This window comes from Corvus hawaiiensis, chromosome 4 (genome assembly GCF_020740725.1).
Source record: "Corvus hawaiiensis isolate bCorHaw1 chromosome 4, bCorHaw1.pri.cur, whole genome shotgun sequence".
Lineage (NCBI taxonomy): Eukaryota > Metazoa > Chordata > Aves > Passeriformes > Corvidae > Corvus > Corvus hawaiiensis.
The window spans coordinates 49,457,391-49,579,286 of record NC_063216.1 but is presented as its reverse complement, the minus strand read 5'-3'; the positions used below and the strand labels follow the sequence as shown (position 1 = coordinate 49,579,286).

The 121,896-nt window shown below is 40.5% G+C and overlaps 1 protein-coding gene across 4 annotated transcripts; it reads left to right on the top strand.

Moving 5' to 3' along the window:
• Positions 1–18,540: 18,540 nt before the first annotated feature.
• Positions 18,541–93,840, top strand: ANO6 (anoctamin 6). 4 transcript variants are annotated; one of them, XM_048301009.1, is made up of 21 exons: positions 18,541–18,693; positions 44,717–44,793; positions 55,679–55,807; positions 63,761–63,826; positions 65,471–65,749; positions 66,071–66,184; positions 68,052–68,167; positions 68,633–68,767; positions 70,077–70,182; positions 71,402–71,462; positions 74,776–74,921; positions 76,364–76,441; positions 77,902–78,127; positions 79,012–79,181; positions 79,741–79,838; positions 80,477–80,607; positions 81,412–81,617; positions 87,922–88,121; positions 88,570–88,675; positions 89,622–89,748; positions 90,125–93,840. In XM_048301009.1, the coding sequence occupies exons 1-21, from the start codon at positions 18,606–18,608 to the stop codon at positions 90,136–90,138; spliced, it is 2,673 nt and encodes an 890-aa protein (XP_048156966.1). In that variant the 5' UTR covers positions 18,541–18,605; the 3' UTR covers positions 90,139–93,840. The 4 variants fall into 4 exon arrangements, with proteins under 4 accessions (XP_048156966.1, XP_048156965.1, XP_048156967.1 ...); XM_048301008.1 differs by having other exon boundaries at positions 89,622–93,840; XM_048301010.1 differs by lacking the exon at positions 63,761–63,826 and having other exon boundaries at positions 89,622–93,840.
• Positions 93,841–121,896: the final 28,056 nt, after the last annotated feature.

Genomic DNA, 121,896 nt, shown 5'->3' with positions numbered 1-121,896 from the left:
TTTTCCCATTCAGTGAATTACGTCTATACTTGAAGCAGAATCACTTCAACATCTTCTCTGGATTGTGTTGAGTTAGAAGGAAGTCTTGCCAGGACTCTGAGAGATAGCACCACTAACTTTCCTCCATTTTTTTATAGCCCATGAGACATAATTTCCCTTGTAGGCAAAATCAAATATCTGAATCAGTCCTGCAAAATGGTTGCATACAGCCTGAATTCCTTTTATTTACAAAAGGATCTGCAGTCTAGTGAGGCAGATTAAATACCAGTCTGTCACACTGAAAACAGAGATAAAGCACTTTGAGTGCCTGAGAGTAGAGAAAAAAAACCTGTAAAATACAAACACTCGGAATAAATTTCATTTACTTCAGCACACAGAACATGAGGAGATTATTTCCACAGCAAATTGGGGTCCTACAGAGACCTATAGCACCTATTGGACCATTTCTTCTGTCAATTAAAGTAGCTGCTTCTACTCAAGTGTGTGGCAAAAATTACCTCCATTTGGATTATTATCTTCCAAGGGAAAATATTACCCCTTGCAGACAGAGACAGAGGAAGATATGTTAAACTGAAAATGTAGTGAACACACAACCTCTAAGTGCCAGTCAACACAAAAGCATGCTCTCCAGCACATGGAACTCCTGGTAAGAACCAGGTTTTTCATTTGAAAGGAAAACAGTGAGCAGACCCCTTAGAAGTTATTGTGTAGTCCTGCTTCCTTATCTGCTGCTAAAGGACAGCTCCACAGGAGTTCCTCTGCCATTGTTTTAACTTGCTCGAGGTTCTTCCCTCTCTGTAAAATCAGCCTGCATTGAGATACAACTGGTGAAAGCCACTTCTTGTGTGTCTGCACCTGGGGTTTCCTTGGTGAAAAACAGGAGATGGGAAGGAGCTTTCCAGGCACTGAGAGAAGCTGGACCTGGCCAACTGGAACTTCACAACTTTGGGGTTCTGCCTCTGAGAGCTCCAGACAGATCTCACTTCAGCAGGACAATATGGGACATTTCTCTTTGGTGGGGTGGATTCAGTGGGTAAGGTTTGGAAAGGGAAGAAGGTAAATCTAAAAAAAAGAAAAGGTTGCAGTTGACTGAAATGTTTAGGATTTCACTCTCTATTTTCTCATGGTTAAGTTCAGCCTCTTTTAATTCTTGGTATGAGGATCTGCAGGAGAAATGAATGGTAGCTCCATTAGTGCACCGCACTAGGGAAGCTTCTCCTTGTTGCAATTTTGCTTCCAGTATGCAGATGTCAAGAAAGGACCAACACCACCCATTTTTGGGATGAATTTTCCACAAGTTTGTTTCTCAGATTCTTGTGTGGTGCACAGGACTGCTGCTCCATGTTGCACCCCATGTGCTGGGTTAGCAAACCTAAATTTTCAGTGCTACAAGGTCATTTCTGCAAGTGAAGACTTCTTTCTTTTGAGAAATCAGCTACTAGGGACTAAAAGAAGTAACTGGAAGGTAAAATCTGACCAGCACTTGTGTATTTTCTTGTGTATTCATCCTTTGCATGGTTTAAAATAAAAAATCATTCTTATTTAGTGTAAGTTATGGGTTAAATCCTATTTACTAAAGGAATTTACACACAGGGGAAATAAATTACTATATTCAAATATGGAGTACATAAAACATACAAAATGGTTTCATCTTTACATTGTGTGTGGTAAAATTTACATCAAAATGTCAACAAATGTCTAGTATTTTTAAATTGTTTATAGGTCTCCAGAGGTTTAAAGGAATAATTAAATGCATTTTTATTTTCCTAGAGATATGTAAACTAATATTCTCCAGTTAATTACATTCACAAACCACAACCTGTCATACTAACAAGCCTATATGGTTTTTTATCTTTTCATCTTCTCTTTTTTCTTTTCATTTTTTAAAATCTTATTAGCATTTTTCCTTTTTTTCCTCTTTGTTTCCTTTCTCTTTTCTCTTTTCTTTCCCTTCTTTTGCCCTATTTTCCTTCTTTTCCCTTTTCCTTTTTCTTCTTTTATTTTCTCTTTTTTACTGTTTTTCGTTCTTATTTTCCTTTTTTCTCTCTCTCTTTTTTTTCTTTTTTTTTTTTCTTTTTTTCTCGTCTCTCTTTCCTTTCCTTCCCGTCCCCCTCCCCGCCCCGATAGCCGCTGCCCCTTCTCGCCGGGCTGCAGCGCAGGGTGGGCGGGCTCGGTCCGTGAGAACGTGCTGCCACCAGGAGGCTGCCTGGGCTCCTCCGGGCTCCTCCCCAGCGCTGCGCCTTCTGCTTCAAAGGCAGCTGTAAACAATCCCCAGCTCTTTCACAAAGCTCGTGGGTATATAAATAGCAGTGAGAGAGAACTAATGAGCTACCCCAGGGCTGCATGTAAATTATGGCTAAAAGTGACTTTAGTTAAGTGGCTGTTAGTGCCTGCGCTGGGTATGCATGAGTAAATGTGTGTTTAATCGCACTAACGTGACTGCCACACACTGTGAAATACAGCACTGGAAATCACTCCACGCTAGCGGTGACTCTTTCAAAACAATTAGGAAACTAAGTGTCCAGGTGAAATAAATATATAGTCTTTCATATAGGATCATAACAATTTGATATCATTAATCTTGCCAGCAAATCAGTATATTTGGTTTAGGATTTTTTTTCAATAACTTCCAATAGCAATGTAAGTATATTCCTAGATTACAGACACACACATATGTATGGGGTAGGTGTAAGTTACCTAATGCAATTGGAGTCATTGGAGCTACCTCAGTGTGCATCATTTGAAGAGCTTTCTCTAAGAATGCCTCTGTAGAAAATGCTGGTACTACAGCTGCCCTCTCAGTTTCTGATGATTTATTTAATGTTATTTGTGGAAAAATTCAAATACAGAGATAATATTTTATCCAAAGTTAATCAGAAGTTTTCTTTTTTTTTTCCCTAGAGAAACTAACTGCCCAGTCCTGGATTATTCTGGTAACCTTCTCCATAAAAATCCATTTCTACAGGCAGACACAAGCGGTCTGTAAAGTAAACATACTCACCTTTACCAGACCGTGAGCCTGGATTCTTTCCATTGCTATTCATTGGTCTATGAATGATTTGTCCTGTGATCTTGAGAGTTTCTTAGCTGAGCTGTGCCTTGAGATCCTTAGATCAAGATCAACTAAATAATTGTCATGAATTATTAACCTCTGCAGGACTGGAAAGGAGTTCTGAAGCATAATGGCCTTTCCCTCCAGCCATAATGCCTAATGGCATCTCTTCTGCTGGATAATGCAAAAACATCTGCTGAGGCTTCCTAGTAACAGCTTCCTTCTGACAGTGGTGAGTGAATAGGATGAAGCAGCTTACAAATGCCACCTTCACACCTACCACACCAGTACCATCACAACACACACCATTTTGTAGCTCCTAATATACACTAATGATAGATTACCTGTTTCTATGAAAAGCCAGCCCAGATATGACTGCAGAAAGGGCTTATCTTTAGTTCTGACTAGCAGTATGTTCCATCTTAAAACACCCAGATATCCATAGTACCAGGTAGACACTTGGCTGCTTCACTGAATGCTGAGACCATCTGACAGTGGCCAGTGTGGCAGTGGAAAATGGGGGAGACTGCATAAAGTTCCAATGTGCTGCCAGGCACAGCTGATGGGTCCCAAGCACCCAAGGGAAGCCAGAACACACAGTTTGCCTCTGCCCATAGCCCTGCCTTCCGGCATCCTTCCCAAAAGTCAGACAGATCCCAGCATTTTGGCTTACTTGATGTGCGCCTTTCCTGAATCAGGAAGAGGCAACTTCTTGATGTTCAGATATTCGAAGCCCATAACATTTGTGTGACCATACATATATCAAAAAATAAATAAGAAATTTCAAGGAACACTCTATTTTCTTTAAAACAATTTTCAAGTTTTATTAACTCCTTATAGGCAGTCTTTTTTTCTTTTTAACTGGTGGTATATATTCTGACATTATTTCCTTTACTAAGCTGTTCTATTCACAAGATGTAACAGCTCTCTTTTGAATTTGTGAGAGCATTGTACCACTGGCCATAACTAAAGCAGCCAGAACCAGCTGGTAATTAATTCTTAATGAAAGCATTTGCTTGAAAATTATCATTTTCCTTTATTTTCTGTCTGTACCCTATGGGTGTCAGCAGCCTCTCTCCATGTTCTGCACTTCAGAAATGATGAACACATTTTAAATACTAAGCCCAGCCTGGATTTTTAGGGCTGTGTGCAACTACAGAAAGTTTCAAAGAGCTCTAGGAAATGGAAATGCACTAAAGAACTAACTAGTCCCTCAAGGCTCAGGCCAACAAATGCACAAACTTCACAGGACCTACTAGTCTGTGCTTCCAGGCTTGAGCTTTCTACCTACTTTCAGTATAATACACAGTTTCCCTTGGTGACTCATTTTGTCTGCACAAACCTCTGAAGGCTTTCTTCTACAACCACCCTTTCCTTTCTTACACATTGTGGTGTAAGGAGTCTCTTTAAACTTAGACCATTTCAGTCAAAGGGAGGCTCCATGAGTCCTGGCCCTTCGACCTCACAGGAAAGGAAGATTTTTCTCTCCTGACCAAGCTATGAGGAAGCTTTGCAGATTAGGAAGGAAGAAGCTGTCCTCGAGGAAGCCCAAGCTACTGTACAGGCAAGAGACCCACCAAGGAAGGAGAACCTAATGCTCAAAGCCAAACCTAGTGGCTAGCCTTCCATGGTACTTCCATGACCTCCTACAGGTCCTTATAGGACCAGAAAGAGACTATATTCCTGGTTTTCAAAGATTCAAGTGCTATTTGAAGCCTGGAAACAGCCTTAATCTTCCCAATAAGGGTCAGAGGGAGGTTCCTGCAGGCTGACAGAGGTAGGAGCTCCTGGGCAAGATGCCCTACTCCTACTGGCTGGGCAAAGCTCGTGCCCATGGAGAGGTGCTACCGCTGCCCACTTAGTCTCTCCTAGCTCCATGTGAAAGCAGGAAGGAAAGGCGGCGCCGTTTTAGTTGAGGTATGAAACAAGCACAAGTTACAATGATATATATCTGTAGCTCTTGTTACTGTTATTCCTGACATAATACATTGAATTTCACAGTGGCAAGATTTCACTATGGCAAGATTCTGGAGAGAGATGCTTTCCTTTTTGAATGTGAACTGCTATTCAGTGTTTGGAGTCTCAATGGAAGTTTCCTTCAGAAAGAAAAAACAATGTTAAAGTCAGATATTTACCTGGCTTTTGTTCCTTTTATGTACAAAGGCTAAAACCAAAGTTATCAAAAAAGGGCCAACACCTTATTCTCAATTTTAAAATCCTTGCAGTGGAATTGTCATGGAAAGATGTCTCTGGCTATTGATTTTTTTATGAGGCTACGTGCCTAATACTTGCTGTGCCTATTTCCTTGCTTTTCTGATGTTTCTTTCTCTGCCTGTGACAGTTTTGCGGCTTCTTTTCACATCTACCTCCATCAAACAGTGTCCACACCTCTTTTTTTTCAGCCCAAAAAACCCTTTTTTTTATCTGGCGTGTTTACAATGGTGTATATTGCTATGATCTTGGCATGGCTCTTTTTTTCAGCTGTCTAATTCCATGAAGGAGCTTTGCTGTTTCCTATATTTTATTCTGAATGAAAAACAGCTGTTGCAAACAACACCTGCAAGGAGATTTTGTCCAAGCCTTAGCATAATGCACCCTCACCCTCATGGAAAGCATCTTTCAGAATGAAATTCTGGCTTTCAGATTTGACCTTTACAAGGTTCTGAGGAGCTCAGAAATAAACTTTTTGCATTAGTTGGGTATATCAAAGGTAAAAGGTCAGACTATGGAGTCAGAAACGTTGTTCTACAAAAAGAACTATAAAACCAGGTCAAAACACTGTACCATGTGACTGCAGGGCAGGCATTGCAGCTGGTCTGCGAATTGCACACATGGAGCTGGGGGTAGTTCAGCAACTCAGTTCGTTCCCCTCATGACCGTGGGAGACTCTTGTCTTAAACTGGGCTTCTTTGTCCATGAACCAACCCATCAGCACATCAATCCCAGCTCACAGCCAGATGTGCCTGGCTGTAATTTTAAAGAGCAGTGCTTTCTGATGTTCTTTGCATCTCATTTGCACATTTGGGTGTCTCTTGCACATCACAGAGCATCACTGTACCTTATCACTGGAAGGCCACACCAGGAGGAATATCCCCAGAAATATCTGGGGAAAAGTATGTTTGGGACTCTCTGTGGGACCAGGAGAGTTGTGTCTCTAAGGGCAGAAACATCACAAACATGTGAAGGATGATTTTCAAGGTCCTAAATAAAGACTCATGCCTGTAAGGGATGAAAAGGGGCCAGATTTCCCTCCCACCAACATAGAGGTGAGCTCCACCAAGGACTATGCCCCTCCTCTGCCCCCGCTAACAGAGAGATGGATGGATTTACACACTCCTGAGAAATGGGATGGGAAGGTTTAAAGTTCCCATCTCCACCCTGAAATATTGGAGCTATCTTCTCCGCCCTCCAGACTAGAGTAATGGGGTCTCTTTTTTCTGACTTGAACAACTTCCCGAGTCATAAGCCAAGCCCAAAAAGTGAGATGGACTGGAGATTGGAGGGCGGGGGTGTGGTGGGGGGTGGTGATGTCAGCAGGAGCTCCTTGCTGCAAATGCAAAGGGTAGGTCACTACCAAGGCAGCCCACTGCTGGTCTGTGTGCTGAGCTAAAACGCCATGTTCTCCTTGTCCTCCTCCTCTTATGTATGACCTTGTCTTACAAAGGTCTTGCCAACAATCAAAATATAAACATGCACTGGAAAACCTGAAAGAAGTTAATAGTGTTGCATCCCCAGGTAGCTGCAACATGTGTGTGTTGTTCTTAAGAGCTGCCAGTCACATTTGGAAGGAGAAAAATCACCGTGCAGGGGCAACCAAATCCAGCATGGAGCAAGACATTCATATTCAGTGTCTGAGAGTAAAACCAGATACAATATATTTAGTGGTAGAGATGCATCACTGACAGAAATTATCAGGGAAATTATTTTATAGAAGTTTCATTCTCTATTGTAAATGATGTAAGTACTGCATAAATAAGATAGATTCTTTTGTATCGCACATGCACAAAAGCTGCTGTTGAAAAAACTTCTACATTTGGACACTAACTGCAGTTACATTAAAAAGCACTATTTTCACCATAGGACCCTTGCTTGGAACCCATTCAGAGAAGAAAGTGTTCAGTGTTTTGCTTTAGCTACACTATCCTGCCTCTACTGTGGTCCATGTGCAGGGCTGTGTTCAACTTACCTTCCTGGGGCTCTGCTCTGGCACTTCTCCTCTGAAGTGAATCTGTCACAAGCACTTTTTCTTAAGGCATCCATGGTAGGGCTCTAATATTATTTTATTTTAGCTAGCTAAGGCTCCATTCCTGAGAACACTATACATTATAGTATATACAATATACAATATTGTACATATTTATTTCCAATTGTCCATACATACACAGTTGTAGACCTTTTTCTCCACATAATAATTATGTGTAATTACGTTACTGTTGTTGCTGCTGTTGTTATTTTTCCATAAGACTTGTGGGAAAAAAGGAACATGACGCTGTCTTATGGAGTGTAAACTAAAGTACATACACTGTGTAAACCCACTAAGAATGTGCAGACAGCCAACATTTGGCATTTCCTAAATTTTTCTCAATTAAAATCACAGCCATTTCATGTTGTTTAATTATTTTTAATGTCATTTTAGAAAGAGTGACAAATAGAGTAGTTTGACATGCCACATTCCTACAGCCAAGCCAAGCTGCTTCTGCTTAAATATTTGCACCAGAAAACAATGGATTATTGAAAACAATTTTAACAGAATTAACATAATTAATTTAGTCATGCCCAGTTAAGGGAGGGAGTTTAAGAGAAACTGATGTTTGCGGTTTAGGCATGGATAATTTAGAAGGAAAGCAATCTCCTAGCAAAAAGTAAATAAAGGTTGGTGAGCCAGGCCTAATATTAGACTTCGCTTAAATAGCTCATGTACAGTGCAGTTGGAGTGAATGGCCAACAACAAAAGAAAACACTTAAGTGAATGCAGCCTCCGTGTGGGTCCTGAGGTGTAGTGAAGGGGCCAATTCACACTGCACCCTTCCCATAAAGAGATTAAATCTATGTGGCAGTATTTACTGTATCTGCTTAGAAACTGAACATCATAATTGATGCAGTACAAAAATATGATGGTGAAATTGCAAATAAATAGGTATTGAAGGTGCAGATACATGTTCCTGAGGTGAAATTTTGAGTTAATTTAAGCAGAGTTGATTTTCTTCTCTCTTGTTAGCAGTAAAAGGCTGTAACTCTATCCATGGCTCTGCAGGGCACCCACAAAATCGATCAGTGCAGAGGTGAACTCTTCGCTGGAGCTGTGGTTACTGAAAACCATCAGCTGCTTTCAGGCGCATCAAAGTTGCTGATGGCAATACAAATACAGTAAAAGCATCCCAGGTGTTCTGACAGGATATCACATAGCAGGGAACCAACTTGTCATTCAACAGGAGCTCCCACAAATGTGTTTCTGTGTTAATGTGATTAAATGGGCTAGCCAGGTTAGCCAGCGTGCCTCAAACAGCCTGAATTTACTGAACTCATTCCCTTTAAATTCATTTTGAAAGGGCCACAGCAATCATATAATTTACTTTCTGTATACTTCAGTATAATGTGGAAAATAATATGCAGGGCCATTTTGGGTTGCAAGGGCTTACTGGCTTAGAGAGAGAGCAACTAATCAAGAATGCTACCATTTTATGTAGTTCCTGGACTGGCTGGCTGGCAGCTAGTCAGCTCATATCTTCAGCAAAATAAGATCAAAGCTGTTCACACCCTTCTGTGCATTGGCAGTGATCTGTCACATCTCCGCACTGTAACATCAGATCTAACAGAAAATATTATTATGGTATTTGATTTTGAATTCTCCTAATTTCCTGTTTATCTAATATTATTCCTTCAAAATGGAAGGTCAGAAAAGTAAGAATCAAGAAACAGGAGCTGTAGTCACCTGGTGTCTCAGACACAAGTTTGAGAATGGTCACATCTGTAAATGGGACAGAAGATTTCTTGCTTTGAAACTTTAATTTCCAACAGCAACAAGCAGAGTTGCTGCTCACAGAGCAATCACCATGACTTCAAACTGCAGATCTGGAAAACTGTTGCAAAGTGTTAAATAGATTTTCTGGTACTTTGCAGGATCACAGTATGGACTTTGTCACTTCATGATTACCATCATTCTGGACCCTGTGGTTAGGCATGTTGTTTCTCTAAGGAACTAGATGGGTATAGCACCTTACAGAAGGAAACTAAATTTTGGATGGAAGGGGAATTGTGACAACCTTTACCTGGAAAAGTTTAAGCCACAGACAAGCATTAAAATTCGCTCTGACTTGAATACGATGCCTGATGTGAAGATGTTTCTGCTGCAGCCTATGGTGGTCACAATGAAGAGAAGCCTTAACACAGCAGCCTGATGAACATTTCTGCTTTTCCTTAGAGGAAGTCAACAAGTTCCCCCTCAGCATTTTTAGCCTTTGATCCTACAGTGCTTGAATCCAACTAGCTGCTTTCAGGAACCTCAGTCAGGAAAAATCCTCATGCTATTTCTTGTACATTTTTACCCACAACCAGCCATGGTCCCTTTCTGAGTACAAGGTAGTGGCACAGTCACACCTTTAGGCTGACCAGCTACTGCTGGTTTTCACCTCAACCTTCAAGCTTTGAAAGCTGAGTGCTTTCAAAGACTTTTATTTCTTTTTCATGTAATTTTATGTGCCTGCACTTGGAGGTGTGCTAGACAGGAGAACAAGGTTCTGTTTCATTCCTCTTTATCTCACTCCTGAGTTTCTCTGGGTCATAAGTCAGAGGGACCTTGTTAGTAAGATGTCATTTCACATCTCAGTTGTGAACATGTTCATGTAAAGCCACATTCTGTGCTTGTTTATCCTCTGCAGTTCTGGTGGTGTCACTGGGGATTTGATGGAGGAAATAAGGTCGGGATGCAGCTCTTTGACATCAATTCTGTTGAATTTATTCTGGCAAAAAAAGCTTGTGGGCTTCCTCCTCCTAATACCCCATGCAATGGAAGGAAACATATGCTCCTCCAAGTGACCATGGAAACTGGTGCCTTGGTTTCCAAGGTAATTTTCTGGCAAGTGGCCGAAGGAGGAAGCGTTAACAAAACAGCATCCTGGGCAGCAGAAAGCATCCACATTCCTGGCGATGCAGCAGCCTGCACTGAGGAGGACAAAGCCACAGAGACAAACAGAAAGCTCCTAATTTTAAAATCACTGTAGGTGTCAAACACCTGGCAAATGATGGGTAACTTAGTCTGTGGTCCCAGCTTCCTCACACAACTCTCTATTTCCTTTTCTGCTTCTATTTGGTGAATGAGATCGGTCTTACCCAACTAACATCTTAAGGCTCATATAATCTCATTTTCAATAGAAAAAAAAAAGCAAAATAACACAAAGAGACAAAAAAGACGCTGCTTAAAACTGACTCATACCTTGAGGTAAGGAAATTTTCACACTCTGTGTATATGTATATATGTATATATGTGTGCGTATATATATATGTATATATGTGTGTGTGTATATATATAGACACATATTTAATGCTTCATAGTAAATAAGAGTGGTTTTCTTCCTTGCCATTTGCAAGACATGGAAGACAGGTGAAGAAAGATCCATTTCTCTTTCAAGTACAATAAAGATACTTTGCAGAGCATGTGAGTATTCCTCCTGGGGCTCCAAACCAGCATACAGCAAGACCCCTCCTTCACATTCTTCAGGAGGACCAAAACTGTCCTTGTCTGCTTGTCAGTGTAATTCCTTCTTGGAGTAAATTTGACATACAGTGAGGTGCAACATGACACAACAAAGTGGAGGAGGAGGAAGGACTGGTGACGAGATCATTTCCTTTTGAAGCAGAGGGGAAGATGAGTTGATACAGGCAGATACATGTGCTCCTCCAACTCCTGTGCAAGCATTAAAGCCTGTCACAGAATGCTCTCATCATCTTTTGTGGAGTCTACTGATTTATACACTTACATGACCACAAGCCAGTACAGACATAGCATCTAACAGTGGAACAACCCAGCAACAGAGATGTTACTGAATTTCAGATGAAAATTAAGACCATCCCCAGCAGAAGAGCGACCCATCCTGATAGAAGAAGTCTGATTGGGAAATAAAAGAAAACCATTTAAGTGTTAAGTATTTTCATGTGCAATTATGTTCATGCTTTCAGCTATAAGTAAAGCCTTATGAAGTTTGATTGGCAGGTTTTCATTACTGCTAGAAGGTCCGGTTCTATCCCTGCAGGATACAGTTATTGACAAGTTATTTTAAGAATGTTTCATGGCCACAGGATAAAACCAAATTATCCTTAAAAGTGCTGAGAAGTATTTTGACATTAAGTCACTTACCTAATGGTGGGATTTATTTCAGAATTCCTTTTTCTTCCTCTCTTCAACTTTTAATGGAAAACCTGTGCTTGCAAGTGGCGGGGGAGATGTACAACAGCAGTAACTGAAAGCACTTTGCTTACCACAAACACAGAGCTTTACTGAAAGCACGCAGAAGAAGCACTTGCTTATCCCACTGGAATTAAGAGTTAAAATGAACACTGGCTGAAGTGTTGGATGCATCAGCCACCACAGTAAGAGGAGATGATGACAATGAGAGGAGAGGATGTAACCTGCATGAGTTACTGCCAAGAAAACCCCTTCAGACTTTATCATTGAAAAACATATTTTTCACCAGATAAATTCAGGTTTTTCCTGAAAAAATATCTATGCCGCTGATAATGGAGCAGTAAGTTTGCTACACACATTGCTAAGTGGCTTCTACAGAGTGAAGCTCCCTCAGTTACTCAGGGAAGATTGTCTAAGTAAGCCAACATGGAAATGGAAAGGCTAACAAAGTATTTATATTAAAAATAAAATATCATGGCTTCTATTAACAAATTTCTGGAAACATACTCTTGTTTTAATGTATGTTTTTGTGGCAGCTGAAGAAAAAACTGTACTATTACCACAATACTCTGGTCACTCTTTAACTTTTCCAGTAACTTTTACCTCCTTATGTTCCAAAATTCACAAACAATTTTATCTTTCCAGGACATACAGCTCTTATTTGAAATTAGGACAACTGTTAAAGACTTCATTGAAAGATTATTTTTTTCTTGTAGTCTGAACACTCAGCTGTGGTTGTGTCATTTCCACGCTGGCTTACATCAGACGTTTTTCCCTGAGTAACTGAGAAAATGCCACTGTAAAAAACACTTAGCAACAAGTGTAGTGAACTTACTTATCCTTTACTTTCCCAACCAGAGTGTACCTGCACTTGGACGCAGTAACGATGCACATTATTCAAATTAGTTTAACCGTTTCAGTGGGGTTCAGGTCAGTATGAAATGCAGCTTTTAGCATTTTTTCAGAGCACTAAGACAAAACCTGTTGGCTGCCCTACAGGTGTGGGCCGTAACTTCCCTATCAGTCAAACACAACGCCCAGATACCACAGCTGGTTCAGAGCAGCTTAGTGTACCCCAGCAACCCCCGCAGGTCCTAGGCCCGGCTTTGAAAGGCCTGGTCACGTTAGTCGCGTAGCTCACCTGGACTAAGTAACACACATGGGTGACTGTGCCTTCCCCATGACTTACCTATGTCAATGCTGTAGTCTGTGTGCACTTGCAGGGCAAGGCAGGATGACTGAGAATATATCCTCTCTTGAAGAATGAGTAAGATTTGCTACAGTCATTTCCTGTGACTTAGAGATATCCAGAGACATGGGACTATTTTTTTTTTTGCAGTAGAATTAAAATATCATAAAACTGGTACAGCTCACCACCAATAAAATGATTGTCATTGTTCATAATTCACTTTTTGAGATAACCTCATTATCTCCCTGAAGTTAAATATTCTGAACTATCCAAGTTCAGATATTTGTGTTAGAAAAATAGAAGTATTTGAACTCTGAGTCTATTATTCTAAGATACACATTGGCCATGTATATACCTTTCCTAAGATTTAAAAGCTTGGTATTAAACAGGTTAGAAATATCAGACAAAAAGTTTGCCAGATGATTGCCATGTCTACTTCCCATACTAAGGACAGCTAGTGAAAGAAGGCAAAAGGAACACGTGGGTAGGAGTCAGCAGAAGACTTGGCAGCCCTTACGAGGCTTCTGCGTCAAGTAATTGCACACACCACTGGTCTGAGATCTGTTATTTATATCCTCTTTTATACATTGTAGCTCACATTTCCTTGGTAATTGTTATTACCCATTCACTTCAATAGAGGGCAAAAGAGACTGAAGTTGTCATCTCGGACTAGAAATTGCATGCAAGAGTGAGAATTAAGAAATCTGTGAGGATTACACGCAATTGGAAACATAACCAAGATAAAAGGAAAATACTAGAGCTGTACGGAATTTGGGTAATTTAATTTCCCTTAATGCTTCACTGCTCTCCCTATCTGTGAATCATACTGAAATAAACACAAGAGCTTGAAGAAACAAAATGATCTCAAAACTCTTCACAGTCATTTTTCTCTAGACTTGAACAGATTTCAAACACTAACTTAACAGTACCAGGACAAATACATGGTGTGCTGAACTGGAAGTAGTTTCTTCTACATTTTCTTTTACTGATTTTTAATGCAGCAAATTTCTGAATAATTTGGTGCACTTAAGGGAATTTCTTGTGGGGAATGACCATTTTATTAAATAGATATGTATGTATTATTTATTATTTAGTTAGTTTTTATCTTCTCTCTGATTTTATTTCTCCATTACAGCAGGGGCTTTGCATTTCAAATGATCTCTTTTCTGTTACTGAGTTTCAAAGTTTCAGTAATGGTGTAAAAGTCACCTGCTTTCAGACACAAAGGCACAATATCCCAGCAGTTATTAAAAAGTCTAATGTTTTATGAAATGTGAAATAGTAGACTTTGGTCCCTGGGGTAATTACTTCTTTCATTCTGACTGAGAATGCAGAATAGAAAGACAGCTGTGTTCTCTGCTCTGCAATGAATCTCACAGTGATGAACAACTCCAACCCTTGTATCCTTAAAGAAATCCTCACACAGCGATACTTGTCTCCTGCTGTTTTTCCCAAATTTGATGTGCACTGCTGTGACTTGCTGTAGTGGCCTTAATATCTTTCAATAATTGATAGCTTTCCCACAAAACTCCATCCAAGGCTTTTTTGAGCACATTTGACCTACCAGTCCTCCAAATCTTCTGAGTCTTTGCTTTCTAGATGCTCGTGGACTTTATTTTGCTAGGCCTGTGGTTTAGGCCATATGAATTTTGTCCCCTAGCAGTTTGCAGAAACCAAGAAAAACACTCGTATTCAAAATTATCTTGAAAAATGAGAAAGAACTGATTGAATGAGGAAATACAATAAAAACAAGGGTAAAAATGTGCACTTAGGAACAAAAAAATCAACTACAGAAATACAAAAAGGGAAACTGCCTGACAAAGAGCTCAACTGCAGAAATTAATCTAAGAATTTATTGCAGAGTGCAATAGAAATATGAGTTGACAACTGTGGAAAGACAAAAATAAAAATTGTTGTGGACATGTTAGAAGGAAAATCATGTCCAAAATGGTACAGCAATAGTATTCACTGTGGGTGTGTTCTTATTTGGAATACAGTATTTGTTGTTGAGCACTGTATATTCAAATAAAGGGTTAGGCAATGAAAGAAAGTGTACAGAGGTATTGACTTATAGTAGAAACATTAAGAGGGCAGAAATGAAGGATGAGTGGGTATAAATGCATAAGCACGATAACAATGGACTATATGCAATAAAAAAATGGGCTACATTCAAAAACAAGGACATAGTCCCCAACAGAAAGATCTAGGACTGTTTCCTGCATTTAGCATTCCAGTCAAACCAGACCACAGATTGCCTGTCAGCAAAAGACTACCTCTATCAAAAGAAGAAGGTAACATTACATCACATACACCATTCCTTTTCTTTCTAGTCCTTCTGTAGCACAGACTATGGCCTTAAGGAACTCAGACCAGACTTGCCTAAAATTTATGGAGGTGGAAATAAGCAGAAGTCTGATGTAAAAGAATCATGTCATTGTGATTTTTGGTTCTTGGGTACAAAACACCTGTCCAAAAATGAGTTTGTCATTGCTCAAGGGATATGATGAGGATCTAATACCTGGCATGCCTTCGCAGAATCACAGAATCATAGCATTACAAAATGGTTGAGGTTGGAAGGGACGTCTGCAGGTCGTCTTTTCCGTGCCCCCTGCTAATCAAGGACCACCTGTACTGTGTCCAGGTTACTTTTGAGTATCTCCAAGGATGGAGCTCCATGGTCTCCTGGTGCTCTGTGTTGTACAGAAGTGACCCTGCCCAGACCATCTGGACACTCACATGTTGGTTCTCGTAATTATGTGGATGTGAGAGTGTAAGTGAATGCAATCATTGAGAAAAGGACTGTGAGTGGGTAAAGCCAGTGTACTTAAGAGATTTTGTAAAATGATTATCACCTTCTCCTACCATAGATCCTCACACTGCGTTTTTTACACTAACTTGTAACAGAGAGAAAAGCACAGGCAGTGATACATGCTGGAAGGCTGCAAGAACTGGATTTGTGTAATCTGGATGGGAAAAGCTTCCGAGGTATTAAGGTGATAGTTTTCCACATCTAATACATCATTATCAAGGGAACAACAACCAGCTGTTCTCACGGATGCTGGGAGAAGGACAAGAAGAAAACAGCTTCAAATGCTGCAAAATTATTTTGGCTGTGTATCAACAGGAGTGAAACTGGGGGCCTCGTGGACTCCCCACCAGACAATTTCAAGTTCATGATGGAAAATATTTGTCACCAGTGTCTGGATATGTTCAAACCTGCCTTACTGCTGGGGGCTGCACCAGACCAGTGACTGACAGCATGTTTCTGATGCTCAGTGCCAGATTCTTTGTCAAAGGCCCTGTGACTCAGAGCCCCTGGTGTCAGCCCAGATCCATGCCATTTAAGGACTTGGTGCCTGTGCCAGAATTTTGTCACCACTGAGCTAAACAATCTCTTTTACCCTCTTCCTGACCTATATGGTTACAGTTGCTATGAAACCCTTACCCATGCAAGCAATTTTTCCACTGGCTCCATGGACTGTCTCTGTTTCGCAGTACCAGGAACATTAAAAGAGTTTTATTTCTTCAATAAAATTGAATACAGTCATGCTTGAGCTGGGGTGAGGATTAGTTAGCCTAACTTTTTCATTTCAGATGACTTTTGAAAAACTTGGCTAGAGTTTACCCAACTGCAGTTCTTTAAGCGGATCTTTTGCTATTATCCATCTGACAAAGAGATGGCAGCAGGGTGGTGCTGTTGCATTTTACTCTTCATTTACTTTTTTTCCCTTAATCTGTTTTTCAGGAGTAACAAAACTGAGCTTCTAAAGCTTTGGTGCTTTACCAAAAGTACACATGGAAATATTTGCATCTGGTACAAAGTTAAAAAAAAAATAGCCATGCATTTTCCAACATACATGGATTTCCTGTGAATTTTACACACAATATTCCCCTCGGTTTTTAAGGTATCTGCAAATCTCAGCTCCGTAATCTGTGAAATCGAACATTCAGGTATTGAAGGCTGAATGAAGCCTACAAAATCTTCATGTTCCATAAATACTGGGAGAAATCTTTATGCTGGGAGCAGGAGGTAGATCCTCTACCTGTATTTTTACTAGCATCAAGTTAAAGAAACCCAACATTTTGTTAAAGCCTGGTTTTGAAGTGCTCTTCTTTTTTTAACTTTGATGTTTTTGGATTATATTTTCATTCATTAAATGTGAAAATGGGAAGTATGTAACCAAGGTAACAATGATGTCCCTGGAGAGTATCTGAGTGCACAAATCTCATGTCACCATTCTAAGCCAATCTGTACCTTGTCTGTAACAATCCCTGCCCTCTTCCCATTATTTATGAAAAAAGATCTCACCAGCCAGGACCACATTTTGGGGAGGACCTGCAAGGAAAGGGGGCAGAAGAATATTACACAGTACAGGTATGTAAAGATGTTAGTGCAGCTGTGTGCCAGTCACATCAAAACCATGACGTGTCTGCAAATGAGTCATCTTGGAGTGAACACTCCTGGCTAGGAGCGACTAACTCACTCTCTCCCTGTAACCTCATGGAGTGTGAAACCTGACAAGGGGTCACAGCAGTAAGTAAGGCACATTCTTAGATGGTCAGAGGCAGATTGGATGTGTCACAGGGCAGCACACCAGCTTTCTAACTTAGGACAAAAAAGAACACATCTTGCTATGCATCATTGCCCTCCATTGGGTATCCTCCCATCATATTGCCTTTTTTCTCTGGTTCTGCTCTGTGAGTCTTTCTTAATCTGAGTGAGAAAAATGCACAGTGTCAGATGGTGCAGATAATGATAATACTAGTGAGGTGTTATCCACAAAGCAGAGCAGGAGCTTCTGTTCTGACAGTTTCACTCATGCCTTTGCAGACCACTTCTGTCTTTAAGCAACCTATGAGAGAAGGCCTTTGCCAAGCAGAGCTCTTTCAAAACTCCGCAATTAAATTTCTCAACTCATTTTTTGCTGCAAGTGCTTGCACTTAGATTTGCTGTAATGCCCAGCCCTGCTGTGACTCTAACCCACAGCTGACTGACAACAGATAACCATGTTAGGAAGCAACAAGCTTATCTGACAAATGGCTTTTCTTCCAGTTTCTTGTTTGTACACTTTAAACATCCTGGGTCCTGTGAGTCATTTTGGTATCAACAATAGGCTAGAGAGTGAGATTGCTTATAGGATTTTTACTGCTTTCTACAGGAAAAAAACCTCAAATGTTATCTTGTTCTTCTTATCTTTCTCTTTCCCCCATTTTGCTCCCCCATATTGCTCCCCCATTTCTTCAATCCATTTTTACAGTATTACTTCCATTTCTTCCCACTGTACAACCTCAGTCCAGTTCCTGTCTGGGCACTCATCCAGATGTCTTGCAGTTTTAGGAACCATTTACTTGCCCCTGGAACCAACACACGTGAGCAGATGAATATATTGCTGAGCACTCAAATCCCTTTTTATGAGCACTTCTGCCCCCGCAGCATTCCTGCATAGTGACAATTCTGCATTCTCTGTGCTGCAAAATTCTCCTAGGTTGTGTCTGGAGGCGAAGATGGAGATGAGGACAACCTCTTTCCTGTGAAATAGCCAACAACGAGTTGAATACATTACTAGAGCTCTAGCGATTGGCTTTTTATTCAGTCCTTGAGCATTCCTCCTTCAATTTCCATTACCTTTTCCAAATAATTCTACCATTACTTGTTGCTTTGGAGCTTTTTTGTGGATGTGGGCTTCACATTTTCAGCAGTGCTAAGCGATGGTGAGTCCTTCAATGCTTGGGCGCATATTTTGACACATTTTTCAAAGACCCAGCGCTTTAAGGAGCAAGGCGCTCCCGTTGCCCGCGGTGCCGCGGCTGGGGCGGGCGCGGGGCAGGGCCGTGCCCGGCGGGGCGGGGGCGGCCCCTCCTGCCGGGAAGGTGTCGGTGGCCGCCCGCCGCCCGCCCCCCGCCGCCGCTCCGCCCCCGGGGCTGGCAGGGGAGCGGGCGCGGGGCAGCGCAACTTCGGCAAGATGAATGTGGAGAACCAAGATGTGCTGCTGGATCTGGAGGGGGAGGAGGAGGAGGAGGAAGATGATGATAATGATGACGGAGAGATCGGTGAGTAGGTGGCTGGCTCGGAGAGGGTCCCGCCTGGACAGTGGGCTCACCCCCGGGGCGGCTGTGGCTCGGCGGGGGCTGCAGCCAGGGGAAGCCCCTGGTGGGGCCGGTGCCACGCCCGGGCTGTGGCCGGCCGGGACCGGGAGCGACAGGCAGACAGGGAGCCCGCACCGCCGCTCGCCTCCTTCCGCTAAAACTACCGATGGTTTTCCCGTGGAAAATACGGGATGTCTCTGTCCGTGCTGGCGGGTGTGTGCCAGGTGTGGCTGCCTCATGGAGCGCCGTGGCGATGGTCCTGCTGCCGTAGCATCGGCTAGGCGCAGTGGGAGAGAAGCAGCGAAAACTTTGCCTGTTCCTTTCCCTCTGACGGGAAGGAAACGCGTGAGAGGGGGCAGAAGCAGCACTTTGCAGTAAGTGCGACGCTGGAGACCTTCGGTGTCGCAGTGATCTCCCAGCACAGGCACAACCCGTGCCCGCTGCCTTGGTCCTTAGGAAAATGCAAACATGCGATCGCCTCCGCACGCCCCGGCGCTCCCAGCATCCCTTCTCTCCTCATGCTGCCTGACTGGCGTGCCTTAGCTTGACAGCGGAGCTGAACCGGAGAGTAATCACAGAACGGCTTGGGATGGAGGGACCTTGAAGATCATCCAGTTCCAGCACACCTGGCGCGGGCAGGAACACCTTCGAGCAGACCAGGTTGCTCATAGCTCCATCCAACCTGGCCTTAAACACAACCAGGGATGAAGCACCCACAACTTCTCTGGGCAGCCTCTTCCATCCTCACAGTAAAGAATTTTTTCCTAATATTTAATCTAAACCTACCCTCTTTCAGTGACACGACTCCCTCCCCGCCAGAATGAGCAAACCAACAAAACAAAGTAAAATGTAAGGGGAAAATTGGCAAAGCAAAGAAAGATAGTAATCTTGCTGGGGTGGGGGGAAAAAGGCCTGTTGTGTCTGCCAGAAAAGCAGACAGTAACATGGACAAAGAATTTTAAATTCAAAGTGTTAGTCTTGTTCCAATGCCAGTAGCCCAGGACAATGACGTTGTATTTACTGTGGGAATGAATTCTATTAAAGTATTTCCAGAAAACAGCCTGAAAAGGGTTGTTTCTCAGCTGGTTCAGACTGAAGGGATCTGTTCATTTCATTGAGGAGACACAGATTTACTTCTGTTCAGAAGCTGTTTTTCAGCTGTAGTAGCCAAGATATTCTAAAGTCTTTTATTTCTAGTTAACTTGTTAAAATAAATCTAACGAATAAGTAATGCAGGCAAAAATCAGTTAGACAAGCAAATAGAAGCTGGATCTGTATATATAAATTTTATAAATAAAAAAGGTTTCTGCTCATTATTGTTCAAAAGGTTGTGAATGTGTTAACTGAAAAGCACATAATTTTGATTGTTTTTTAGTGTTGAGTCTGAATTTCTGCATTTGTAAAAAATTCTAGTGGCATTAACTTTCTCTAATACTCTAATTGCCTCCAAATACTAATCTTTAATAATGGTAAATACAGCCTGCCACATTTATTCAGTTAGCTCACTCCAAAAGTGTATAAAGTTTGAGCCTCGCCCCATGTCTGTGGAAAGCAGGGAATGTCTTTCCTCCAACATTATTAGCCTTTGTTTCAGATGGGAGTATCCCTTGACTTACAGTAATAGTCCAAAGATAAATTCAATTTTCCATATGAAGTGAGGCAAAGGTATTGTTTGACTCCACTCCCTGAATTTAAAGGGTGGATCAGCACTGCGGTGTTAATCAACAGCTGTCTTTTCCATTCTTCACCCCAGAGAAAAACTGAATTGTTTCCTACTCATAACTCTTTATCCAGCTTGGGGATAGTTCAGCTTTCAGAGCCAGCAAGTCATGAGTTTCATATACTGGATACAGCAGTTTGGAACAACTCATCCTATGTGGCAAAATTGCCTAAAAATTGTGCACTGATGATTTCATGAGTTGTTATGCAAAGCCTGTTACGCAGCGCCTGGCTTTGTCATATTTGCTACTCTTGCAAAATGCATGTGTAACTGTCTTAAGGTTTTTATGTTAGCTATAATTACAGGTATAATTTACAAGTCTGACAAACTTGTAAATCATCCATTTACCTCCAGTTTTTTTGTACCACTTGCATCTGCATTTTTCGCAAGGACATCATCCCTGGTTCAGGAAGTAAGCAGGATTTCTGAACTCTTTCCAGTTCTATTCAGGATCAATCCAAAGTGTTTGTAGCTCATCAGAAAAGCATTATTATGGAATATTGAAGTTGTAGTCATGGCACATAAAGGGAGGGATCTGTCTCATTCTGGCACACAGTTGGTTTTAGTTATCCACGCTGATGACTAGCAAACCACTCATGTCAGAAGCATTATTAGGCAGGCGTCCAGAGAAAGAGCTGTACTCAAAAGTCCTAGTCCTCAGGGAGGTACCAGAGCTGCTTTGCCTGTTCTACAGAACTTTGAAATGAATTGTTCGGTTCAGAATTGTGTTTGGGGAAGAAAGCCTTGTCCTAAGGTTAGACTTCTTGATAAGTTGAAATGTTTTCTTTCTGATACTTAGACAAGATGGGAAACTTTTTCATTTGGAGTCAGGCTGTTTTCAAGAGGATTGTTACATCAGTGGCATCCTTTTTTTTTCCATAAATCATGAAGTTTTTCTTTTCCTGGTGCAAACATAACACCATATTGAAATTGGTTTGCTTGTGTTTGAGGATTTACAGAATATTTACTTTCCAGAAAAATTAACTTATGCAGACAATATCCGGAGGCATCCATCCTGACTAAATATCCCACAAGAAATACTTTTGTCTTCATAGGAGTATGTTAGCAACTTGCTTACTCTTTGTGATCTTGGTTTTACTCAAATGTCCTAGTATATCCTAGTTGTTCTTTGAGCCTTGAGTGTACACCTTCCCACCTTTTGACCCTGCTGCAATAATGACCAGACCATGCTTTATAGATGACCAAGAAAAGGATGTTCACATGTCAGACTTTCTCTTCTCATGCAATGTAGATATGCTGAGGAGGATTCAGGGAGAATTCCGGCTCTTCTTTCTGAAAAGACTTTCATGCTGTTGTTCAGGACACATTTTTAGCATCTACAATAAAATGTACAACAGTACTGGTTTATTCAAGCAACATTAATTGTGGAGTCACAGCCTAAAATAACCAGTGTTCAGCCCACTGTACGACTGGAACTCTGCCCTAAGGGGTAATGTTGTAATCCAAATTGTGTAGACTAGCCATAGCTATTCTTCACCTCATTACTTTTGCTCACTGTTCTGTTCTCTGCTTGTTTCCTCATGGAATGTACTGCATTTAGTCATGCTGCCTGCCTAGAGTTTTTATTTTTTCCTATTCAATAGCTTCAATAACTTGATGCTTCTTGTATCACCCTACAAATATTACTGATATCATATACTGTACTCCAATATGAAAATATACCATACTAACAGTGTCCTCCAAATTATTCCAGTTTGCCTTCATGATGCATGAAATGGGGAATCCTCTACAAAAGTCTTCTAATGGCAATGGAAAGCCTGAACAGTTGAATTCTTTTTTTGAGAAGTGTGGCTTTGTCCTGCAATTTATGAAATACAATCCCCACCTCTGGAAAGGGGCAGTAAGTGCAGGGGCCAGATCTCATAATTTTTTAACATGCAAGTCTTTATAAGAAGATTTTTTCAAAAAAAGTAATTCTGTTTCTGAAAGGACACTTTCTTCCTTTTCAGTCTACCTACAGTAGTGAGTAAAACTGCTCCAGTCTTCTCTTTTTGCACCTGGATTTCTTCTCTTTAGCTTCTCAGACTTGCAATCAGCCGAAAAATGATTGGGGCACGTTGCGATTTCCCACTCTCCTGAAAATGGCAATGAGCTGTCTGATGAGCTGAGAATCAAGAATTTCTGCTGCCTGTGTTCTGTTTGTGACACCGTTCTCGTTCAGGTACATCTCGTGTGTGTATGTTCCTGCAGGAACAAGCAGGAATGCAGATGCAGGGTCTCATTTATTCTGAGTTACTATTGGGGCAGTGAGAGACTCTTCCTGGTGAGCTGGGACTTGCACAGGTCCAGAAAACACTGGTCTGTTACACTGGTCAATATCTAAACTACTTCTCATGCCTTCATGTCCTTTCTCTTATATCTGTTACACTGATGGTTTACCTACATTTCTTCGTCTCTTCATACTTCAGTAATTTTACCTCCTGAATTTCTGCCACTTCACTTTCGCAGAATCCTGGCCACAGATGAGTGCACAGTCCAAGCCACACAGTGACATCAATGAAGTATGGTTCCATTTGAAAGTACACTGCTGGTACCACTCACTTTTTAATGCTAATTTAATGATTTTTCTGCAAAACTCCTAAAACCAAAGGGTAAGGATATAAATATTTAATTACTATATAATTACCAGTTTGCAGCTATTTATAATTCATAAATTCTGGAGGAGAGCAGAGAATCAGGCAAGAATTTGGGAAACTTACAATCCTCACAAATGTACCTGATTTTAATCTATTTTTAAAGGTTTTTGCCATACCTGAATTCCCAGTTCTCCATGAAAAACTTCCTGTTTTGAAACTTCCTATCAAAGTGAAAGTATACTTTGTTCCTGTATTTTTAATTTAGCGGTACTGAACATATGAGTGAATTTTACAGGTAAGTCTGCAAAGTGTAGGAGGACTTATCTGCCACTGTATCAGCTTGTGCCATTTGCACAACTTTAATAGTAATAGTTTTGTTTCTTTTCCTGGTTATTAAGTAATAAATTTTATGGTGGATATTTATCACAAGTCACTCCCTGAAATTTTTACTCTATTTAAACAAGCCAGAAGTTCCTTTAAGAGGAAAAATACTCTACACTTTTATACTCAACAACTTAAGATTTTTTAAAATGACTTTTCAAGCATTATCATTTGTAAAAAAGAAAACTCGTTAAAATCAATATGTAGGAAAAAGCCAGAGTTTTGTTACTTGGTATAGAACTCCAATGGGTCTGTAGTGTTACAGTTACTGAAAGTAATGCAATCAAAAGCTCACAAAAAGCTGTCTTAATATCAGTTCATTTCTGCTTTATGCAGTATATCAAAGTGCAGATAGAGAGCTTGAATTTTTGAAGAGACCAGAGATGTGGAAGATGTACACATGCTATAACAGATGTTGCGTTTCCACACAAAAGGACCTTTCAAGAGTAATTAGAGAAGCATTATTAATAAGATCTGTTACTATATACCTGGGAAATTCTCAAAATCATAGAATGGGTAAGATTGGAAGGGACTACAGTTAGCCATTGATCCAACCTCCCTGCTCAAGTAGTGTCATCCTAGAACACGTTGCACAGGACCGCACCCAGACAGTTCTTGAATATCTCCAGTGAGGGAAACTCCACAACCTCTCAGAGTAATCTGTTTCAGTGCATGGTCACCTGCACAGTAAAGAAGTTCTTCCTCATATTCAGTGGAACTCCCTGTGCATCAGTTTCTGCCCATTGCCTCTTGTCCCATTGCTTGGAACCACCAAGAAGAGCCTGGCTTCATCCTTCTGACACCTTCCCTTCAGATACTCGTAGACATTGGTGAGGTCCTTTTTCAGTCATCTCTTCTTGAGGCTGAGCAGGCCCAGGTCCCTCAATCTGTCTTTGTAGGAGAGATGGTCCATTCCCCTGATTGTCTTTGTCACCCTCTGTGGGACCCACTCCAGGAGCTCCACGTCTCTCTTGTGCTGAGGAGCCCAGACCTGGGCACAGCATTCCAGATGTGGCCTCACCGGGGCTGAGGGGCAGGACCACCTCCCTTGACCTCTTGGCAATGTTCTTACTAATTGCACTCCAAGACACCATTGGCCTCCTTGGACACAAGGTCACACTGCTGGCTCATGGACAGCTTGCTGTCCTACCAGGACCCCCAGGTCCTTCTCCACAGAGCTGCTTCCCAGCAGGTCAGCCCTGAGCCTCTGCTGGTGCAGGGGTTATTCTTCCCCATGTGCAGGACCTTGCATTTGCCTTTGCTGAATTTCAGACAGTTCTTCTTTGTCCATCTGTCCAACCTGTTGAGATCCTTCTGCAGGGCTGCACAGCACTCTGGGGTGTCAGCCACTCCTCCCAGCTTAGTGTTGTCCATAAAGTTATCATCTTTATGCCATTCAATAAAGTTGTTGTCGTTCAAATCACCTCATCCTAGTGTTTCCTCGTACCTGCCAATTCCTAGGAAATGATGGGTTGCATGCTGTGCACTTAAAGTCTAGTTTGCCGCTAGGCATGTGGCAAACCCCAGGCAGAATCCGATACTAAAATGGGTGGTTTCTGCTGTGATTAAAAAGAAAGAAACAAATAGAAGTGTGCTTTTGTTTTACATGGCATGAATTAAATAGTCTGGTACCCCCTTAAAAAGTCAAATAAAGTAGCATTAGCCTAAGTTTGGGATTAACTGGGGTAGCCAAGAAAAGGGGTTACTGATTGCTGCGCTTTTTACATAATGCACAAATAATAAAACTAAATATCATGTGCTTGACATGAGAAAACCTTTAGAAAAGGTGCTTCAGGCCTTTAGCATATGGAACTGCTGTAGTTACGTGTTTAACAAAATTATACACTTAACAGAGTGTGAATATCAAGGAGGACAGCACTGACGTAGGTGCCATGGGTTGGTTTGTGTGCTGTTCTTATATTGAAGAAACAAAGGTGAGGAGAAAAATATTATGCAAGTGCTGAGCTCTGTATCCTGATGAATAGAAAAAATCAGATTGTTTTTAGTGGACTGTCAGTAGTGCTACAGTTCATATCTTTGGCGTGGTTCTTTCTAACAGTCTGAAATATTGCTGTACAGAATATATATTATTAAACTGATATTTGATATATATTTTTAATATGAAATTTAAGAATTATTCACTAGGGGATGGGCCTAATATCACTTGCAATTTTTAGAGGTTTTCAATTCAAACTCAGGCTGAGTGTGAGTATAGGTGGAACAGTCTTACCTCTGAAGAGGGTGTGTTCATCTGCTGCACTGGCTGTGAGAAGAGACCACTCGGACACTGCTATCATCTGGTGTTATGGTTCAAGTCTGATGGATCTGGAAGTTGAAATGAAAACTGGAGGCTGTAATGTCTCAAACATGTGAGGCAGTACAAATTGGTTTGGCTACCAAAAGAATATTCCCACCCACAACCACCTCACAGCAGCAGCCTAAGTCTTCTTGGCATTCTGGCCTTATCTTTCACTGGGGAGTCTCAGTGTCAGTGTGGTAGGAATGCAAAGCTGCAGAGAAGGACACTGTACACTTTGTCTTCTTATTGCTGGTGTCTGTGGTAAATGAAAGCTGGCAGTCATACACACTGTCACCAAATAGACTGTGTTTGGTAGTCAGTCCAAGAATGCAAATATCTGAGCATAGATCTTTTGTCTTTTCCACCCCTCACAATTTACTCACGCATCCTACGTCTCTGAAGGCTTTGTGACAGAAGTGTCTTGATTGCATCCCAAGGGAGTATACAGACATCTGAAATTTATTTTTGCTTGATTCAATGGAATTATTCTCTTCTTGCCTACCCCATTCTCAAGCATTTGGTAACAGCAGTAGACATAGGGATAGTTCCCTGCATGGACTTGAGAAGTGAGCTCCTGAAGCATCCTTAATGAGAGCCAGATTCAAATTGGAAAATTAATAAAATATATTAAAATGCAAACTGAACTTTAAGAAGTGTAGTTACAAGTCTGCTGGACCATAAACATTCTTTTAATTGTTTTTGTGACTCATGTGGTGGAAACAGCAGCTTAGTTTCAAAATACTGTATAAAGGTCCTTCAGTTTAGTTTTTACATTAAATAATTTCCATCTAAACCACTATTCATCAATATTATTTAGACACAACTGAAAATTAAAGTTTTGTAAGAACTGCCACCAACAGCAGATTTTGCTTTGCTTTTACTGTTTCCCTTCCTTTCATTTTTTTGTAGATGGATTTCCTCTGGCCCCATTAATCTGGTTAGTCAGGTTCTCCAGCATTTTTTAGATATGATTTATCATGGGACATTAAATATTTGCATAGGAGACTGCTTACAGTACAGTAATCAGAATGAGCTGCACAGCAGTGTTCTGCTGCAGGAAACAGCTACTACCTCTTTTGTGTTCAGTGCTGTTTGAGACCAGCTGATGCAGCAGGCTAAACACCTGGAAAACTTGAATGCCCATGGTGTGTGTCTGTCCTGTAGGCTTCTAGCATGGGTGGAGGAAGATCACAGAATCACAGAATGGTTTAGGTTGGAAGGACCTTTAAAGCTCATCTAGTCCAAGCCCCCTGTCATGAGCCCCATTTTCAACTAGAACAGGTTGCTCAGGGCCCCATCCAGTCTGACCTTTAATGTTTCTACAGATGGAGCATCGACCACCTCTTTGGGCAACCTGTTCCAGTGTGTCACCAACCTCATTTTTAAAAACTTGTTCCTTTTATGTTGCCTGAGTCTACTGTCTTTAGCCTAAAACCATCACCCCTCTCTAAAGGAGCTACTAAAAAACCTGTCCCCATCTTTCTTATAGGCCCCCAGTTAGTACCAAAATGACACAATAAGGTTTCCCCAGAGCCTTCTCTTCAGACTGAAAGATCTTAGTTCTTTTTCCACGGTTGCAGCAGAGACCTGTGACCTGTCCCTCAACCATTACTATTTTGGGAATTTACAGTCAGATAAGGAATCTTCACTGTCTAGGAAGAGTGGGAGCAAGAAGAGCTTGTGCTGAGATGCCCTGCACCTCGTGGTGGTGTGGTGATGGTAATGGGCTTGTGTCAAGAGAAGGGGATGAGATTAGTGACTTTTCAGTGGGTGAAATATTGTGGATTCCTTCCTTCCTTTGTGGGAGGAATAGTAACTAAAAAATGTCATCTGGATTGCAGATCAGGCTGGAAAGTATGAGAAGTGATTATAAAATACTGGTGGTATAGCAACCCTGCTAAAGATGCTGGGAACTGGTATTAGTAATCCAAGGGTATGCTAACACAGTGGAGGAGTTAAGAGCCATGACCAAACAGGCTGTGAAGAAGCTGTGGTCTGTTACTGTCATGCGAGAAAGCCTGAGATAAGCACCAGACTTGAGCTTAGATCGGTGGAGAGACTCATGTAGCACAAACCTGGGTCTTCACTGAAGGCTCTCATAAAATAAGAAGTGTTGAAGAAATGAAAAGTTAAAGAAATGGAAGTGAAGGCAAAACATGTTGAGTTCTGTGTACAGTCTAAGAAAGAAAGTAATTAAAAGTGAAAGAGGATGAACTCTTGACAGTATTCACAAAGGGAGGGCTGGCCAGTGCAGCTGTTAAGAAGCAATTGTTTACTGTGAGGGTGGTCAGGCACTGGAACAAGTTCCCCAGAGGGGCTGTGGATGCCACATCCCTGGGAGTGTACAAGATCAGGCTGGATGGAATTTTGAGCAACCTGTCTAGTGGAAGATGTCCCTGTCCATGGCGGGGGGTTGGGAACTAGATGATCTTTAAGGTACCTTCCAACCCAGGCCATTCTATGATTCTGTGATTCTCTGAGTCTATTCGCCTATCTGGTCAGGAACTCATTAAGCAGTGGCATAAAGATACTTCCAGTTGAGTTAATCAGGAAAATAAACTACAGAAGGGACTAACATAATATAGCTATGGGTGCAGTGAATTGAAATAATTCATCTGTGGCATTTTCATGCATACTTTTAATATATAGTAAAAATTACAATGTGTTCATTGGTAATTTATCCAGCAGGAAAAAAAAAATACTATCTTTATACCATTAGTTATTTGCAAAAAAAAAATTCCACTGCTGTAGGTTTGGCACTGCTGTTAGAGATAATAAGAAGGCTGAGATGATAATCCAGAGGGCTCTAGCAGTGCCAGAGAGTTTTATTAGTTTGTGTGCAATATTAGTAAGATTATTGGTGTTCTTTTTCTGTGTGTTTTTTCTGTAAGTAGTCTAATGGAGTTTTTATAGGCATTAATGAACAAAGATGAGGTCAAGCAAGGCACACTTTACCCTTGTGAGCAGTCCCTTTGACTAGAGTGGGAATAGCATTATTTTTGTAAATAATGTAGATAAAGCAGAATTAGTCCCAAATGGAGGGAATATCTCTATTAAATCTTCCATCATCTCCGTATATGTTGATTTATTCTAGGAAAAATAATTAAATTCATTTAATTATTCTGCTGTCTATAAAATGCAAGAAGGAATTTTGCACTATAGCAAAATTTGATCTATAAACTGGTGGTAGTGCTTAACACACAACCCAGCAATAGTTCCTACAATACTTGGTAAAACTTAAACATGTAATAAATTAAAAAAAACATAACCTGAAGAATAGAAGAGTCAATGCTGGATTATATTTTTTGACTTGTTCTTTGCCAATGACCAAGTGAGGAGAGAAAAAGCTTCAAGGGCAATGCAGTCCAGACAAGTAGAGCTCCAGATGTTTTTGTACGTTTATTGGAGTTTGCAAGAAAAGCAAAGTTCTTTTATCACAGAGTCACAGAATGAGCTGATTTGGAAGGGATCCACAAGGATTATTGAGTCCAGCTCTTAGCCCTGCACAGGACAGCCCCAAGAATCACACCATGAGCCTGAGAGCATTGTTGAAATGGACTCTGTCAGGCTGGTGCTGCGACCACTTCCCTGGAGAGGCTATTCCAGTGCCCAGACACCCTCTGGGTGAAGAATCTTTTTATAATACCCAGCCTAATCCTCCCCGATACAGGTTCAAGCCATTTCCTTGGGTCCTGCCCCTGGTCACCACAGTAAAATCTGAAGAGTCCTTCAATTACTAAAACTACAAAGTATTTCCTGATTAGGAAACAAAAGTACAGTTTGTTTCTAAACTCTGGGTCCAACCCCAAGAATGCTTGCAGGCAGGAGTCTTTGCACCTACACACAAGTTAAAAAATGCCTCTAGGTTTTAACTTTAAACTTAATATTTTCACTATTCTTAAAGTAATTAAAAGTATCTTTTTGGGACCCTCCTGTAAACACACTGTATAACAGCTGAGTATAGGAAATACTTTAAAGCAAACATGCTGAGAATCTCATTACAGAAATTCAAATGTATCTCCTTTGAGACATGTAAATTTAATAGCAGTGGGTAGAATTTTATAAATATATCTCAAGATTTCTAATTAGATAGCTCATTGATCCATAGGCACTGAAGTCTGACCAAACAGCTATCTGCAATTACGATTGGGTTAATCATGTCAGCTCCCAATGAAAAGGCTCCATAGCTGCTGCCTGGAGACTTGGCATTGGTGAGGAACACCAAGGGATCAGCTTGGCTGCTGAAAAACCTGTGTTTGGAGCTTGGGGCAGCTGCTGTGCATGGGCTGCCCTCCTGTAAAACACACGGAAGGCAGGGTGTGCTCGTTCTCTCTGTAAAGGAGTAGTAATTTTGACAGTATGCTTGAGGTTGATTTTGGCAAATCTGTCTCATGACAAAAGCAGAAGTGGCTTGTCTTCTTTATATTTCCTGCCTAAGGACAGCTGATTTGTGTTAGTTGATCTGGGACAAAAAAACAAACAAACAAAAATAAATCACATTATTTTAAGCAATGAAGAAAACACCTGATTCAAGAAGGCCCTCAGGGACCTTCAACACTGGCAGTGGTATAAAAGCAGCTTATCAGACTTTCGACCAGAGGCCAAAGTCTACAGTCCCCTCCAAGGCGTTCTGTCGCAGTCCTACAGCAAGTCAGCCTTCAGAGTATATGCATGTTTATCAGGCCAGGTTCTGGGCGTGTGTGAGACCTAGGCAGGGGAGGGAGAGTGTTCACACAAAAATAATAAACAGCTTGTGCCGCTTCTTGGTTTCATCCTTTCTACTTCTTAAAATATCAGCAATACTGTCTTTTAACAGAGATGATTTAGATCAGATCTCACTAACTCCTCTGAAATTACTCAGGGAAAGAAAACATAAAACCAATGATATTTTATGGAGTTTGGGCTCAAGCTTCTGATTGCTATTACATTGCCACCATTTCACATACTTGTCTCAGGCTGTAGTAGGAATACTGATTTTTACAGGATTACCTGCAGCCTGCTCCTATAGTTCTCACACAACAGCATAAACTTCTGAGGTAGCAGGCTGCTGCTCCTTTCTATGTTCCAGTCCATGTAGGGAAGGATTACAAGCCAAACATGAGAACACAAACATGAGAATTATCCTTTTGAGATTAGTGGATCCAGCAGCATCCATGAATTTATTTAAGTATGTAAATGTTGCAATCTTAGTCCCTAGAGGCTGGGGGTAGTAGCTGTTCAGTAGGTGTTTTCCAGTGTGGGGTTTTTTTCTCAGTTGTTTACTTTCCAGAGTTATTCATGATGAAAGCATAAATAATAATACTCCATTTATCAGCTGTGGTTTGGTGTATCCTTGTCTTTATTTTTGTTGCCTCTGAATGGAGGAGAGTTTAATTAAATGCATTGGGGATAGATGTTTATCCTGTGCTCTAAGATCAAATGTGTCCATCAGAAGAGCTTCTGCATCTCTCACTGTGTGCAGTTCACTGAACAAACCCATTAACCATTTGTCTCATTAGGATGTTCCTTAGGAACACCTTGCATGCAAAAATAAACATCAGAGAAATCCTGTTTGCTTTCATGATGAGTCTTCCAGTTCTTTTCCATATCTGTCACTATTTTCGCCTTTTTCTTGTGTCATCTTTAGGGCCAGTCATTCTCTTGGTGTTCAGAACGCCAAGTTTAAGTCCATATGAACAGATCTGGCTCGTGCAGAAGAGAAATGTCACTCACAAGTGGCATAGAATGCTCTTCAGGTCCAGACTGCACAGCCAAAGTGCCAAGCTGGAGCAAGCAGGGATAGAGGAGTCATTCAGTGATTTCATGTTTCTGTATTGCTCCAGTTTGCAGATACTAAACTAAATGAAAATCTGGAGGTAAAATCCTCTAGTGTGTGTTCAGGGATCAGACTGGATGACCTTGCTGGTACTTTCTAGTCTTACACTCTAGGAGCTGGATCCACACATTTCAAAAGGTCATTTTTCTTACCTTTGATGCAAACATTGGAATCTGCAGTAAAGCTCCTGTGGTCTCCTCTTCAAAAACAGAACAAATCTCAGCATACTGTTATCAAGGAATAATGACTAACCTCCTAACAGCCCATCACACTGCATTTTTCCTACTGTTATAATGAGATGCATAAGCATTCTTAGCTTAAATGAATAACAACTCTCTAAAGGCTGCTGGTTGGGTTTTGGTTTTATTTCATTGGAAAACTGATATTTTATATTTTCTCACTTCCACAGTTTTGAAGAAATGGATTAGAAACTCGGTGAGAATGAATTTGTGAAGAGGGCTGTCGCTGGGTCTCTCAGCACTGGTTGTACTCTCCTGGAGATCTATAATGTTGTACAAAATGAGCAAACCCTGTGGTTGTTCCTGTGTTACTGCCATCTGGTATGTTCATAACATCGTAAAACAGTTTAGCAGGATTCTTTATAGACACCAAAGAAAAATGTCTTTCCGTGCTTTCCAGAACAAAGCTTTCATTTCTTCTTCTGGGGGCTTCTTTTAAGATTTCTTGGAATTACACTGAGGTATAGGTGAGATAGCAGGAAAACAAGGGTTTGGCTTTTTCCTCCTTATTATTCTTGCTGCTTGGTTTTCTTACAGCTGAATGGTATCTAAGATTCAATGCTAGTCATTTTTCATCAGCATCGTTAGAATATAGTCCTGAGTTCTGTTAGCTCCCTCCTGAGATACACTATCAAAATACCGATTTCCCATATTTTTATTCCCTGTGCCAAGCAAAAGGAAACTTGTACTTTTAGATTCATGGGTATTCTTTCCTGATAAGTTCTTAGAGAGAATTTACTCAATCTGGGATGGCTAATCTTCTATGAAGGGGCAACAATTGCTAGAGAAATCTAGAAATGGCACTTTATGCCAGACTGTCATGTGCTCACTTTGCTGGGTCTAAAGCTGCCCTGCTGTTCTTACTCTGAAAGACCTGTTCACAATGGTGGTCGGTGACCATTCTGAAATCTGAAGTATGACTCTACCCAGGGAATAATCCTTCTATATAGGTTTCTTATAAGCACAAATCTCAAGGTAGATACCTGCTACTTTATTAAAATTGCTGCACGTCAAGCAATCAAAAAGCTCTCTCTGTCTCATGGGCAGGACTGTTCGTACATTTTCTCAGATATCTTTGGCATCTGCCTCAGAGCTTGTAGTACTGTGTAATATATCTGAGAATATTTCTAATGTGCCACCTCATGGAAAGGAGGTGATTAAAAACTTGCTCCTCACTCATCCCAGAGCTAAGAAGCATAAGAAGCAGTTGCAGGCTCAAAAGCATTTAAGATGATCTAAAAAAATATATACTGCTTCTGTCTGATCATATTGTGGGAGCTTCCCTGCCTCTGTGCCCACATCTTACACTTCGGAACACCGAATGGTGGTTTTGACCCAAGGCACCACTGGATTCTCTCAGGGCCAGGAGGCTGGGCTAGGTGGACCACTGACCTTGTGTAAAGCTAGTGAACAGGCTTAGTGTTCACTCACTGGTGAAAAGGCACAGTAAGAACCTGCATGGAAGGCAAGCTGTTGGCCACTGACTCCCCTGTAACATAAAGATGGGGACTGGGAGCAGGCATTCTGCCCAAGGACGAAAGCCAGGAACCTAGCAGTGCTAAGCCCTGCAGCTGAATGACCACAAGGCAGCAGTGCGTTTCACTCCCCATCTGACAGAAAAGACAAGTCACCAGCTGGGCTTACAAGCCAGATGACAGAGCACCCATCCCAGCAAGAGGCTGATTGCAGCCAGAGGCGTGGCTTGATGGTGGCATTACCTTGGAAAGCTAACAGCGTTGTGAACCCTGCCTAAATTCAAGGCTTGGTCTGGTAAATGTGCAGTGCCTGATCTGTGCATTCACAGTCACTTAAAGGTGGGGGCTCTTTACCAGTAACTGAATGACCAGAACCTTCAGCATGTCATTCTCTCTCCAGAGGAATCTACTTTATTTTTTCCCACCACCACAGTCTTGTTAGAGGACTGTAATGGGTGTTGCAATCTTACATCCTTCCACTTCCATGTTCTCAAAGTCCAGGGAAAGATTTTTGTGTTCTCTCTGGAGTTTGTTTTTACTGCCTTCATGTTTTCCAAATGTATTTGTGTATAAATTTGTTGAGTTGGTATTTTCTTATGTATTTATTTTTTAACTTTAGTTGAAGAGTGGACTTTTCAGTGCCAGGCAGAGGAAGTGTATTCTTATTTTCTATCAGCCTGCCCACACTACTCTTACTAGAAAGCTGCGTGCACACGTGCATCCTTCTTGTTAAATGCCTCTTTTCCCAGAAAGTGGTTTAGAAACCTCTGTGTCTTCAAAGCCACGGCTGTCTGGCATGAAGCTGTCAGACCTTGCCCAGCTATAGTTGCTGGGCATCATGAGTTGAATTTTCAGCAGAAGCCAGGATTTGTATTCACAGTGATTGTAATAAGCTAAAACAACCACACTGGTTGGTTGTGGTTTTTTCCATCATGGTACTGAATTTACACTAATTATGTTATTCTGAACTGACCTTTAAAACTTAATAAATTTGATCCATGAGAAAAAGTGTCCACAGTTACTATGATTACTTTTCTTGCAGTGCATTTTGAGATTACTCTGCAGCAGCACAGAGTGCTGCTACATATGGACCACTAATCAAATTTCCTGATTAGGTGAAATTCTAGACTTTCAGCAAAGTTTCCTCATGCCAATTGCAGTAATAATTGTTACATCATTTCTGCTCAAGGGAATCACTCAAATGCTTCAGATATAATTTCATTTCTAAACTGACTATATAATTAAATAATACAGTATAGCCAGCAGTAATCTTTCTCCATATTTAAATGCAAATTTTACCGGTTAGCAGCAGGAGCCATAGAATCCCTAATTGGTTGCAGCTAATAATATATTATGACTAAAAAATGTTAACATTAAGGTTGTGAAGTAGAGCACTTAGAAGTTAGGCAGTGTCAGCATTAGTATTGCCCAGGCAACTTCCATTTTCCTGCCATTTGTTTAAATGCAAGTTTCAGTTTTTATGTACACAATCATTGTTCTTTTTTTGCTCCTAAGTCCACTGCCTCCTTCAGTAAACTGGTAGGAATTCCAGATTTCTTTTTATCTTCCTCATTAAGAGCATGGCTCCAAATCTTGTTTAACTCAAATTATCCAAGCATTGCACAGAACATTTTCATTCCTTTTGTCCTGTGTTTCTATGGTGTTTTTACCGCATTTGAACACTATATCCAACAGGGATGTGAGTGTCATGTTGCCTAAGTCCTGTTTTTAAGGAGACATGCATTTTTAGGAACCCAGGCCCTTTTCATAGGAATGCAGGCTGCTGAATTGATTACTAAGATGTGGGGAAGGTAAAATGCTTCTGCAAGGGTTGTACAAACACAAGATGCCGAACAGGGAGATCTAGATTGCACTGGCAGGCATCCCTAGAATGCATCTTCTGCAGGGCCAGAAGAAAATAATTCATTTTCAACCACTTTTGTACAGTGAGGTCTTAATCCCATTCTGGGTTTATTGCTGATAAACTCCCTGCTTTTCTTTCAAAGTTGTCTAAAAATGCTCACCAATGACAAAAGCTTTGGGACACGTTTTTCAGAAATAAGAGCATTTCCCAATTTTGCTATTACAAATACCACACCATACTTCATCATAGAATCATCATAGAACAGTTTGGGTTGGAAGGAACCTTAACGATCATCTTGTTCCAACCCTTCTGGCATGGGCAGGGACATCTTCCACTGGACCAGGTTGCTCAGAGTTCCATCCAGCTTGCTCTCGAACGCAACCAGGGATGGGACATCCACAACTTCTCTGGGGAACCTGTTCCAGTGCCTCACCACCTTCACAGTAGAGGATTTTTTCTAATATGTATTCTAAACATATTCCCTTTCAGTGTGAAGCCATTCCCCCTTGGCTTGTCACTACATGCTCTTATAAATCGTCTCTCTTAGTGACAAATGCCCAGCTGTGCTGTAGAAGTGCTGAGCTCCCTGGCAGTAGCACCCTGGGCAGTTAGCTTGAAAACTGTGCTGGGAAAAGCTGGGCCAAACCTTGTTCGAGCAGCTTGCTCAGTGCCATGTGTATTAAATCCTGAAGCTGGGACACTGGCCACTTCTCCAAGACTGTATGCAAATTCTTTGACAAATAGATAATCTTTCTTCCTTTCAATCTCTCCACCTATATGCGATCTGTATTTGCAAAAATAAGTTAAAACTCTAGACAGACAAGTTTTACTTAGTCAAACCTGGAGTCATCATCATTGCAGCCCCATCCTGTATACAAAAGAACGTAGCGTCCTGAAGAAAAAGAATAACAGTTTAGGGTTTATACTGAAAAATTATTTCCTTTGCCTGAAAATCTGGCGGTGTCTCTTGTGCTAGATCAAGTGGTATTGTGTACCTTTTACCTTTTTTGTAGTCACAAAAAATTCTGAAACAGAAAAACCAGGATCCAGTCCTTTCCTTTGTGTCTTTCAAATAAGGATCTGCAATGACAAACTGTGTTGAACCAGGACTATTTCAGTGTTCATGAGTTTGAGTTTGAAGTCTTATTGATCTGCTTACTGGCCACATTTGTCTATAAATTTCTCTTTTTCAAAAGAACCTTGAAAGCCAGTTTCTGTAAGAGCTGTATTAACCAAAGAGGAGTGATTGCAATTACTGATTTAATTTACGGGTTGTAATATGTAGTAACCTGAATTTTTATTTTCAAGGCTTTCTAAGAGAAATAAGTTTTTCTTGTTGATTGGTAAAGCAGCTAAGAGACTAAACCCCCCATGTTCTACTGCATAATGACATTTCTGAGGGCACCACAGGGGCTATACCCAGTCTGGACCCTGGCAACCCCAAGGGAATTACCCACAGTGTCTGACAGCAAGGCTGGAAATGCCTGTTAGCCAGCAGTTACAAAGTCATTATTTCAGTTTGCACTTCTGGAACTGAATGTTTTGGTTACTCCCAAATCCTGTTTTAGGGCTCTACATGTCTTCTTTAGTTCCATAGATACACATTAATTTCAACAAGTATATAGCTCAATGCACACGTACTTTGATTTTTAATTTGTTCTTGAACAATTTCTTTCTAATCTACTAGATAATTCCTATTTACTCTGAACTTGTATATAGATGCATCTTGTTGGAAAGTAGAGTTAATAAACCATAGAGGAAAACATGTTTATTAGTTGTCTTAAACATGCTGTATACTTTAAAAAAAAAGTCATTTATGAAACATTTTGCTTTTCAAATAATTTATTAAGCAAGGGACACATTAACTAAAGTAAAGAAATTGATGTATCGATTAATGAAATTGATTGATTCATTCTGGTCACTGAGGGACATGCTGTGTTTAATATAATTAGGCATAAAAACTCTCAATCTGCTTGGACACTTTTGAGTACATCAGCAAGAATTTATCTGTAACTTTATATACTTAGTATGTTCTGCAAATCTGTCCTAAAGCCCTTCGGGTTCTTAAAATTAGTGTATCTCATCTTTTTCCACCTGGATTTTATTTGCTGCTACAGGAAAAAAATGCAGCCCGTTCTTCTTGATCCCTTTTGAAGACTGAAACAGATTATTCCAAGTAAAGAAATTTTTCTCTCAGAACTTTCTAACAAAGCTAAAAATCAAAGTTGTCTGTAAACTCGTGCTGGATTCGGTGACCCAGCTGATCCCTTATGTCTTATGTTTTTAATGTGATGGAGGTCATTATTTTTCTTAACTCTAGAAACTAAGAACTTGCATTTTTGACAGCAGGAATGACAATGTTTTCATTATTGTTAAAAATGAAAGAAATTAAATATATATGCATGTATGTATGCCTCAGTTTGTAGGAGTCGGACAGAATCAGTCATGAAGTAGGCTCATTTGACAGTCAGCACTACAGTAGTTTTCTACCTGAATCCATAAATAATTAAGCCAAAGCAGCCCTTAATTGAAAAATTTAAGAAGGCTTGTTTGTTGCATCATTTTAATATATTTAAGTTACTTACTAGATTATAAAAAGACATGTGTGGAGAAGAGAAAATTATTCAAGCCCATAATCCAACCTGAAATTAATGCCTGAAAAGATTATCAGTCTGAAGCCTGCTGACTTAATCACTTTATTCCATTGCTTTATACTTTGACAAAGCAAGCCATGTGTTTACCATGCACACAATCAGTTTACAAGCGAAAAGCATACCAAATATTGTTTAAAATTATAGCAGGTAGACATTCTAAAACCAAAGGTTGTTTGTCTTTAAATTGCCTATTGACAGATGAGAGCCAAAATTTTCTTTCTGACAGCCATTTCAGCTGAAGGTGGGTAAACTGTTCAGCTTGAGAAAAAGCATTTCAAATGTTCTAATTAGCAACTGAATTTCTGCAGTGATTTACAGTCAGCTAGAGTTGGATGTGGATACTAGATGAAGCCAGGTTGGCTCTGGCATGGACTTCAACAGTGAGAAACAGGAGCCAACTTTGGCTTTTCAGCAGATTACTTTGAAATCACAGAATTGTGACTAAAACATCATTAGCCCAGTGTTTTGTTTTTGAAACTGAGGTTGGGGCTAATCCAGGTGTCACTGAAATATTTTAGGATTTTTGCCACAGGTTTTGGGCAATTGGCTCACTTTGAGTTCTGAGCACATAAGAACCCTTTGACAGTTACTGAGCCTCCCAAACATTCCAATTCAGTGTCTCTTAAATATTTAGGTATTGCTATCAGCAGAATCATTTCCACAAAGTCAAATTTCTTGTTTTTATAACTGCCTGCTATTTGCTTTATTATTTTTGGTGAACTACCCTGACTCAGACTTGCAATGCCCTCTATTATATTCCCAACTGAATGTTTTCTTATTTAGGGTTGGCCGTGAAAGTGCATTTATTTTTGAAAGTCACTCCACATGTTCCCATCCTTTGTTTGCACAGCTGTAAAAGAAGATAACTTAATGGAAATAGTCTTTCAAACAAGAAAGAATCATCTTCCAAGACAGCCATTTCATTTCCTTTGTGCGCCAGCAGCATCTACAGCTTCATTATTAGGTTTCCTTGGGCCTCTGAAATGAAAATCAATGTTTTTCTTATTATGTGGCATAGATTAGGTTTTGGGGTTGATGATACCTGCAGATCTACACTGTGTGAGCACACAAGGTATGTAATTTATTGACAGCTGGAAAGCCATTTTGGCATTACTACATTTTAACATTACTAATTGTCACCATTTTTCTCACATGCTGTAAGACTGCAGGTGACCCTAAGAAGAGAACAAGACTTTCACATGGAAGGCAGCTGTGTAGATCTCTCATTAACTATAAATAATAAGTTATAAAGCATAGTTTGATATAAAAATAATTCAATTTCACTTCTAATACATAATTTTTCTGAAAGTGAAGAATGTCGGGTTTAGTAGCATGTATTCTTCAAATGAGGTCTACAGGTATGAAATAAAACTGATTTAAACACATTCTAATCACAGAACTTAACAGAATGAATGCTACTAAATGAAACCAATAGTATTTTGGTGGAATGAGGTGAAACCATTGATAATTTGTATTTATCATGTCTTCTCTCATATGTACATGGAGAAAAGACCATAGCCCAGAGCACAACTAGTCAGGAAAAATTATCACGTGGACAAAGACCACAGTCTTTGGATCTTGTTTATCCCCGCAGATGGGAACAATCTCACTCCATCCAGTTCTTTGAGTCTCTTTTGATTTTCATTAGAACACACAGACTTTACTAATCACTTTTCCCTTTTTTAATGTGGTGACAGTGCTGTCAAACGTATCAAGAAATGTGTCAATTCAGATAGAAATTGCATGTAAATATTTCCTGATATTTTCCAGTCAGTGAGGTATTTTGTTATACTAATTTTCTTTGCAATCTGAGGCCTAAACAACCTGAGTGTGTCTTGTTGTGTACATAATGTTCACACAATGTGCAGTGCATGTTGTTGCCTCAGGCATGGCTATGTGAGGGCAGGGCTATGAGTGAAGCTTGAATGGGGGTTTGAAACATCATCTCCTCAGTGTTCTCCTTCAGTAAGTGCCTGCTGCCCATTCCTGCCCTGCTTTCCTCCTGCACTGCTGTGGGCAGCACTGTGCATGCAGCCAGGTACTGCAGACCAGTTGCTGTGCCCCAGCTCTGCGGTCTGGCTTTGCAACATCTCGTTTTCTGTAACCATCCTGTAAGCTTCCCTCTTTGGGGAGGAGGAACTCCATGATGCAGGCAAGTCCCACTGAGGGGCTGAGCAGATGTTCTTGAGCACATCAATTTTGTACTTAGGAGAGCACAGTGTTCTCTTAACTTATTTTTCTCCCTTTAAGAAGAGGATTTGGGGCTTAGACTGTTTAAAAGTTCTGTGAAAGACAGTCAGCACTCTCACAAAACACTTTGAGGAAAGTGAGAGGTGATGTGATCTCCATAGCAAAGCAGCGAGGCCTGGGCATTCCAGATGTCACTTCCTGGCTTTGCATTCTTGGTTGCTCATGAGATACCATGTTCAGTGCCAGGGCTGAGATCTTGTCCTTAGCAATGTCTCACAGGCTTGTTAAATACCAGGTACTATGAGTTTAGTCTTGTAAAATCTTCTTGACTTCTCTGGATAAGTTGGTGCCTATTAATTTGGGTTAATGCAGGTGATTTACAAGGCCAAAGAGTGCTGTGGCTCTTTTTCATCTCTGACTATTTTCATTTGAGAGGAAATCAATAACAGCAAATAGATAAAATTTCTTTGTCAAAAAAAGATTGGCATCTTCAGGCATGTTTGACAATGTCCTTGTTACAGAGCCAAGCCCAGTGGTCCTTTCAAACATCAGCTTATCCAACATTTTTGTGGTTTCCTTGTCATCAGTGTTTTTTTTGGACAGCATCTTTTTTCACTCCTGGATATTAATTTTTTTTTTTTTTTCATTCTCAGTCCTCTTTAATTTACAGATTCAAAATAACCTGTTTCATCCCCACTGCGTGTGTTTTGGACAGCTTCCATTATTTCACTATTCAGACCCCAAGGAAAGGTTTAATTCTTTATAAATTCTTCTCTAGATTTCTTACAAAGGAAGAGCAGCTTACATGTCTATCAGTAGGCCATAGCCTCTCACCTATAGCAATAGGTAGAGATTAATAGTAGTTATGTTCATTAAAGCCTTTAAATTTGAATTATTCAATGAGAAGTCACTGAACTTACAAAACCATTCACTGTCAGTATCAATTAACTATTGAAAAGACTGTACATTTTGCGTTGGCTATCAAGGAATTTTTTGGGTCTTTATTCAATCCTGTCAGAAATTCTGGCTTACCTGTGAGAAAGAAAAGCCATAGACAAAATTCATAAAACAAATCACTGGTAGAATAAACAGCAGGATTCATCTCCCATGGCCTGGCCAAGAGAATGGGATGTACATAGGTTATAAAGAAGTAGTGTGGGATTAACATAGACTTCTTAGAACTTCTGTGTAGGCATATTTGAGGTAAGGTGTCAGGTGCTGACAGCTCAGTTCAGTGTCCTGCATTGACGAGCAATCTCCAGGCAGCTGGAAATACCACTGGTATATTGGCAGCTCAAATACCACCAAGATGTTCTTGTAAAGTAGTTTGCACATTTTCAGTACTTAAAATTTTTACAACAGCATCTTTTGAGAGGACTAGATCAAAGACCAACTGGTGTAATTGAGAAGACACTCAAAACTATGACTACAGAAAGAAATTAGGTTAAATGTTCTGAAAAAAGCATATGTTGCCTGGCTTGCTTGAAGACAGAATTTGATGTATCTGTCAATTAAAATCAGAGTATGCTGGCACAAAGTAGATTTCTTTGTTCCTTTGCACCTTCTTTGCTTTACTTGGCTGGGTGAGAGAACACAAACATCTAGCCTTGATGTACTGTGATTCAAATATTAACAGGAGTGATAACATTTCTGAAGAAGATATAAGTAAGCAGAACTATTATGTTAATGTAAAATCTCAGCACAGTAGCCTTTAGGCATAACTATGAGAACACTGTGACCAGACTTAGAGGAAACTGGGTCTGGGGAAGGACATCAAAAGCTCAGCTAGGCCAGCCTCATAAAGCTGATGCCAGATTCAACATGGCCTAAATTGTTCCAGGGTACTTAATTTGTCTGTACTAAATAATCTTGGATGTTGAAGACATCACATGACCTCACCTGCCTTCCCAGGAACTCTCTTCTACTGTTCTTGCTGTTAGGAAGTTTTTTGTAGTGTCTAGCACCAAACTTCTGTGCTGCAATTTTTTGTTGTCCTCCATACCTAAAACTGACTTTACCATAATGCTGGAGGGAGGTAGGAGAAATAAATTAAGTGATTTTGGGGGTATAATTTTTCTGGCAAAGCTGAGTTTTTGCAGGTACTGTTTTTGTATTTCTGAGAGACTAGAATGGTCTCTTCCAGATGAAAACTGCACAAACTGGCACAGCTGCCCTTGAAAACCACTGTTAGAACAAATCTTATCAAAGTACACATTCAGGTAGTGTCAAGGCTTGTATTTTTGGACTCACATGAACATTAATCTGTAATTAATTGAGACAAGTTCTGGGCTATTGTCTCGTAAGAGGTGAGAGTGGCAGGTCACTTTTACATAAGTTTTTCCATAGGGACAATGACCCAGGGACTCTACTGAGCATTATTTCTAGTACAAATGTGTTAAGATGCTAAATATTGATACAATTATAAAGTTTCCATGATATTCACTCTATCAGGGGGAAGGTTTTCTGGCCAGAGATGCTGATGCAGAAGCAAATTGTACTCACATACAAATTTTACAAGGGTATTTCTGACCAGCCCCACATCCATCAGGATTTGGGAGAACTGGAGTTCTTCCTGTGAATGCCATGTTTCCACCTTCAATTCTATCTGAAGGGTTTTCTAGACAGGACTGATGATGGGGATGTGGTTACTTAGCAAAAAGGCCACTTCAACTCCTGATTCTGCAGTTCAGGGGTTGAAAGTCTTCCTGTCTGTGTCCACACCTGCATGTTTTGTGTAATGGCACACAGAGTTTCAGAGTAAATGTTTGTATTTCAAAGCAAGATGCTTATATTTCTAATACCCTCTACCTGTTACATGTGGGCAGAAACATTCCTTCTTCTGGGTTTTCAGAAATACTTCATATCTGGGTATCTTTGTGTCCAGACAGAGAATAAAGAATGAAGGAAATGTAGTGAGATGTCCATTACACTACCATTGAGAATATCTATTTCCTCTTCTCATCCTAGTCTAAGCTGAATCCATTAAACCATAATGATGCACATGTTCAGCAATTTTTCAGCAGCTGCTGAGAGGTGCTTGTGTTTTCTGAGTCCTCCTGTTACTGTCTCACCATGTGACGTTTGAATGCTGCACTAGTCCACATTTTGTCTCTTTTTTTCAAATGCTGGGAAATGTTTCTGAAGATCTTAATGGTTTTGAGAGCTCACAGATCTTGATTATTCAGCTTTTTTTTATTTCAAACCTTTGGGTTATGACTCTAATATTTCAGAAAAGATTAATGAACTTGCTTCTTCTCCCTAGAGCATATACTATCACCAGAGCAGAGATATGGAAACTGACAACACCACCTGGAACTAATCCCGACCAAACTATATGAAAGAGTATTTAAACTAGAGTTTTCTGCTTAGAGGCCATGAGAGAGTTCTATTGATTTGTAATCTTGTTGTGCTCTTTTTCTAACTGTTTTGACATATCTTCAGCTGGGATAAATGAGCATCATCAGTGAAAAAAAAAAGCTTCTTAAAATGTCTTGAAAATTTGGTCATTTAGTAATGAAGTTTTTAAGCCAAAAAAAACCCCAAACCCAAACAAATGAAAGCTAAACTAAACCAAAAAAAACCCCCAGGCATATCAGTTGTGTTCATCCTGGCTTTGTATCTAATGGGTGTTTAGCTATTCTAAAAGTGCTATAGATTAGATTGTTTTAGAGTTTGGAGATCTTCTTTTAGTATTATAGTATTTTTTGGTAGGCTGAGGCTATCCTTTTCATGCAACACTGGCATTTAGGTACCTGTGTTATCCATGACCCTTCCTCAGTGCAGGACAGACTTAACTAAGATACGTCTCAGCTTTAAGGATCTAAAAATAACAGATGGGATCCATCTGCCTGCCATGCATAGACAGGAAGCAGCCTGCTCCCTTCGGCTACTTGATGTTATCTTCAGCCTCAGGATGTTATCTGACTTCTTCTTAAGACACAAAAATAGTTGTGGACAAACAAAACCAAATACCTTGCAGCAATTGTAGAGCTTCTGTAACTTATTTCCAGTAGCTTTATTAGGATGAACTTATGTGTTGTCTGGTGCTTGATTTGGTAGCCAGTATTCCCAGTGTGCTTGATAATGGCTTCATGCAGTACCATATTTGACAAGGTCATTTTTAGTTTATGTTGTATTTTCAGGAAACCAACTCAGTTCACAGGTTGTGCATTTTTAACAGGTGTTGAAATGGGTGAGGAGTAGCTGAGGCATCAATACACACTGAAGTAGTAGTTGTGTTTTTAGGTTATGTGTTATTGAGAGAATGTTACAGTATCCCTGCCTGTATGACACCCATTCCAAGCCTTGTGAAGAATTCTTTGCTACTGTTGTTTGTTCTTGCCTGACAAGTACAGCCAGCATGAGCCAGGATTATTTGTGTGGCTGGAGCCAGTTCTGGTACCTTTATTCATTGAAAAATGAACTTCTGCCTCAATGTCCATAGAGTTTCTGAAACACTAAATAACTAGAAAAATACTAGTAAAGGGATGCTGTTTGCATCGCTGTAGGGATGCATCACCATCAGAATGCTCTCCTAGCATTACCTTGTCATCCTGCTGTTTCACTCTCTTGCCACCTGCTGATTGTAGCTGAAGTGCAAGACACAATTGTTCCATTTCTGAGACACTAAATACATGCAAAAAATTGGCTTCTCCACAAAGCATTAATTAAAAAAAATAAAGACAATAACCCCATAAAAAACCCATACCACAAAAAATGCTAAATTGTTTTAATTTTTTATGTTTCATTTTAGTCTTGGAACTGAACCAGGTGATTATTCCTACTTACGGAACTGTGCCGGAGCAGCAAAGCCTTCATACTCCTGAATGGGTGGGTACCTGTTTACTTTAACTGTGACTACCTGTAAAATTTTCTCTTGTAGATATGCAACAGCCCAGTAGCTGCTCCAGAAGACTAGCATTCCTTTGCATTTGCAGCACATGCAGTTCATCTGTGTGATTAAATCTGAGTTGCTGTTATCCCTATTTCCCTAAAAGTACCTGAAGTCATTGACTCAGATCTGAAAGCGCAGGTTGTCACAGGCACTCGACTCAGTTACAAGTGACCAATACAAACTTGTTGGGGTCCCTCCCCTGCCGTGTAGCCCTGGGAGAGGGGCCCTGAGGGCACAGACACGGGGTTTCCCTGCCCCTGCTCAGCCTCGTTCCCATTGGTTGGTTTGTGTTCCCTGCGCGGGAGAAGGACCCTTGGTCCCGTGACTGGAACAGTTCCTGAGCAGAGCTCCGGCCATGCGGCTGGAGAAATAAACATCTCTCTGAAACAGCTATCAAGAATCTGTCTGTCCATATATATTTCCTTTCCACGGGACTCCTGGTTTGATATATGCGTGTTGCAGGATCCCCACTGCAACAAATGGTGGAGATTTGTGAGCAGAACGATCCCTGATCCCTAAGCGACTGATTTGTGTGAGTAAACCCTGGAAACTTTGGATTCCTCTTCTTGGTTTTGCTTTGCTATTCCATATCTAAACTATGGAGGAACCGTGGGAAGACTCTTGGCTCTCAGAGCCGCATATGGACATTTATCTTAAACTTAAAATGATTCTTGAACAACGATTTGTGAATTTTAGCTTGATTCAAGCTCAAAAAGAACTGAAACACTTCCTGGCATGGTTGTTTAAGAACTTTTTCTATGTTTCTTGGGATTTAATTCTTACCAAGGGCTTTTGGAAAACCGTTTGGACACAGTTAATACTAGAGTCAAAATATATGCCGATGGAAGAATATTTTCGTGAATATTATTTAGTTACTGAGACTGTTGAGCAATGTCAGCTGTGTCCTGGTGAAGGGAAGCGTGGCGCAGGGACCGTGCGGCCCAGGCCACGTGCACCGAGCGCTCTGAGAGCAGCAGCGAGGCAGTTCCCGCGCGCGGGCGGAGCCACGCGAGCCGCAGTGTCGGTGGCGGAGCGAGGAGCGGCGGGACCCGGCGGTGCCCGCCCGGTCCTGTGCAGTGCGTGGTGGAGCGAGCCCCGGGAACGCCCGACCGAGAGGGGCGGCGCGCGGGCGGCGGCTGGCGGCGATGGCGGTGGAGCGGAGCCGCGCCCAGCCGAGACGCGCGCTGGAGCGGGGCGCGGGGGAGTCGTCGCTCGGGGGCCCGGCCGAGACGTGGGTGCAGCGCCCGGCAGCGGCAGCGAAGCTGCGACCAGAGGAGGCGACGCACGGAGAACTGAGCGGCGTGGCCCGGCCCGGCCCGCGCAGCCCCGAACGCGACCCCGGGAAGAGCGCGCAGGCACGAGCAGCCCCGACAATTCCAACACGGGAGCGACCGAAAGAGACAGCAAAGACGCAGCGAGACAGAAAACAGCAGCCACTCGGAAAAAGGAAAAGATCATAGCAACTAAGACCTTAGGGATAGTAAAATGGTATAATGTTAAGCAAAATTATGGTTTTATAACAAGGTGTGACAACCAGCAAGACATATTCGTGCATAGAACTGCTATTAAAAAGAATAACCCTGAAAAATGCATCCCAAGCTTGGGAGATGGAGAAGTGGTGGAATTTAATATTGTACTAGGGAGAAAAGGGTTACAAGCATCGCAGGTCACTGGGCCTGATGGTGTTCCTGTAAAAGGCAGTATATATGCAAAAAATCGTAGTCATGTTAGACAGTATCTCCATTGTAAGCCCCCCCTACAGTTTCCCTTTCCTAATCCCACCTTTCCCTTTTACCCTATGTCCTATTACCCCCAGTGTATTCCCAGTCCGTTTTTTCATCCATGGTTTCCCTCACAAAACCATGCTTTTGCCAATTGTTTCCCCAAAAATCCCTTTCCAATGCCGAGTGGGGGATGAAAAGGGGGAGGGAAGAAGTTAAACCCTCTCCTGCCTCAGTTTCCCCACAAAGCATGCTCAGAGTTCTGTCTCCCTTCTGTCAGCCCTAAGATGTTCCAGAGAATCTGTTTGGACATTTAAAGACTCAGGAGGGTGGCTTGTTTTGTTTTGAAACTGTTCTTGTTATGTTTATCCAGTTGTTTTCATTCTCCTTTTATTAAAATAAAACGGGTGAGGTGTTGGGGTCCCTCCCCCGCCGTGTAGCCCTGGGAGAGGGGCCCTGAGGGCACAGACACGGGGTTTCCCTGCCCCTGCTCAGCCTCGTTCCCATTGGTTGGTTTGTGTTCCCTGCGCGGGAGAAGGACCCTTGGTCCCGTGACTGGAACAGTTCCTGAGCAGAGCTCCGGCCATGCGGCTGGAGAAATAAAAATCTCTCTGAAACAGCTATCAAGAATCTGTCTGTCCGTATATATTTCCTTTCCACGGGACTCCTGGTTTGATATATGCGTGTTGCAGGATCCCCACTGCAACACAAACTCACTATGAACTGATACAAACACATAGACCTCCCCTCTCTATGTAATTTTGTTCACAAATGTATAGGACTTCTCTGTGTGTGTACAAGAATAATTAGTTCTGAACACACCCTACACATAAATACACATACCCTGTAAATTCATATACACCCAAGTATTAGTACACTGACGTGTGAGTTCAGGATTCATTTTTACAGAAGGCTTGGAGACACCAAGAAATTCCTTACTCCAGAGACTGAACTGACAAGAAGGAAAAAGACCTAGAGGTGTCTGTTCCCTTTGTCCAAAGTTCAAGGTTCCCATCTCACCTAAGATTTTCTGCAGCTAATGGGCTGCTGGCTCTAGCTCAAGAACGCCTGTCTCAGATCTCATAGGAAACCAATACCCAAAGTAACCGGAAATGAGTTTTCTTCTGGGAGGGAGACACCCTCACCTCCCCTGCCCCTGTGTTTTGCAGAAGGGTGTTCATTTGAAGCTGTTTAAACACTTTTGAAGCATGAGGTGCAACCAAGAGCTTCCATCTCCCAACTGAGTGCCCAGACTTGGATGTTATAGAAACCCTTCTTGGAGTCTCCTTGTGGTTCATTGAATATTTTTATGTATTTCTGTGAAGTGAAATAGCATCAAAATAGCTGGAATGTCATATGCCTTGTAGTTAGAGCAGTTTCCTCTGAGTAGTCTTGGTAGAATTTATTTTTATTTCTTCTGAAAATAGATGGTCAGAATAAATTTTTATTTTTGGTTACTCATGTTTACCAGCAATTGTAGTTTCTTCTCAGTTTTGGCAGCATCTTTGCCCTACTCCTTCTGTGTCAAGTCCTCCTTGTTGATCACTAGATATTTCAGCGGGTTGGAGGAGCCAGAAAGATAAAATTGAGATCTACTGAACCTGCCTGCTAAATGAATTAGGGCTAACTGTATCTAGAAACAGAAACTGAAGAGGAAGCCTAACCTGGAATGGTTGAATAGAAGGAAGTACTGCGTCTTTTTGTCTAAACTTAGATTATGCATTGCAGTTGGAAGTGTTCTGGAAATTTGATTTGATTTTGTAAGTTATTCTGAGCAGTCAAAACTAAGTAAATTATTGGCTAATAGAAGCAGTCCTGTTCTTCTTATGGTGCTTTCTATAATTGCAGGATCATATGCTGAGTTCGCCACAAGATCCCTGCCTCATTTGGCACATGAATAGGACAATTATCTCCAAAAAGCCCAAAATCTGTGAGGGTATCGTTTGTGGTAGTTCAGCAAGCTTTAAATGTGGCAGGAAATTGCTGCAAAGGAATGAAAGGCTCTTACCACTAGAAAAACTGAGTTTGGTCCTAGATAATTGGACAACCCGTGCTATAGGATTTCTGTGCAAGACTTGTAAAGTGACAGCAAGCTTTTTTTTTCCCCTGAGTGCCAAAGGAGAACATCCATGGCACTGTTTGCATTAGCTCAGGAGAGTGACATATGGACCTTCTATTGCTCTTCGAATAGAGACAATTGCTGAGCTCTCTGAAAAGATGTCGCTGTCCTGGTGTATAAAGCTGTAACTCCAAATTTAGGAGACAGTGAACAGGTTTTGGCATAGATGTTTAGATGCCTTATGTGATCACCATTAAAATCAGAGTTATACCATTACTTTCTCTCCTGGGGGATCTTTTAAAATTAAATTTCACAAGATTTGCAGAACATCGAGATTCTATGAGGAGAATACCAAAGGCATAGTCAGAAGGAAATCCCTATTTTAAGCTTTTGAGCTATTTAGATGAGGTGTAACAAGAAAAAAAAACCAAACAAACAAACAAAAAAAACCCACCAAGGAAACAAAAAAAGACATTAAATAAAGAAGATAATAAGGAGTATTCCGTAACTACAAGGAGCATAGAAATATGGCATGTGATGCTACAATTTAATCATGTATCATACACAACTTGTACAAGGAAGACAAAACTGCACAGACAGCATTAATTCAAGCTTTTTCCAGCTCATGTTTCATTTTGCAGCTTATCTGCTTTATTGGTAGATAATTTGAATTTGCATGTAACAATAAGGTTTTTTTGAGAGCGAATATCTGCAGAGAGGAGGTTAACTTCTTCAAACTTTCTATTACTGCTGCCCCTCACATAAAATTTCTTCAGCAAGAAGGCTTCTGGGAAGTTAAAAGAGTGAATTTCCTAGCTCTTACATCCCAAGAAAGATGGGAGTTGCTGAAAAGCAGGTTTTCAGTGAGCACTTTCTTCATTTTCATTAAAAGTGAGGCCGTTTGGTCTCTCTCTAATCAGGAGTGACTGGAATTCCTCCTGCAGCCAGCAGCGACCTGACGCTCAGACAGGAAGTCAAGTGGGTGTCTGGTCCAAACTTAGCTCAGGGGACAAGGCATCCCAATGCCTGGCCAGTTACCAGCTGCTTTCTGCTGACAGAAACGCATGACTGTAATGACACCCCGTATTTTTTCTACTTGTCTTTAGTCTCCGTTTATTTCAGTTTGTTACGTAGCTAAAATTCCTTTGTATGTTGAGAAAAGTAAAAAAAATCCCTTTTTCTGATTAAGTGCTTGCTAATATTCGCATTATTGGTAAAAAGAGAACTGAAACAGTCCTCTGTTGTTATTAACAAATATGAGTAATACAGGAAAATGTTAAAGGCACAACAGTTTTATGGCCCTCTGGAGACAGACCAACATTATTATGCAATATGCAAATAAACTTACATCTTCCAGTACTATCTTATATATTATATATATAAATATCATCCAGAAATAAATGCTTGTGTTGGTCTTAATGTCAGAAAGTTGTCTCTACTGGTTGCTCAGAACCTAAAGCAATAAAAAGTCTTTTTAAATGGCTGTGAGAGTAAGAAGAACTTGTTATTTCTGTAACATTTTCTTCAGATGATCTCAAAGTTCTTTATAAATAATTATGTTTCCTGATACCCCGGTAATACAGTTTGTTTTCTTTTTATTTCCTTGTTTTAAAGTTTCCTGAGGCAGGTAGAGAGAAATAACTGTGCTCCTAATTAGGCACTCTGAAATTTTCCCCTTTGTAAAACCCACATCTGAAGTGCAACCTGCAAATCCCCCATGTGCCTGTCTCTGTGCCCCAGTGGGAGGATTTTTTGCAGGTGCCTATCAGCAGAGGCAATGTTACACAAGCTCTGCTCTGCTCTCTTCTTTCCCAGTACTGATTTATTCCCTGGCATGCTGCAGGAAGATATTTTGAAGCAGATCTGAAAATTATGTGAGGTTGCAGACAAGAAGTTTATCCCTCCAGTAATGATTACATTTGGTGCTATTGACAGTCACACCAAAGGCTCTTGCAGGCAAAATAAAGCACTTTTATCTTTCCAGTTAAATAAACCATTCCTGCAGAATCTCTTGTTATTTTAAAAATCCAGTTTACAATACTGTGCTTGTTCAGAGTATACTAAACAATAAATAGCTGCAATTCCTGCACACATATTTTTCTTCGTGCTTGTCTCAGTGCTGCCCTTCCCACCATTATCAGCACTGAATGCTTAACTATATCATGCCTAGTGAAGCCTGGAAAAGTGAGGCAGGTTTCTTGGCAATGCAACCATTTTTCCTCCCTGGAACATTGCTGTTGTTGAAGGAGCTTTCTGCCTGCGTGTTCTCCTTTAATCTACTGCAGACATCACATGTAGCCATGACTACAGGAGCAGCTCTCAAGAGTGAGACACAGCAGCTCCCTTTGGACACCAGCAAGCCTGGTTATATGTGTGGAGGGGCACACAGAAGTCTCCCTATTGAGGAGCTCTGAATCAAGGGGTTGAGGGGGCCCTCCATGATGTGGGCATTTGAAGCCAAACCAGTTCCCTCAGCCTTGTGTGCTGGGGCAAGCTTATCTCTGTGTCCCTCTTGACTCTTTTTGAAGTGCTGCTGTGTCCCAGGGCCTGGGAGAGCCAGTGCAGTTGGCTGGTGATGGCTTGTGCTGGATTACCAGAGTGCAGGAAGCTCCTTATTCCTCTGCCGAGGTGACCACAGGGGGACACGCTCAGGGAATAGGAAGATACTGTGTGTAAAGGAAGGGGAGTGCATGGCAGAGGACTGCTTATGACCAGCACCTTCAGTGTGACTACATAAGTGCAGCACTTCCCAGCTCCTGCAGGATTCCACAGCCCGTGTGTACATCTGCTGGCAGTGAAGGCCTGAGCAGTTTTTCTATGAAAAAGGCATTTGGTGCTGAGGAGGTGGTGTCTGCATTACAGACATTTCGGGGCTTTTTGTTACCGCAGGCTCCTCCAGTCTCGTTCCCTGGAGTGAAGAGCCTCTGGTGCTCACCTGATCTGACCTGTTCTGAACTGAAACACAGAGGTACACCACATGGATGTAGCCATGCTGCCTCTAGGCTAGCCCATGTAAGCGTAACCTCAGCATTGCAAAAAACTTTACTCATGGTCAGGTCCTTCTCTCCCTGAAATTCCTTCTGTTAATAAAGCAACTAATAGTTCCCTGTTTCCCACCGGTAGGCAAGCAGTTGGTTGTGCAGCACTTGGAGAGTTATGAAAGGCTGCAGATTATGTGCTAAGTATAATTAGTATTTCACAGCTATATATATTATAATTTTTATTTATTAATGGTGTTAATCAATATTAACCTGCTGTTCATTAGGGTATTATTAAAACATTAGAGTGTGCAACTGATTGCCTCATCAGTACTTAAAAATGTGATTATGCCAAGGCTAAAAAAATTAAATAGTGCAGTAAATAGACCTGTGTTCATTTCTTCCAAAACAAAGAGGTATCAATGGGCCTGTTCATTATTTGGGGTTATCATTTGCTACTGATACTTTAAAAAATTATGTATTGAAATTTCAGCCCCGTTAATTTATGTGTCTATGCACGCAAGCCTGTGTGCATTGGTATGATAGTAACATTTGTAAAACTGTCAAATAATATTACATATTAAAAAAAAACCAAAACAAACCTTGTCTCAAAGGAATTGCTAACTTCAAAGTATACCACATCTTTTTGGTTTCCAGTCGTGTTTTTCCCTGGGTAGTTATGTTGAATAATATATGATTTTTCATTACCAGCTATCCAGTAGGGATTACAAAATACACCATGTTAGTTAATGTGGCTGTTGGAAACTTGGCTATTACCTTCTCTTTTGCATTTTACTTCTTAATTTTAATTGAGCAATATTTAATGCTACATAACAATCTATTTGTGTAGGTCTTGATCTCTTAAGGATTCAGGCTTAATGAGTTAATTCTTTATTATCTTATTGATATATAAAGTGTCAATGGAAAGGTCACCTGAACAGCGCCCTTGTGATTAAAAGCGGTGGAGATTACATGTAAGAAGTTAGCTGCATAGGTATGAACTTCTGTGTACCTGGATTCATGCAGTCCAATATTTATTAATCTTTCAGCTATATTCAATTTATATGTGCATAGTGTGTGTGTGAGAGAGAGAGAGAAAGGTGTATGTATACAGTAACAGTTATACACACCTGTGAATGACAACACATATGTAAGTAAATTCATCAGAATGCTGGTTAACAGGCAGATTTTATTTTATAAATATTTTATAACTATTGTAATAGATATAGTTTTTAATATAATAAATTATTATTGGTAATCCAGTTATCATAGCTTTTTTAAGCTTAAAAATACTACATTTAAAGGAAAATTATTCAGTGAAATTATGCAAGCACGACTTATGATCAAATGATCTTGTATTAAAACTTGATTTGATGTTTGCTCTTTCCCATGTCTTTCTTCTCTATCCTGAGAACAGGTCATATCAGAAAAAGTGCTAAAAGCTGTAGGGAAGAAGAGTTAAAGCTATTACTACTTTTATGCTTTCAAGTCCTTCACTTTCACAACTAAACAGTGTGTTTTTAAGCAGAAGTTATAATGGTGTTTCTAAGATTCCAAAGAGGAAAAAGCCCAATTAAAAAAACTTGTGGTTTACGTAGTGGCAACCCTTCCCCCTGGTATTCATTACCACAAGACTTGGTCTCTGTGTTTCCAGCATTGCAACACGAAGCCATTGTAGCTTGTGACATGACAGAGCCCGCTGGGCTCCCAGAAGAGAGCAGCAGCTCCCAGGCCAGGCTCTGTGCCTGCTGGGCTCCGTGCTCCACACCTCCCTTCTGCTGCTGCTCCAGCACCTCTCAAGCTGTCTCCCAACAGGGGCTATTGGCTGTTGTTGGTGTTTTCCTCCCAATAGGGAATCTTGTCAACATTAAATCATCGTGGTTATGTTTTAAATGAGACTGGAAATGATAGCAGCAGGGCTGTGTTTTACACCCATGACTAGTCCTCAGCAGGAGGAAAGCTTGTCAGGGCCAATTCTGATTTCTTGATGGGGCTATGCCAACTTCATCTCTCATGAATTTAGAAGTTCACACCTGTGACTTGCTTTGGCTGATAGAGATACTCAGTGTCATTGTAGTCTGGTGTTGTCATCTGGAAACTGAATGAATTTTTTTTCCTAAAACTTTATTCACACTATGCAATTGTATGTTGATTTGGTGGCTGCCTAGGTAGCCTCTAAATTGTAGCCCAGGCTGTGAAACTAACATACAGAATGTGTGTCTACTGGCCATATGTCAGTATATATATATATTTGTGTATGTGTGCGTGTCAGCAGCTGCTTGCTGTCATGTTGGTCACAAACCCCGGCACGCAGGTGGCATCCAAAGAAAACTGTTCTATTCAAGAATCTGCTCCAACTTTTGAAGCAACTAAGTCAACAGGACCTCTTTGCAGCAGGTCCTAGCCTTTGCATATGCAACATAAAAAAAAGGTGAGTTTAAACTCCCCTGAGTTTATTTAAAATATGGAAATTTTGTCATAATTATGGGGAGACATCTTGGTTGCCTGTTTTGGTTCAGCCAATACACAGTAACAAAATAATCTACAGGGAGAGGTTTTGGAAAAAAACCATGAGAAAGTTTGTTTTGGAAAAACTGACACGTGGTTCCTAAAACACTGTATGCTCCCTGGGACTTGGGTGCTCCCGACTGAAGGCTGACATTCTTCTCAGTTCTTCACAGTTGAAGAATAACCATTTCAGTCTGCACTTCAGGGGTTTCTTACACCATAACCACATTTCCATGGCCTTTCTGTGGACCAGACATCCCAGAACTCCAAAACCTGATCTGACATGTCTTACAAAATTTGGTCTGAACTGACAGGGAAATTCCAGGGATGGGACATCTGAGAATCTTTTCTACATCCATCCACATCAAATGCAAGAGATTAGTCTGCCTCATTTTCCTTGACCTGATCCTGTTTTGGCTACCCTCCATGCCCAGTCAGCTGGAGGCCAAGGCTCCTCTGCAGTTCTGTGTGGGAGCCTTGCCAGCTTTGGAGATCTTATTGTCCCTAATGCCATTCTGAGTGCCACTTCAGGGGTTTGGTATCTGTCAACTTCAGTAGCACTGCCTCCATTAACAGCATGGACCCATTTGGCCAAGTACCTGCGAGGTTGGTGCTCATCACCTAGCATGATTCTGATAACATTACAGCTGTATATTACCTGAAAGGAGGGGGTTGTTAATGTTTGATATTGCCCTCCAAGTACTCTAAGAAATTGCAAAATCATTATTCAAGCATTCAAGTTTCCCTGTCACCAATCTGTCTGTATCATTTCACGCATGAAATAACACATTAAGATGTTATTAATGGATATGACAATCTATCCTACTTTCCTCCAGGGACTAGATAATGGCTTACGGATATATTAAAACTTTTGATTTTGGCATCTATTATAACATGATGGATGTGTGGAACACAACAGTGTGTTTTTTGCTTGCTGAGATGTTGCAGATAAAATGAGAAATAAATCTGCATAATATGTGTCTGTTTGGAGATCCCGTCTCTGGTCTGACCATGTTCTTTGTTCTCTTGGCAGTGGTGGGTTGAGGTATAAGCATGCATGAAACTGCTGCTTTTTGTTTTGTTTTGTTTTGTTTTGTAATTGCAGAGATTGCAGAGATGCTTAAAATTCTGCAGGTAAGGGAACAGATGGGAATGTACTAATTCTGAGACTCCCATCAGGCAACTACAATCTTGTAGACAAACTATCTAATGATATGTCCATGATGGCATACAAATTACCAGACAGTTGCAATATTTGGTACTGGTGCTGCATCCCAATGCTTCTTTCATTATGAAAAGCTAATGTACCATTTTTAAAGAAAAAAATTAGGTCAAAGTTCTGTTGATTTGATGTCATGCAGAGACCTGACAAATTCCTCTGGATAATTTTTTTTTCTTCATTCTATTCTGTGCAACTTTGTCATTTTGGGCTTCCTCTTACACAAGACTGATATATGTCGAATTTCTATGTTCACTGAAACACTGTGTAACAGGAAGTAAGTAAGGAACTAGTGAGTAAAGATCTTCATATTAACCTATGCCACCTGCCTTTCAGGTGGATTTTGATGACAAGCCTGACTCCTTGTTCTTCAAAGATGGGCAGCGAAGAATTGACTTTGTTTTGGTGTATGAAGATGAAAGTAAAAAAATGACTCATAAGAGGAGTAATCGTAAAAAGCAAAAGGTAAGTTATTTTTCATATATTGGGTGTTAGAGATGAGGATAGAAAGGAAAGTGCCCTCTCGCAGAACAGCAATTGCTTTGCCCCATCCTCAGAGTACTCTGGGGAGCTGGGAGACTGAAGCCCATCAAACTGAGCAGGGAACAGGGCTCGAGCCAGAAGATTGCTGTCTAAATGGGCAGAGCACTGCACATCATGTCTGTCAGTGTGCCTGGTGACCTCAGAGCATCTTCCTGGGAGGCCGCCCTTCAGAAGATGAGAGCAGGAAAATGCCAGTGTCAGGTTAAAATTAGACACCAAGATCTTCACAGCGGGGCAATTTTCTCTACCTACAGTGATTCAGTTAGGCCCCTAATGGACTTTGGTAATAAAATCAAAGTATTCAGAGGAACCCAAAGAAGACAGCTGACCAGTTGCTCCAGATCACAGTTATGAACACAGCTGCTGACATTCTTCTGACTTCTGATTACTAAGTTGTTTATGGGAAATAATTGTACATCTGCCACCAGAATTTCTCCCTGTACAATCCTTTCCCTTGACACTTCAACACTTTCACCCTTGTTAGAGACCTTGCAAAAAGTTTTTGACTCAAGCCAGTGACTTCTTGATGCTCCTTAGCATCCATAGCTCTGTAGCTCCTAAGCAATGAAGCACAATAATAGACTTTTTTAAACTATTATCTTTTAATCATTTCATCAGTTCCATTGGAGGACTACCTTCATGATGGCACGCATGGTCATGAAAACAAGCTCAGCCATGCCACTGAACTGTCTGAGAAATAAGCGTCCAGGAGGTTGTCGTTCCCTTGGCATCTGCACTCCCCCACCCACCCACATCCTTCTCTGATTTAGCAACAATCCATGTTCTAGCAGCAGCCTCTGGTAGAGACAGGCAGGGACAAAGATATCACTGAGAGAAACTCATATACAAATATTAATTTGCAGTTTGGAAATAGAAGAGTAGGAGTAAAAGAGCCAGTAGCTAAGTTGGTTGATACTCATTACACAGTGTTGTTGTTGGCATTAACAGGACAGCCATAAGGAATGTTGTTAGCAGGGTTTGAGGGAGTCCTGCCGTGGGTGGATGTTGTATTACACATGATCACAGGATCAGCAATAAAAACTAATTGAAAGAAGTAATTAGATTAAAAAGCTGCCCCTTTGGAAAGAATTGTTTTTATCAATTAGCATTTTACATTTATGTTTTTAATACTTGGCCATTTCCCAAATATATTAAAAATATAATGAGCATCTTTTCTAAGTAGTGATGGAAATTAAACGTGAGCAATGCGGTAGTATTTTGAGTGCAGCATTAATGTTAAGATATTAGCCAGAATGAAACCATGAATAGTTAGACCAGGAGATTGTGGGTAGGTGCTTGCGAAAAAACTTTCCTTTCAAAGGTCTTAGTCCCACAAAGATCTGCAGCCACATTGACTCTGTGGTGTGCTGAGGAAGAGGAAGCAATCTACCTACACGCAACAAATGCGAGGACAAGGACATATTAGACAGATGACCAGATAAGGGGAAGACTAAGCAGCTGGGGAATAGTTCTGTGGAAGAGGCCCTGGAGGTCTACATGGAGAGCAAGCTGAACAAGAGCCAGCTGTACAGCCTGACAGCAAAGTGGCCAACAAAGCCTGTATGGACAGAAGTGTGGCCAGGAGAGTGACACACGAGACTGGGGTGATATGGATTAGTCAGAAGGAAGCCAAAAACAGTATTTCCATGGATAAGTAGAAGCTGAAGCAACAGGGGGACTGTACACATGTACCTTATATCTGAGATTGAAATTAAGATGACATTTATGGTGCAGCTTTACATTCTTAGAATTCCAGGAAGGAAATTAACATTTTGGCCTACCACAGTTCCAAAAACAGTGTGGGGTTGGTGCAGCCCAAGATACACTCAGATTTCATCAGTGTTGGCATAAAACCTACTTGATAACTTGTCTTTACTGATGCTGTTGTTTATTTGGTTGTAATTTTTTCTGAGGCAAATAATTACTTCTACCCTTGTGGTGAAATGCAACTAAAAGAAGGAGTATTGCCACTTACAATCAGTTTTAAATACTGCATACATCACTGTCTGATCAATGATGAATTGAAAATGCCCAATTTTATAAGTAGTATCTTGTTTAATTCAGGGTGCTTTAAGCATGAATAGGTTCCTTGCCCATGCTACTCTTTCTTTGACTTCCCTGACAGTTTTACAGAACTATTATCCAGAGCGTTATTGTGCACAGAATTTGGAAACTCCAGCTTACTAAAGAATAGGAGATTCAGTGAAGTCTGTTCTCATAGGGTGATGTCCTCATGTCACTGGGGTCAGGAGCAAGTGTTCCACTGGTTGTGTGCAACATTACAGGTCTGTGAAATCTAGAGATTTGTCACTGGGACAAATTCTGTCTGACACACGCAGCACCCCACCCAAGTGCATGACGTGGAAGTCACTTCAGAATTCAAATTGTTAGTGGACATCTGTAGATTCCTGAAGTGAAATGTTTTGTGTGCTGCAGGTGGTTTTGTATGATACTGAATGTGGAGGAGTCCCCAAATGCTTACTGAATTTAGACAGAAGGATTTGCAAATCAGACCACAACCTTGGTATCCAGTTTGCTGGATTCAGAGAAACAGGGCACAGATCCACCTGTTCTTCTGCAGCTAGAGAAGACTCAGATCCTGGGACTATCATTATATTGGAATTGAATGGTTTTCTGTTCTTTTTCCAAAGAATTGGATAAATGTAACTGAATGGTCCAGCACTACTTTATAGTAATAAGGAATATTCTTGGGAAAATATCTCAGGGGACAGCAGGAAATGAATAAAAACATGAATGTGATTTGATAGAAGGAATAAAAATATGGGATTATGAAGCTCTTGGAGATCCACAGTACTTCTCATATTTTCATCTGCTTCTGAAATCTGGTTTAGGGGAGACAAAGTCAAACGAATGAAATGACAACCTCATGGAAGTTTCTAATGTAATTTATAGATTCAAAAGTTAGGAGATAAGTTTCATATATGCAACTCAATTCAAACTTCAAACTTTTAAAGTTGGTATACAATTAATTTTGCAAGCACTAGCAAAAATGAGACTGCCAGGAGATTTCTGAAACTGTACCTTGCAAGCAATTGAAATTCTTGCTCAAAGGATGTCTCTAAAATCTACAATTTATGTACCCTATTTGTCAGGATAGCTTACCATCAGAATAGAATTTGAATATCACCAATCTTTTCAGGAATGCTCCAAAATGCCAGTTTTATCTGTTGGGGTCCTTGTTGAAAGTCAAAGGATCAGGGCCAGAAAGGTAAATTCAAATTAAATCAATGCAGAGTGTCATTTTAGTCCATCTATTTTCCCCCCAACAGATATTAACAGAAAGATTGTCAGTAATTTAAATTAGAATGCGGGCAAAACCTTCATTTCCAGCCATGAAGGAATATGTACTTCTCAGAAACAGAGATTCTTTTTTTTTTCCAAATTGAATGAAAACTATCACTCATGGAGAATATTACACACATCTCATTGGGGTTAAGTACAGTGTTACTGAGAACTTCAATAGGGCTAGAGAGTTTTGTTCTCATAAGCAAACAATGGACAGTTCCTGCCTCTATGCTTGTCTAAATTGGATAACCAACAACAATAAAACCACAAAAAAACCCAAAAAAAACCAAAAAAAACAAAAAAAAAACAAAAAAAAACAAAAAAAAAAAAAAAAGCACAACCAAAAATAAGCTTGGGTGACTTTTCAAACACAAATTGTACTTATCTCACTGCTTAGCATGTATCATAGCTGCAGTGAGAGAACAGCACTTGGGTTTACAGGTAAAAGGGTACCTCTGTGCCATTTTTTGCAGTGATTTGAGGCAGTAGAGAATGACAGGTTCTGCATGCCTGTGGTGTACTCAGCCAACATACTCAGGAAGTCTGATAACAACTACGGAAGGGACCTTTGGCACTGGGAGGAGGGCACCCACACCTGCCTTCATGTCAGCTGGATGGTTTGGTTTTGAAGAACAAATTCTCTGAAATAAAACCTCTATTCCTGAGGCAATCACAAATCTTAATTTTACTTCTTTGGAAGGAAGTATGACAGAAGAATATGAAGACAGATAGAAGGAGAGAGTTACTCTGCAGTTACTACAAACATTTGTAGGACCAGAAATGGGTCTTTCCAAACAGGGTGACTAGAAGCCATGGTTGAGGGTAGGGCTAGACTACAGTATTGCCAGTTCTGTGTGGTCACAGATCAGGTTTCAGAAAACCATGAAGCTGGCTTGAAATCAAAGGGTGTACAAGAAAATATGTATTTGGAGTTCTTTGGGTTTGCATTTTTGGGGGTTATTCTCTATAGTATGTTCTGCTTCACATTTTTATGATCATCTTCAAACATAAGGGAAAGAAGCTTACAGAGCAGAGCTGCTCAATCAATTAATTTTCTGACGCTGACAGCTGGGACTTTGAGGAAAGCTTCCAAATACCATCAAAGAAACCGTGAGGCAGCTAATATTGATACAATGATCTTCTTCACTCCCTTCAGCTGATTTCCATAGGGGAGGCTTTGGACCCCATGCTCTTTCTCTTATTGACTGTGATTTGTCTGTTGACTGTCAGGTAAGGCAGAGGAAGCTATTCAAGCTCTCTTTCCTTGTTAGGATTTTTCCCCTGAAGCCACATGGATATTGTTGTAGGGAACTTTTCCCTTTGCACAAAAGAAACTTAGCACAGGTATGCGTTGACATTCTTCTGTCACTGTAATCAAAGCACGTCTTCCCTACCATTTACAAAACACAGGGGAAAAAATGCTACTGGTCTGCTACCAATTTCCAGACCCACAATCTTGTTAATCTCCTCCACTTGGCAAGACAATCACCAGAAATTGAAAGCATCGTGGTGAAAAAGCAGCTCTCAAAAGCTGACTCTTCCACATGCCTGTAATACTTGGCATTTACTTACATTCTGCTTTCATTTTCTTAAGACTGTATATGATTATGCATCCTGTGGTGTCTTAGTCTATTGAATAGCCATTCAATCATCAAAACCTATGTCAGGTTTAGATCAGCAGCATTACCATGATTACTTTATTATTGCAACTTTGCCTTGCAGGCAGCTGAGCAAAATGCCATATACTAAAATAAACTTTGGATGGTCTCCACCTTCCAGCCTAATAAACCATTATATCTATATACTGTATTCCCCAGTCAATGCAAAACCACTACAGACTCCCCTGGGTAAAAGTCTGGCTCCTCCATAGATCATTATACGCATAATTCAATCATTTCTATAAAATAGCAAAGCCCCTAATTAGCAAAGCCTCCCAGAGGCTTTGTTTCCTGCTACTTGAATTCATGCATTATTAGATACCTTCATATTGTCAACATTCCTCTAAGATTTTAAAGGCAAAATTCATTTTGGGAACTCCTTGCCGTAATAAATTGCTGAAGGAATCTGATTACAAGATTTTTTAAAAATAGTGTTAGACTTCTACAAATGAGAATTGCTCTGCATCTATTTTTGTGATGCAAAAAGATTTTTATTTAGAAAGAACAGGTATTTAGCCCCCTGCCTGTTTTATTTTCTGAAAAAAAGCAGAACTCAGATTGAAATATTTTCATGATTGAATATTATTCACTTCAGAAAGAACCACATGAATGCGGAAGAAGCAAAGAGGTGGGATGAAATGGCAGAAGAGTTACTACTAGAGTGACAAACTCCTGTGTGTTGTGTTCTACATATATTAATGAACTGGTAAAAGGGTTGAGTTTTGATAAAACAAAAATTGCAGAGGAAATCATTACATAGTTTACTTAGAAGCCAACGTGACTGAAAACCTTTAGCTTTAAAGGAGACTGGAGAGCACTATTACCTATGAAATATTGAAAATGCAAGGAAATATATTACTGCAAGGAAAACACTCATTCACATTTGTGATTTTAAGTTAGAGCTTTCAGTATAATGAAGATAATTAGATGTATACGTTATAAATGTCTATATTACACACACATTTATACACAATGAAAAATTATAAAGAGCATTTTACTGTCTCCAACAGCCAAGTGAATTACTGAGATGTGGAGAGATCCCTCCATGAAGAGTGCTATCAAAGTTTGGGTTTTTGGTTTTATGCTGGGAAAAGCAAGGAATAAGGAGAAAGGTGATAAGTACTGATGAGAGAAAAAAACAGTTTGAAATATTTGGCTCTTCTTGTGCCTAGCTTGAGTAGAAGGTGATATTCACCAGAATAAAAAGGCAGAAAACCCAAAACAGATAAGAAAAATACTTTTTAACAAAATATTAAATTAGTCCACTGAGATCATTGTCACATGCAGCTGCTGCAGCTGAGAACTAACAAACTATAAATGGGGTAGGCTGTTCATATTGTTATTCAGTTTTATAATGAATAATTTCAAGACTTTCTAGAGTTTTAGAAAAACAGCTTTTTCTTTTTTGGGGACTTACAACTATCTTTAAATGTTGAAGAACTGGATGAAACTTATTTCGGTATACAACTGACCTGTTCCTGTGGAACTTCTGAAGATTTTCACTCTTTTGCTGAAGCACCTTTTGCCCCTAGATTGGGTGGGCCTTGATTCTAGCCCTGAAGACCACTTTCTACATACCTATCAAAGTTCCTAAGACTTTATCTAGAGGGTCATTCATTGACTATGGTCCTTCACGGTTGCAACAGGTTTGGATCCTGTGCACAGACCTTAAGGCAGCTAGAATGGCTATAGAGAACCACATGACAAAAAACGCTGGGTCATTTTTCTTTAAGTTCCTGCATAGGGAGATGCCAAATCCTTTAAGCACATATAATCAGCAAGAAATTGGCCAGTGGCATGAAGGTAATCCAGAAGTATGAAAGTAGTACGCCCAAGTCACTGCAAGAACCTCGCTGCAGGCCTAGCCTAACCTGGTACAGGAATAAAGCTCTCAGTCCCCAGTGCATTAAAGACATCTTCTTCCAGCAAACTCCTCACAGAAGAGCCCCCAGCCCCAGCTGCCTACAGGTGCCCCCCATTACCTGTGCTGATATTTTGACATGCAGTCTGTAGGCCAGGGAGAGCTGGCTACCTACCCTTGACTCACATAAACAAATAGATCACTGAGGAACTATCCAGTTGGTGCAAATAGCTTTTAAATTTGATTGCTTCACATGAAGTTTCAAAATTTCTTATAAATTCCTTATGGAGTTATATGTTTTGTATTTGAGGGTAAAGAGGATATTTCTGTGTTTCTTGGGAGGAGCTTGTCTATATGGAGAAGGTGATTCAAGACTGGAAAGACATTTCAAGTTTTTTGTAACTCACTACCTGCCAAGTGCTGGCAACTATGAAATGTAATTAAAATGATCCACAAATCTGATCTTTACTGAGGAAAACTTGTTGTGTCCTCCTGGGGACATTGAATGCTCCTGGAACAGCACCACTGACTCTACAAGTGCTACAGCTCTCAGCTTCTTCCTTTGGGGATGTAATCCATGGGCTAAAATATAGAGGGATTGTACAGTTTGAACCACTGCGTGAACTCATGTGATTACTGTGAAAGAAGCATAAAGTTACAGGTTGCTGGATGGAAAGCACTTGAGATGAAGACTTTCTAAAGGAAGATTAATGTAGTTCACTTAGTGACTAAAGGTGAAAGAGATCACAGTTTCAGGGATAGATTTCAAAATTTTCAAAGCCTGACTCTCACTTTTACCTCTGTAAAGTACCAGGAACTAAGAGGGTAAGTTCTCCACAATTGCATTTGAGAGCAATATTGCATGTCAGGTAAAAAAACTGATCAGGATTAATTAGTAGGTAGGACTGTACGTATCACCACAGTAGCTATCAAGTAGGCTATAGAGATAGCAACATAATGATGGCTTTGGGAAGCAAGTCCATTTTTCTATGCATACATATTTGTGAAATTTGGAACAGATGTTTTACAGTGTTCAATACCTTTTAACAGAGGAAGAGACAAGTATATGAATCAAACCTGATAAACAATGGCTTGCAACTAGAAGCGACGAGGTCGGTGAGTGCTATTCTCTGTGTGAACAGCTGTTCTGAGAGCAGAGCTGCCCCTATGGGACTAAGGGAACTGGATAGATGAATTCACTGTAAGACTTCTCTCCCCTCAAGAAAAAGAGACCCACCTTTCTTCTGTTAGTGGTGTCTTTGTGATCTGATGCAAAATCTTTTTAAACTTTATGTCTGTTTCTTCCCCTGCAAAATAAAAGATGGGAAGCTGGATGATTACACTGTTAAGCTGGAAGATTACATAGCTCATGTTTGCTCAGAGCTTGGAAGATAAAAATTACTGTCTGTACCTTGCAGAGAGGTGCTTCCCCTACTCTGGCTGTGTAGTGCAGGTGGGAAGCCAGTGTGTGTCTGGGGCAGAACGCCCCTGCCAGAAGAGCAGTGCAGGGCTCCTGCATGTGACCCTGCTTCTCGCAAGGCCTGGCACTGTGCAAGTGGTTCTAACTATCATGCTTTGTATATTTTGGGCTGTGATGTCGCCTGCAGGCAGTTCAAGAGCACTGTGGTAATGCACATTGGCTGCCAGAGCTTCTGTCTCTGGCAGGAAGGGTTAGAGCCCCTCCGAATCCCTTCTTTTTTCCTACCCTGCAGGGCTGCAGTGCTCCATCTGTGTTTCCCTCTCCAGGACAATCACTTCCAGTCTAAATTAGTTGTTGTTTGGTACTCTGTAGTGAGCTCCAGAACTGGTCACTTTGCCCCTTCCTCCCAAATTAGACTCAGAATCTATGGCATCACAGTATTTATTTGATTTCTGCAGTGAGGGCTCCTGCTGCATGTCCAAGAATGCAGTCTGGTTCTTCACATTCATAAGAAAATAAACGCTTGCCAGCTGGAAGGCTGCTGCAGACCTGGTGCTATACTTACATATTGCAGTTTTCAATGGTTCTGCTGTGATTATGACTGAAAAACATTTGAAACCGAGTGTTTCCCCCAGTTCGATCAGATACCTGACCAGTGTTCCTGAGCCAATGAGCTGCATAAGGAAATTTCATGTGGCTGACAGTCACTAATGCAGGACAGCAGTAGGTCTACAGGCCATGTGTAGACAGATGGCAGGAGTGGCTGTCAGGGTTCCCACTGCATAGTGGTGCATTCCACTGGGAGCAAATATTCCCCATGCTGTCTTTTTCAGCAGTTTCATCTAATTTCCCTTTCCCTCTCTCCATTCTCTCTAGGAAGCTTGGAATTCTTGTTGCCCAGGAGCACCCATGGGTGTCTAGCCTGCTCCCATCATCCTGGGGTTGTAACTGAGCTGCTGGGGAGTCACTGGCAGCTGTAGAGCTATGCCTGCCCCTACCATGCTACAAGTACTAAGAGTCCTAGTGACCCCGTATGGGGAAAGTGTTGCACTTAAATTGCTTTGTAAAATGCTTTGCAGAGATGTAAACATTAAGCATTAAGGGAGCATTTAACTGTCTTTTTTTTATATGCCTTTAAATGCCTTCATCTGCCTGAGTGTTTCCTCATGTCAGCACTTTTACAGAAGCCAGTGAAATGTTTGCTGGGATGGACAATGAATGCGACCTTGAGTAGGTCATCTATGAGCTGTAAAGAGAAAGAAAATTCTAGATATTTCAAGAATTGTTATGATGAAAAGTTCTTTGCTTACATACTTATTTTCAATATTCTTTCATCTCAGGTTTTGGATGAGAAACTTATTTTTGTGAAAGTGCATGCACCTTGGGAAGTGCTGTGCACGTACGCCGAGGTTATGCACATCAAATTGCCTCTGCAGCACAATGACCTGAAAACCCGAGAGTCAGCTTTCAACTGGTTCAGCAGACTCTTCAGGGTGGATGAAAATATCATCAAACCTGAACAAGAGTTTTTCACTGCCCCTTTTCAAAAGGAACTTTTGTCCAGCTTCTATATCCAAGACAAAGACGCATTTTTCAATCCTGCAACTAGAAGCCGAATTGTAAGTCCATGGAGTATTTCTAGCATTTACTATCCCTTTTATCAAATCAGTGTAATTACCTTCACTGAAACACCCTAAGAAATTAAAAATGTTTAGGATGCAATAGTCCTGTCTAATTTATTAAATAGCCTGGGCAATCCAGAAGGAAAACTTTCCTTACATTTGTCCTATTTCTCTTCCACCTGAATTTAAAGGAGGGATTTGAATGGTTTGTATACCCTGTGCAATTAATTTTGTCTACACTGCTTACTCTTTCATAGCTTGATTGTATATCATTACTTTCAGGTTGCAAGAGACACAAAAATATTTTTCAAATTTCAGGTTCATTTTATCCTGTCCCGTGTGGAATATGCAACAAAAAATAATGTGAAAAAGTTTGGCATTAACAAATTGCTGGACACTGGAATCTACAAAGCAGCATTTCCCCTACATGATGTAAGTCCAGTGCTTGTAGCTAAAATACACTTTGAAATAGAGGTCTGAACTATATCTAGAGGGGTTTATATCAAAGGATACAAACACTATTCATTGCCTTATTCCTGGACTGGTATTATATCGGCATAGAAGAATAGGACGTGCTTTGGCTAAAGAGATTTTTCTTCCAAAGCACTGTTGGTTAAAAATGCATTTCTCTAAATGGAAAACAACATATTTCACTTGAGAGTTCTTAAAGTTGTATTCTCTGTGAAATGTATTTCAGTAAAGTGCCTGGACTGAGAGGACTGCCATGACACACTGCATTATCAGTTGTAAATCAATGTTTCATTAGTATGAAATTTTCCAATATTAAAATTCCTATCAACATTGTTGATAAAGACGTAGACTACAAATCTCATTTTTGGATGTGTGAAAGTCTTGCACAGTGAAAAACACTCCCTCAGTTCCCAGACATTGCAACATACATGCATGAGACTCAGGTTTCTACAGGAAGACTCTGCCCAGCCAGTCCAATGCCTCACAGGTGATGTCAGAGTCTTGCAGAGAAAAGCTTCACTGGTTTGAATTCCACCTTGCAATAATAACAAATCCAGCTTTTGCAACTACACTTCTGAAGCTTTTTAAATTATATCATTTGAAGAAGAAAGTTATACTGAAAATTGTTTTGTATACCAAGGCTAGCAATAGCATAAAAGAAAAAAAAAAAAGAAAATCAAAGATAAAAAATCAGATTTCAGAATATTTGACAAAGAAGAAGCTCCATGTGAGGCTGTGAATGCAATACAGTGAGCAAAGACCGAGGGCTGATTTTCTGTATTCTATCTGTTGCATTACCACAACATCACAACTTGTCAGTCTCAGAGCCACCATTCTGTGTCCAAGGTGTGTTCTGTCGAGGAGACATTGAGAGCATGGGAGGTCAGGAATGATAACTGCTTCAGCTGCATGGACTTGGCTTAAAATATTTAGGAGGCCTCCAAGGTTTTCAAAGAAATTTTTAAGGCAGAATCAAGACAAACCATGTTTGTTGTAAGTAATCAAAGCTTTACAGGATAGAATTCATATAATTTGTGACTATGCATTTTTACGGTTTCCTTTTAAAGATTTAAAACCTGCCTTGCAGGCTATTTCTGTCATGGCATGGGGAATTTGGACTCAGTATGACTAGTAATTAATGACAGTCTTTTTATACAATTGAAATTATCCATCACAGCTATGCTGAAAATGAAAAGTAGCAGATAGATTTCTACAAACATCACTTGTCTTGTTGCATTACAGATGTAGAATAGAAAAATGTCTCAAATAAAATAGGTTTTATTGAAATAGCTTTTTTAATAGCCTACTAAGAAATACAAATATTATCTCCATGTGAACTCTCTTTTAAATTTAAAACAGAAACTAGAGACACTGGATTTTTCCCTCAGACTTTCCAGCCTGTATTCTAGTACAGTATTATTTTGAAGCAGAGCATGTGTAGCATGTTAAAGCTACTAAAAATCCATTTGAATTCAGTCCTGTTCTCTAATTAGAATGAATCCTTTTTTTATTTTCTATTCCTAAGTGCCAAGACTCTGACATGTGCTTAGATTAAGTTCATGATGAGTCTCTGTTATTTTCAGCTCACATATGTACAGCGTTTCCTTTAGAATTCAGTGCCTCTCTGACAATCTTCTATCTTGAATCCTGGTGTGCTCTCAGAGCTGCCTTCCTGTTCCTTTTCTTGGCATTACTTTTTTGCAGTTAGACTGGTCCAAAAGGCTACTGGTGACTTTAGCTTCATGGTGTAGAGATCATCTGCAGAGATGAGAAATGAGCTGCGCTGTTTAGATTAGTGGTATCTTCTCGTGCTCTTTCTGTTTTGCAGTCAAGTTTTAGGCACCCGTCAGCTGATCCCAACTGCCCAAGTGAACGATATCTCCTCTACAGAGAATGGGCTCATCCGAAAAACATTTTCAAAATGCAACCCCTGGATTTCATCAGGTTGGTGTGAGTGGCACTGGACTAATGCAGGGAGAATGAGAAATATATATAAGAAGTCTGTTTTTGGGGATGTCAGAGAGACACAGCTCACTTCTGTGGGAAGATACATATACCCAGATCAGCTCATGCACGGGAGCATAATTTGAGACTGGTTTCACGATAAGCTGATTTATAAAAAGGCACCCACTTACAATTTTTCTTTGCAAGGCATGATCTCTTCTCTTTTTCCTTTTTTCCCCCCATTTCTATCCTTTTACAAAAAAATATACAAATTTACAAAAAAAAATACTACTGCAATCCCAAAGTTGAAACCAGAGGACTATTACAATATGGGTTGGCATAAAATGTATGAAATGAAGGGCCATGTGAAACAGAAATGCAAATTTACTTGCATTTCAGAAAAAAAAAAAAAAAAAAAAAAAAAAAAAAAAAAAAAAAAAAAACCAACCCTTTTCTCCTCCACAGGAAATACTATGGAGAGAAAATTGGCATTTACTTTGCTTGGCTGGGCTTTTATACCAATATGCTGACTGTGGCTGCAGTTGTAGGAGTTGGCTGTTTTCTGTATGGATGCCTGACAAAGGACAACTGCACTTGGAGGTACCTGATCAGGCCTGGTTTGAATATCACACGCAATTTTGAACAGTCCTGTACAGAGGGGGATAGCACAGGGTTTGCAAGACACTGCTTAATGAAGGAGGCAAAATTAAAGGCCCTGAGAACAACTGCCATGGTGGATTTGAAGGCAAAGGCATAAAATATGAAATAAATAACAGATATCCATGGACCATTACAGTGATAGACATCCAGGAGTTTGCTATTTCATAATTTTGTTTTTATTTTGCACAAGGTTCACCATACCTAGTGTAGAAACACAAAGAAAAGAGTGACAATCAGAAGTCAATACAAATTGCCATAAGACATAATTTTAACTGTGGTAATCCTTAAACTAGATGCCCAAAGACCTTGATAATTTCTTTCCTCTAATTTGGGAGAATGTAGGAAGAGCAACAGCACAGGGGCCTTCAGCTGCATAGGATCCGTTGGAAGGCAAGGCATAGCCGTGACACAGATTCTTTCATCAGAACACAACAAAATTCGATCATGGCAAAATGACCCTTGGAAAAAAAATGCTGGCATTGTGTCAAATGACCTACAGGCCATCCAGGTGTATACCCCCTCATGGAAGGGTGTTCATAATCCATGCTGAAGGGCTATTCCACAGCTCCACTCCTGTGCCCAATTTATAACCATTTAGCTTTTTGCCAGTATTATAATTTAGCTAAACAGCTCAGCTCCCTCCCTGGTGTTTACCCCGTGATGTACACACAGTAAGTAACGGCGTTACCTTGCAGCCTCCACCGTGCTGGGTTAGTAGGTATGAGATGGCAGCTCCTTTGCCACCTCGTAGGAGACAGATCTGCCATCCCATGAATCATGGTGGCAGCTCCCCTCTGCACAATTTCCAATCTGATCCTGTTTAGAAGACCACAGGGACTGGGTAGCCCGTTGGGCTTTGCAGCTACTCCTTGTTCTGCTAGGCAGTGTTGCTCTTCCTTCTCCTTCAGACTTGCTACGATAGCATGTGTGAGCATGCAACTGTGGGTTTCCTGCTGAAGACTGTGAGATCTTTTAAGAGCTGTTTTATTTTTGGTGTGGGCAGTTCTGAGAATTACCACCATGTACAAGGGATGGAAATTATTTTCCTCGTGTGTCATCCATTTTTGAGATGAGGACTATGAATGGAAACGGGGATGTATTGCCAGGGTGAGGGGTGGGGGTGGAATTCTTGAGTGCATATCACTGGTAAATTATTCCTTAATTCCCTGAGATTATTGCACTGTTCTCGTGTATGAAAAAGGACTGAAGAATTTAGTGTTGGTGAGTGACTGACTAGTTTTGTTTTTAGCCAAGAAGTATGTGATCCCAACATAGGAGGTAATATCATAATGTGCCCTCAGTGTGATAAAGTATGTACCTACTGGAACCTCACCATCACTTGTGAATCATCCAAGGTAACTACATTCACAGCCTGTAGACATGCTTTTGAACTTTAGTTGCACTTTCTCTAGTACTTCATATAAAACACTGTTGGTCCTCCATTCATGTCCTGCAGAACTGCTAAAGATGTGCAAATAGTTGTTCCTTTTGATACAGTGACTCAACTTTGAAAAGTAAAAACAACATCATTAATTGCTCCAAACTGATCTAAGACGAAAAATTTAAATTTTTTTACTTCACATAGCTGCTGATATTTGATATGAGAATAAAATGTTATTTTAATTGAAAATTTGTTTCATTTGAGAGTACTTCTTCCTTCTGAGGGAAGGAAAGATTCAGTTAAAGCCTTGGTTCAGTAGCTCTGAATCAATTTTGCTAAGGAAACATTTAAAGCTTGTTTTGACATTTCTAATTTCTGCCTCCTCCCTGTTCAAAGAAGTTGTCTGGATCTATGCCTTGAATTTGATCCATGTTTCCAAGGAGAAGATGGGTACAAGGAGAGGCTGGTGTTGACTGTGACAGAAGCTGTGACACAGCCATGTCCTGTTGTCTGCTCTTTCTTCCTGTCAAAAGGAACCTCACCTTCTTTCCCCATTACCTTGTCTCACTAAGATAATGTTAGCCTTTTGTCATTCCTCTCCATAGATTCAGTCCCAAAACTGTGCTTTTTCAGCTATTCATCAAAAACATTTTGCCCAGCTTTAATGTGTTGCATCAGCACACTTAAAGGGTAAAAGAAATAAGAATGCAGAGAAAAGGCTATGATGGGAAAAAAAATGGGTAAATAGTGACCACAGAGGTATTTCATCAGAATGTGGTTTTACTAACTAACTTGTTATCGTGCTTATGAGAACCAGATGTATCCATGGCCTTTTAGTGGCTTTACTAAAAACCCATAATTCTGTACAGAGTTCCCAGACCAGAACCACTGTTTTTCCTCTTTGTATGCAATAGATGGAAAGATGTTTGATAGCAACCATTTTACTACCCCTCATACTGCATATATGGCTTTTATTCTTAATTCTGAACTTTGCATTTAATTTCCTTGATTTACTGGAGGGTGGTGTGCATGGACAGAAATTGAGGAAACACTATCCACAAGAGTTGTTTATGAAACAACATAAAAACTGAAAATCGACATTTTCAGTAAGCAGCTTCTGTTCTGGGTCAGTGTAGAAGAATAAAAATGGTCGGTTATATTTTAAGACTTTTTTTTCTTTTCCACTTTTCCAGAAACTCTGTATATTTGATAGCTTTGGAACACTGGTGTTTGCAGTATTTATGGGAATATGGGGTAAGTAAATTTCAGCAACTGTGGTTTGTTATCTAATTTTGGCCAAGCCTCCAGCATCAGCCAAGAAAACATGGATAAATTTGCACTGACTCAATTTTCTAGCACTTAGACATTCACTGGCAAGTAGTTCCATAGAAAACAAGCACATTCATGGGAACTTATTGTAAGAAAACAAACAATTGTAGACTTAAAAGTGGGTCTTCAGTATCTGTTCTGTTTCAATGACTTGAAGAAAAGTCTGAGGGAAGTGGTTGAGGCTGCCATGTGTTCATCCAGCAGGAGCCAGCCACATGCTTAAGAATATCTGTCAGAGAAGCTGGGGTTTTTTCCCAAAGACTTTTGGAGATGCTTGTGCTATTAACAGCTGTGTAACTGCACAAGGCAATTGAAAAATGGTAATTTGTTATGTTTCTCAGGAACTTTTTCCTCCAGTCTTTAAGAAGCTGATTGTAAAAAGTTTAATAGTTACAAGCACTAGATTTATCTTTTAGCAGAGAAAATGTACATGAAACCAGGATGTTTCCAACAGGTGAAAACACTTGGTGTTGTATTCAAGGGATTAGGCAAGGTTTATTTTCCTAGAAACAGTTTATTTACTCATATTAACAGCTTTGTTAACTGGCTTTTATTGCAGTGTCTTATCCAGTAATTACAAAAGTAAATTCCATGTTAGGTCTCTATACAGGGTGCTATAGAGAATGTGACTCGTAGTATTTTGAATTCATATATAGGCTGACAAGAATGCAAAATTTGCTTTCTTTGTAAAACACATTGTATTTTTATTTCCCTATGACAACCTAAAGTGCTTCAAAATAGCTCTTGCTTTAAAGAAATGTAAGATGAAATGTATCATTTCAAGAAGTTTTCTCTCAAAACATATGCTAGCATCAAAAGATAGGCAGGGGATTCACTAAATTAAAACTTATTAGAAGTTTGATACTAATGTAATCTTCTCCTATCATCTCAAGAGTTAATTTATTGGCAATTTGGTTTTTAATTAAAATTGTTCTTCCTGTTTTGAAGAATGGTTCCAGGAGCAATAATTACAAAGTTAAGTTTCATGGTTATAGAGGTGGCTGCAAGGTCTATTAGTATTCTTGTTGTAAGTCCACTATATAAAGAGGTGAATTATATTACAGAAATTCAACCAAAATTGTACTGAATCCAAATGACCCATGGTCCTGGTGTAATTCCAGCTGTAATTTTCGTCTTGCTCTATTACTTTTTTAGACCTCCTGGTCCAAAACAATTAAAATAATATTAGACTTTTAGCTATATTATTGCATCATTATCATCAATACACTTCTAATAAGTTCTTATTTTTTTGTGTGTATTCCCTTCAAAAATCTTAAAGCACTATGAAACACCAGGGAATTTGGCCTCAGGAGTTAGTCCTTTTTATACATTAATGCTCTGCCAATTCTCCCTTTGATGGTAAAACTAGATTGGCAAAGGTTATGAACAAGAGGCAGCTTCCACTTCACTTGATGCCATCCCTGGGTCCCCTTCCTGAGCAAGATCAGTGAAACCAAGAAATGCTCTGCAATGGAGGCACTTCTTTTCAGGCCTTGGTGACACAGCTTCAGAGGCAGAATACCTGGGCCATCCTGAAGGGTAGTGTTGGGAGACACACAAAAGGGGACACCATTCAATATGAGGTGAAATGACTGCTTTGATCTCTGATTCTGAAATATCATTTGTTTCCACTTGTTGAAACAATCTTGCTTCAAAATAAAAGGAAAATGGCAAACCCAGCAGAAGCGCCTTTCCTGCTCTGAAAGACACAACTTGGCTAATAGGGGGCTGGGAGAGATGTACCTGTGTTATGTGCCCTTCTGTCACAGTTAGCACGTGAGGCTATCATCATAGAAGCAGCCCCTGCACTTCTGGGCTCTCCAGCAGCAGCTGAATTTGCAGCTGGAACAAATTAGTATAGCCTGTAGACTCCTGTGATTTGGGTTGGGCAGCAATTAGAGGTTTATTGAAGGCTAACGTCCTCGCTCTGCAGGAGAAAGCAGATGAGACCCTCTGGTCTGCTGCTTGCAATGGCCTTGTTGCTTCTAAGCATGAGGGAGTGGACAAGTGCTTGTGAAAGAGGCCCCTGAATAATCAGGGGAGCAGGGGTTTCTGAGGTTTTGCCTGTGTGCAGATGCCAAGGACATCTCACAGGGAGTTTCCTGGTTTTAAATGTTTCAGTTTGGGATTTTTCAACCACACCTGATTTTCGAGATAACCTTTAATGTTTGAACTTGTAACTGCATGCTGTTGAGGTTTCATCATTCAGAATGAGGGGCCAAACTAGTAAAAAAAACCCCAATTTTAGGGTTAATTGCTCCCAGACAATGAGAGCAATGAGAGTGCAGTGATTGGCTACTACTCCTCCTGGAAACAGTGCTGCAGAGCCACCCCACTCATTTAATCTGAGACTACACTGTCTTCAATAATGAAGCATCCAAGTGTGCCAGGGAGCATGGTACTGACACCCAGCATCCTGAGCTCCTCCCAACCTTCCCATCTGGGTTTGTCATTGCCTCTGCTGCCAGATCTACCTGCATAATGTCTTGAGATAAGGTAATGAGTTTGGCTGGATTCACGTTTCACCATTACCACTTAGGCATCTGTGTACCTGATCCTTCAGTGCTTCCAGCTGTAGGAGCACAGTCCAGGGAAACAGCTGGCCCAGCCCAGGGAGTTTCTAAGCTTCATGCCATGCAAAAAGGGCTGGAGTTTCTTCAGGTTTGTGCTAGCAGAGGAGGAAAGACAGCTGTATTTAAGCAGCTTTACCTGAACAATCATTGTTTTTGTAATCTACAAATTGATAACTTGTCTACACAAAAACTGCAGCATAAATGAGCGTGAGTTCTTCCTTGTGACAATTTTTGTCATACTAAGTTTTGTTTTTCTAGAAGTCCTGCACTTCCCAGTATTTTATCTTCACCTATCCAAACAGCTTAGTTTCTTAAGCATCCCATGATAAACTTTTTCAAAGTGGTCTGTAATATGAAATCCAAAGTGCTCATTTCTTGGCCTTAGACAGAAAGCAAATATATAGATAAATTATATACATTCTTTAGCATGTGGTTACAACATAATTTACCTCATGTTTCTCATATTAAAGTACATATATCTCCAAAGGCATAATTGCATAAAGGAGTAGATCCAGTTGTTTTCACCATTGCATTGGCCAATAAATGCTTTATTCCATGCCTGTGAAAAGCTGTATGGAATACTGAGCCATCTGTTATAGCCAAGAGGAGTCAAGCAGTATCCAATACTCATGTGGTATTGCTCATTTTGTCTATCGTTCAAATAGTTACATTTTTTTTGGAGTTTTGGAAGCGACGGCAGGCTGAACTGGAGTATGAATGGGACACAGTTGAGTACTTAGAGCAAGAAGAGCAAGTTCGCCCAGAATACGAAGCTCGTTGCACTCACACAGTGATGAATGAAATCACACAGGTAAGGAATATTTTGATAACTGGTGATGGTTACTGCTATAGACTGCTGTGAGCAGATACTATCAAAATGGTAAATCTGGGCTGGAGCTTTATAAATCAGCAGTGCCTCAAGTTGATAAACTGCCCTGAAAACAGTGAATTTATAAAGTACACATGGAAGGAGAGGGAATTTTTACCTAACTGCAAGCACTTTAAAGTAGTTGCCTGTTTGAGGACCTTGTGCTGCTGAGGTTCTTATGTCTTAAATAAACAGAAGTAGGCATTGTTCCCAGCTTAGAAGACAAAGGCTACTTTATTAAATCCCCTGAGAAATTATTAAATGTTGCTTCCAGAGGCCAAGATCACAGAGCATTTGCTGTCTTTGCCTAGGAATGCATCAGGTAAAAGGTGAATAGAATGTTACATGATTATATATGATGCCACAAATGTCTTTTTAACCAAAGATGTTTCTGTTTGAAATTGTATAAATAGCTATTGTTGCTAAGTGCATATGGATGCAATTATGATTAATAACAACAAACTTGCAGAGACAAGGATAAACCTCATTTCAACAAAATAGGATTCATATTTCTGGGGATTTAGTTTAGATTTCTGGTTTTTATACATTTGAGTAGCTTTATCTTCAGTGGCTTACTCAAGTTCAGTTTCACTTTTTATTATTCTCTGTCAATATGTTACTCTGTCTTTTATCTAATCATTTGCACTGCTTTCACATTCCATCCACGTTATACTAATGTTTATTAGAGGGCACTTGAAAAGTTTCAAAATTAACTGCCATAGTTGACACTATCCTATATAGATCTTCTTTTTATATCTTGTACTATCAAAAACTCATCCTGTTTAAAAGCTTATAAATGTATGCCACCTTGAACATATAAAGTCATAGCTAGAAAGTTCCTTTAAGACAGTTCAAAGAATGAAGAATATGCTAAAATATTTTATCTTGATCCTCAGAAATTCTTTAAAGACTCAGTGAATTTTAACAGCACCACACTGAGGTAGGAATTTTCTTTGGGGAACACATCCCATTGTTCCTATGTAATACATTGAGAAATACAGAGATCGAGGACCAAAATTTTAATGCCTGCTAAATTTAGCCATTGACATTTGAAAGATAATGACCTTGGATGCAATGATCAGCCAAGAAGGATGGGTCCATTTAAAAGGACTATGCAGCCTGTCATGGCTGAAGTCAGTAAGAGCTGAGGACCCCCTACCTCTATGGAAGTAATTTTTATCTTTGAAGGGGCAGTAAAAAAAAGACACCTGTAATCCGGCTAGACTTCTGAAATCATGAATAAATGTTGAGTTTCCAGGGAACAAAACAAGGTGCTTTTTTCCTTTTTTTCTGCCCTCAATATCATAAACAGTTTAATTGGAGCCCACAAAAAAATATGAAAGAAGATTGGGTGCATCCTTGATCTGTTTCTTAATCTTTTACAGCAAGAAGAACATGTGCCATACACTGCATGGGGGAAGTGCGTACGGATGACTTTCTGTACAAGTGCCATCTTCTTCTGGGTAAAGTTCTTCTCTTGTTCTTTCCCCTCATAAATTCACTTTTCTAGTAAGTGTCTAAAAAATGATCCTCCTGAACTGAACAAGAAATGACAATGGAACTGGTTCAGTTGGATTTCCATCTCATGCATAAATCAAGCCCAAAAGGTACAGACCCACATGGAGAAGGTAGCTGTAGTCACCCAACACTCATTAGCACGCAGTACCAAAATATCCTGTGGTTGTGGCTTCTGAGTTATGCTTGTGAAGGTGGTCCATTGGTTTTTCCCTCATTATTTTAGGACAAACGTCTTTGCTTTTAGGGGGACAATAAGGGGAAGACTGGTTTATATGCTGTCCTCCCTGCTAGTTTCTGTCTGATTTGTTCCGGCTGTGTTCTTCCATATTGTGTCTCACAGTCCATGACCTCTTTCAGGTTTTGTGTTTCACTTAACAGAGCAAAGCTGGGTGCTCTTTAATCTTCTAGAGCTGCTACTTTAATTAAAACTAAACCTTGAAAGCAGTCCAGTCAACCATGACGCAATGAGCAGGCCCAGAGAGATTACCTTGAAAAGCTCTGTATTTTAGCATGCTGCATGTCTTCCTTATCTGTAGCACAAATAGTAGCTGGAAAAGACCTCATTCTAGGTGATAGGATGCAGATAGGAGATAGAGTGGTGTCTGGCAGCCCAGGAGAGCCTCAGCATTGACACATTTGAAACACAAAGGAAAGAATACTGACTTGCAGTTGGATTTAAATAGACTGGACTTCATAATGGAGGGAAGAGATTTGTTCTGGGTCTGTCACTTGTGTTACTGCACAGTTATTGTGTGCAGGGTCAGGGGAGGTAGTTCATGGCAGTTTGCTGAGATAGTGGTAAAAAGATACACAGCCTATGGACCTTAACTGAATAATAGCTAGAGAACTAGCAAGAAATAAAAGCAGGAAGAGAAGCAGAAAGAGGAGATGGCAAGCAAGACAGGATACATGGGTCATTACTGTAACTCCTGCAGACTACATGACTTCGCTTAAAATTTTCCTATTCCTTTGAGGGGTCTGTAGTCTGTAACAGTACCATGTGGAAGAGAAGGTGCAGCCCCCTCCATAATCAACGTAGACTTGATAGTACATCTGCCATCCTGCCAGTTGTCCAATATGAAGAATTTTCTCTTGTCACATGCCTCAAGGTGTAAGATTTCATTACACATCTCATTATATTGGCTCACATCAGTACAAACCTTATTATTAGTCATAAAACAGACCATCTCTTTTCTTTCCTGCAGATTTACTATGCTATATGAAAAAAGGCTTCTTTTATGGATTCTCTATTTATTGCCTTGTATCTTATTTGATCATCCTCTTGCAATGGAATGACAGGCACAAAGTTGCTTTCCTTTTACCTATCATGAAAATTGTATTGAACTCACTTTTTCCCTAAAGCCAGTGGTTGAACATAAACATCTTTCTTGCATTCCCTTGGCAGATCCTTTTGATTATTGCTTCAGTTGTTGGAATCATTGTCTACAGGCTCTCAGTTTTCCTGGTGTTCTCTGCAACGCTGTCACAGCACATCAGCGGAACGGAGACGATCCGCAAGTACCTGACTCCACAGACGGCCACGTCAGTAACCGCTTCGCTCATCAGCTTCGTTGTCATTATGATTCTCAACATCATCTATGAAAAAGTGGCAATCCTGATCACTGACTTCGGTATGCTGCTTCTGTACCTCAGATAGAAATGTGCAGTAAAATAGCTAGAAAAATTGGCATTTATATGTATAGTAGGTATTACAATAAATGAACACCTGTACCACATCTTTCAGAATTTTCCCACCAAATCACACAATACAATACCACCTAGAAATTTTCCAATATAGATTTTCTCAATATCAGAGACATGTGATATTCAGCTCTTTGCCTGAAAAGTCCTTACCTAGGCAGCATGAAAGATCAATTGTTTACAGTTTTGTGCTTGTGAAACAGACAAAGCAAATAGAATTACTACAACAACTAAGCTTTATGAAAACAGATCAGTAAGTCATAACACATTCAATTACACTAGCTTTTGTCTATGGGGAAAATAGCTATTTTCTTGTAAATAAGGGAACTAAGGTCACCATTCCAAAGCTACATACTACTCTGATGTTGTTAAACAGTTAAACAGTCACAAATAATATTGTTCTCTATATCCAGGCCATCAACATTAAAGTAGCTATTTTACTTTAAATGCATGAAGTAGTGTGGTGTTTTCATTTAGTACTGTTTCATCAGTTCAAAGTGTTGCATTTGCATCTTTCCCGAGTCTGCTGGATTTGGGTTCTTTTTTTTCCCAAGTTATCAGAATTTTTGCTTCTTCTCTTTCTTTATTGTCAGTGAACAACTTCTTTCCTTTTTACAATCCATACAGTTTTAGAATGATGTAATGGTTACAGTATACATGGGGATTACATGCAATCTAAATGATTATGCTCTCAGTCATATTAAGGAATATGGGGCATACAGATACTTTGCAGCCGTGGCTCTAGAACAGCTTGTAGGTTACTTGTAGATTGGGTTGGGGTTCTTTAAATGTATTTACTTTTCTTTCACTGCAGAACTTCCAAGGACACAGACCGATTATGAAAACAGTCTGACCACAAAGATGTTCTTGTTCCAGTTTGTTAACTACTATTCTTCATGCTTCTACATAGCCTTCTTTAAGGGTAAATTTGTAGGTCACCCTGGAAGTCCAGTTTATTGGCTAGGAAAGTATCGCAATGAAGAGGTAAGAATGCGTAATGTATAATTAGTCCAAGTAATCTGCTGCAGTTAGGAGTGTATAAAGCAAAACATAGTTGTACATATTTAGGGTTTTAAAAGTGACTGCCCCCCAAGCTAATTGCCTCCTCACTAACCTCTAGCATAAAAGAACATGGCACAGGACCAGTCGGGCTTAGAAATATGTTACACATACCCAGAAAAGTGTATTTTTCCGTGGTCTTACAATCTGTGAATGGGCACACAGGAAGGAAAGAATATCAGTAGACACATTCCTATTCTGCTAGATGACCCTCACCTGGTGATAGCACAGAGCTGCATGGCTTCACCTGGTATCGCACTCTTCCACTGGTGTTCTGTCAACTTACCAAATGTGAATATATACGGCCTGGAATTGGCTTTTGTATACCTTACTGCAAAGGTTTCCCTAGACAGTCTTCTTGGATTGCTTTCAGTTATTGATAATATTATTATAATAAACCAGGAATGCATTATTTTAAACTCTTCATTCATGCCTGAAAAGTTACCCAACTTCAAAAAATTTTCCTTTTTCTCCCAACCTTCAGTGTGATCCAGGTGGATGTCTCCTTGAGCTCACAACCCAGCTTGCTATCATAGTAGGAGGGAAAGCTATCTGGAACAACGTTCAAGAAGTGCTTCTTCCGTAAGTTCAAACTATTAAGTAATCTGCTCTTCCATATTTGAAAAATACTGTTTTGCTTGATGCCTTCAGGCACTTGGTCACTGAGTTTAGTAAGTGCACATTGTATTCTGAAAGAATAAGACTTGTCCTCAGGGTCCTTTTTAGACAGTTTGGATATTTTGGTCTGGTAGTCTGGGCTACTGTCTCTGTTGTTTTAACTGATTTTAATTCTAATCAGAAATTTTTCCTTCCTCTGCAAGTCAAACTCGATGTGTTTCAGGTTGAATATTTAAAACTGAGGTAATAGGAGCTCTGAGAATATTAAACTGAAGATTTGCTTAATATTGATTGGAATGATTTGTTGTTATACATTGGGCTTTTAAAAATCATGTAAAAGTTACTGATTTAACTCATTTAGTAAGTATAAATCACTATGATTCTGATATATAGCCCCTTTACACTCTCATTTATGGTTTGTAAATAACCACTTTTAGGATAAGGCAACAAAAGGAAGGAAGAAAGTTTTGAGTAATTCAGAAATAAATAAATCCATTGTTTAAAGCTGTTATGGCAGAAATGTCAATTTATTTTTTTTTCATTTACTGAACTTTTTAGGTTCTTTTACCAATGTTAGTGTTCTTTTTCTCCCTGCCTGATAGCTTGGTCAAGAATTTAATTGGAAGATACTCTGCAGCTGCTAGATCAGAAAAAGTTGTTCCACGTTGGGAACATGACTACCACCTCCAGCCCATTGGAAAACTTGGACTATTTTATGAGTATCTTGAAATGGGTAAGTAACAGTTTAGTCTGGATTCACTACCACTGCTGGATACAGACATATTCTAAAGAAAATCTTCATACAAGCTATGCTTAATAAGGTGGACAGAGGAGACATTAATGTTTTCTGAGACAAGTTTTGATGAGCCATTACAGATGGTTTTACAAGCTTTTATTAAGCAGCCAAGCCTTAATCAAGTTTATAACTAGGAAACAGCATGTGGTTGTACAAGGAGGAGTACTGCTGCTTCCTTGCCTAATCCTGTGAGAAATGCATTCAGAAGGCAAACCACTGTCATGTTCTGGTGTTGCAAAGCAGGGCCCTGTGTCAGACTGCTCTTCTGGAGGTCTGCAGTCACCAGGACTCGTTGCTGGTAACTTGGGAGCTGGAAGACCATGGCTGGTTTGTTGCCACCATCCAGTTTGTGATGGCACTGCCAAGTGTACTTAAGGCAGTACCCAGACACCAATAAGATGATTGTTGGTTTGGGCCTTCCAGTTCAGTACAGAGACAGATAGTTATGAGATTTCCAGGTCTTCATGATAAAGACATCAGAAAGAAATGGATATTTGAATACTCAGAATAATTCCTCTTGGTGTATTGTGACTTGTAATATTTTTCTGTCCCCTTCACTTAGCAGGTTTTACCAGTACTGTTGTGCTACTATTTTCTCATCCAGAAGATTCACTAGGATCCCAGCTACTCTTTCTTGTGTCTCCCACCTGAATTTGTAGTATATAAACTATGCATGCCTACACTTGCTTATCTCCAGTAAGCGAAAGCCTCATCGATGTACGTAACCTCTCCCTTCCACAGTTATACAGTTTGGCTTTGTGACTCTGTTTGTGGCGTCCTTCCCCCTGGCTCCTCTTCTGGCTCTTATTAACAACCTGTTGGAAATCCGGTTGGATGCGTGGAAGCTGACAACCCAATTCAGGCGCATGGTTCCACAGAAGGCACAAGACATCGGCGCCTGGCAACCCATCCTGCAGGGCATAGCCATTCTGGCCGTGGTCACCAACGTAAGTACGGTGCCAACAACTGCAAAAGATAAAATGCCTTCCCTGCAGGTGCCAGGAATGCTGTGTGTGGCAATGCAACTTAAATGATCCTTAAGGCACATCTTCTTAAAGCAGAAATTCAGCTTCTTTCTTGTGTACTTAAAAATACAATGTGTGCTCAAAATTGCAGATCAGAATGAATTCTCTGAGAATTTGGACACTAATCTGTTCTTCAGTTGTTCTTAAAATTTTTATGTACACAATGAAGAAGCTGAATTTTAAGAGAGTTTCTTTAAAATATTTAAGAAAAAATTCTGATGAATATACCTCTAACAATGAAATTCAGACCTTTCACACTTTTTGTATCAATTCACCAAGATTTTATTTGTAGTCTGCATTGTGGGAAGAAAAATAAGCCATTGGTATTTATCACTGTGGATTATTTGATTACTTGTTCTTAAACAGTAGCTAGTATGTATTAATTTACAGAAAATTCTCACTGCTGGCCTTTCTTAAAGGAGCTATGACCATTGGTTTCTTCCACAGGGACAATAACACTCCATGGGGAATAACCTTTTTCAAAAAGATTGCTGTTTTCTTCTGTTATCAGGGAGATCCAAATATGTTATGCTATTGGATAACTGCTTTTCCTGGTCAATCCAGCTGGATCTTGTAATACCAATATGAAATTAGAAGTTGTATGTATCTATATCTTAGGATTACTTTAAAATATTGTACCTTATCACAGTTCTCACGGTATTCAGGTCAGAGCTAAAGTGGCTTAGGTGACCTTACCTTGACTGGGCCATGTGCAGGCTTCTGTTATGAATGTGTTCGTGCCCTGCTTTCTGCAGCTGATGTCACTGTGCAAACAGGGCATCAGACGCTCACCTCCATGGGGCTGTCACTTTCAAACAGCCCTGCTGCATAGTTGTGAGGACCTCAAAGAGATTGGTATTTATTGCTAATGAAGTGTAGGCTGCAAAACCATGTGCTTAAGCAAATGCTAGAAGCCATTTTCTTCCTTTAAGTATGTTTCTTTTCTTGTTTGACATCCAGGAACTGATCCAAGTCATCAGTCTTTCCTTTACCAACCCTGCCTTGATTTTGCTGTAGAACACAGAAAGTGTTTCTTCTCTCCTACATGACTTATTACAGCTGATTATACTTGGGTAGTAGTGTATCATCTTCTCCTTCATGCATCTTCTCCTTCATGCATGTTACCTTTGTAACAGCTCCTGGTGACTTGCAAGCAACTTTTGCACAAAGCTACCAGTTTTGGGAGTTGCCGTGAGGCACTGGACTTGCTATTGCATCTGTTGTTGATTTGAAGACTGATTTTAATTAGTTATGGTATAAATGGAAAACTGTGCAGTAAAGCTTGGGAAGCAAAGAATGTGCTGTTTGTTTGTAGTTCTCCAGTGCAATACTCAGAAATGCAGCCCATAATTCAAGGGGAAAAAAAGTTTTTCCTTTGAGAGGATGCCGTAGGATTAGCTCTCGTATTTCTGTCCTTGAAGCTCTCCAGAGCACATCTGGAGATCATTCTGAGAGAGGGAGGAGTGAGACAGGGTTCAGATTTAGGATGATGAGAGACCTGGGGCCTTGCAAAAAAGATTCAGTAAGATCAAGTATTAAGCTGTGTAAATACCATATTCCAGCATCTTTCTAATACAAAGAAGCAGCATCAAACTCATTTGGTCCAAAGGGAGAAGGAATGTTTTTGCCTTACTGTTAAGTTGATATTAATTCATTTATGGTCTGACTAGATGAGCTAATGAACAGAAAGAAAATTTATTTAACAAAAATTTCCTATGCTTGTAATTCAGACTATAAATACTCTACTTGTACTCTACTTTTAACTCTACTTCAGAGTTAAAAACAGAGTAATTTAGCTGTGAGGTCGTCTCCCTGCAAATGCAAGACACAGTAATATATACTTCTTGTCAGTCAAAAACACCCACTCAGCATGTAAATATAAACAACACATAATTTTCACTTCATTTCACACTGGCATGTAATGCTTAAAAACAGTATTTAAAAGTGCATGCCAACTACATTTGATTTAAGCCAAAGTGCAGTACAAGAAAAACACCTTACCCTTGAAATTTTTCAATGAGTTTATTTTAGACCTGGGATGCCTCCCTTTCATTTCTCATCAGCCAAAGTTTCTCTCAACTGAACTCACTTGCAACAATATTCTGGAGAACTAAATACAGATCTTGGACCACAGTCTCAAAATGATTGTTTCTGCAACTTTTATCTTAACTACAGTTTAGCTTCTCAGGTCCTTCAAAGAAAGCCAACTCAAAAGGTAAGACAGTAGGATAGCACTCATCATTTGGAAGTGGTGCTACTCTGTTGCAGTGGGGATCCTGCAACACGCATATATCAAACCAGGAGTCCCGTGGAAAGGAAATATATATACGGACAGACAGATTCTTGATAGCTGTTTCAGAGAGATGTTTATTTCTCCAGCCGCATGGCCGGGGCTCTGCCCCGGAACTGTTCCAGTCACGGGACCAAGGGTCCTTCTGCCCGCGCAGGGAACACAAACCAACCAATGGGAACGAGGCTGAGCAGGGACAGGGTAGCCCCATGTCTGTGCCCTCAGGGCCCCTCTCCCAGGGCTGCACGGCGGGGGAGGGACCCCAACACCTCACCCGTTTTATTTTAATAAAAGGAGAATGAAAACAACTGGATATACATAACAAGAACAGTTTCAAAACAAAACAAGCCACCCTCCTGAGCCTTTAAATGTCCAAACAGATTCTCTGGAACATCTTAGGGCTGACAGAAGGGAGACAGAATTCTCTGAGCATGCTTTGTGGGGAAACTGAGGCAGGAGAGGGTTTAACTTCTTCCCTCCCCCTTTTCATCCCCCACTCGGCATTGGAAAGGGATTTTTGGGGAAACAATTGGCAAAAGCATGGTTTTGTGAGGGAAACCATGGATGAAAAAACGGATTGGGAATACACTGGGGGTAATAGGACATAGGGTAAAAGGGAAAGGTGGGATTAGGAAAGGGAAACTGTAGGGGGGGCTTACAATGGAGATACTGTCTAACATGACTACGATTTTTTGCATATATACTGCCTTTTACAGGAACACCATCAGGCCCAGTGACCTGCGATGCTTGTAACCCTTTTCTCCCTAGTACAATATTAAATTCCACCACCTCTCCATCTCCCAAGCTTGGGATGCATTTTTCAGGGTTATTCTTTTTAATAGCAGTTCTATGCACGAATATGTCTTGCTGGTTGTCACACCTTGTTATAAAACCATAATTTTGCTTAACATTATACCATTTTACTATCCCTAAGGTCTTAGTTGCTATGATCTTTTCCTTTTTCCGAGTGGCTGCTGTTTTCTGTCTCGCTGCGTCTTTGCTGTCTCTTTCGGTCGCTCCCGTGTTGGAATTGTCGGAGCTGCTGGTGCCTGCGCGCTCTTCCCGGGGTCGCGTTCGGGGCCGTGCGGGCCGGGCCGGGCCACGCCGCTCAGTTCTCCGTGCGTCGCCTCCTCTGGTCGCAGCTTCGCTGCCGATGCCGGGCGCTGCACCCACGTCTCGGCCGGGCCCCCGAGCGATGACTCCCCCGCGCCCCGCTCCAGCGCGCGTCTCGGCTGGGCGCGGCTCCGTTCCACCGCCATCGCCGCCAGCCGCCGCCCACACGCCGCCCCTCTCGGCCGGGCGTTCACGGGGCTCGCTCCACCACGCACTGCACAGGACCGGGCGGGCACCGCCGGGTCCCGCCGCGCCTCGCTCCGCCACCGACACTGCGGCTCGCGTGGCTCCGCCCGCGCGCGGGAACTGCCTCGCTGCTGCTCGCAGAGCGCTCGGTGCACGTGGCCTGGGCCGCACGGTCCCTGCGCCACGCTTCCCTTCGCCAGGACACAGCTGACATTGCTCAACAGTCTCGGTAACTAAATAATACTCATGAAAATATTCTTCCATCGGCATATATTTTGACTCCAATATTAACTGTGTCCAAACGGTTTTCCAAAAGCCCTTGGTAATAATTAAATCCCAAGAAACATAGAAAAAGTTCTTAAACAACCACGCCAGGAAGTGTTTCAGTTCTTTTTGAGCTTGAATCAAGCTAAAATTCACAAATCGTTGTTCAAGAATCATTTTAAGTTTAAGATAAATGTCCATATGCGGCTCTGAGAGCCAAGAGTCTTCCCACGGTTCCTCCATAGTTTAGATATGGAATAGCAAAGCAAAACCAAGAAGAGGAATCCAAAGTTTCCAGGGTTTACTCACACAAATCAGTCGCTTAGGGATCGGGGATCGTTCTGCTCACAAATCTCCACCATTTGTTGCAGTGGGGATCCTGCAACACGCATATATCAAACCAGGAGTCCCGTGGAAAGGAAATATATATGGACAGACAGATTCTTGATAGCTGTTTCAGAGATGTTTATTTCTCCAGCCGCATGGCCGGAGCTCTGCTGAGGAACTGTTCCAGTCACGGGACCAAGGGTCCTTCTGCCCGCGCAGGGAACACAAACCAACCAATGAGAACGAGGCTGAGCAGGGACAGGGAACCCCGTGCCTGTGCCCTCAGGGCCCCTCTCCCAGGGCTACACGGCAGGGGAGGAGACCCCAACACTACTCGAGGTAGGATGGGTCTGGCCCCCTTTTCAACTCCTTGCTCTTTCCCTTCACTGTCTTTTCCCCTCAATGCTGTCTCTTGCATTGTGCCAGCACCAGCACTTTATAAACACATGATGAATCAGACCAGGGAAAGCATCCAGTGGTGATTCCCAGTCAGATGAGCATTGTCATCTGATCTGCTGCATGGGGCCAGGAATGTCCAAGCCAGCGAAGAGCACAAGTCAATGGCTAGAGACAGAGGCAGGAGGTTGTTTTAGCTAGCACTGCCACCAAAGCATTCTTCAAGGAACTTTGTAGAAGAGGTATCCACTTATTTTTTCACCCTTTCTCCTCTCTCCCCTTCCCTTTTTCTACAACTGTTACAAAAACCTCCTCAGGTTGGGACGGGCTGGCTGGGAACGGTGCACAAAAATAGAAAATTTTTGTCCCATGTCATGAAAATCAGGAAATACAGACTTTGTGAATTGCAGACAGGCATGATGGAGAATAAAATACAGATATTAACTAGCTTTTATGCTCCTCTGTTACCCATTACTGCTTGACTTTGCCCCTAACTCTGTCCCATGCTTTTCCTGTAGTTTTTTTCTGCCTCTTTTATACATCTCTGCCTAAATCTCCCTCCCCCTGATCCCATCAGATCCCTACTTCACACCTTTCTCCTCCATGTCTTTGCCCTGGTTCTTCCCATCCATGTTGTCAAGCGTGTATTTTTATCCTGGCATGGGACAAAACACCTGTCTTTCAGTCCTGGAGTACAGCTGGTCACTCCTTCCCAGGTGCTGGGCACCAGAGACGCCTGTTGTCATGAGTTGGCTGGGCAGCCTCTTGCTAAGTACTGAGCTGCAGATCTTGCCAATGGAAAGTCTTCCTCACAGGGGAACCTTTTGAACTTGCAGTAGCAGAGGAGGAAATTAGATTAAACATAGTTAACCTTTCCTCCAGAATAGGATGTTTTGGGAAGTTCATGAGTTTAGAAAAGACTTCCCACAATAAACCCACAGATCAAATTTCCTAGCTAGTTTGTGACTAGCAGACTGAGTAGGACAGGGACTCTCTTGGGAGCAAGATAAAAACAAATGGTCACGTCATGTAAAACAGCACTATGCAGCTGCTACTAAAAAAAATTATCTTGGCATCAAGAGCAGTTTCCACATGTACTACGCTATAGTAGGAGGCAACAAGCACCAAGATGAATTTGGGCTGGCTAGCACCTCAGAAAGGGTGGGATGTTTCTAGGATCAGAGATGGATCAGTTATATATCTAATTTATTTAATTCATTTACTCAAACATTGGGGAACATGGTGAAATTTAATTTTCTGTTACTGAAGAACTTTTCTGTTGTTTCCATTAGTTTCATCAGGCAGAATTTCTTTAAGAATCTTGTAAGTACTCATAAGAAGCACATTTGCTGATCTCCTCTGCACATGAAAAAAGTGTTTTATAGTATAACTGTTTTGAGGCATTCAGCAGAGCTAGCATAATTTAGAAACTGTACAGAGTGCACATGCCAGAAAGGGATGGTTTTGTGCCCATGAGAGACTACATGCTCATTTACAGCATGAACCACCACTGACGGGAAAAGCACGTATTTTCTATTTTTAGCTCGCACGCTAACTTTTGAGATGATAAGTATATAGCAAAGGAATGCATAATAAAGCTTATTTCTTTAATGCTGCTCTGCTTTTTTGTCTTCTCTTTCTGAAATGCAGGCTATGATCATTGCTTTTACATCTGACATGATTCCTCGTTTGGTTTATTACTGGTCCTTTTCAGTCCCTCCTTATGGGAGCCACAGCAGTCACACTATGAAAGGGTATATAAACAGCACACTTTCTGTCTTCAATATATCAGACTTCAAGAATGCAAGCAAGCCATTTTCCCCTTGGTTCGGGACCCACACGACATGCAGGCAAGTGTTAAAAAAGCATTTGTCATTTTCCAATTACAAAAATAATGGGGTTTTAATCTAAGTCATCTAATTCAGTTAACAAAATGCAGTAAGAAACATTAAAGGACAGGAAGAGCCAGCTTATTTTGAATGGCAGAATGGAGTGGAAGTATTCACCCATAAGTTTGTGCTACTCAGAAAATTCTTATTTTAATTTGGTTTTCTCCTAGCTGATAAAATAAAACACCTTAAAGTTTTTGTAAGTAATTCTTAATAAAGGGGCAAAAATAGGACATTTCAGCCAAATACGGCTTATTTTGCAGATAGATTTTACCCATCACAGTAGTTCCCCGAGCTAACTGTTCCTGGACACATTAAGCAGGGCCATGTCGTGCTCCATCCTCTGGCCACAGTGCCGTACTGCAGAGATGCCAGGGACCAGCTCCTGACTTCCCTACTTTGCTTTCAGATACCGGGATCTCCGCTACCCTCCTGGTCACCAGCACCAGTATGAGCACAACATATACTACTGGCATGTCATTGCAGCCAAGCTGGCTTTCATCATTGTCATGGAGGTCAGTGTATGGGGGTTTGAGCATTGCTTATTTAGTCTCTTCCCTCCATGCAGAAAATCCTTCAGAGACATTCAGTCCAGGCACAGCTATCAGAGCTGGTGATGTGTGCTAGCATGAGCAAGAACTTGGGAGATGTAAATTAAGAGTAGCAACATTAGAAAAATAATTCCCTGAAATCATGACCTCAGGTGAGGATTGGCCCACATACCTGCAGCTGAGGATTGCCCCAATGTATCTGCAGCTTCTTTTCTCAAGAACTGTAGAATCAGAAATAGAATGCACGTACTTAGAAGAAATCTGTGCACAGCATCCTGAATGCATATACATGATATATATACGTAATACATGTACATAATATGTGTACAATACGTGGCAGAGTGAAGTCTATAAAGACAATCACTGTAAGAGGTGAGTCTGTAGATGATCATCAGAAAGCAATTGCTCCTTCTTCTGCAGCTACAGCCTGGGCTTATGAAAGATGGGAGTCAGTCCAAGATGAAGAGAGGGAAATATTGGGTATTATTTAATTATAAAATGTACTTAGGGCCTGATCCAGAGACTACTGAAGTCATCAGAAACATGCAACTGGTTAGAGCAGAATTCCTGTAGCAGGGAAAAGTAATTGCCCCAGAGTCATTTGAACAAACCTAAAAAATCTTACAGGAAACTGTAACCAGTGTTTCCATGTGGGAGGGAAGCACAGTGTACCAGGGTTTCCCAAAGCAGGCAGAGAAGTCCTTGCTCAAATCAGGATTGGAAAATCAGAAACTCTTGTTTATTGGATAATTATTCTGTCTTACTGTCTTTTTAAAATCCTTTTCTACTCTGTTAGATACTGATAGTGAATCAGCTCAGAGTCTTAAGACAAAAAAGTGACACTTCATTTATAATTGTAATTATGTCCTGTTCATCCTGACTGAAATTGTTTCATTTTCACCTTTCCCAGCATGTCATATACTTTGTGAAGTTTATTATTTCATATGTAATTCCGGATGTATCACAAAAGACCAAGAGCAAGGTCAAACGGGAAAAGTACCTCACACAGAAACTCTTACATGAGAATGATCTCAAAGGTATGAAAAAAAACATGGGTAAGATAGCCGAAAAAATTATCAAAGGAGCAGACAGCACTTTCCGACCTAAAGAGGAATAAGTACTTTTTCACATGGAATAATAGTACTTAGCCAACTAATACCTGTCCAGATATTACCAATAGCTATCAAGCATTTTGGATTTACTAAACATTGTTTCTGGCAACTCTTATATACTCATTTACCAGTTTCCCTTGGACAAACACAACCACTGCAACTCAGATAAGAGTTATCATTTTTTAAAACAGTTTTTTAGAACATCAAAAAAAAAAAAAAAGATGAAGGCGAAAATTACTTATCCTCTTAAGAAGATGCAGATAAATTCCCAAACACCAAGTATGCTTTCTACTTTTTTTAGGCATCAGCTATTAGATAACTAGTGTGACTTGAATAAAACCTTAACAAGAATGATTTGCTGTAAGAATATCATCGCATCTAATGAAGGAGTTTTGATTGCTTGCTAATGCAAACCCTTGCTATAAAATGAAGAGGAAAAGCCAAAACATGAAGGAAAAAGAAAGAAAATACAACTCAAAATCCCATTGTTAAGCCATTGGAATTGACATACTAAGCACAGTTGTTTGCTACTCTGAATTAGCTATGCATACTGAGACTTAAATGGATAACAAGATATCTCAAATAATCATGGATCACAAGAAGCAACAGGACTGTAAGCCCATCCTGTTCATCAATCTCTGTGTAAACAGGAGAATTGCTTTTGAAATCAATGCATACAAACTGACCTTACAGCACTCCAAGTGAGTAGAAAACTCAGGCATTTTATCTTTCCCCAGCCAATGTACTTTCATTAGTTCACTTGCCCATTCTGAGCTAAATGCTCATAGCCTTGAAGGTCTCCTACCTGTAAAAGCAATAAGTGTTAAAAGTCTTTTCACATACTAAATCAATATTTGTGGAGGGCTGTCTTTTGCATTTCTCTCACACCAGAATGTGCTCTTCCCTGAAGTTTTGACGTAGGACAAATGTGCAGCTGAACATTTTGATACAACATTGCATGATAAAGTGAATTCTGACAAGACTACGAATCTATTGAAACCGGAGATTGGAATAAACCATATAATAGGCCTTAACCATGATATGAAGCTTTAAATAACAATGAAGGATGTCAGAGGTGTGGAGGCATGTGCTACAGCCATCAGTCATCTTCAAATCAGGCTGCAGATCTGCTTGCTTATTTTGGCTCCAGCTGCAAACTGAGAATTAGGGAATTACATATTAGGCATGTATGTGGAGGGCTACTTTGTGCCTGAAGCACTGATATTCCAGATTATTAACTTACTTTCTCTTTTAACAGTTTTAATGGACCAGTTTTTATAAATCATGAAAACAAAAACCTTTTTAAAAAAGCAAAACTATGCCTGTACTCTATAAACCAGGTGATTACTTTATGTTTGTAATTTTGTACTCCTCTTAAATGCAATAAATATGCAGAATTTTTAGGCATATTATTCATATAGCTTTTTACATATGAAGTCCATTTACAGAAACTAAATAGCATTTAGAAGATGTATTTTATCCAGTCAATAATAAGAAGGAATTAAACCTATGAATTTTGCAGCAAGATTTCCAAATACTGAGTGCTGTGTAACACAAGCCTGTCTTTTGAAGCAAACCCTACAGAACCCTAAAATCATTCAGATTGGAAAAGACCTTTAAGATCATCAAGTCCAGCCCTTAAAGCAACATTGCCAAGTCCACAACTAGACCATGTCCCTGTGTGCCACATGTACACGTCTTTTAAATACCACTCTCTGGGCCCAGCCAGCCAGTTTTTCATCCAGCGAACAGTAGGTCCGCCCAAGCCGTGAGCAGATCAGCACCCGTTCGGCCCCAGAGACTTGCTGAGTGTCCAAGTGGTGTAGCAGGTCACTGACCATTTCCCCTTGGATTATGAGGGCTTCATTCTGCTCCCTGCCCCTGTCTCCCAGCTCAGGGGGCTGGGTACTCAGAGAACACCTGCTCTTACTCCTGAAGACTGAGGCAAAGAAGGCATTGAGTACCTCAGCCTTTTCCTCAGTCTCTGTGATTCCCACCACATCCAAAAAAGGATCAAGAGTCTCCTTAGCCCTCCTTTTGTCGCTGATATATTTATAGAAACATTATTATTGTCTTTTACAGCAGTAGCTAGATTAGATTCTAGCTGGGCTTTGGGCCTTCTAATTTTCTCCCTGCATAACCTCGCAGCATTAGTCTTTCTGCCCCTTCTTCCAAAGGTCATCAACTCTCCTTTTTTTTCCTGAGTTCCAGGCAAAGCTCTCTGTTCAGCCAGGCTGGTCTTCTCTTCTTTTCACATTTCCAGGGATGGAGACTCCACAACCTCTCTGGGCCACCTGTGCCAGTGCTCAGTCACCCTCACAGTGAAAGTGTTTCAGTTTGTGCCCACTGCCACTGGTCCTGTCACTGCATAATATACCAAACTTTCAGTTAAAACAAAGCTTTGTCCAAAAAACTGTGCCAAGGAACAATTTTAGTGAAGTACTTGGGATTTCCCTGTGCAAAATGAGTTGGGTTATAAAGGACAGTCAGCTCCTTTCATGCCTGGAGTTTTGATTTTAGCTTTCAACTGAACCTTTCTCATTTTCAGTTGTGTTCAGATGAGAGATGCCATTTTTATTCCCTCATCAGTGATGACAGCACCAGTGTGCCTTAAATACCTTTCCAGGTGTGGTATTAGAGGTGTTGAGGCAGGTAAGGAGGCATCCTGTGATAAAGGGGGAAAAATGCAGCACAAAATGTACCATTTCAGGTAATTATTTGGTCTTAGGGAAGCTCTTTGAGAGTTAAAGAGACTAACTAGCAAACAAAGGGATTGTCATACTGTGAGCAGTGGCAGAGCTTAAGGCTAATTTTCAGGAGTGCCTGGTCTTTTGCTCCTTGTTTGATATCTGGGGACTCTCCAAGTTGTTTCTTCCTAAATCAGTTGGCACTGTTTCCTAAAGGGGGAGTTAGCCCTCAGTGTCATAAAGAGTTTATATTCCTGCCTTTAAAATAACAATTAAAAACCTGCTACATCAGCAAATCCTGTGTGTCTATGGCTTGGGCTCCTCCCATAATAAAATCCTAATCAGCCCTGAGTGTGTTTCTATGTAACCTTTTTTTGTTCAGATTACAAATGTGCTTTTGAAATTGGTCTTCCACTTGTCTCCATTTTCTGGGCGGTGCTTCCCATCACAGACTGGTCTGGGTGCACATGGACTGAGTTCTTTTTGGTTTGGACTGAGTTCTTTTTGGTTTGACTGACCCAGAAGGCAGCTTTTAGATAGGCCCCTAATGGTTGCTGGCAGGCACTTAGTCCACAGAGCTGAAACCAGAGCTAGGCTGAAGAGAGTGGTGAGCTCTGCATGGACATCACCTAGCCAACACTAACTTTTTGCTCTAGTGACCTGCTTCTGAAATGCTCCTTGCTAATGTAGCTGAAACATCTCATTTCAGAAGACATTCTATCAGGAATCCAATTCAGTTTGCCATGTGCACAGTGTTATTCACAGCAGAGCTCTGAATCAGAGAAGGAAGAGGGAAACCAAGACAGTGCCTAATAATTGCATTTTAATAGTTTGATTTAAGCTGTGTAACTTCTGTAGCCTCTACCTCCAACTGCTGAAATGTACTCTGCTTGCATGCAGGAAGCTCTGCGGAGGCATAAGAACAAAATGCTGGGGGGCAGTTGCCAACATATGAGTATTTGTAATTTTTTTTTTTTTTAGGCTAGGTCACTTTAATTAAAGATCTGCTTGAAGGGAAAATTAGCATTTGTTTAAACTCTGAATCCATTTTACCTTTTTTTTTACACTTGATATGTATGCCAGGCTCCTATTTTGTACAGATCTGTTGAAGTCAGGGTGAATTTGGACCAGTGACCATTTCATTGTCTTAACAAGTACCATAAATTACAGACTATCACCACTGTTTTAGACCCTGTGTATATCAATAAAATTCAGAATGTAAGAGCATATTTTTTGTATTTTTTCTAAGAATGTTTGCTATTAGTTTCTGAATATTAAGATTTCTTTATATTTATTGTCATTAAATAAAATCTATTTTAAAATAACAATACACCGGATGTTGATTAGTGTTTTTTGGTTTTCCTTGAATGATACTGCTGCTGCCAAATGCTACATTTAAATTATTATGGTGTCATCCCTGTCTAATTTCCGTATTCATCCTCTCTTTCAATCTTATTCCATTAAACTGTTACTAGTGCTGAAATTTATCTCCTGTGTTTTTCTGCATCCTCTAGATGGAAGCCATTCCTTTCAACACCAAGTCGATGACAAGAACCATTATATTCTCATACAAATAAACAGTTTAGGTCTTTATAACCTTTCACTCCTGTCATGATAAACCCTGTGTTGTGTTTCAGAGTCATCATTTGTTTCTTCATCTGGATCGAGTCTGGGATGCTCCCACCTCCAGGCAGTCCACTCTGTCTCTCCCTGCCATCCAGCCATCTGTTCTCTTCTGCTTCTGCTCTGGCTCTTGCTCTCTGCTTCAAGGAAATCCTTTTCTAAGGCTTAGAGAACAGAAAGGTTAGAGGGTAATTTTAAATAGAGACCTTCTTCGCACTGTGATGTGTTGGTTTTATTTCACATAGGGATTCCCAGGATCTGCTTTCAGCAGCTTTATGATAGTTGTAAAGCAGAAGTACTACCACTTCTAACCTGTTTTCTGCTGACTACGGGCTGTGTGTCTCACAGATGCCAGTACCCACTGCCACTGCCACTCTTTCTTTGATTTGGCTTTGTCAGAGCAAGAACAGAAGAAACTTTAGAATAAAGCATAATAAGGATTATTGTCCTACAAGACAGATATAGTATCATCATAGCCCAAATCCATATGAGGATTGTGTGGTATTTGACTGATACATTTAAAACTGTTCAAACAACAGGCTTTAGTTATTTTTCTACTTAATACACAAATAGTCAAAGCATAGCATTTTACTTCTGGTGATGCTAGAATGTAATTCCTTCTGTCACAGAGCAGATGAAGTGCACTTATTTTGGATAGTCAATATATACCAGATGAAAGCGCACTGTGCTCTGCCTCACCTGGAACACCCCACTCTGTTAGTGTGCTCTGCCTGCACATCACCAGAGATGTCAGCAGAGGTATGAGCAACTCACACCAAGCCTAGATTTCTCTCTGGTATGTCTACCTGTCATTTCCAGTCTATTACATAAGGCTGCTTTTCCAGTAAAGGGAAGCAAGTGATAGTGGCTGCAAGTTTTATTTTTATTTGCATTTTTGTGGACCTCAAGCATGGACCAGTAGCAGGTGTGCAAAACACTGAAAAGATATGGATGTAGTTAGTCATAAATAACCTCAACACAGATTGGAGCAGTATTTTGCTCATAAGAAAATAATGTGTTTAAATAGCCTGATAATAGTAAAAACATTATTTTCAGGAAAGTTGAAGAAAGTGGTTTTTATTTACCAGCTGCAAGTGCCTCAAAAAAAGAGTCTTTTACAATTGCTTTCTGCTGCATTCTCTTTTACATCCTGTAAAAGCAATGCTAATTGCTGAGATCAAAGTTACAGTTAGTCAGTAATCAATTGTATCAATTGTTTCAAGATATACTATTCTCTACAAATATGTAGGCTATGGTAATATCCTAAATGCTGAAGAGAAAGAAAAAGAAGTACACAACACAGACCAAGGAGAAAATCCCACTGCATTCCACAGTGCAACATGCACAGCCCAGGACACCAAAAAACCACCTCTAGCATAAGAAGAGAGAGTTGGGGGGAGGACAAGGTGGAGGGAGAATCTCGTATCTTTAACTGTGTGACACAAGAGGAGTTACAGCCAACTGTGATAGCCTTAAAGCGGTATGGGGGCAGGGGATGTTAGGTATTTGTGTAGTATCCATGTAAGCCTCTCACACAATTTCTCAGCTTCTGAGAACTTATGATGCCCACCCCACTTGTGTGGGCATGACAAATATGCCTAAATAAGCTGTGCTGGGAACCACAGCCAACTGCAGCTATCGCCTTACCTCCCCATTCTCTGGGATCCCGCTTGGTCTCCTGTTACAGCCATACTGTGCTCATTCATGCAGTCATGTTCCAAACCGGTCTGGCTGCTCAGAGAGAGCAGTAACTTGTAAGCCTTTCTGGAAGGGCACTGCAGGATCTTCGCTTGCTGGAGCCAGGCAAGCCAGTGGAAACAGTGACCAACACCCCCAGCCTGGCATTCAGCTCTGAACATCCATCCTCTCCACTGAGGATCAAGGGTGCTTGGGGTTTGTTGTGTTCTTGGGCTTTATAGAGCTCAGAGTACCCTGGCTGCCAGGGGTTAAGATTACTTGTCCTGTGAAAATATTTTGGCAGCGGTGCCAGCAAAAGAAGGCAGGGGCTCTGCCTTCTCCTGCCACCCTGGGGCTGCCTCTTGCCAACCCCCGTGTTTGTGCAGCTGTCCACTGGGCAGGGGAGTGTGGCCACATGGATGGATGTGCTGGCATGGGTGGCTGTGCTGGCACGGGTGGCTGTGCTGGCATGCATGGCTGTGGCCACACAGACAGCCTGTGGCCACACGGGCAGCCTGACAGAGGGTCACACAGGGTGGGAAGTAGAGATGAGACAGTGGGAGAGGAAGCCCAGCTTCAGGGAAGCCTCTGGCCCAAGAAATCTACCAAAACACAACCAAATGGGCTCCTCATCCCATAGTTATTTTAGTGAGTTAAAAAAGAGGGACTTGCCTGCCTGCCTAAGCTGGTTACACAGATGAATGGGCAGGGTTGTGCCTTTAAGAATCTACAATGCACAACTACAAACAAGCAGGTCTGGTCTTGGCACCTGCTGTGTGTCCTCTGAATATCCCTATTCAGGTGTAGATATTGTGCTTTGAGCTCAGGCTTCACCTGAAGCCAAGTGAATTGTCCAAGTTCAGACATGCTGTCTGTGTGCTCATATCTTTAACTATATTGAAGATTATATAGATGGCTAAAAACTTGCAGGATTAGGCCCTTAATAATTATCCTAAATGTGTTTTTTCAAAGAATATGGCATTGTTCTTTCAGAGATTGCCAAAATGTCACCTGGACTCTGAAAGCCCCAGGACAATGAGGGAGTTTCATGACAGCAACCTGCAGGAGCCAGCTGTGCAGCTTGGGACAGAGGTGACACCAGACAGGGGTATTTGCAGGAGGTTTTGGCTAAAGGCAGAGGTCTCACGGTAAGGGCAGCAGCAGCCCCATCCCCAGCCACACCGTCCCTGGGTTATCATGCTGACAGCTATGCCAAAGCAAGGACTGAAAACCTCTTGCCGTATCTGCTGTTAATTAGTAACTACTTACTTAGACCTGGGAAAGGCAAAAACTAATCTGCCTCTCCTGGAGTACTGTACCTTTGGATTAGTGATAGGTTATAGACCTATTGCTGCTCACAGCAGCTTTCTTTTTAAAACACGGTAAAGTACTTCTTTTTATCTCTTAAAAAGGTATACGCATACGAACATTGAACATTGTATCACTGGTTTTGCACATGACTGACTACAAATAAAAGAAAAAGGCTACATTTGGGCTTTTCGTAACTTAAAGTTTTACTGAGAAGTATAAATAAAAAAAAATTCAAAAAGAGCCAAACTGATTTTCTTTCCTTGTCAGCCTGCTCCCGTATTTTTTCCCCAGTGATCTATAGGGGGAAAAAATGTCACCATCCCCCAAGAGGAGCCATTAACAAATCCTTTCTTATCTTGCAGCTAAAGTAATGACATCTTATTGGCAGTGCAACAGAACGAACAATGTCTTATTGAAAGCTCCAGTGCTGGAAGATTTGGGCTGTCCTCAGGACTTGAGACCAAGTAATGAAAACAGGTTTTACTACTAAATCAAAGACAATTTCTGCCCTAGTCCTCCAATGGCCTTTAGCAGTCCCAGGCACACAGAAGGTGTGCATAGTCCACCAAGGTACCACCCGCACCAAAAACTCAGTCAAGTACAGAGACCTTACTACAAGAAGTATGCCCAAAGTAGCAAGCAGTTAAATATGATCTATGGTACATATGGGAACAGTGCTGGAATGTTTTCTTAACACTGTACTTGACATATGGATCAGCCTAGAAATACAGGTCCATCCATTTACAATCTGCAGATATTACAAGATGCAGATATTTTTGATGAGCAAATGTGAGCTGGTGATTTGGGTTTTGGTTGTCATATCTGTGTATGATCTTATTAAAATTATTAATGTACCTTTTTTCTTTAGAGAGATTCACCTTCTTGTAGCTTCTTCTCAGTATCTTGAGGGTACGAAGAGCGTTTTGCAACCCAGATATCAGAGTTAGGTCCATTGTATACATATGGCTTTGTACAAATGAAAAATCAGTCAGACAGAAAATGTAACTGTGCCTCTCAAATTCACCCAAGCAAAGGGGAAACAAAAATGCAGAAAACAGGTTTTTGTAGTACTGAAGCCTACAGCTTCAAGTAATCTAAGCCACCCCTGACAGAGCTCAATCACATCCTGTGTCCCCAAGCTTTCCTGCACATTTTTCAACTACAACTTGTGTTTATTTGACATCCTGAAGAACCAGCTCAAGATGCAAAACTGGGAGAGACCTAACTAAAATCATACAAATACTGAATATTCTTCTACCAGCTCATCACAGGGCCAGTGGACACAATTGCTGGTGCACAGAAAGAGCAGGGCACCATGTCATGGCACAGCAGGGTAGAACAGCAAGACCCATTTGGAGTGCTTTGAAGTCTTGTAGACCCATGTCCAGGTGTCCTGGCTGGGGAGGTGGAAGAGGCAGCTGAGTGGGTCTAACAGATCTCTACTACCCAGAAGTCATCATTCTCCCTCTCCATCAACCTTCACTATGCACAGCACTCCTCAGGCCCTTTGTGAAGATGATTCAATTCATTAACCTGAGACAAAATTGCCCCATTTTTATCTATTCAATTTTATTCTGGATAAGTGAGTCGGCCTGGCTCATTACAGATCCAAAAATCACCAGAACCAGAGCAAGTCTTGAAAGAATACACTGTCAGAAGCTGGGGGATTAGACCCGCCCTGTCAGCTTTTATGATGTATTAGATCAACTGAGCCCGTGGAAGGAACTGCACCTCTCAAAGTTCCATTGCTTCACAGAATAGTATCTTGGTTTGCAAGTGGTTTTTTTTATTCTTGTCTTTATTTTTGTGTTTATAAAAGCAATGCATCCCATCTGTACAGGACATATATAATAGACTAAGACAGAATGTGAACATACATTAAGAAAGTGCTCAATTTATCAATATTAAATTAAACAGATCTTAGATTAAATACAACTTACAGTGTTGAGTAAAAAAAGATTAATATTAAACCCCATTTGTGCTAGAGCAGGAGTGAGCAATATGTGATGTCTTAACTTGTGAATATGCATCTTCAAAAGGCATCAGCGAGGCCAGAAGGAAAGTTGAAGGGGACAAAATTCAAGCCCCCTGAGGAAGCTGAGCATCCACTAAGACACTTGGTCAGGAGAATGCTGAAGGACCTGTGACAGAGCAAAGCTTGTTGGCATGACTGGCTTCTCCAAAAGCCACTAATAATGTTGGCAAACATCTGGCTCAGGAATACCACTTCCCTTTTTCAGATATCCCTCTTCAATTAAATTCTCAGGAAAATAGAAACTTGCAAAATATTTAAATAGATATATTAATAGAGAAAGAAATTCTTACAATAATGAGTCAGGACATTTCCAGTGGTCTTCTCTCATATTTGCTACCGTAGGTGCTACTTGGGTGTTAGCAGCTTTGTGCAACACCTTCCTAGATTATTCCTGATTAACTGTGCAAGAAATGATCTGTGGGTTCAGAAAGCCAAGCCCAAAGAGATTATATTCAGCATGGTGCCCAAGAGGGTCTCCAAATTCCCTCTTCCTCACCCAGGAATAAGACATAAGTGTGCCCAAATGTCAATTCTGAAGCGGAAAGGTTTTCCCCCCTCCAGCTTCAGAATTGCTTGATTTGTGCATATGACCTAATAAACATCCTCTTATTTGTCTGCCTTTTGCAAAAATTAGAAATGCCCAGTTTTCCCACTTAGATATCCCATAATGAGTCACACGTGCAAAAATTCCCAGATCTTTGCTTTCTCTTGTTGCTTCTGGTTTTCACTTGGTCTTCCAAAGAAGGAGGACTGACTATACTTGTACTTCGTAGCTTAAGGTCACAGCAGCATCAGAGCAGATCTTCTCTGCCCCACTCTGGTGTGTTCTCTCAGTAGCAGAAAGCTCATAAGAATCCAGCCATCACCACATCTAAGTCCAACATCTGGCTCCAGTCAGCCTCAGACGTAAGCCTAAACACCACTCTATCTTATCATCCTTTTTTTGCTTTATCTTTCCAGTGTGACAGGAGTTTCATCTCATCTCTTTAAATATAAACATTCTCTGTGTTTAAATACCAACAGTCTCATCTTGCCTATCTATAATTAAACCATTGTTAGAGTAACTAAATTTCATTTCACAAATAGAGCATAGAGTAAAAAAAATTCCCACAACGTGTGGCTCTTTGCACTGATTTCATTTATTCCTGTTGCCTGGCCTTACATGGGATTGTGACTTGAAAAGTCAGGGTATACTGTAGATAAATTTTTGATTGCCCAGCACTGGAAGGGTTAGAAAACTGTAAACACATAGTCTGAAAAAGATACTTACTACTTTTCTTCAAGAACCTCCATTATTCAGTTCATAGGCCCCTAAGTCCATGTTATCTAATGAATTATCCTTAATCATACTGGTAATACATGAATGGAAAAGTTACATTTAGTCACAATTTGTAAAATTCTTACAGATAAGCCTAACCTGACCGTTTTAACAATTTTAATTGCAGGAACATAAGGTGCAACACAACTATTCTTGATGCAGACAGTTTTCCAAGGAAGACTTGGTACAAGTCCCTGTTAGGGCGCCAAATGTTGGAATTGTAAAAAGAAGAGACGCCCAGGGACTCCGGCGGGGGGAAGAAACTTGCAGTCCAAACCAGTATGGTTGATAAGAGCAAAACTCCGTTTATTAGCAATCCAAAGGCACTTATATAGTATACCAGCTTGTTAACTCTTAAGTGGCTTAAAACTTATCAAAGCACATTTCTACTTCTACCTAATTGGACTTACATTGGCAAGCTTCTATAGTTATGTTATGATTAAAAGAATTCAGAGTTTACCTCCCTTCTCTCCCGGTCTTATCTGAACAGCTGCAAATCTTCAAACTCCCTCTTTGTTCCCAGCCCTGTCACACAGGGATTTTCTCATGGAGAGTTTTTCTCACACACAGGCCTTTTGCTTCCAGGCCTATTGCTTGTATAGTTCTTTTATTGATCCCATAATTCTATCAATGATCCATGTCCCTGATCCCTCAATAATTCTGCAACAGGTATAGCCAAGGGTGATGAATCCCTCCTGCTCCTTTTTCTCCAACAAAACCACTGGAGGAGTTGTTTGCACTCTACATTTTCAAAGTATCTTCTCAGTCAAGTGCATTGCAATGAAGGATGAGCTTCTCCAAAAGCCTCTGGAAATGTGTTTTGCAGAAAGATCAGAAGAGACATCTTTTTCCTCTTTTAATTTGATTGACACAAAAGAACCTGGGCTATATTGCCTTCCAGGTCAAGAAGGTACATCTCCATTCGGTCACAGTGAAACAGGATACTGGTGTGGATTTTTATTCTCAAATAAAAACTGCAGTGAAGATAATCCCAATTATTAATGAGCTTTCGATATACTAAAGAAACAAATGAAATATCACATACATTAATTTCTAAATGATCATAAGTAAAGAAACACCAGAAAGGACACCAGCAATCTGGTGAACAGTCCCAGACCTTGCCCTTCTCTAGAAGATCCCACCTCTAAGATGACACACAAATGCATAGTCCAAGATTTTTTTTCTTTTTACTGTGAAACTTATATAACCAAATGTCTTAAAGCAATGTCTGGGAAGACAAACTTAACTTGTAGGTTGATACTGATCTCCCAAAGAAGCAAAGGGCAGGGCTGGGGTAGGGGCATTCCTCCAGCTTGGCTGATGGCACCACCACTTAAAAGCACAGTAAAGAACATGGGCAGGGAGGGCAGAGGGAGAGGCGAGCCACAGGGCCAAGTTTCACCTAAATCAGCATGATAATCACATTTCTTCACAGAACATTGTCCTTAAGAGAGGTTGTTCTGAGCCTGCTCCTTAATAAAGGGGATAATAGCTCATGAGAACAACAATCACAGGAGTGATTCTTCTAGTTAGCTTTTGTTCTTGTACTTGGCCAGTTTAGGTGCAGCCTAAGGGTATAAATAGAGAGACTATAGAGGGGATTAACAGGCTTTCTCTCTAGCAGGGCTCATGTGCCAATTCGATGACTCTATTAGCATTGTTTCCCCTGAAAGGTTTGTTTCACTCAGAAACCAGCACAAAGGCACCAAACTCTTTCTGAGGCTCCATTTTTTCCCCTGAAGAGGAGGGAGGCCTCACTTGTGGAACTAAATACTTTGGTGTCATGGCTAAACCATGACATCCTTCTATCTAGGATAACCCAACCAGATTTTCCACCTCCCCTTTGCAGGCCATAGTCAGAGACAACGTTTCTGTGGGGATTTTACACCCCTCCAAGCTCCACATCAGCAGAGTCACTTCTCCACTGCAGCATTTTAACACCGAATATTTTTTGATGAACAGGTTGTTAGTGATGACTGTGGCCGTTCACTCTTCTGTGTAGTGGCAGCCTAACAATGCTACAGAGAATGGGGAATACAGGGATTTAAAATGTAAGCCTCGCCTCCCCAAGTTTTAGGTCTCTGGAGCATAGACATCTATGCTTAAGCAAGCCACCTCAGGATCCCTTTGTAATTATCAGAGGAAAACTGGCACTTTTCAGGTGTGATCTTTCTGATCCATTTTGATTGACATTGGGATGTGGTGAACCACGTGGAGGTAAATGAGAATTGGCTGAGTTGTCTACAGGTGACCAGACAGGGCTGTATTTCTGCTCCTGTTCTGTCTCCCATGGGCAATTTCTTTTATTCAGCTCCCAGCTACTCAGTTAACCCCCAACTTCTCAGTTTGGGGTTTGTTTGTTTGTTTTAAATCTCATTTTCGCAAAGCTTTTTAAAAATTAATATTCCCTTTTTAGGGATAGATCTCACACAAATGTAATCATCATGGAGAACTTGGAGAGGCACAGCAGAGAATGCAGTGACTTCCCACAGAGTAAACAGCTGGAGAATGATAACATGAACATATCCATCACCAGAGGAGCAGCAGGCCTTTGCTCTGTACTAGGCACTCCATAGGATTCACCAGAATGCCTGTACATGTGATTAAATTAAATATGATCACAAGTTTAGACACTTCTTTGGACCAGCTCTAGGTTCCAGCATGTCAAAGGATGAAGCCCTCACAGTCTATGGCTGACACCATTCCCACAGATACATCTTTAAGCAATTTTAAAAATTAATCAATCTGATTTTGACCATCCATGTGGTGGGCAAGGTCTCTCTGGTGGGCTGTAATCAGCTGCATGAGCCTGTCCGATATGTGCAGTGCTCAATTTAAGCAACTAGAAACAAGTCTGCATGACAGGATAATCATTCATCCCGGGTGCCTCGTGCACCACCAGGATGAAGACTGAGAGCCATCTAAACAGCTAAGCGTGAATTACTACACCATAATTCAAAGTCAGTGGTATCTTTTATTAATCATTTATAGAGCTGTGTATTATTAATATATGCAGAAGCAGCTGTCTCTCTCTCTCTCTCTCTCTGGTGGAATTTGCTTTTGTGAGTGATTTGGGGAAGACCAAGGAGATGAAGAACCAGAAGCCCAGCAGAGCTTTCCCAAAAGAGCAGGAGAGCTGCAGAAATAGGTCACAAAACCTCTCAGTAGGTAGATCAGTCCTTCCCTCATTAGGCTATTTTTAAGCACACAGGACCAGCTCCTTAGCTAGTATAAAGGAGTTTGGTCCCATTCATTCCATTTCAGCCAGACATATTGACATTCTGAAAATTAGGCCCATGATTATTTAAATATAAAGAAATAGCCTGCAATATACCACAATTACAAGCCCAAAAGACATACTGAGTGTGCAGTAACACTAAGCAGGACAGGCAATGCACTGCAGTAATAGTAACACTTTAATGTTCCTCAAGACGTGGGGCCAAAGTGCTTTTACTGCTTCATGATGAATACATTATAGAGGTGAACCTGTCTCTGCATATTTATAAAGCAGATACTGCCTTCTTATTCACTGGTCCATGTTTTTTGGTTACCAACACATTAGAGCTGCCCTCTAAGACTTCTTCACTTGAGGACTGAATCTCTAAACCACTATGAAAGATTAAAAAGCACTCTTGGTTTCACAGAAATCCTCTTGCTTTTACAGAAATCAGCTCCTCCTTTTTAAATACTTAATTAATTTCACAGCAAGCATTTCCCAGCATTTTTTTCTTTTCAATCTATTTATTGGACTGTTGTCTGCAGCACCTTACAATACAGCAAGACCAGCTTGCTTTGTCTGCTAACATTTTTACTGTTCCATGAAAAAGCAATTTTAAAGAATGAAGTATCTATCTCTTAGCAACCTTTATAATTAAGTAAAAAAGAAAAATTTCCTTTTCTTTTTGTTTTGTTACAAGACCTGAATAGGAAATATTTTCCCTCCCCAGATAGTTTATAAGAGTCCAAACTTACATGTTTTGCAACCAAAGGAAAATGCAAGACCTTGGGAAGTTTTCCACAAACATATTTAAAAGCCTGGAAAAGGCTGGAGTAAAGCTCTTTCACCAGGGGTTTCGGGAAAGCAGACTGAGGTCCTATGCCAATGTGTAATTATCTATAATGACAGTACAAAATTATTTCATTAGAAGTAACTCAGTGAGTCCTTCCCAGCTAATTCTTATCCCAGCTACCATCCAGCATCTGGGCACACTCCTGCCAAGTTTAAAACCAGGGAAGCCTGACTTGAGTCAAAGCTTTCAGAATCCTGGAAGGGGCACGGGTCACTCCCCCATGGTGAAAGGAAGAAGAGAAATGTTCCCCCCTGCTCCTCTATTCCCTCCTCCTCCTCCTCCCTCTTCCGCCTAGCTTGGACCAGAAACACCACAGTTTAGCCAAGAACCTTTCTGTAAGGATTTGTGTGTGTTCATAAGAAAAGGAATATTTTTCCTTAACAGCTTCAATTTAGAATAATCAGTTTAAGAAAAAAACAAACCCAAACAAAAGTATTAACTCCTTAGAAAGTGTGTCAATGAGAAAAAAAAATTCATATTAATCTGTAGACCTCACAGTGTGAAAATTAGCATAATTCTATAAAGCTCTAAGACTGAAATATTGCTGCTAAAACCCATCTAATTCCATAACACAGAGAGGATAATACTTGAGACCTAACTTTTCCTAGTTTTGTCATGAAATTTGATGGAAATAAAAAAATCCAGTTTTTATGTGACCCTTTCCACTTAGTGACATTGATATACATATTGAGAGCATTTGCAATCCAAAAGCTGATCCTGGCTAAGACTGAAAATTTTAGTTGTCAAAAAAGTCGATTTTATGATTGTCTTCATTTCACTTTTAGGCTGATTTTCAGTGGTCTGCATCTGTCAAGGTGTGTGTTTTATCAAGCTGGGAGGCTTGATGAAAACCTGAGCAGTGCCTTCTATGTGTACTTGCAGAAGGGTGGTAAAATTCCATCACTTTTGAATTGATTAGTAAAAAAAGCTGCATAGATGCTAGGTGTTTTTAAAGATCCATGATTGTCAACTTAAGTGTTAGAGGAATTTTCAGTTAAGACATCTGAGTGCTTTTGGATCTGGATCTTAGGAACATACAAACCTAGCTGAACAAATTTTCAGGATTTTAAATTAGGAAAAAGCACAATTCACAAAGAATCTTGCAATTAAAAAAAAAACACCAAACAAACTGGATATTTACATCATTTACAAATGTGTGCAATATTTTCTGATCTATAGCTTACACTTGTGACTGATAGTTTAGCTTACAAATAAGATCATGAGATGTGATGTACAGGTATTGCATGAAATGAAGTACTGATTTTGTATTGCTTTGTAAAGACTGGATTTATGGTAAAACCCATTTTCTTCATTGTAAAACCAGTCCCCAAACCAGAGTCCAAATTAAGTTTTTGGGGGGTTTTTTCCTACAGATAGAAAAGAAGGTGATGCAACTGCTTTATTCATCTTCTGCTAGCGTAATGAGCTAAGGAGGTGAGGCTGAGCAGGTCTGATGGCCAGGGTGATCCCCGGACCAAAAATCTGTGGGGTAGGAAGGTGGCCCCGTGCTGCCAGCCTGGCTCCACACAACACCTCACCTGAAGCCTTCACAGTGAGCTGTGCACCAGCCCCACAGCCTCACCCAGCCTATGGTGCGGTTGGAAACACCTCAAAAACAAAAGCAGGAGTAGAAAGTGAGTAACCCCACGTTACTTCCAGGTCTAGGGAAGGGATGGCTGAGGGGAGATGCACTTGCTGCAGGCTGCCTCTCCTCTGCTCTTGGGTCTGACCCTGCCTATCAGGAGGCATTTTGAGGGTTCGGTTGTGGAAAAGTCCTCTACAGCATCTGATAAACAACCTGCACGTAACACTCAGCAGGTGTAACACACGTGGCTCTCTCTAATGGATAAGAAGATTTTCAAAGTCCTTGCTCTAAGCCGCATGACTCACCCAGAGAGGGGCACCACTGCTGTCTGTTTTCCAATCTCAAAAAACTAGGAGCTGATGAGAGGCGTGGTTGCTCTTTCACACCTTTGTGATGTTTCTTCAGGAATATCCCTCTAGGACTAATGGTAATTTAATGGGCTATTTCCTCCAATATCCACTTTTTACTGGCTAAATGCAATGCAGTTCACCTGTCTGATGGATTAGGAGAACAATCCCTCCTTGCGTAAAGCAAAGCCCGTAAATCACAGACCGCTCCGCTCTTCATCTGAAAGTGCAGCGTGGAGTTTCACTACACTTTCAAAAGAAAGGGTGAACAGGAGCAAGGCAGCAACTGAATTATTTTTTCTGTACTCATTTACTTATTGCACTTCTGACTTTAGGTGCTTCCTTTTTAGTGAATTTAGTTGCCCCTGCAGCTCTCAATCCTTTCTGCCCTGAGCTGAAGCAAAAGGCAGCTTTAGTAAGGTTCAGAAATGTCTCTACATCAGAGGGAAACGTGCTGTCATCCATCAACGTGTTCCCAAGTGATGCAGAGCTAAGGACAGCAGGCCAGGTGTTGCTGGTGGTTGTGGGGGTACATGAGGGGAGTTTTCTGAATGCATTATAAAAAAATTTGCCAGATATCTTCATAATTTAACCTTTGCATCCATATTCTGAAGAATGGCTTAGGAACCTCTCAAACTGGGAAAATCTCACAAGAAACAAAGATGATTATGCCATATTTCCTACCATTTTCCTACTTAAGATCCCTTAAGAAAATTTTGCTCAGTCAAAAAGTGACTTTTACTCTAGGAAAGAGGAAATATACAAGACATCAGCTCAACAGATGTGAGATAGAGGCTGGGATGGAGAAACTTATATGTTCTTAACTATATACACAAACACTAAATTTCAAAGCTCACCTGAAAAAATATTGCAGTTGTTGCACAACACTATTATTTTTGCAGTTCACTTAGCAACTGATTTTCACATGCATTTAAAAAGAAAAAGAAAAGCAAATGGCAACGTGATATTTGGGGCATAAGTAAGCATTCCTACACCTAGTCATGAGAAAGCTCATCCTGTGTGCTGTAGGATACACAAACCTGTTATTTTTGCCTGGGCGCTAGAAAGGCAATTACATTACATATTCTTTTATTCTACTATTATTTTTACCCACATATATATACTCAATTTCACATAAGCATCCCAAATCCACCCAACCACACCCATAAACCGAGATCTGTATGACAACCTAAATTCCTTAGATAAACTCCCCTAAGTAACATTACCATGTACAAAGGCCTCTGAGAGCACAGAGGGGCAGTCACAGAGGGCTACAAGATAAAGCCTCCCAGCTTTTCTAGCATTACAGCTGCTATCTCTCCCCAAATCCTCTCTAACAGTTGTACAAACCATTTCAAGTGAAAAGACATTAAGTGGGTCAGAAAAAATGAGAAGTAAAACAGAACAGAAATATAGTAATATAATATAGCAAAGGGAATTAAAAAAAACCCCAACAACAAAACCAAAAGTATCTGTGGAATGCATCCCATCCAGCTCCAGCTGCTTCACTTTGAACCTGAGGGGTGCCCCAGTTTTTGCAGGAAGCTCACCTGCAGCCTCAGCCATCTCAGGAGTCAGGCTGAAGCAGCTGGGGGACTCACTGCAGCCAAGCTTTTTGATATCAAAAGTGAAGACTCTCTGCAGGAGGAAAAAAGGGAGTCCCTTACACACCTACAATCTGTTCTTTTTGGGAGGAGGTTGTTGATAGTGTATTTGAAGTGATAAGCACCACCAAGATTTGTGTCTAGGGCTCTATGCTACATAATTAATCTAAAAATAGTTTTTAAAAACTAGTCAGAGAAGGCTGTGTAATATCAGCTAGGAAGTACAGAGGCTGGTCCGGTAACTTTTTCTTCCCATGAATGCTTACAAATCTTGAGTTTGCTCTGAAAAGTAGATGACACTTCCAAACACAGGAGATTCAAGAATAAAATTCCCATTAGCAGCTATTAACAAGAGTGATCAGTGTAAATCCCTTCATATTAAGTGAAGAATAGAATGGAATTCAAAGACTCTCTAAGGAAGAAAGGGAAGTTAGAAAGAAAAGCCCCAGAGACTCAGATCTCTCGCCAGGCTTGGGAGCAGGGATCCACTGTCATCTCCGGGGCTTGGTCACTGCGATGTCCCAGCAACTCCCTTCATCCTTCCCATTCCCAAATGACAGCCATGTCTGTAGGTGTTTGCTGGGCAGTAAGGAACCCACCAGAGTACACACCCCAGGCACGAAAGATGCATTTTTACAATTTCTGGGGCTTGCTGGGTTACAAACCCGGGTGTGCTGTGAGTGAACCACTTAGTAAAAAGTGAGGACATGGCAGTCTCCATCCGCACTGCTGCTGAAGCCCTGCAGCAAAAAAAGAAATAGTCATCAAATAAAGTACATTGACATGAAATTGAATTTACTGAGAAAGTACAGCACTATCATCAACTGCTTAGGGACCTTGTTTGGTGAGTCCTCAGAGACTGTAACAGTGGTTTTTGCCTATGAAATACAGAGGCATGAGGTGGTATGTTTTTAGGACTTGATCTTGTGATATCTCACCATCACCCCCTGAGCTACCAAACACCAACTGAACCATGGTAACTGATTACTTGTTTCTGCTGCCTGTCTACTGAAAGTGCATGAGAAACTGTGTTCTCTCTGACCCAGTTTCAACCCTCTGTGAATACTGCTGTCCACACTGACCACAGGCTATGTTCACAAGTCGGCCTGACTCTCTCGGCTCAGATGATGCAGGATAATGACTGGACTCAGGCAGCTAACTGCCAGTGTGGCTGAAGCCTCAGACACCTCAGCCTTCCCTTTCCTGGGAAGCATGCTCACTGCCCGTCTTTGTGTATCCCCATTCCCACCCACGGAGCATCCAGCATCCCCTAGGCTGCACAGCTGCACATCAGCACCTCTTACAACCCATGAAAGTCTTGTAACAAACCATAATATCTTCAAACACTGTTTATTGCCTGGTTCCATGGGTGTTCATGTATTATGTGGAAAAGTTATCTCCCTTTCCTTTGACTTGGAATATTCTTGGACTTTCTGTGGCTACCCCTATTTTCTTGGGTGGGAAACAGGGACGACATCTGCTTGTCCCCTATATGAATGATTTTTAGCTTTTATACCCCAAAAGGCACAGGGCAGAGAGCCCAACTGCACAGCCAGCTGGCAGGAGCAGCAGCTTAGTTCAATTCCATGCTTGTGGACCTCTAAAGGCGTACGTGGAGGAGGGAGGAGTCCTTCCAGATTTCTTTTTATTTTGTCTCCTTTTTATTTGTCTCATCTCTAAGGGAAACAACTCCAACCTTATTAATCTCCCTTCATATGAGAGTTTTCTTCTGCTCCAATTATGTTTGTCACTGTTCCCTGAACCCTTTTTATTTCTTTTGTTATTACCTTGAACAAAGATGGATAGAACAGCAGAAGTAAAAGCAGTTCTCCAGACACACAACTTGCGAACTACAGAAAAACAGGTCAAGGCTAGACTGAACTCTGGATCAGCTCTAGCAAGGTCAGCGGAGTCACCTTAGGAATGAGTATACTCCTCTTCAGTTGTTTCTTGCCAAATTCATGCTCCTTAATACCGCTTAGGTTGTGAAAAGCAACCATGGCTGACAACGAGTTGTCCACAGCACATGTGATTGAAGTCACATTAAACATATTTTAGCTGGAAATGCAGATACACAAAAGCCTTTCTGAGCATTTTAGCAAAATCATGCCTAAGCTTGTCTGTACAGCGTTGCAACAAATGACCAGAGAAATGATCTGGCCATCTGAAACTCCTGTTCAGATTACTGCCAAAATGAAAGGACAAGAAATCTACTGCCAATTAATTAAGGCCCAGCCTTTTGTTCCCATGGCTTGTGTCATCCTGTGCTGCCTAACAGGTTTTAGATCTTCTCATTAACCATACACAGACTTTTCCTTGCTTTCATTTTTACTAAATCCTTCATTTTGATGCACCAATCAATACCATAAATTAATAATATACCACTCAGGATATGCTGCTTTTCACTTCCATTTCAAATTGCCTTGTTTTGGCATTATGTTCAAGAATAAATAGGAGACCTTGATTTTTCTATAACATTTATTATTTTGTGCATCTTCCACTCCATATTGACTCTATTCATACATTTAGGTTTTTTATTTGCTTTCTGAATCAAGCAGCTGTGGTTCCTCCATCTCTCTTGATACAGAACTATTTCCAGGCTTTTAGATGATGTGTGTTGGTATGGCAAGACTCTGCTTTGTCCAATTATTCTGTAACATAAAGGAAACCTGAAGCAATACAACTAACTGTCCATTAAGTATAATAATGAGTTATCTTTGTGTATGTTTTTAGGCTTTAGTGACTTTCAATCAGGCAAAAAAATTTAGACCAGTATCTTGATTGGTGCCATCTTTCCTAACACCCTATAGCCCTTGAAGCAGTTTATCTAATCTGTGGCAGCTGACAGTAGTTCTTCCAGACCTTCTCAGCTCCTAAGGCCTTTTTCATCCAACAGTTTATGGGAATGTAGAAAGAAAGTCATATGGAAGCACAATCAGAAGAAGTGAACTGAGCCACATAACAGAACAGTGCTGGAATAACCATCAATGCTTTACCTCACAGCAACATCTTCATGGCCTGGACCAGCAAGATCTTCCCTCAGGCAGATGTTTTTGACTTGGCAGTGACTATAATTGATTTCTGTATTAAGGATGCCCAGTGCAATGTGGTGATTTCTATACTGTAGAGTCAGTGTTCAAAGAGAAGAAACCAGCAAATGCCAGAACAGATTTCTAGTGATGTGTATGTCAGTACTGAGCTCAGGAAGGTTTCCCCAATCCACAATTTCTTCATCAAGAACCAAATAAAAGGCTGACAGCGGCCCAGTTTCCTGCAAGCGATCCAGGTTTCATGGCCCCCTGCAGAGAGCCTACTCTCCAGCTGTAACCACAGCCCCTCCCCAAACTGCACCAGAGCTCCTATGTCCTCCGCCTGCGCAGGGCTCGAGACTGACCTTCTCTACAGATGCAGAGAGCAAAGGGCTACACAGACACAACACGCCAGTTCCCAGCTGGACTCTGCTGAATAAGAGTGTCACAGATCTCTGTAAGATTTGCAGTCATAGCCAGCCAAAGGCATATTCATGAATTCTCACTTTGAATCCCATTCCATTTAAAAAATGCTGTCCCCTTGAGGTTTTTTTTCAGTACTTGCAAACCTGCCAGCTTTTTTAACATATAAATAGGAACATTTAGTAAGAAAACAGGGACATGATTCTAACTCTATCAAAATACATCTGATAGAAAGAGCTTTCAGGAGAGAAAGAATTGAAACGATTCACTGCTTTTAAAGAATGGTTAAAACCCCATCTTTCATTACAGCAAGACCTAGGAGGAATGGCTTTGATCCCTCAATATTATCGGACCAAAGGCAGTTAATACCTACTTCTAGAGTAGCAGCATTAGCTATTTTACAGAATTCTTTAAATTACTTCCAGGGCTATTAAAGTCAATTGTAAAATACCACTGCATTTACCTAACCAAAATTTCCCCACCAGATCAGTCCATGAAAGGCTTTAGAAGTTGCAGTATCAAGTGTCTCAATTCTGAACTTCTGACACTTTCAGCCGGCTTCATCCCGCTAACTTTGGGAACCTCAGCCAGAAACAAAAATCTTGCAGAGCTCCTCTGAAGTTAATGGAGAATTCCCAGCAATAATTCAGGCTGACTGTTACACGGGATGAATCCAAGATCTTGCCCCACAGAGAAATATCCAGCCCTGGGTTATATCCCTAGGCTCCCTGTTGTATATGTGGGGACACCCACATGTCTCTGAACAGGATCTAATCTTCTTATCCCAGAAGGAATAAGGAACTCTCTCATCTAGCTGGCACTGAGCTGAGCAGGAAAACCTTTTCTCCCTTAGCCCCAGGAAGCTGATGCAACCTTCTCAGTTTCCTTGCTTTCTAGGACCAATGAGGACACCCATCCAGGTGTGTGGGAGCCTTTCCTATTCACCTCTGCCAAGGCAGTTTTAACCTAAATCTTGTTGTGGCCACCAGCATATACCTGGATGTCACTCTCCAGCTTCTCCAGGTTAATTTTTCCAGTTTTAATTAAATGATTGCATGTCTGTTGAGCTAGCAAGCCAGAAAATGCCTCTCTAATCTGGTCACTTGGAGTAGGCATGGAAGACTGCATCATTACAGTTTCTGCTCTCAGGATTATTCAGTTATTTGATATAAAACATTGATTGGAGAAGAAATCAAAACATTTATCTAACAGAAGAAATTATCATGTTTAGTGGGTATATGAGAATACCTGGTTACTCTCAGCAACAAGATGGTGTTGGTCATGTTCCCAACATATCATTCAAAAAATTAAGGACTTTTCTGGCAGAAGTGTAGATGCCTAGAGACTTATGACGCTGTCAGGGTCAGCTAGCAACAGAAAAAAGATTTTAAGTATTTAATTATGGTTTGACATCCCTATAAGTATGTAGGATGTGCTAGGAAATCCTACTGCTTCCAGATTTCTTGACAAAGTGAATCTTAGGGGGAAGTCCAGTGACTGCAAGAAAGAGGACATGCTGGACTCATTTAGTCTTGTTCCCTCTCCCACATATAGATGGAGGCATATGTGTAGCACACTGCCATTCATAATTCAAAATTATATAAAAAGTATGTAATTTTTGAATGACATAAGGAATGAGTTGGCCTGCTATCTACATACCACTCATCATGGCATATTGGCATAGCATGTTTGCCAAGTAAGATTTTAAAATGGGGTTTTACCTATTAGTCTGAGAAATAAAGCTCACAATGTTCAGATCTGTTTCAAAAATGTAAACACACTACTTGGAGACAACATTGTGCCACCTATAAGATTACTAGGGCAATGTGCAAGACGGGGAAGAGGCAAGACAGAGCAATATGGGGATCGCCACCGAAGGGAATGGAAAGTTGTGTATTTAAGCAAGCAAGCAGCCAAATGAAAATGAAACATCAACATAAAACAATGGAAAAAAATGGGCAGAATGAAAAAAAGACAACATAGGAACACAGAAATAGAAAAAAAAAAAGAAAAGAAGAGCTATCAAGGTCTTTTATGCACTTGTACACTGGAAAAGAAGAGTCCTCTATTCATTTATGTGTACTAGCGGTTTTTTTCTGGTTGAATAGCACTACAAAATGCTTTTGCTCAATATATTCCTTATTCTATAAACTCTCATATAAACTGCATACATGCTTAATATACAGACATATTTTATAATATATTAACTCATTCCTTAACCTCACTGTGAAAATGTAAATCATCTGGCTTTCAAGAATAAAGAAGAGAATCAGATTCAGGTTCATGAGATTTGTCTGATTAACCTTCTCCACAGTCAATGACTTGTAATGATCCATCAGTTACCCATGCCTAAGTAGGGTTTCCAAAAGAATTAAAGGCATGCTCAAACATATATTTATAGAAACAATCATAGGTCACTAAATAAAATCTGGAACCATGTGTTAATCCATGAACTTCAGGAAAACATGTTTAGAGCATTCAAGCACCTAAAGATGCATTCTGCATGGCCAAATTATTTGAGTTTACAGTCTTTCTGGAATTATATACCCAGGTGAGAATTGGATCACATGAAGAAAAAGGGTCACAAACAATAAAAAAAATATCCAGAGATTTCCACTTGTTAATAAAAATGTATCTGCTGAAAGATAATGGTACTTAGCAATTGGAAAATGACTTTCCTCTATGTAAAAATAATTGTTAGTCTTAATTCAGTTAGCAACAGTGAGAAGATAGCTGCATCTTGTGCTCTGATAGAACAAAGCCTGCAATTTGAAAAACAAAAATGAGACGGTAAGATAGATTTCATTCCCTTTCATTCGTTAATGCTGTGGTTACTTTGCCCCCATAAAACTGCATGGGGAAACTCCTGCCTTTCCAGGATCTGTCAAAGAGATGAATATAGATGTCCTTTTTCTGAAGATGCCAAGTAAATACATGAAATGCCATTAACTCTTCTTTAAAAACTAGAAACAGAACCAAACCCACATTGTGCAGGTGGAACCAGGTCTTGGCCTTTCAGGTTTTCACAGGAGTCATTTTAAGGAAAGGTGTATTAAAACTCTTAGGGCTTTCGTTGCCATGTTTGAGACTGTAAATCTCTAGTTTCCAGAGATTAAAAACTGTTCCTTTGTGTGGGTTTCTGTATAATATGCCTTTGAAACTTTGGGAATTGGTCACTGTGCAAGAAATAGTAACAGACTCATCACACTAGATGTCTGCTGAAATACAGCAATTCTTCTGTTCCCGTGATTATCAACAGAGCAAGAAAAATAATTCATTGCCAGTAATTTATTGGATAATTCTTGATTTTTCTCTTTATGAACAGTCACAAACAAAAGTTCAAACTTTCAAATATGGTTATTCCTCAAAAGTAGTTTTTATTTCTATAAAAATGTCCCAGAGATTAGAACATTCATTAAGATAAAAAAATTGAGAGTATGGACTGCATTAATAGGCTATACTAATGGCCTTGTTTCAGGCTTCAGTCAGGCTCATATCTGCAAATATATATGAAAGGGAAAATTGAAAGCACTGAATATTACAAATTAGTATGTGATGTAAAATTAAATTTTGAAACAAAGAACATAAATGGTGCTTTTTGTGCTTGCTCATGATGCAAAGTTGCAAAAAATTGAGTGCTTAGAAAACGAAATCATAGTATGTGCTGACCTTCAAGTTCCAGATATTCAGACCCAAGAGCTTTTTTTTCTCACTAAATTCTGTCTTTTTCACACGCCTAGCCAAAGGACAGACCCAACCTACCAGGTGTACTAAGGGAAGCATCTGGCCAGCAACTTGGTTCTTGTTCTTCAGCACCACCGTCTTAATTATGTTTTGCTAATTATGTTATTGACCTTCCTCTGAGGAACCTCCTCTCTCGTGAAAATAGTATTAACTCAATTAATTTAAAAATGGAAGGTGTTTCTTCTTTTTTTTTAATGAAGCAGAGAGTATTCCAAAAACGCCCTGAAAAGAAAGGTTACCAGAGCACAAATACCTCTGCTGCCTACCTTGGGCCACGTCAGACTAATGGAAATTACTCTCTTTCTTGTTACTGAAACCACAGACTGTGAACAGAAATAGGCAAACTACATCTTCACCATAATAATCAGATATATACTTAATGTAGGTCATAGCTTCACTTAATCTAATCCACTATGATCAAAATACTGGTTTTTTTACAAAACAAAACAAAAAATATTTTATGGATATGAACAACATCAAAGACAAATCTCGAGGAAGCAGGTGAAGATGGTGTTCTGGTAAGAAAAATCATAAGGAGTCAGGTCTGAAAGGCATTTTGAAGACAATTTGCTAAAAGAACCAAGAGACATAGTCAAATCTCTCTCAAACATGCTGTGGGCAGTCAGACTGCCAGGAAATCAATAGTGGCCATTGGATGTCCAGGAAGAGGAAAGCTAGGTGGGCTTGTTAACCACAAAGAAGAAGTCAGGGACATTCCCACTGCATGGGCTTTCCTGGTGAGAACAAATAGGAGCACTTCAAATGTAGTAGAGGAATATTTAGGACAGAACAATAAAATAGGTAGTAATGAATCTGCAGAACCCTAAGGTATTTCACCAGAGTTGTAAAAGAACTGCTAAGTGCAGTGTTCAATGCTCCCCTTAAAAGGTAGATGTGAACTCAGTTCTGGAAAAGAAAATTAGAAAAGGTCCAAACACCTATAGATGTGTAGTTCTGACGTAGGAACACCAACACAGGAAACTTATGATAAAGCCGAGAACTTCTGTAGGGAGAAAATCTTACGTCATAAATCCACTGCTCCTTGGACATAGTGAGAGCACGGATTGTGGTGGTGCTGTTAATGCAGCATGCTTGTGTTTCCAAAGAGGTTTTGAGATGGTCCCTCCCAAAAGGTTCTTAACTAAATAAAGCTCTTGTAGTATAAAAGAAAGGGTAGGAACAAAAGGTCATGGGGGTTTTCTTGGTATTTTTTTAAAGGGAGGTTTCCAGGGCAGTCCCACCAGCATCTAAGGATTGTGTGCCCACCCCATTCACCCAAAAATCATCTGAGAAAAGTGAATAGCAGCATAGCAGGGTTTGTAGATGATATGAAATAGTCCAGGGAAATATAAACAAAGGGTGTCTGCAGTATGATAGAGGCAGCTCACAATCTGACACAGGTGGCATTTATTTTACCTAACCACAGCATAGCCGTTAGAGAAACAAAGAACCACCTAAGTCTCATTTTGTACTCAGTGGAGAGAAACAGGCTTGATCCCCCGGTCTGTTTGGGACATATACATTAGACTTGGAGGAATCATGGCCCTGGAGATGTTTCTTTCTCTCTGCTCCCCGTAATGGGATCACATGGTACCTGGCTCAGATGATGTTTATCTGCATTTATTCTGATGGCTAAACAGGCTCTGAATATGCAGGCTGTAAAATAACAGACAAAAATTCAATGTCAATAAATGTAAAATAATGAATATGGAGGGAAAAAATTTTAACTAGGCATATGTAACTTAATGGATTTTAAATTGGCTATTGCCATACAGAAAAGGGAACTAGGAGTCACTGCTGGTGGGTCTGTGCGAAGAACTCAGTTCACTGTTAACAGTGGTCAGAAAGACACTCAGCTTTGTCAAGTCCAAGATATCTGGGGACACTGAGTGCTTCACAACGTACATACAGTGCAGGACAGGTCAGATGGGAGCTTTATTAACCATGATCACAGGGAACAAACATTTGGACAGCACTGGTCTCTCTGCTCCCCCGTGCTCTGCCAAGTGACTGCAGAGAGCCAGCCGATAGACTGTGTCAGTATGTAAGAAAGGAATAAAAGTCAAACCAGAAATGTAATGATGGCATTGTGTACATGGTGTGAAATTACTCTTCCTGGTGACAGTTCAGGTTCTGTTGTTTAAAAAATCATTGTAGAAATGGTACAGGTGTAGGAGAAACACAGTGGGGATGATCCAAAGGTGGGAACATCTTCCAAATGGGGAAACATTAAATCAGCAGAACTCATTATGTGCAAAAAGACTTTTAAGGGGAATAAAATGAGGAGTGGTGTGGATAAGTTGCTTGGTTATTCACTCTTGCAATTCTATCAGTGTCAGAACTGGCTTGTCATCACAGTCACGTGGACAAGAGCATCATGTGGTACCTAGAGTAGTGAAAGCCATGAAACACTGCAATGCACTGCAGCCAGCTCTCAGGAGGGGTGTGTGGGTGGGAACATCAGAAGGGAGGTGCTTCACAGCAACCTTTAGGGGAAACTAGAGATGAGAGAACAAACAGAAAGCTAAAAGGAGAGTCATCATACACCATACAACATGCAACTGGAGAGGCGGAGGACTGCCGAGAAGGCTGTGCACAGTGAAAGATTCAAACAGAGAGCTGAGAGATATGTGGATCTTGGAGAATCCCTGTGTGTAATGGAAGATAAGTCAAATAAATATAGTTTCTTAATCTTCTGACAGCATGGTGTCAAAGTAAAAAGACAGCATACTTGCTGGACTGTCGAGTGTGAATCCCAGGGAAGCATGTTCCCTTGCTGGAGGTTGAGCATCCAGAGTTACCTTTAGCAGAAGGAGGGAGCCTGGGGCATCATTTAAGGGGCAAGGCTTGAAAGGGTCCTAATAATGCACAGTGAAACAGAAAACTGTGACAAAGGGCAGAAAACACCAAAAGACTTGTAGATCTAACAGATTGATCAGAACCGTGATCTTTCCACAGCAAATGACCTCAGAAAAACCCTGCAAAACTGAATGATGTTTGATATATAGCATATGTGATAAAAATATATATTTATATATAAATATAGAATGTTTTAACAGTCTGAATATAGGCATTTGGGAAAATGTCTAAGCTGTTGATGGAAGATTGATTCTTCAGAACTGCCAAAAACTAAAAATCTAACAACACGCAACAAAAATTTGTGAATTAGCAGTTTCCATGTTGGAGACCTTCCAAACACAGTAAGACAATGAAAAATGTCAGAACAAGAATTAAAAAGAAGCAGAAATCTTCTTCCATGTTCTTCAGAATGGGTATACAACAGCTCCATGCCGGAGATGTACTTCCAGATACTGCAATCACCTAGAAATGCATCAGATTATATTCTGTCCTGCTTGAAAGAAAATAATAGAGCCAACTCAGTATTCAACAGACCTGTACTAATGTGGGGTTAAACACAATGTTTAAACTACAGCCTTTGCAGAGACTGGAGAAATGCAGAGGTAATCCTTTCTGGAAAGAGGCACAAGCTCAGTTTTCTTTATGGACCCTCTAGTACTTGCTCCCAGAGCAGGAGAGAGCGCAGAAGCTGGGCAGGGGCAGGAGGATGGGGCAGAGAGACCATGGCAGCGGGACAGCAATGTCGGTGGCACTGGCTGTAGGGGCTCTGCTTCCTCCCATTCCCACCATGCCACAGAGGACACTGAAATGTTCAGTACAGAGGCAGAAATTTGTCCAGGCCCTCCATGGGAACATAGAGCACAAAGTCTGCTTTTTTTACCTTTCTCTTGTTCAGAAACTCATGCTGGATGATGTAAACCTTTGTGGTTAACAGCTTATTTAATAAAATATTGATTTCTTTTCTTCTTACACTTTAGGAAATAGGATCTTCAAGCACTTTGATTAAGTGCTGCAGTTTCCTCACACTCTTTTCAAGGTCTAACAAAGTTTAAATCCTAAACTGACTGTTTCCTGTTATATTATAACCACATTTTCTACATGTCGTTTAAAAATAAAGTATGCCCACAAAGATCATTGATGAAGGAGAACACCACAACTTTTTGGATTCATCCAGCAGTCCAGGTCCATCTACAGCTACACACAAAAAAGTGTGTGAGTGTAGTTTTGAGAGGAAAATACACTCAAACAGAAGTGTGATTAAATAAAATCTGTAACAGTTACTTGCTAAATAAAGCTAAAGTGGAAAATAAATTATATGTATATCTCAGAGAAAAAAAATAACATGGGTAATTTAGATAGTATAAAGTAAGTGGAATTAGACACATGTTAAAGAAACGTGTACATTATTTATTTCTATTTAATCAATTATAACCTTAATATTAGAGGTGAAGGTGTATATGAACTAAGGTTTATAAATTTATCTCTTGAAAAATTTTGAAAACAGAAACCATCAATAATTTTTAAGCGTAAATAAAAATAAGATTACCTGTAGAGTTCTGAAATAGAATTTAACTGAATTTAACCTGGTGTTATAATACACCCAACGGAATACAGACATCTATAGAGAACATTTTTCAAAATACCTATGGTATTCCTATTAGTGTTCATCATCAAATAGTTAGAATTACATTAAAGAGTAACAGTACATAGGAATTGTAACTCCAAACTGATACATTTTGAAATAAAGTACCACAATCTGAAAGACTGCCTACAGAAAGCACATTTTAAATATTTGTCAGTTTCTTTCACTGATAAGTTTTTTAATTTTATGGGTCACATGAAAAATTATTTTAAATCAAATTCTACCTTTTTTTTCCCCCCCATATGAGCTCCCTGGAATTAATATGGATTTTTTTTTCTCAAAACTTGTGGAACTTTTCTGTATTGTATTAATTTTTCTACAGAATATCAAAGAGACTGAATATGTACTGGAAGCCTTTCCAAACCAGGTTTTTGTGTTTGCCCAGTGAAAAGCATCTGGCTGCATTACAGTTTTAACCAGCTTTAAAGTTTCTATCACTCAAGTAGGAATAAATGGGTTCTTGGTTAATAGAGCTTGTGATGTTTGGCCATCTTTACTTTGTTTAAATTTGAGATAAACATGTTCGCTGCACATAACTGAAAAAATTTAAAACTGTGGTCTACACATGCATGCCAGCTTAAATTAGCTGAGGACTTAGTCAGAAATATCGTCCAGAGCACTCACAGAAACCTTATGCAGATTGCCTGTCTGCATATTTTCAGTATAGTCTGTAAGAGGTTGTGCTGAAGTAAGCCATAGGTAAATGCTCTTCTCTTCTGTATGTTATCTGCCTGGCAAAACTAATATGTAATGGCCTTCTCTGTTTAACTATACACAGTTAAGGCTTGCAGCCATTAGAAGAGAAGTCTGCATAAGACAAGAGGAAAAGCTCTAGCACATAATGGTGTTAAAGACAACTAATACAATTGTACTAAATGGCTGAATCAAAGGAAAGTGAAAGATCTTCAAAGTATTGACACTACCGCCAAAGAAAATGTACATCAACTTTGTTAAGTACCTTCAGCCTGCTCCTTTTTCTGTGATGGGAAAATAGAAAAGTATCTACTTTCTAGATCCTGACACTATCCATCTGTGTGGCTTGTCACAGCAATGGAGCTGCTAGAAAACAAAAGGCTTTATTTGTGGAAGAGAAAACATAAGTGTTGGAGTGTTGATACAGAATCATAGAATCTTAGAACAGTTTGAGTTGGAAGGGACCTCAATGATCATCCTGTTCCAACTCCGCTGCCATGGGCACGGGCACTTCCTACTAAACCAGATTGTTCAAAGCCCCATCCAACCTGTCCTTGAACACGTCCAGGGATGGGGCATCCACAACTTCTCTGGGCCACCTGTTTCAGTGTCTCAACACCCTCACATTAAAGAATTTCTTCCTAACATCTGATCTAAACCTACTCCCTTTCAATTTGTACCCATTACTCCTTGTCCTGTCACTACAGTTCCTGATGAAGTGTTCCTCTCCAGCTTCCCTGCAAACCCCCTTCAGATACCGGAAGGTTGGTATGAGGTCTCCACACAAAATTCTCCAGGCTGAACAGCCACAACTTTACTTTACTAAACTACATCATAAAAAAAGGTTAAAGAGCGTATGACTCCTTGAATGGAAAATGTAGAGGCTGTATCTGAGGAAGTTCCCCATTAGCTCTGTCCATTCATAAACTACAAATACATGTCTTGAAGGCCCACACTTCTGCTCAAACTCAAACCTGAGAAATAAGTTAGATACACATAAAATATTATAAACTTGAGGAAAATTCTGTAGGTTTTCCAAAGCCTAGACTAAAACCAAATGTCACCCAGGACAGAATCAATAGCTTTGCCTTGTTATTATTTCCCTTTTTTATACTTGATCACCATTATTGGTCAATGTAAGGAAAAAACAAGACATTTTCCTTTCTCAGCCTTATTTAGAATAATGTGTCTAGTTGGTGGGTTTTTTGCTTGCAGGAGAAAGGATGAGAGAGAGGGAAAGGAGTTTGCTTTGTAGGGACGACACATGCAGCTCTGAACTGAATGACCAGAAAAGTTACCCCCAAAGTAAGTCCTCCCCACAGAATTAAAATTATTGGTGGACTTAGCTTGCTAATAAAAGAATAAAATGCACCTTTGCAGCTCCATATGATAAAAACAATGGAAAGGAGGTTCTCTGCCACATGAT

Excerpts from the sequence above, each read along its gene's own strand:
- ANO6 (XM_048301008.1), top strand. The coding sequence starts at position 18,606 with ATGAATGTGGAGAACCAAGATGTGCTGCTGGATCTGGAGGGGGAGGAG. Across the intron at positions 66,185-68,051 it reads CAGCATTTCCCCTACATGAT|TCAAGTTTTAGGCACCCGTC; the intron begins GTAAGTCCAGTG and ends TCTGTTTTGCAG. Across the intron at positions 80,608-81,411 it reads TTATGAGTATCTTGAAATGG|TTATACAGTTTGGCTTTGTG; the intron begins GTAAGTAACAGT and ends TCCCTTCCACAG.